We start from the raw sequence: 138,587 nt of genomic DNA, 5'->3' as shown, positions 1-138,587 counted from the left end.
TTTCTGTCTAAACATGCACCTTAACTCATGTATTATGCCAAAAGCTCTCAAGGACTTGACACCTCCCACACTTCATCAGATTGGTAAGGAGATGGAGGACACACATGTGAAGCAATGGGGTGGGAATTTATGAACCTCTCCATACATCTCTACACATAAATGAGGACTAGAAACCGCACCTCTGAAAAACAAACACTGAGATTATTAAGGTATGAAAAGCTGTGTCAGTGAGGGTCAATTTAGATATGTGATGTGTGCGGTTTTGTTTTTTGTTTTTCATCCTGTGCTTGAGATTCTCCTAGCTGAATAGGGATGGGCAAAGAAGTGTTCATGATTGGCCCTGATTCTCTGAACATCACTGTGGAGCTCACCTCTCCTAATTTCCCATGTTCATTTGTGCTGTTTTTTCACTTTGCATGAAGGTGGAACGTGCACATTCTGAACAGGGAAAATGCCCTTTTAAAAAAGCATGGGATAAAGTGTGAAAGTGCACATTTTCATTTGTGGTTTTTAAAAAAGCATGCTTTTAAAAATGCACATTTTTTTTTCTATTGTGGGTGCACATTAGGAATTTGCAAAGTACTTTGGAGAGTATGTTCTCCTGCTTGTGTTGGTGTTCGGGGTTGCAAAGAGGAACATGATTTGTTAACATAAATGCAATTCTCACACACACCTATAACTAGCAATGGCCACAAGAACACTAAGAACATAAGAAAACCCCTGCTGGATCAGTCAAAGGGTCCACCCAGCCCAGCACTCTGTTCACACAGTGGCCAACCAGCTGTTGATCAGGGACCAATAAAGCACCCACCCACCCATGTTCCCCAGCAACTGGTGCACACAGGCTTACTGCCTCTGATACTGGAGGTAACACACAACCATCAGGGCTAGTAGCCCCTGACAGCCTTCTCCTCCAGGAATTTATCCAACCCTCATTTAAAGCCACCCAATTTGGTGGCCACCGCCACATCTTGTGGCAGTGAATTCTATAGTTTAACTTCATGCTGTGTGAAGAACTAGTGCTGTGCTGAAAAATTCTCCCCTGTTTTTTTGACCATTCTTATTCAGTTTGATGGAAAAGAAATTGCTTTCGAAAAGTAATTCAAAGGGGAAGGCATTTCAGAGAAATTCTCGTGGCTTTGGTTCAGGGTTCTTGCACTTAACTTGCTTTTGAGTTGGCTAAGGAGAGTGCACAAGTGCCCAGATTTTCATTCTACAATCATCTCTATGGCAGCTTATAGCTTCCTCGGCTCCCCACAGTTCAATAAATTTTATATAGTGGCCACCTTCCCCCACCATGCTCTGGAACGAGGATCCTTGCTAGTTATGGGACATTGTGTAGGATGTAAAAATGGAGGGGTGGGCTGCTAACACTGTTACTGCTGTTGCGGCTTCCCTCCCCACCTCAAATTAAAAAAAAAACTTTAGGAAAGGAACAGTAAGCTGTGCTGCAACCCTTACCAATGATGAGCCCAGCTGTGAGAAACTGTTAGAGAAATTTGGTGAAATTGTCCTCCCAATGTCTCCAGCCATAAATAGGATGGAGAATTTTGAGAGGCCAAACGTTTCAAACACGCATTAAACATTCAAATGTGCATATAGCATCTCACTTGACCTGAAAAGCAGAACATTGCATACATGACAAGCCAAGGGCCAGCTATCCCCAGACATTAGCAAGCTTTCCCCCTTTTTCTGCCATGTTGTCTACCTATCTCCCAAATTCTCGAAGAGGGAAATAGGGGCTCCCAATCCAAGGGCCTGGGGAGAGAGAGAATGAACAGAACATTCCAATTAAAATTACAAAAACACCTTCTGTGCTTTGGTCTCTCAAAGGTCCTGCTTTTAATCATGCCGCCCATTTGATTCTACATCGAAGCATGTATTTTGTTTTCTGTTCCTTTCGGGGGGGGTTATTATAATCATTTTGGGGGGTGTTGGATTTTCAGGAACAACATTGCACCTCAAATTGCCATGATTTCAACATGGACTCAAATCCAAGTTTGCAAGAATACTTACATGATGGAAGGAGCCTGAGGAATGTGTCCAACAGTTTTCTCTTCTGCCTTTTGCTGATGTGTTGGATCACATCTTTGGCATGAGAAATCTGTTTCAGATTTAAAAAAAACAGGATTCCGCCCATTTGCATCATCTTGATCAAACATGGACTTGGATGCAATCTGCAGTTGAGGTCCAAATGTTTTTGAGTTTACAGGCTGATTTGCAGACACACACACCTTCAGCCCCCAAAATCTGTTGGACAGCACGCACACATGTGAAAATGTGCATGAAAAATATGTGTACTTTTGAAAAATGTGCACAAATCCAGTGTAATCGATGGGGAAAGAATGCATGTATTTCATTTGAAGCATACATCTGGGAAAATACACATGGAAACATGGGTAGATTTTGATGTGAAAAGGTCAAAAAAGCTCCTTCTTTTGGAGGCCTCTTGGACAAGACCTTCCGCCAGTGACTCTACTATGTCACCACTATTCTTCACTAGTCATCATTGCTACCTCTTCCTAGCTCGACAGGCAGAGAGCCGGTGAACAAGGAGCCCCCCATGACATCTACTGCTCCTCCTTACCATCACCATTGCCTGGGCCAGGGTGAGAGGCAGGTGAACAAAACAGATTGCAATGATCAAGAAGAGGAGCAACCTAGGAGGACTTCTTCTGGGATGTGGGCTTCTTTTCAGATGCCCCACCATGCCAACCCTTGGGTCTTGCCAAAGCTATCTTAGCTTTTGTCCCAAATCACCAAGCTAAGGCTGGTACCTTCTTTGCCCTTTTCGGAGAAATCCTTCTGCACCTTAAAATAAAAGAGGGGTGGGAGAAATGGAAGTCCCCTTATAATGCTCAACCTTCCTCTTAGGGCTCATCTACACCAAGCAGGATATTCCACTATGAAAGTGGTATATAAAAGGCAGGAGCCACACTACTGCTTTATAGCGGTATTGAAGTGCCCGACAAGATCTACAAACAACTGTTGGGGCCCATGACACATCTACACCAAGCAGGGTATAACACTATAAAAGTGGTATGAAAGGGTTATATGGAATGTGTCAATGGGACCTAACAGTTGTCAGTGCACTTCAATACCTCTATAAAGCAGTAGTGTGGCTCCCACCCTTTAAATACCACTTTCATAGTAGAATATCCTGCTTGGTGTAGATGAGCCCTTAGTCTTTACACACTCATACATACACAGACATGTTTTTTCCCCTTATTTGCAAAACTAGACCTTTATACTCACCCATTGTAGACAGACAGACCAAATTTCCTCTTTTCTCCTAATGGATTCTCAGCTCTCTTATCGTTCGCCAGCCTATGAGCACTGACCATTGTGGGTTTTCCATAAGTCATGTTACAACCTCCACATTATAGTTTCGAGCTCTGGACTTTCATTGGTTTGGCAAACCGGGAGACAGAACCCTGAAGAAGTGCTAGTGGCGTGATCATCCAGATCATTACTTCCTGCACCTGATGGGAACTGAGCCAGTAATAATTACCATCTAGAAAAATGTTGGTGTTAAGCAAAACCATTGGGTATATAAGTCTGAGAAGGAATGATGTTTCTTTTCACCCCAAGGGACACAGAAGAGTACTGCTAGTTCAAAATCATTACCCAGGTTCCAGAGCAGAGATGCTAAACCTCTTCCAGCCCAAAACGGCTGGATTCAGTTTTAGGGAAACCCTTGCATGCCAGAGGCCTACTATCTTCCCACCCTATGCAAGAAACTCATTTAGCCATGCTAAAAGAGTGGGGCCAGAGACTAATTAGGATCCTGGAGAAATCCGCTGCGGACTCCAATGAGGCTGGATCCCCAAGGATCTGACCTCCAAAGTCTGCAGCGGACTACCCTCCCCCTTACCTGTGCATTCCTGGAATTCACACGGGGCAATTCTCTGCCTTTATAACAGGCGTGGGGAAATTTTCATGAGGAAATGATGACCATAATTTAGCAAATTTTACACCATTTGCACTTGTAAAGCACTTCCTTCTACAGAAATTGCAGCCATAATTTCCCCATGATAGGCTAGTGACAGCTGCCATTAGTCTACTACACCTTTTATAAAGATGGAGAGCCACCATGAAAACTGTGATGGATGTGCCAGGATTCCAGGAAAATAGGAAGAGCCCCAAGTAGCCTGGATATCCTCACAGTGCCCCCACGCTCCCCGACAGGATGTCAGGGGGTTCGCTCATCCCTACAGACCCAGGGTTGCCATGAAGGCCATGAAGTCCTGACCCACTTCTGACCAGGTGGCTTCACCATATGTGCTGAAGTCTTCCAGTATATCAACCCACGGAGACTCCACACCAATCCTGGGACCATCCCAGCTAATGCAGGAACAGAGGCTCTTGGGCAGCAGGGTGGGTGGAACGCCAACAGAATCCCTCTTCTGTCCCATACACCCACCTTCAGATACTCACACTGGAATACTGTGGGATAGGGCACTTGAACATGGGGATATAAGACAGGCCACTATGACTCTGGCTCACATCTATTGGCGGTGCTATGGATTGAATAAGGGAACCTTCTGCTTGCCACACATACACTTTACAATGGAGTTGTAGTCCAGTTGGCCAATGTTAGTCTGTTGCAATAGGAACTATGGACAGTCTTGTGGTGACTTAAGAGATTTATTGTGGCCTGGACATTTCTGTTCTAGCGTCCACTTCATTAGATGAATGTCTTAAGGGGAGCCTCCATTCCTAGCAAGCCCCTTGTGCCTAAAGATCATCAGGAGAGGCTCTTCTCCATGTTCCATCTTCAGGACCATAGCTAGATGGGGCGATATCCCGGCGTTCACCCTGGGATCATCCCTGTGCATCCAAATAATGGACGCACAGAGATGGGACATCGCCCTACAGTTGTAACTTGCTTTTTCCGCAGTCTCGGGATGATCCCGAGACCACGGAACACGTGGCCCGACGTCGTGGTTTGTCCCAGCTCCTCACGAGTAACCGCGAGGAGCTGGGAGCTGGACACAAAGCACAGAACTCCTCAGGAGCTCTGTGCCCATTGGGGGGGGGTGGAGGGAGTGGGGGAAATTACTTTTTTTAAAAAAAAAATACTTATGATTTGTGCACGAGCATTTGTGCGCTCCATCCCCTTTAACAAAAAAAAAAAACCAAAATGGCAGGTGTGATGTCACGTGCTGCTTGTGAACCAGAGTGATGGTCTCGCAATCATAAAATCATGAGATCGCCTCTCTCTGACCCCCACTTCTAGCTGAGTCCTAGGAAAACATGTGTTATGCATGTATGATAGGAAGGGCCTTGCCTGTGGTGGCACCTTGACTTTAGAATGCCCTCTTAAGAAATGAACACCTGACAAGGACACTGTATTAAGAACAGAACAAGAATGCTGCTTGATCAGTCCAAGGGTCCATCTAGTCCAGCACTCTGTTCACACAGTGGCCAATCAGCTGTCAACCAGGAACCCACAATCAGGACATGGCTGCAACTGCACCTTTCTGCCCATGTTCCCCAGCAACTGGTGTACATAGGCTTACTGCCTCAGATGCTGGAGGTAGCACATAACCATCAGGGCTGGTAGCCATAGATAGCCTTCTCCTCCAGGAATTTATCCAACCTCTTTTAAAGCCATCCAAATTGGTAGCCATCACTGCATTTTGTAGTAGTGAATTCCGTAGTTTAACTATGCGCTATGTGAAGAAATACTTCTTTTTATTTGCCCTGAATCTGCCACCAATCAGCTTCATGGGATGACCCCAATGGGTTCTAGTATTATGAGGAAGAAAAATGTCTTCCTATCCACATTTTGCACCTTCTCCTGAGCAATTAAGCCTTCTTAATTGCTGGTGTATTTCAAATAATTATATTTTTAGTAGGGGTGTGCATGGACCCCCCACTCCGCTTCACTTCCAGATCCGCCATTTTTGGATCGGGCCGCTCTGCCCCGCCCCCACTCTGCCTATGCCCACTCCGTTCCGCTCGGAGCTCCGGATCCGGATCGGAGCTCCGTTTCCCCCCCCCATAGGGGGGGTTACCGGGCCCTGCCGCCATCGCCGCCCATGCGGCGACGGCGGCACAGCCCGGTAAGGGACCAACGGGGAGGGGGGCCTTACCTGCCTCCGTCCGCGGTCCATCAGCTTCTTCAATTGAGCCCACAGTTCCACCAGGAAGTCTGGGCCGCAAGTGCGGCCCAGACTTCCTGGTTGAACCGCGGGCTCAATTGAAGAAGCCGAGGGACCGCGGATGGGGGCAGGTAAGGGAGAGGAGGGCGGGGGGGTTACCGGGCCCTGCCGCTGTCGCTGCATGGGCGACAGCGACAGCGGCAGGGCCCAGTAAACCCCACTTACCTTTCCAGCGGAGCTTCGGATCGAGGCGAAGGATCCGCCTTCACCTCGATCCTCTTCGCCATGCTCCGCCGACCCCCCAATCCTCTTCGCCTCCGCCTTAAGGGGAGGCGAAGCACCCCGCTCCGCTTCTAATTCGCCGGTCTGATTAGAAGCGGAGCACATCCCTAATTTTTAGCTGGTTGGATAGTTTTATTCCTCTCAATTGTATCATATTGGTGTTTAATATTTTACATTGTTTTAACATGGTATTGCATTTATTTATGTATTTTCTGTATACTGCCCAGATTCCAATTTCGGACAAAGGTGTTTATTTAGACATTCTTAAAACAAATAACCAAACAAAATGTAACTTCAGCTGGCAGAAAGCAAGAAGTAGTGTGAAAATTAAAATCCCTTTTGGGATTTCAGTCCTTTCACTCTCAAGAAGATTAAGGCTGCAGTCCTATTCTCACTTACCTAGGAGTAACTCTCACTGAACTCAATGGGGCTTACTTCAGAGAAAACATGTGTAGGATAGGACTGCTAGTGATCAACCGAAATTTCTGCCTTACCCACAATACATTAATCAACATCTATGTCCCATGGAGATCACCAGCAGTGTTCACGGAAGAAGGTTTCCCCAAGTACGATGTCTTACAACCAATTCAGACAACCACTTTGGGCACTGTAGAATGTAATGGTGATCCTTCCCAATAATTTTAAGGCATGGCAAACTGTTTCTACATATGCTGGGCCTCTGACAACATTTATCAACCTCTGAAAAGAACTTTGCATGAAAGGCCTGCATCCTCTCTGATCAGTATTTGCAGGCATTAGAGAAGAAGGGGCATCAGGCATTTGGTGTGGTGTGGTTTTATTTGTACATCACAAACCCACCACAAATGACGGTTTGTTAACATCAAACAGGGGGAAAAAACAGCAATCCAATAACATCTTGGGGGGCATACGTTCCCCACCCCGTCACAGAATTAGAAATGAACCAGGGGAGTATATGAAGTCTTTGCCCTGGAACAGAAGAATGTCAGTTGCTTGGAGCATCCCAAAGAAGTTAGCCAACATTGCCTTGGAGACCATCAAGGAAGGAACCCCCTGTGAAATTCTAGCAGGCCCCTAAGACTCCATTTCACAGCATCCTCTTTATTACCTTTTTTCTCCAGCAGCGGCTTCACATCCCGCCCACCACAACTTTGTGAAAGTCCTTCTTGTTGTCGTTTGGTTCCTCCTTGCAGAACAGTCCTCTCCTCCGTGCAGCATCTCGAAGGGCTTCCTTGACCTTCTCATTGCGTAGGGTGTAGATGAAGGGGTTGAGCGACGGGGCCACCACACAGGTCATGAGCGCCACCACTTTGTCCACCCTCTCAGGGTAGCTGTGGGTGGTGCGGACATGCATGAAGATGTGGCTGCCATAGACGATGGTGACCACCACCATGTGGGAGGCGCAGGTGGAGAAGGCCTTGCGCCGGCCTTGGGCAGAGGGGATCCGGAGCACTGCCAGGGTGATCAAGCAGTAGGAGATTACGGTCAGCACCAAGGATCCCAGGATGAGCCCTCCTGCCAGCACCAGGTTGATGGTCTCCACCCATTCTGTATTTGTGCAAGCCAAGTTCACCAGTGGCGTACGGTCACAGAAGAAATGGTTGATGACATTAGAGTCACAGTAGGGCAGACCAGTGACCATGATGAGGGGCCCAAGGATGGTGAAAAAAGCAGCTACCCATGTCACACACACCAACTTCAGGCAGAACCTCCCCGTCATCAGTGCCGGGTACTGCAGTGGGTTGCACACAGCTTGGTAGCGGTCAAAGGACATGACACCTAGCAGTAAGAACTCCGTAGCCCCAAAGAGAAAGTAGAAGTAGCACTGAGCCATGCAACCAGCAAAGGTGATGGTGTGGCTGCCGAGAAGGAATCCGGCCAAGAGCTTTGGCACCGTCACGGTGGTGAACCAAATCTCCACAAACGAAAAGTTGCGGAGGAAGAAGTACATGGGGCTCTGCAAGCGATGGTCGGACAGGGTGATGCCAATGATGACCCCATTCCCAGAGAGCGTTATGAGGTAGTTAGCCAGCACCAGGAAGAAGAGAAGCAATTGCATGGAAGGTTCAGTGGGGAAACCCACCAAGAAGAACTCTACGACTGTTAAATTGACATTAGACATGGGGCGCGGTCTTGGCTGCAATGACAAAGCAAAGCTAACACAATGGAGAGCACAAGTGACTTTCGATCAAAGCATTCTGGTTCACCCACATCGTCTACTGAACTCATGACATCAATCTCATGTAGGGTTCTTTCAGCACAACTGGGAGGCCCAGTTATCCAAGGTTCTTACTCATTGAGAAGACAACCTGGCACCCTTCTGATGTTCTGGACGACAACTTTAATTGTCCCTGACCATTGGGCATAATTGCTGGGTCTGATGGGTGTTCTAGTAAAAAACATCTGGAGGGCACCAGATTACCTGTCCCAGATGTAGGAAGAGCCCTACATGAATGTTGTTAGTACTGTAGGCTCTTTGCTGAATGCAGAGAGATCGGAAGCACAGACAACATGCATGATCCCACTGCCCACCTCCACATGTTCAATGCAGGGGAGTCTGGTGGCTCTGATTTCAGTGGCACGGAGATTCCATTCTGGGTTTTACTTTCAACAAACCAGAAGTCTAAAGGAGCTATCTAAGGTGCTGGAACCATTTGGGGGATAGGGTTAAGCACCTTGAAAATCTCCTTTAGCCTCCTCGGTGGTTGTAACTGAAATCTAGACTGGAAACACAACCCCATCAAAATCAAAGCCATCCCTGGTTCAATGTAATGTGTGAAAAGTGCCCTGGTATAATCCCAGCATCTTTATAACCCCAGAGGAAAACCATCTGGCAGTGACTCTTCTTCCTTGAGTCTTTAGGACAGGGGTTATTTATTTATTTCCAACTTTATTTATTTCTACTAATCTTGGGAGCTATGATGTAGCTCATTTGTACACCACGTGCGTTATCATAGTTATCATTATCTGCTACACGTGCGTTAGCGTTCGTGAAGAACAATCAATCTTTCAAGGTAAACGACTGCTTTGGTCTAAGTCACTAAAGTTTCTATTGTTCCATTTTTTGGCATTTCGTGGGGAGTGGGAGGAAAACAAAAACTCCTGGCTGGAAGGTGGACCTGAACGGCCACTTCATCTGCAGATCAAACAGCTGTTAAAGGCAGAGCCACAAGGTTCTGTTCCAATCATGGCAACTTGTCTACTCAGGTTGAGCCATGATGTTGAAGCAGGTTTCGGGGCTGAGCTATGGCTCTCTAAATTCTTCCCTGTTCTGAGCGGATTCTAGATGAACAATTCAATCTGTGTCCTAGCTAGCAGTCTTAAAAGAGCCTTCCCATTTGTGGGATGAGAAAAGAGGTAGATAGACAAACAACCACATTTTTGAACTGATTTTTCCTGCTCCCATGTATAATATCTGCAAATATTTATCCCATTGAAATCAACAGGGCCCTTTCAATTCAACCGTTGAGATAGCAAGATTCCAGCAGAGGGCACCATTGCTATGCTAGAATACAATCTGTGCCATCTTGTGTAAGGTTCGTTTCAAATAAAATTGTACTCACCTCTGTTCATTCACAGGTGTGTGTGTGTGTGTGAGAGAGAGAGAGAGAGAGAGAGACAGAGAGAGAGACAGAGAGAGAGAGAATGGGGTGTGAGTTGAAAACTATTTTCTACATTATCAATGTCTTTGGCCATTGTGTGAGCAGTTAAATGTATTAGATATATTATATTTGTCTGTCTGTCTGGATGTGTGTGTACAGATTTTCTTTCTATGTTTGCATAGAGTTTATGTCTGGATGTTTCTGAGTGTGTTATGTGAATACAATGGATGTTTGTTTCCAGGTTTGATTTTCAAAGTAAGCGGATTGATCTGGATATTTATATTTTAGAGGGCAGGGAGATGGAGAAAAAGAGAGAGAGAGAGAGAGAGAGAGAGAGAGAGAGAGAGAGAGAGAGAGAGATGGGCAATTTGGCCTGCAATCCTAAACATGAATATCTGGCAGCAAACCCTATCAAACTCAGTGGGATGTACACCTCAGTAGACTTTATTTATTTATTTATTTATTTATTTATTTAAACTGTTTCTTGGCCACCTTTCCGGGGAGAAGCCCTCACAAGGTGGCTTACAGCAATAAAATACATTAAAAGATCAAACTGTAAGAGTGAATTCTGTCTGTGTGTGTGTGTGTGTGTGTGTGTGTAAGTGCTTATGTGTCAATTGGATTACACACTTTGCAATAGACCCAATCCTTCACTGGAGAGTTCTCTTACCATATTATACCCAAAAGTTGGCTTTTGTTATGAGAATCAACATTTCACTCACCTTTGCCAGACACAAAAAAAAACACTTTTGGGTCATCAGGCAGAGTGGATCATTCTAGACAGACCCAAATATCTCCAGTTCTACTCAAGCCTTTCTTTTCTACTCAAGCGTGCGATTATCACCCAAAGATTGCTTTCACCCTCAGAGATGATGACTAAAGGTGCAAAGTGATCATGGACCCAAAGATGAAAAGAAGATAAACCTTCTGTGTGGGGGTGGGGGTGTTTCAGAGAAAGAGAAGGATGATGCACCAGCTTTTAAATACATGGCCTCTAAGTGTTCCCTTGATTTCCAGAGAGTTAAAAAAAAAAAAGTAATCCCTGAGGAGAGAAATCTCAATACACTTTCTATAGATAAGTTGGCTGTTGGAGGCACATGAATGATGAAAGCTTGTCTGAGAATCCTGGCATGAGCAGAAGGGAGGAGATGAGTTATGGGTAAGAAGAGGTTAGCCTGAGAGGTTAACATAATCCACCATTTCTTAGATGTGCAAAAGGTTCCTAAATTTAAGTGTCTATGCTACATTCCATAAAAAAATATGTATATCTCTTTACCACCAAGGAGCTCAGGGCAGGATACATGGTTCCAACGCTAGTGTCAAGTAGGGGTGTGCACCGCCTCGGTCCTGAAACCCAAATCTGAGTTGGGATTGCCCGTCCACCTGCAGGGCTTACCTGAACCCTCCATCTTTAACGAAGGTGGTGGCTCTGGCCTGCTGTACATCTACTGTTGCACACTATGGTGCTTGGAAAAGGCCATGGAGAGTGTCTGCCCAGGGGTCCTCATAAACCTGGTACCTGGTTCTTTTCTTCCTACCCCCACCCCACATTAGATCCTCACAACATCCCTTGTCAGGTAGGCTGGGTTGAGATAATGGGACTATGGAGATTCCAACCCTGGTCTCTCCCACACTTAAACCAACTACTGCACCAGGCTGGCTCTGAATAAGAGCATAAAAGGTTGCTGCCATGAGACAGGCTCTGAACAACAGACCCAGCCGCGGCTCCTCCCTGCTCAAGCCAAGCACCACCGCTTGATACACCAGAGGCAAGGGATAAAAACCACCTTCCTCCAAACTTTGTGGAGAAAGGGGTTAAATGGAGAAGGATTTCAATAAATAAAATAATACGCTGTGAGTTACATGTGCTGAGGTGTATTATTGTCAGAGTGGGTGCTAAATGTATAATCTTCGGATGATAAATGCCAAACAGACACGTGGGATTTTTGTGGTAGTTCAAAACAAAATAACTGAAAGTTCTTTTTAAAAGTTCACAAGCTTTGTTTCAAATTAAAACATTTTAAAACCTTTTTTGAAACCTTTCATCCAATCCTTTCACTCGTTCACATACGCGCTTTCCTTTCTCTCACACAATCTCTCTTGAGCGTTCTTTATTATCAGTATTGTTTAATATGCATCAACTAGGTGCACACCACACTCCAAAGACACCACTCTCTACATTGAACCTCAAATTCTCCAGACCCAAGTACTCTAAACACAGAGAGCTAAAGCACAGAGAGTGCTAAAGACTCTAAGAATACCTAAAAGTCTCTAACAATCCCCTCAGTCATTCCCTTATATATCACTCCTCCCTCTCCCAAGACATTCTGACTCCACCCACTCAGGCCAACATTCTAAAAAACCCAGACTTACAAACTTCAGACATACATTTGGGAACTGACTTGTGGGGTGTAACGCCACAGTTGCCCTCATTCCATAGAACGTCATCATCACACTGGAAGCTTCTCTCTTCTGAAACCCCATAGAACAGACCAGGTTCCCCCACATTAAGGCAGCCTCCTGGAACCGTGATGGAAGATTCTCATTCCAGAACACCATAGCTCCACACAAGTAAACAACCCTTTCAACCGCATTGGGCCACCTTGTAGTATGTTGCCTTGTGGTACAGTGCTATTAGTAGCCCAGAGCATTTGCACCTTGGGTTTTATCCTTGCAACTGTCAGAGAAGTGGATCTGGTTTTTATTATTATTATTATTATTATTATTATTATTATTATTATTATTATTATTATTTATAGACCACCCCATAGGCAAAGCTCTCTGAGCAGTTTACAAAGATTAAAAGACTGAACATTAAAAATCAATATACACAATTTAAAAACATAAAAACCACTAACATCTAAAGCAATTTTTAAATGATCAGCCAGGCCAAAGATACTTCTGGAGTCAGTTAATTCTCAACATATGCTGTTAAATGCCTTGGAGAAAAGAAAAGTCTTGACCTGGCGCCAAAAACATTACAATGTTGGTGCCAGGCGGGCCTCACTGGGGAGATCGTTCCATAATTGGGAGGGGGAGGCACCACTTTGTAAACATGAAGGTGCCCAAATCACTTTAGATCTAGCTCAGGGTCTCTTGTTTGTTTGTTTGTTTATTGCACTTCATCATCAACTTTATTACGGTCACTGACCAGACTTCACACATGCATGAGAGTAGGGCAAAATTACATACAGATTTGAAAAGTCTGCAGCAGAATGAATTCTGGAGAGACCTTATTCTCATAGCATTCAAAAAGAATTTTGCAAAAGCCTCGATGGTGTCTCTGTCCTCTTTGGCCCTGAAGCAATGAAGAAATGCATTAATTTCTAAACTGGTGTCAAGTAATAATTTCTCTCTAATCTTTGCATAAAAACAACAACAGAGTGAAACGTGGACAACTGATTCAATTTCATTGCTTCCGCATGGGCACAAGCGATCATGAAAAGTGATTTTCTGAAACCTCCCCTGCAACAGAGTAGATGGCAGGACATTAAATCTTGCCAGAGTTTTATTGCATTTATATATCACCCCATAGCCGAAGCTCTCTGGGCAGTTTGCTGACCACATGACTATCTCTATGGCTGAATTTCATCAACCAGTAAATTATAACAATAACAACGATTTTATTGCAGTCAATAGACAATTCCAGCAAAAGTTACATACAAAAGGACTAAGCGTACATTTAACTACTGAAAAGACAAGTAGTCATAGAGGATCTAATAGAAATGGCCAAGTTCAAAAACTTGGCCACTTGCTCAGTAATTGACTTGTCTGAGCACTGAAGTAATAGGGACATTAGGAATTCAGTTGGGTGACCAGGAAAAGATTGTAAAATGGGGTTCAGAAAATCATTCCTAGCCCCTTGAGAAAATCTACAGAACAGTAACAGTAACACATGTTATACAGTTTCCACCGTGATATTTTTACAGGGACAGCATCTGTTGAGCAGTGGGTTTTTATTAGGGGTGTGCACGGACCCCCCCACTCCGCTTCACTTTCAGATCCGCCATTTTCGGATCGGGCCGCTCCGCCCCGCCCCCACTCCGCCTGTGCCCACTCCGCTCCGCTCGGAGCTCCGGATCCCGATCAGAGCTCCGTTCCCCCCCCCATAGGGGGGGTTACCGGGCCTTACCTGCCTCTGTCCGTGGTCCGTCGCTGTCTTCAATTGAGCCCGCGGTTCCACTAGGAAGTCTGGGCCGCAAGCGGCCCAGACTTCCTGCTGGAACCACGGGCTCAATTGAAGATGCTGACGGACCGCGGATGGAAGCAGGTAAGGGAGAGGAGGGCGAGGGGGGTTACCAGGCCCTGCCGCCATCGCCACCCATGCGGCGACGGCGGCAGAGCCCAGTAAGGGACCAAGGGAGAGGGGGACCTTACCTGCCTCCGTCCGCGGTCCGTCGCCGTCTTCAATTGAGCCCGCGGTTCCACTAGGAAGTCTGGGCCGCAAGCGGCCCAGACTTCCTGCTGGAACCACGGGCTCAATTGAAGACGGCGACGGACCGCGGACGGAGGCAGATAAGGGAGAGGAGGGCAGGGGGACAGCGGCAGGGCCCGGTAAACCCCACTTACCTTTCCGGCGGAGCTCCGGATCGAGGCGAAGGATCCGCCTTCACCTCGATCCTCTTCGCCACGCTCCGCCGGCCCCCCAATCCTCTTCGCCTCCGCCTTAAGGGCAGGCGAAGCCCCCCGCTCCGCTCCTGCTTCTACGGTCCGATTAGAAGCGGAGCACATCCCTAGTTTTTATTGTATCTGCCATCTAAAAGTTTTGCTAGTGAGAATGCGCTCCTGTATTTGGGAATTGTTAACTGGACTTCATCACCGTACCCCCCCCCAATCCTAAACAGACCCCAACAGAAAGTAAGTTCCATTGCACACATCTGGATTTAAGTTGGATTTGAGTAAATAATTAGTTATGATTTCACTAAATCATTAGATATGAGTACGTAGTAATGAACTTTAAGACTTAGACCTTACTTCCTCGTTCCCCTGGGAAACTGCCAAACTGTACAATTAACCTTTACAATGAACTTTTTTTAAAAAAAGTTATGAGAACTCTCAGCCCATAAGCCCAATTAAAAGCAAACAATATCCCCAAGACAAAAAACATCCCTGGAGCATTGTTCTTCTCCTTAATTAGAAAGTCGACTTTCAGTACCTCTTAATTCACCTTGGAAAAAGTTTTCATTGGTGTGTTTTTCCCCCCATTAAATGTCCCACATATTTATTTATTTATTTTATTTTATTTATTTATTTATTACATTTTTATACTGCCCAATAGCCGAAGCTCTCTGGGTGGTTCACAAAAATTAAAACCACAGTAAAACACCCAACAGGTTAAAACACAATTACGAAATACAATATAAAAAGCGCAACCAGGATAAAACCACACAGCAAAGTTGATATAAGATTAAAATACAGAGTTAAAACAGTAAAATTTAAATTTAAATTAAAATTAAGTGTTAAAATACTGAGTGAATAAAAAGGTCTTCAGCTGGCGACGAAAGCAGTACACTGTAGGCGCCAGGCGGACCTCTCTGGGGAGCTCGTTCCACAACCGGGGTGCCACAGCGGAGAAAGCCCTCCTCCTAGTAGCCACCTGCCTCACTTCCTTTGTTTTGTTTTCCCCGTTATTGCTAACAACCACTACTGAAATCATCATCATCATCATCATCATCATCATCATCTACTGTGTCTGCTAAAAAGTCATCAAGCAGAGCACAACAATAATAAAAACAAAGAAAATCAAAAATAGAAAAACATGCAAGAATTAAAGGAACTGCGTCATTTAAAGGCTAAAATACAAAGCTGTGGTTTCACAACTTTTCTAAAGGCTAAGAGAATGGGGGCAATCATAGTTCTTGAGCGCATTCAATTCTCGTGTGACCATATGGAAAGGAGGACAGGGCTCCTGTATCTTTAACAGTTATATAGGAAAAGGGTTTTCAGCAGGTGTTATTTGTATGCATGCAGCACCTGGTGAAATTCCTTCTTCATCACAGCAGTTAAAGCTGTAGGAGTCCTGCCCTGCAGCTTTAACTGCTGTGATGAAGAAGGAATTTCTCCAGGTGCTGCATGCATACAAATGACACCTGCTGAAATTCCCTTTTCAATACAACTGTTAAAGATACAGGAGCCCTGTCCTCCTTTCCATATGGTCACCATAGTTTGGGAACAGTAGAGGATAAAGCCTTTTTCACACATGCAAAATGGGTCTCTAATGGCATCCTCAAATGGGTCTATCATCAAGAATTTAATATCCAGCCAGGTTCGTAACAATATAGATGGTGCCTTAGTCAGGTCCTAACCCATTTAGGGCATTGCAGGTTATTTTATTTATTTATTTAATTAATTACATTTATATACCGTCCCACAGCTGAAGCTCTCTGGGCAGTTTACAACACCAACACCTCCCAAAAGACACCCAGTATCTGGTTCCAGGAAGGTGACTATGGGTTGGTTCCAGACTTATTCATATTTAGAGAAGCCACCTTGAAATCAACGGGATGTCAATTAATCATGAGTACTTTAAGATCTACTAATTCTGATGGGTCTACTCTAAGCATGATGAAGGGTGCAATCCAACTGGTTTGATGTCCACTAGATGGCAGCCTCTGATTTCAGAGGCTTCCAAGAATGGACTTCCTCACACAGCACATAGTTAAACTATGGAATTTGATGCCACAAGACGTAGTGATGCCAATTCGGATGGCTTTAAAAGGTTGGATACTAGGGGTGTGCACAGACCCCCCGCTCCGCTTCACTTGCAGATCCGCCATTTTCCGGATCGGGCCGCTCCGCCCCGCCCCCGCTCCGCCCACTTCCGCTCCGCTCCGCCCGGAGCTCCGGATCCGGATCCGGAGCTCCGTTCCCCCCCCCCATAGGCTTGCATTGAAAGCTAAAAAAGTATACAACTTTTTTTCTGTTCAAGTTAGAAACCTCATGTTTGGCACCATGACACCTCACACGCATGCCAAGTTTCAAAGCAATCCCATCATCCCCTGATTTTTGGCGAATTTTTGAAAATCGGGCACCCCACACACAACATCCCTGCGAGGTGGGCAGGGGAGGAGGGAGGGAAGGCAGGCAGGCATGCAGCTGGCATTTCTGGGGGCATAAGGAAGTGAGCCAAGGATAAGCCAGTAATGCATAGAAAATGGAATAAATCAATCAATAAACAAAGGAGGGGTGGAATTAAAAGCAGCAGTGTTGCTCAATAAACAACAAGAAGAACTTTTTTTAAAAGGCTATATCTGTCTTTTACCAGCAATAGGGGGACGTGCCCGGGGGAGGGGGAAGTAGCTGCCAGTTCAAGACACTGACAGCCACAGCTCTCAGAAGAAGTAAAACGCTCACTTCGACTCAGAACAGGCATTGCTCCACCACTGAAAAGTGACCATTCACTTCAACTCATGATAGGCATTTGCTCCACCGTTTTACTCTCTTTGGAAGGCTCTAATGGCCTTCCAGTGCAGGAGAGAGTGGGGGCACGTCCACAATGAGATGCCCTGGGGGAGCTCATCCCCTTGCACCACATCGATTCAGTTGTTCCCCAAGGTTAGGGTGGGGAGCAGTGCTGTGTTTTCTATCTCTTATTCTTGGCTTAGTATATGATTTCAGGTTGTGTTTGTGCATTTGGTGGGGCTACTGTGTTAAAAAACACAGGGAAAAGCCCGTTCAGATGAAGAAAGAGAAGTTTCCCAGAATCCCAAGTTACCTGTTTTGCCTATGCCCTCCTCCAACTTTGGGATCATCATGACCGGGAGCTGACTCTGCCCCTCAGCCCTTTGAAAAAGGTATTTTTCCCGCCGATTTTTTAAAAACGTCTAGCCCGCGACCCGTACGATGCAGAAAGTTGAGAGTGGTCTCAAAATGACCCCCATCCACGACTCTCTGTGCACAAGAATTTTCAGAACGATAGCTTAAACCCCCCCCAGTTATCCCCGATTCTTTCCCTCAATGCAATCCTATGGGCGAAAAGCCGAAAACGCAGTTTGAGCCGCGCGGTTGACCCGATTTTCACAAAAATATAGCCCGCGACCCGTACGATGCAGAAAGTTGAGAGTGGTCTCAAAATGACCCCCATCCACGACTCTCTGTGCACAAGAATTTCCAGAACGATAGCTTAAACCCCCCCCCCAGTTATCCCCGATTCTTTCCCTCAATGCAATCCTATGGGCGAAAAGCCGAAAACGCAGTTTGAGCCGCGCGGTTGACCCGATTTTCACAAAAATATAGCCCGCGACCCGTACGATGCAGAAAGTTGAGAGTGGTCTCAAAATGACCCCCATCCACGACTCTCTGTGCACAAGAATTTCCAGAACGATAGCTTCAAAAACAACCTAGTTATGCGCGATTATTTGCCGCAATGCAATCCTATGGCGAAATGTTTTCAAGATGGCGACCGGAGCGCTCCGCCTGAACTCGGAGCTCCGAAAAATGGTCGCTTCTCTTCGCCTTGCTTCTAGGGGGTCCGCGGTCCGCTCCTACTCCGCCTCTGGGTAAGGCGGAGCAGGCCAATCCGCTACTGCTTCTACGCTCCTAATCGGAGCGGAGCACATCCCTATTGGATACATTCCTGGTGGAGAAAGCTATCAACGGCTTATAGTCCTGATGACTCTGTATTTCCTCCAGTATCAGAGGCAGTAAGGCTATATACACCACTTGCTGGGGAACATGGGTGGGGTGGTGCTTTCACCCATATCCTGCTTGTGGGTTCCTGGTCAACAGCTGGTTGGCCACTGTGTGAACAGAGTGCTGGACTAGATGGACCCTCAGTCTGATCCAGCCTGACTCTTTTTATGTACTTTTGTGCCAAAGAACATCTTGAATTTAACATGGTGGGTCAGACCTGCCACTCAAAATCCACCAGCTGAAGTGTCCACCTCTGGGTGAGGAACATACCAAATCCTAGTTTCATGGCTCCCCTACCCACAATGTCAATAAACAGACTCCAGGACAAACCCCTTGAGATGAGTCAGCCAGGTGTTCCCTTTTATTCTCCCCTTTGGAAGCCACGTTCAAGGTTGAGATGGGGTAGGGAGTGTCCTTCTGCCATGATCATGCCATCTGTCAGATATCGGAGTGGAGGAGGGGGTGGGGGGCCCAAAGCTTGATCCCTGGGAACCTCGTACCATGTAGGGGGAGGCAGATCTTCTTCTGGCACCATGGAAGAGACAAGGGTTCCCATCAGGCGGTGGTACCGGTAGTTCTCTTCACGGTCCCCTCCATCTCCAGCTACCCAGAGGGTCAAAGAGGTCAGAGGAGGGCAGGACTTCTGGGCAGACCGGCGAAGCCTCATTCCTCTTCGTCCCCAGGAGGAGAGCATCTCCTTTGGAATGGGCTCCAAGTTTTGGTAGAATGGCCCTCTGGAAGCAAGCGACAGTTCTCTGGGCTGGAACAGAAAGTCGAAAGGTTAAGACTATCAAGAGGAAATACAATCAAGAATTGCATTTCCAATCCAGAATTTACATTTGGTTGAGAAAAACAGGGAGGGTTTGGATCAGTACTCCAAGGGGGATGGGATGGGATGCAATGCCATCCCTTCTAAAGCCATCCCATTGCCTCGGTTGCATCCCATTGCAACCAGTATGCCTTCGTATACTCGTTGTTGGGGAACACAAGTGGGAGGGTGCTGGTGCAATAATGCCCTACTTCTGGGCTTCCCACAGGCATCGTTGTTGGCCACTGTGGAACAGAATGATGGCTTAGACAAGCCTTTGTTCTGACCCAGCAGGGTTTTTCTTCACTCATTATGCTCTTCTCACTTCTTTTCAATGGATGAAAAAACATCTTAGGATACAACATAGAGTAGGGTTGTATCAGTATTTGAAGGGCGGAGAAGTCACTTGACTTAGTCCAGAGCTGTTTATGGAGGCAGGAGAGACATGCATTGCAAGACAGGCACCAGCATTGATGGACTGCCCTTCCTTCAACCACCAAACCTTGAAGAACCTCTGATGGCCTCAGGCATTAGAAGAAGAAGAAGAAGAAGAAGAAGAAGAAGAAGAAGAAGAAGAAGAAGAAGAAGAAGAAGAAGAAGAAGCTGTCTATCTAAGTGCCTGCCTGCCTTTGTTGTGCCGGCCTGTTTGTGGTGCCTCTCCCAGCTCCTCAAACAACATCGGTCTGGGGAAGGCTAAAAGACGAAAGTAGGCCGAACAATTGGATTACACATTAATGGAAGACTTAAAGCCAAATAATGTTACTGACTCTTAAACAAGAACAGGGCCACTAAATCCAGTGCCACCTAGTGACCAAACTGTATAATGACACTATCCACACATTCTTGAGAGTATTTGGGGACATTTATTTTGAAGGCTATGTCATATTATAATCAATCCTTGTCCACACATACACACAGCAGTTAGAGTTTCTAGGTCTCCTGAACTTGAAATACAGAGGGGTGGAGCTTGGATACTAAGGGATATTGCGTGACTGACACAGGAGCTGAGCCTGATGGCATCAGGGTGGAGTTTAGTGGGATGTGGAGGAGCTTGGAGGTCACAGAAGGTGGCAGATGAACAATCATGAGAAGAACCAGACTGTGTCTAGTGCTGGAGTCTCCAACGTGATGCTTTTGAGCACTGATGCATCCACAGATACCTCTCTTCTTGGTGAACACCAGGCTACTTACTCTTGCTGATTTTTATTCCATTTTTATATATTATATTATATTGGATGAGTGGTTTGCTATATTTCAAACTTACATTAGATCCTTCGTGGGAAATGAGTGTTTTGTGACTGGCTATGACCACCATGACAGCCATTTTGTGAGAGCACCCACTACACTTTCTCAACATTCCAAACATGTCCCCAGTGACCCAGAAACGTTGGGGAAAGTTAGTGAAGATGGGATGAAACTTTCATGCCAAGAGGAAAATGGCCAGAACTCTTGAATACTCAGCCTTCATTGGAGAGGACTAAAACCATGTGACCCACAACCCCAGCAACCCTGCTGCCCATTGCCGGACTCGGATACTCACTGCCCATTGGAATCTTCGGAAGAACTTCAGCGGCCCTTGACTATGACCATGACTACCATTGGCCGGCTCTTCTGGCTTAAGCTCTTCATCCCTTATTGCCTCCAGCTTCCTTCCGGAGGCCCAGTTCCCCATTCCAGGGGGCTCACCCCCTCTGCTAGGAGATGCCCTTCTCCACCTTGTCCTGCTTTTCCTATGCAGCTGTCTCCACTGGAGCTGAGGAGGTGGGTGGGATGCTGCTATTGTGACCTCAGGAGGTTGTTGCCATGGAGACATCAAGGCCTTGGGCCTTCACCTTAACCAGCACAAGAATTACTATAGGTTGACCCTATGAAAAGGACAGGGCTCCTGTATGTTTAACAGTGGTATAGAAAAGGGAATATCAGTGGGTGTCACTTGTTGGCCTGCAGCACCTGGTGAAATCCCCTCTTCATAACAGTTAAAGCTGCAGGAGCCCTGCCCTCTTTTGTATCTGGTCAAGAGGGCAGGGCTCTTGCAGCTTTAATAATTTTAACCGTGTTTGTAACCATTAAAAAAAACCTGCCAATGCAGATAAAGTTTGCCATTATGCCCTGTGTGTGTGTTGGAGGGACCACAATGTGGCTGACTGTGGGTTATGTCGCCACTGCAAAGTAATCCTTGGTTGTTATAGTCATATTGCTGGGAGGGAGAGTAGAGTATGATATCACTGTGGTGTAGTCCAGAATTGATATCTAAGCCAATATCCAGTGGTGCCATTCCACAAACTCAAGTAGTGCCAGTGGAGCTGCATTGAACTGTTCTATTGTGCATTCTTGCGCATAGTTCAGGAACACACTTCCGCTAGCACAACATCATTTGTGCTAATGGAATGACACAGTCGGGTATTGCCTCTAGTCTACTAGTGGGTTGGAGTATTTCTTTTGGGGGAGGGATGTACTAGGGTGGGGGGCTGTGAAGAAATTAATGAAACAAAAGGTACTTCCCATCATTAAATACTTTCATTTAATTTGATTCTGACTTCGTTGTTCACCATTCCACCACCATCACATGTACTGTATATATTCCCCACAATATTCCATGCATCTCACAAAGCTTAAGCACGGCCTTGATCTGGCCCTCAGGGTTGGGGGCAAGGTTGGGTAGCCAAGCATCCTACTTACAGAGGACAGTCCTCTATTTGAAGATCTCCTCTATTTGATGGGCTGACCAGTCCAAGTCTAGTTTAAAGTCGAAGAACCAAATGAAGGGAGAACGTGGGCCTTGAAGTTGACCAACCACAGGTCACGCCGGGACAACAGATTGAACAGTTATGCAAGTGACCTGGTCAGTCTTCCTCACTATGTTGACATGTATTGTATTTCTTTTCGTAGTAAGGTTATTATTTCTAAATTTGCATTTTTAATATACATCAGCACATGCAAATGCTATGCAAATTGGCACCTTTTTTTCAGTGATACGTAAGTGGCCACAATACAACAAGGCCAGCAGGGGTCACTGCAGTGGGCCTTGCAGGCCATGAGGCATTCAAGCAGTTGAGGCTGTTGCTCAGCAACGGTGGGCCTGCTAAAAGGCTCAGAGCCTTCAGTAATGAGCAATGGTCTTTGGTATGAAAACAGGAATCGGGTCGATGATATGTCATAAGGAAGCTTATGCCCAATGGCTTACTGAGAAGCAGTACAATTAAATAAACTTCAAACAAATTAGGCTATCTATATTTATGTACTGGCTGTTCTGCAAGGCTCCTTTAAGACCCCCTTTGCACAAAATGTTTGGCAAGAAGAGGAGGATACCGTTTTATTAAAAACCAAAGCACTCAATGGGGGCTGATGGTACTGATTTTGGTGGGGCTGTGAATCCATTCCAGGCGTCAGTCAGAACCAAACAGAACTCTAAAGGAACTCTCCAGAATGCTCCTATTTGGGGGATAAGGTTCAGTACCTTGGATAGAGTTCTGGCTGGTTCTGACTGACACCCGGACCAGATTCATCACCAACCTGGAGCCACCAACCTCCACTGCCAGCAATGTTCTCCTGACACGACACTTTAGCACTCAGATCTTTATTGTCCTGCAAAATCTACCGCACCACCCGCACACCCTCCCCACCCCAAGAGCCGTCAGCACATCGTCAGAGTCTTCCAGCGGCGTTTGATGTCACGGCCTACTTGATCCAGCCACCACTCGGCGTACATGACTTCCCGGAGCCAAAGCTGGAACTTCTCCCATTCGTACGAACTCTGGAAATCCCGGGATGTCAGCTCCAAAAGAGTGGTCTCCAGCCTATGGAGGGTAGCGCCGGAAAGACGTAGGTTCCGATAGCGGAAATTCTCTTTCCAGCCTCTGACTTGCCCCTGCAACAGAGAGTCCGTCACACAAAAGGGACCATTCTTCATGTCCACCTATTGACTGATTCCTGGTGGGGAGGAGCGACCAACCCAGGAGATAGCAAACTGAAAGGCCACCAGGAGCTGGCTAAATTCCAGGCCTGTATACTTTCAAGGCAGGAGTCGACAACTTGTCGCCCTTTCGAGATTTTTTTGTCCTACAACTCCCATCAGTTGCAGCCACAGCTTCTGTTCCTTAATTGTTCTTGAAGTTAATCAAAGTGTTCATTCATAATTGGTCTCATCTTTTCAGGTGGCAATGCAGCAGATTCCCCCAACATAGTGCCCTCCAGATGTTTGGGGTGTCAAATGCTCTCAGCCTCATCCAGCTGAGTTGAGGACGATTAGTGATGTAGGCAAAACCTTTGGAGGGTGCCATGTTGGGGAAAATTGCAGTGGAACCTCAGTCTTCAGCTTAGGGGGTGATGCTACAGGGCTGGCCCTACTGTTGAGGGGGCTCAGAACAAAGGGGTCACCTGGTGTGCTGCCCCTCCGACAATTATGGACCTCCCTACAGTTTGTGGAAGGCCTTAGGACGCTTACCTTGGCAACACCAGCTGCCCTATCTGGTGGCCATTTCCTTCCCAACAATATCCTGGAAGTTGAGTTGGGACATTGGCAAAAACAAAGATGGCAGCTGCTGGGAGTCAATAGGGTCTGGTAAAGGTATCAGTGGTGGGCCTTCCTGGACCCCTGACAGTGGCTTAACAATTTCGGGTGCTTATGCCAGCCCTGGGTGGCAGGTACATCTGTGGCAAATGTGGAGAGGAAGACATTTTTCTGCCTGTCCCATAATCCTAGAACCCAGGGTCATCCTATGAAGCTGATTGGTGGGAGATTCAGACCAGATAAAAGGAAAAACATAGCATAGTTAAGCTATAGAATTTACTATAAGTTGTGGATGGCCACCAATTTGGATAGCTTTAAGAGGGTTGGATACATTCCTGGAGGAGAAGACTTTCAATAGCTACTAGTCCTGATAGCTAGGTGCTATCTCCAGTATCTGGGGCAACAAGCCTATACACACCAGTTGCTGGGGAACATGGGTGAGAGGGTGCTGTTACACCATCTCCTGCTTGTTCATCCCTGGCCGATGGCTAGTTGGCCCCTGTGTGAACAGAGTGCTGGATTAGATGGACCCTTGGTCTGATTCAGCATGGAACTTCTTATGTTCTTAACCTCTTTAGGCACAAGGAATGACCTGAATTTTGGAGTGGATCTCGAGTCAAAAGGTGATGGGGCCATAAGCCAAAGGACCAAAAATACACAAGATGCCAGCAGATGGCAGCGTATAACTCTTCATGCCGGTAAACAAGCCTTAACAGAGGCATTTCAATGTTTCAGAATGGATAGGGGAGAATGCACCAAAGCTAGGAAACCATCTAACAATTGGTGGTTGAGGGAAGAGGGGGCATAGCCAGAGAAGGATGGACGTGGTCTTCTAGGAACCATAGAGGAGTTAGGCTCCCCACCTGCTTTAGTCTATGTAAGCAGGGATGCATCAGACTTAAGGGACAAAAAAGGCAGAGCGTACGAAGAGCCCTGAGGCTGGATCAGACCAAGGGTCCATCTAGTCCAGCACTCTGTTCACACAGTGGCCAACTAAGCACCCATGGGAAACCCACAAGCAAGACATGAATGGTGTACATAGTCATGCTGCCTCCGATACTGGAGGTAGCACATATCCATCAGGACTAGTAGCCATTGATCCCCTTCTCCTCCGGAATTTGTCCCATCCCATTTTAAAACCATCCAAAGTGGTGGCCATCCCTTTGTTGTACTTCACCAAAGTTTGGGGCTCTATCAAGCCTACTGATACCTCTTTCTTCTACATGGATTCTCCTGTTTTGGTCACATAAAGACTGGAACTCAAATACCTGAGACAGCTATTAGTAGAAAAGAACATAAGAATGTGAGAAGTGCCCTGATGCTGGATCAGACCAAGGGTCCATCTAGTCCAGCACTCTGTTCACACAGTGGCCAACCAGCCATCGGCCAGGGACCAGCAAACAGGACCAGCAAACAGCACCCTCCCACCCATGTTCCCCAGCAACTGGTGCACATAGGCTTACTGCCTTGAATACTGGACAGAGCACACAACCATCAGGGCTAGTAGCCATTTGTAGCCTTCTCTTCCAGGAATTTATCCAACCCCCCTTTTAAAGCCATCCAAATTGGTGGCCCTCACTATATCTTGTGGTAGTGAGTTCCATAGTTTAACTATGCACTGTGTGAAGAAGTACTTCCTTTTATTTGTCCTGGATCGCCCACCAATCGGTTTCATGGGACATCCCCTGGGTTCTAGTATTTCGAGAGAGGGAGAAAAATGTCTCCCTATCCACATTCTCCATACCATGCATAATTTTGTACACCTCTATGATGTCTCCCCTTAGCCTCCTTTGTTATTATCTCTTTTTATGCTTTTATGATGTTAAATTTTGTATACTGATTTTTAATGATTAATATTTTAACCTTTGTAAACCACCCAGAGAGCTTCAGCTATGGGGCAGTATAGAAATGTAATAAATAAATAAATAAATAAATAAAATTTTTTGATTTTGGTCTAGGAGCCAGAAGAACTCTGTTTCTTGTGGGCGGGGGCATTTATCGCACTAGTCATCATCATGTCCTATGGCAGTGAATCCTACAGGATGATGATGATGATGATGATGATGGTGGTGATATTGATTTGTATTCCACCTTTTCCCCAATACTGGGACTCAAGGCAGCTTCACAAAATTAAAACATATACAGAAATATACAAAAGTTTAAAAAAATATAATTAAAACATATATAATATTAAAACATTTAAAAGCTTAAAAGTCAAATGTCAAATGAAAATCCAGTACATCAGCAACGTCCAGACTATGACCCAAAGGTCTGCTGGAACAAAAAAAGTTTTTGCCAGCCTCCGAAAATGTAGCAAGGAGGGAGCCAGTCTAGCCTTCCTGAAAAAAGGAGTTCCGGAGCCTTGGAGAAGTCACCGAGAAGGCCTTCTCCTGTGTCCCCACCAGGCTGGATTGAAAGAAGATGTTCCCTCAATACACGTGAAACATCACCCTTCTTCCCAGAATCCAGGCAGCTATTATTTCTCCTTCCTTTCTTCCTCCCCCATTACACACCCACACTTACGATGCCGCAGAGTCTTGGCCAACAGCAGTCAAAGACCTCCGGTTGTTTCTCTTGTCTTCTTGGGCTGCAGGATGTGGCTTGGCTGAGCCCTACTTGGGAAGGAACACTCCCCATCAGGTGACACTTGGGGCTGAGGCTCTGCAATGCCCTGGCCTTGAGGAATGAAACTAGCCAGCCCTGGGGGCTTAAAACGACATCAAGCAGGCCCCGGCCTGACCTCACAATGCAAAGATGAAATCATACAGAGCTGGAAAGAGGTGGGGGGGGAGCACTAACACTACCTTGCCACCATCCCATGCTAAAACCTACCAAAAAAAAATAGCTTGACGAGGAAAACACAACCACATCCATACCCCCACTTTTCGGCCAAGATTGTTTCCAAAAGTGGATCATACTTAAAATCATAAGAACGTAAGAAGAACCATGCTAGATCTGATCAAGAGTGCACCTAGTCCAGCATTCTGTTCACAGAGTGGCCAACCAACTGCCTGTGGGAAACCCACAAGCAGGATATGAGGGCAAACAGCACTCTCCTGCCCATGTTCCCCAGCAATTGGGGTACATAGGCATATTGCTCCTGATACTGGAGGAAGCATATAGCCATCACAGCAAGTACCAATGAATAGCCTTCTCCTCCATGAATTAATCCAATCCCCTCTTAAAGCCATCCAAACTGGAGGCCCTCCTGACATTTTGTGTTAGCGAATTCCATAGTTTAACTCCGCAGGGCATGAAGGAGTACTGAAAATCTGCAAAAAGGTACTATATAATTATTGACAGCAGATTTGGGTAGTATTACTTTTCTCTTTCATTGATCGTTACTGTATTTTTTTACTGCCAAAGGGAGAGAGAGAGCAGGGATTTATTTTTATTTTGGAGGCAGAATTACTTGGCGGTCTCCTTGGTCCCATTTGTAATGCTCATCTTTGTAGGAAGTCCTGGATTGGTGTACTACAGATTTGCTAATGATTTTGGAATTGATTGCCAGCTTCAGAGTATGCCGGAAAAATTAGTACAGATTCCCCCCACTCCGATTTTTAGTCATTGTATCACCTAGACTCCCCCTCTCCCCGCGGTTCCAAGGAGAATGATTCTATGCATCCATCAGCAATGGCAAGCAGACATTACATGACATCATCACACAGGCAGGCCGCATGAAAACAGCGAATCAAAAAGGGCCACATCCCGTGGTGACACACGATGTCATGACATGATTCCACACCACAGCTGCTGAGGGGCACATTGCTATTGTGCCTGTGCAAAAGCTCATGAATGCAGGATGAGATTTCGTTCTGAAGGAGATCCCTTGTCGCTCACCTGGATTCGTAACTTTCTCAGTCAGTAACAAATTCCTTCAGGGGAAGTTTGCTCTTCACGAATTTAAGGCTGTGCTTCCACAGGATAACCACTGGATGGCAGCAGATGATTAAGAATGGGATGGAACATGTAAAATAACCCAATAAAAGGGAGAACAGTAAGCAGAATGGAACCATGAAAACGAGGCCACTTTGGGTCACTGCAGAATTTTCATCTTCCTCTAAAGATGGGCAAATCCTGAATGTTTATGTCCTACACTGTGACCTGACATGATTCTGTGTCTAAGCCTAGAAGACAAGCTGGAAGGGGTTCAGAGGAGGGCAACGAGGACAATCACGAGTCTGGAAACAAAGCCCTACGAGGAGAGACTGAAAGAACTGGGCATGCATAGCCTGGAGAAGAGAAGGCTGAAGGGAGACATGATAGCACTCTTCAAAAACGTGAAAGGTTGTCACACATTGGAGGGCCAGGATCTCTTCTCATTCATCCCAGAGTGCAGGACACAGAATAAGGGGCTCAAGTTACAGGAAGCCAGATTCCAGCTGGACATCAGGAAAAACTTCCTGACTGTTAGAGCAGTACGACAATGGAACCAGTTACCTAGGGAGGTTGTGGGCTCTCCCACACTAGAGGCCTTCAAGAGGCAGCTGGACAACCATCTGTCAGGGATGCTTTAGGGTGGTCTCCTGCATTGAGCAGGAGGTTGGACTCGATGGCCTTGTAGGCCCCTTCCAACTCTACGATTCTATGATTGTGTGAAAACATGGTTGTGGCACTGCCCAAGGCATCATAATTCACCAAAAGAAAAAGAGGTCCCAACTTGCAATTTAAATTTTCAGAGGCATTTGAAATCTTTCTTGTAGGACTTGTCATTGTGTTTAACCCATTTTATTGTGTGAGCCACCCTCACAACCTTCAAAATAAAAAACCTTAAGTTGCATAAAATGACCCCATTTTAGAACATTAATTTTGTTTTCTTTATTAAACATACAAAATTTAGTACAAACCAAGGTAAAATCTATACAAAGCACCACAAGGGAATTAAGAGGAGGGCCAAAGAGCCCCTCACGCCCAATGTTAGAGAGGGTGTTAACATGGCACCGCGGAGCAGATACACACAGGAGCGTTTGAAGAAGAACAAGAAAAAAGGCCACGGCTCCCAATGAGCCTGAGGAGACAGGCAGAGAAGGTCTTTTTATGCCTCCATTATTTGCATCTCCCCCCCATCATCCCACCCACTCCACACCTCAGCCAAAACCTCATACAGCAGGGGAACTATGGGTTCAACATGCCCAACAGAAAACAATCATCGTAAAATAACCCAAAAAGTGGGGGGGGGGGGAGAGAGGGAAGGAAGATGATAGTAGGGATTGTGTGGTGTGTGTGTGAGTATGTGTGAGAGAGAGAGGGGGGGGAGGGAGGTGTGGCAACGTATCACATGGGAGAAATACTTTGGCCCAGTCAAAAGCCTGCATCAACCGAGGCCTTAGATGTCTTTTTTGCCTCCACTGGGGGGATTCCACACGTCGTACTCAGGGCGCTTCCATCCGCCCCCAGTGCACCCCAAAAACGATCGTGTAGCTTGCCTGTAAAAGAGACGAGGAAGAGGCGTCCTTGCTGGTGCCGCCACCGCCACCGCCACCCACCTCCCTCCTCGCCAGCTGGCTCGGAGAGCTCGGCAGAAGGCGGCGGGGTGGAGAGCTTCTTCCGCTCTCCACCCGACCTTCTTCCACCGAGCTCTCCGTCCCGGCTGGCGAGGAGGGAGGTGGGTGGCAGCGGCAGTGCCAGCGGCGGCAAGGACGCCTCTTCCTCGTCTCTTCGCCAGGCAAGTTTCACGATCGCTTTGGGGTCGCACTGGGGCCGCATGGAAGCGGCCTCAGTACGACGTGTGGAATCCCCCTAGATGGAACCAACGAGAGCGCAGAGATTCCCAACGCTCTAAGCTCCGAAAAAGCCCTCTCCGTCTCCTTTGCTTGTCCTGCCAAGAGAAGTCACTAGCGTGGCTCAAATCCTACCGAAAGGTAACCGCCACCTACATTTTTCCAAAGCTGAACAAAATGGATGGCAGTTAATTACAGCAGAATTATGGCGGCGGAGGAGAGTAATTAAAACATACACACACCCCATGAAATTCCCATCCCAACGCCGGTTGAGATATTGCAGGGGTCCGCTTTTCTTGCAGCCCAGGGCTGTGAACAGCTCAAACAATGGCAAGCCCGATGTCTCATGGAGAACGTTGAGCTATCGTCCTGGTTGACACCCTGCCCCGAGAGTTCTAGGGTCGGGACATTCCTCTTTTAGAAGAGCACCTGGTAACCGTAGGGCTCTCCGATCCTCCATTGACTTGGGAAGGAGGACGCTTGATCCACTCCCGTTAGAATGTAAGGGTCTGTTTCACAATCCCCAGTCTCCATAGACATCCCTTACATTCTAACTAATGACCCTGATGAATGACCGAAAGGTCCAAAACACATTGGAGTTCTTTTATTGTACTGAAAACACTCTTTTCCCCTACCCCTTTGCCCTTTTTTGGACATTTTTGTGGGGTTCCTCCATTTGGGGGCTTTGAACCACTACTGCCCTTCCTGTTTTCCTGTCCCCAAGTCAAGCTGGGAAGCAAGATTTCCTTCTAGCCCCATCCCTGCTTCCCAAGCCCAGTGATGAGTTATGGACTTGGGGCGTCCGTCCCCTGCCTGTGAAGCAGGACCTCAGTAGCCATCAGGCATGATCTCCCGTAGCATCACATGGCCGGGCAGGATGTCCGAGACTCTCTTGCCACGCCCACGCCATCTTCTGGCAATGCTCGGCCTTTGGTGAAGAGATATGACACACCCCACGTTCCATCAAGTCAATGAACGTTAATGGGGCACCGTTATATACCGGTGCCCACTCAAGGAGAAGAAACTCCCAACGATACGCCATTCCCCCTCAACCCAGGCCTTCTCCTTGATTTAGGCAAGCCAAAAGACGGCGTCCGCCAGAAGGAAAAGCCATTGCATTCCCTCCCAGCTTCACGCGCCATGCGGCCTCGGCCGATTGGATCAGCAATTGTATCGCCTACAGGGATGATAGCAACCTCTTTGTCCGAATGTCTGTCCCAAGAGACCGGTGTAGAGCAGCCTTATTCCAGTGTTATCGTCATGAGGTCAGGGGGAGCAACGGGGATTAAAAGTAGCTGTTCCGGCACAAAAGACTTGGGATGGTTTCGCAGGAGCACGACGGACGGAATAAAGAAGGGCTGGAAGTAATAAAAGTGAAAGCGAGCAAACGGGACCGTTGCTAGGACAAGACAGACAAGGCACTCCAGGAGGAACCTACTCTAGGATGTAGCATAAAGCAAACCAGGAGCCACAGGAAATTAGGAGAAAATAAAATGGTTAGAACTAAGGTTAACCCAACGCAGGAGGGCCTGCAACCTTTAAGTAAAATGAAGATTTCAGGGGAAAGTCAAGCGGGGGAAGAGCAGAGGGTGGGATTTCCTCCAAGATCAACTTGCATCAGGAGTTAAGAGTTTCCGCTCCTTGGGGTGCAGGAAGGCTCTGAGTGTCTTGTGCGCGTCCCAACAACCGGGTTGGGGGGTGCTGCAGAAAAGGAAGCATCTTTCTTCATCTGGCCCACGCCCAGTCAGTCAACAGAATCACAGATCCGTTCCACAGCGGCATTAAAGGCGTGGGGCTGGTCGGCGTAGACGTGGTGGGAGGCACCTGGAATAGCCTGAGGAGGGGAAGAGAGAATGGGAAAAAGACGAAGTCAGGAGCAAACGTCAGGTTCCTCCGCCCTCTCTCCTCCACCGGCCCTCCCAAGGCTATCCCATCAAGATTGCTGCAAAAAAACCAACAATCCCAGCAGTTCTCCTAGAGCGGCTCACTCCTTTCACCACTCTTGCCAGAGAACTCTGTAGCCAGTGAGAAAAGACATCTCAAGGCAACGGAAAACGCCACAGAGCGAGCTACGCAACACGCAACACAACGGTTGTGCATGAACTCTCTGCTGCACAGCGTGGATATTCAGCAGGGAGTGTTTCCCAAAACAGTTTTCCCGCCAGACAACACATTTCTCAACGGTGGTGTAAAAACTCCACCGTGCCGTTCTAAAACCAATGTCGAGAAAGGTGTGGCCTGAACGGAGCCTTTCTCTCTCTCTTTCCGTGCCAAAGGTCCTACCATGTCACAGACGTAGCTGCCCGGTCGGAGGTGCTTGACTTTCTCCCCGGTGCTGGTATCGATCCAGGAATTGGTGCCGTAGATGAGGGTGATGGGTAAGTCCCGCCGCACCAGGTGGATGCGTTCCAACATGGGGCGCCGGGCCCAACCGAATGCCTGCGTCATGGCCTTGAACCCTGCCTCGCCACTGGAGGGGGCGGTAGAGGACCAGAGAGCACGGTTAACGGTTATGGGGAAAGGGTAACCCCAAGTCTACAAGCGCTGCTGCTTAGGCATGGGGGATGGATGCCTTCACTGAATGTACCCAGCCCGCATATAGAGATGGAAGGAGTGCAGAAAGGGGCAACTCAAATGATCAAGGGTCTGGAGCATCTCCCCTATGAGGGAAGGTTACATCAACTGGGATTGTTTAGCTTGGAAAAAAAAGGAGGCTAAGGGGAGACATGATAGAGGGGTACAAAATGGAGAATGTGGATACGGAGACATTCCTCTCCATCTCTCAAAATACTAGAACCAGGGGTCATCCCATGAAGCTGATGGGTGGGAAATCCAGGACAAACAAGAGGAAGGACTTCTTCACACAACACATAGTTAAATTATGGAACTCACTCCCACAAGATGGAGTGATGGCCACCAATCTGGATGGCTTTAAAAGGGGGTTGGAGAAATTCCTGGAGGAGAAGGTTATCAATGGCTACTAGCCCTGATAGTTGTGTGCTATCTCCAGTATTCGAGGTAGTAAGCCTGTGTGCACCAGTTGCTGGGGAACATGGGTGGGAGGGTGCTGTTGCACCATGTCCTGCTTGTTCATCCCTGGCCGATGTCTGGTTGGCCACTGTGTGAACAGAGTGATGGACTAGATGGACCCTTGGTCTGATCCAGCAGGGCTCTTCTTATGTTCTTATGTTCATATGACGTGTAGGGCTAAGGGAGGGGGAACATGGGCATGCACATAAACCCCATTACCAATGTCCCCAGGCACCCGTCTTTCGGTTGTTTTGTAATTCTGTTGTACATTTGTCTTATAGGGGAGCTGCTCCAACCCCTTTATTTATTGCATTTCTCTGCCACCCAGCAGCCGACGCTCTCTGGGCGGTTCACAACCACGGGGTTCCACAGGAGCCACCGATCTGGATTGGCTACCTCTCTGCGTCCAGGGATGGGCGCATCCTCACCTCGGCGTCTGGGCGTTGCAGTGGTAGATGTATTCCGAGATGGTATCATCGTCAAAGAAATCAGCAAACTTCTGCTTAAAGTCTGGACGGAAGCGCTGCACCAGCCCAGGACCTGGAGGGGAAAGGGGGCGGGGGGGGGGGGGAGGATGCAGCCGGCAGGTTCACGCCAAGCATTTTTTTGAGCATCTAAACCATTTGGAAACACTTTCCCCAGTTCGTAGTGGATTACAGCTTTTATTTTAAATAACACTTATTTGAAAATGTTACTGATCACTTTTTCCAAAACAAACCGCAAAAGGACTTCCAGTGAGAACCAGCTCTTCTCCATCTTCAAATACAGCTCTGTCCATTTTATAGATGGGAAAATGGAGGCAGATCACTGATATCTCACTGGAGACATCCCCGCAACTACACCAACAGGGTGAAATTTGGGACTAAGGCGCTTAGGGCACAACCTTACGCCTGTCTAGACAGAAAACACTGACCTGCCTTCCCAGATAGTTGCAAGGATTACAACTATTCAACGCATGTGACTGATTTCAACTCCCATCACCCCGAGTTAGCATGGCCAATGGTCGGGAATCCTGGGAGTTGTAGTCCAAAGTATTCAGAGGGCAACCAGTTGGGGAAGGCTGCCCAAGGCGAAGGCCAATGCTTGCGGGGAGGTGGACGAAACCCAGACGTAGATCGTCACGCGCCGCCCAGCCCAGGGCGATATTGCAACCGTTTGTGATAATGTGGACAAGAAGCATGACTCCTAACCATCGCTAGTCCTCGCAATCTCCTCCCACTTGCTCCCCAATGCCCCCTACTCTGTCGGAACTCCTTGCCAGCTTCACTCACCCCAGGGTCCAGCCGCTCGGAGCACAGCCAGAGGGTTGGAGCGTCCCAGCACCGTCGCCACAGCCTTGACCCAGGTCGGGGGGTTACGGATCTGAGTCGGGTCGGACGGCCGTGTGGGGAAGCCCCAGGGGTCCACGAGGATCAGATGTTTCACCCTGGGTTAGGAAGCGCATAAAATGCAGGCTAAGGCAGGGGCAGTGGCTGGCACTGGCTATTCAAACGTCTTAAAAGATTTCAGGATTTAAATGATGCATTGGTTTTATGCTTTTAAATCAGTTCTATGCATTTTATATTTTTTGTATTCAACGTTGTTCCCTGCCTCCATCCAGAGGGAGAGGCGGGTAAGAAAAAAATATTATAATAGTATTATTATTATTACCGCAAGTTTGAATATTGCAGCCATATATACATATACAGATGTAATAGACATACACACACATGCAGGGTTTTATATATACACACACCGGCACACCTATATAGAGGGTGTGGGTGTGGGTGTGTATATGCATCAAGAAAAAATAAGAATCTAACCTTCTAACCTAGCCTTTTCCCTGACGTGTTAGTTTTCTAAATGCAGGGACACTTCTTTATTTATTTTGTTGGGGAGCATTCATATACAAGATTCTGACGTGGTCCAAACCAGCCCAAGCTCTACCATGCAAGCCTTGTTTTAGTGACTGCCTGTGGTGGGACCCGAAACCACGGGTCCCTGTGGTTCGCTGAGTGGTGGTCACAGACTCTCAAGACACAATTTCTCTCTCTTTAGAAGGTTTATTACAAGCAGCGCTGCAGGGTGACAGTCTCAGAAGACCTGAGGAACTGCCCACACTGCCTCAGCCCACCCACCCCACTGGGACCCAATGATACCATCTGTGGGCTGACTTGAGGCCTTGTTCAGCTTGATGTTTGCAGCTTATGGTTATGTTGGGGGGGGTTATGGGGGGGAGGGATAAATCTCAAGAGAATTTGATCACAGTTTAGCCTGCTCTCCCTCTGTTTCCAAGTTTGGTGTCCAAAGATTTCGGGGTGGGGGGGATCCATATACAAGGATACAGGACCTCATGCCAAGAGGTAGAAACTGGGCCTTCTAGGGTGAAATCCCCAAATGACTGCAGCCCCCCATGCTGGCCCCATTCTCTTTCCCTGCAACCATCCATCATTTATTTATTTATTAAAACATTTACATCCCGCCCTGTATCGCTGGGGATCTCAGGGTGGCGTGCAGGTAAAATCAGAACAGTGCAAAACAATACACCGCTGAAGTGAATTAAATCATTGACAAACTAAAACGAGTAGAACAGTTTAAAAGCGATATGAACAATTGAAACCAGGCGCAACCTTTGGAGAATTTCAGCCTTCAAAGGCTTTAACGAAAAGCCACGTTTTAACTTGGCGCCGAAATGAAGCCAGCGTCGGAGCCAGGGAGGGGAGGGTATGCCATAACTGGGGTGCCGCCCCAGAGAAAGCCCAGCTTTTGTGCCTCCCTGCTCCCCGATTCTTAAAAGCCGAAATGCCTCTCGGAAGGCCTTGAACAGCCTTCCTCAACCTGGGGCGCTCCAGATGTGTTGGACTACAACTCCCAGAATGCCTCTGCTGGCTGGGGCATTCTGGGAGATGCAGTCCAACACATCTGGAGCGTGCCAGGTTGAGGAAGGTTGGCCTAGAAGTAAAAGCTGTAAGCTTGCTGGGTGTTTTCTCAGTATTTTTAGCTCCACCCTTTTTTTGCTTTTGGCTCCAACCATGGCCAGAATGCACCCCTGAGTGCTTCTCTAAAACAGAATTCTGAGAACCGTGTAGCTCGTTTGCCAAAAGGAACCCAAGGCAGAGCCCAAAGTGGGAGAGCTTATAAGATGGCCACCAGTCGCGCAGAGAAGGGGCCACGGCCACACTACCGTTACTAGGTTTCGCCGCGCAGACGCCCGAACGCGGAGACTCACCTCTCTGGGTACTGCAAGCTGTAGGAGGCTGCCAGGAAGCCCCCGAGGCTGTGGCCTAGCAAGATCATGGTGGGGATGCCCATCTCCCGGCGCCAGGCCTCGATGGAGCTCACGAACTCCTCCTCCGCCCCTTGGGCGTCGCGGGGGAAGGGGGGCCGGGAGCTGCGTCCAAAGCCGAGCAGGTCGAAGGCGTGGAGAGGGCGGAAGTTGCTCAGCGGGTCCAGGTTGAGGATCCAGAGCCCGACGCCCCCGCCAAAGCCATGCACCATCACCAGTGGGGTCCGTCCCTTGCCCCGCTCCGGAGACAGCGATACGGTCCAGATCTTGGCCTGGCTTGGGAGGGATATGTAGCGGGCCGCAAAACGGTTCTGGAGGCCTGGGGTGGACAGAAGGAAAGGGGACGGAAAGGAGAGGCGAGTGGTCAGTGTCCAGGATCAAGCCCACAAGCAAGCCCTTAAAACGACCAACAAGGACCCAGGCGCTGACGTCTCACAATAAACAGAGGCGAGACCAGTTTTTACAAGGGACTTTTTTTTAATGGAGGATAGATCGAACCGATGGGGAGTTGGAGCAACGTTTAGTCAAAGTTGCTGAGCCGGTTTCAGCCTGAGGGCTGAATTTAGTTTTGGAAGATGTTCCAAGGGCCACATCCCACCGGTGGGCGGAGCCCCAAACCAAAAGGGGCGTGGTCAAAGTTCAAGCATATATATGCCTCAAAGCTCTTACTGGCGGTAACAGAGTCACAGGAGCGGAATTTCAAACTTTTCGAATGGGGAAAAGACACAAAAGCTGGCAAAACAGCAAAAAATTGGCACAGGAGAAGGGGGAGTGGTCCAGGTTTGGCCTGCCGGCTGCAGGTTTAACACCGTGCATTGAATTAATCATTTTTAAAACATTATTCTGGGTAGAAAGGAACCTACAGTTACTTGGCTAGATATATATATATATATATATATATATATATTCTACTCGCTTATCTGGGAACAAGTTCCATTGATCCCAATGGCCTGAGTAAACACATATAGGACTGCACTGTAAGTGATTGTTATATGTAAATAGAATTACAAAAAAACAACATCTTTGGGAAAGCATACCTCCTCTCTCACACAAGAAGGAAATGGCTTCTCTAAAAATGCCTTTACTCCCTCTCCCCAAAATGCATTTTGTTCACGTGTGAATTTATGCCAACCTAAAAATTCAAACAACCTATCAATTAAAATTCATGGATGCTTAGAACCAGCATACCTCGGACAGCCAGATCGACGCATCCTTAGAGGAAACAGATTTTCCGGGTCCTTTTCCAGATGTGGTTTTGGCATTGAAATGGCTTTGGCCACACCGTGGGACGGCCTATACTGGGAGAGGGTGTGTGTGTGTGTGCACGCTTGTGACAGTGAAGATTCTCCCTCTTCCATCAAAAATCAGAGGAGGTGCTTAATCAGTATGGTGCTGTTTTCAATCCAGTTCAATCCAGATAAGACAGCGATATTCTGCTGGGCAGCTCATCTATCTGGGGTAGGGTGTTCAGCCTGTTCTAAAAGGTATTATACTTCCCCTAAAGCAAGGGTGTGTGTTGAGTTGGGATCCGGTTCTGGCAGGTTCAAGTCATCGTTCAGGTTCTTTTGGTTATCAAGATGAAGCAAGCCACTTATGCAGGAGGAATTGCACATGCCCCGACTTTAATATCACCCCACTGGCTGCCAATTAGTTTCCGGACGAAGTTCGAAGTGTTGGTGATTACCTTTAAAGCCCTACACGGCTTGGGTCCAGGTGACCTGCAGGATCACCTTCCCCTGTACTTGGCCTGGTACTGCTCGGACTGCCGGGGCAGGAAAAAGAAATAAAGGGGGGAGGCAGGGCAGCCATCAACAGTAGGACCCGGTAGCTGCTCAATTATGACAGATGTTGACCTGATGTGGCCTGAAACTCTGGTATTCCCTGATGCCCAAGGGGAGGAGACCAAACTCTCCTAGTCTTCGGTGGAGCTTACCTGAAGCATGAGGAAAGTCTAGATTATCGTGGGAAAATGACAATTTCTTCCCTCAGCTTTCCTGGGGAGGTTAGCTAGTGTGTCTTTCTCAGGAGAGGGGAAAGAGGCTGACAAGGCCCACCCCAAAACAACAGCAGACATCACTTACATTGCAGGATCCGAGCTTCCACATTCTTGAGGTGGGACATGGAGGTGGGTCGCCACGCAGGCAGCCAGCCACCTAGCCAGCCTTGGGACCTGTGGGGGGGGGGGGGGGAGATTGTTGAGACGAGGGCAGGCCGAAGGGAAAATGGATAGAAACAAGGGATGAAGAAGTTGGAAAAGAAAAAGGGAAAAAACACAAGAAGATATGGAAGTGATCGATGATAGAAAGCTGCATTCAGTAGCAGCCTTTTGCCATTCCATGGAGATCCAGAGGCTGACAGGACATGGCAGAGCACGAAAAATTATTATTTTATTATTTTTTTCATTTGTATACCGCCCCATAGCTGAAGCCCTCTGGGAGGTTGACAGAAGATAAAAAACACTTAAAAATAATATACAAAAATGTTAAACCACAAAAACGTGCAATATACACATACATTTAAAACCGCTATAACAACTTTAAAAACTATGAGCCAAAAAAACAGGCCCAGGCTCATTACATATTGCTAAATGCCTGAGAGAAAAGTCTTGACCTGGCGCTGAAAAGATGACAATGTGCCAGGTGTGCCTCGTCAGGGAGATCGTTCCACAGTTGGGGGGGCCACCACAGAGAAGGTCCTCTTTCGTTGCCATCCTCCGAGCTTTCCTCAGAGTAGGCACCCGGAGGAGGACCTTAGATATTGAACGTAGTCATGTCAGGAGAGGCGTTCGGTCAGGTATTGTGGTCCCAAGCCATGTAAGGCTTTACAGGTTTAAACCAGCACCTTGAATCGGGCTCTGAAACATACAGGCAGCCAATGCAAGCAGGCCAGAGTGGGTCTTACATGCTCGAATTTTCTGGTCCGTTATCAATCTGGCTGCTGCATTTTGCACGAGCTGCAGCTTCTGAACCGTCTTCAAAGGCAGCCCCATGTAGAGTGCATTGCAGTAATCTAACTTGGCGGTTCCCACAGCGTAGACAACTGAAGACAGGTTATCCCTGCGCAGATAGGGGCGTAGCTGGGCCACCAACCGGAGTTGGTAGAAAGCGCTCCGTGCCACCGAGGCCACCTGAGCCTCAAGTGACAGAGATGGTTCTAGGAGAACCCCCAAGCTACGAACCTGCTCCTTCGGGGGGTGGGGGGCTTGAATAATGAGAGATTCTGTTTCAAACTGGGGAAACTGACTTCGTATAGTTTAGCAAGAGAAAATTAAAGCAGTGTTCCCGGGCTGGCCAGCAGAAATAGCTTAGCGGGCTGCAATTTTGCACCCTTGAGGTCAAACAGTAGCATGTCTGTTATAGCTCCAGAGCAGGCATTACCACGTTCTCGACCTCTTGCCATCTAAGTTTCACAGCCACGTGGAAGGTAACTTGTTCATGGGGACCCACTGAGCGATGGGTCTTACTGCAAGAAATCCTAAGGCGGGGTACGTGACCCTCTTCCTCTCCATTTGATCTTCACAACAGCCCTGCGAGGTAGGCTGGTCCAAGCGTGAGCTTCACGGCCGAGTGGGGACTAGCACCCAGATCACCCGAGTCCCAGTCCAATACTCTAACCACTCTGCTCTCTATGCCACCGATGACGCTGCAAAAACGCAGAGACCTTGTTTCTTGAAAGCGAGAGCTACTGCAGTGCAAACAATTCTGGCTGCAAACCCTAAACAGCCTTACAGCGGAAAGATCGCTTCTGGATCAACATTCTTAGCGTTAAAACCCAAGGTTGCAGCCCTAGGCACACTTCCTTGGGATTAAGTCTGATAAATTCCGAGTTACTTCCAAGAAAACATGCTTGACGCTGGAATGGGAAATCTTAGATCAACACTGAACTCACTAGATAAAGTCCAACGTGACTCCTTCTAAGTGTAGATCCATAGAAATGAATGGGATTTAAGTTAGCCATGGCTAACTAAGTCTGTTGGATTTTACCTGCTTATTGGCCTTTTGGGAACTCACACGCTCTCAACCCCGATTTCAATTTAGGGATAGCATATCTTTTTTGTTATTGACAGTATTTCTAATCTAACCTTCCTCTAAGGAGGTCTGTGTGGGGTGCACAGTTCTTTCACTCCACATCCCATCCTCACAACAACCCTGTGAGGTAGGCCCAGCTGAGAGACATAGACTTTCCCAAGGTCACCCAGTGAGATTGGTGGCTGAGTTGGGATTTGAACTAGGTTTTCCCAATTGTAGTCCAACACTCTAACTTTTACGCCGTAAGCGTTTTTGCAGGGTACTGAAGCCCCCATCCTTGGAAACCCCTGTCACCCCCCCCCCCCGCTTCTTAGTTTTCACCCTGCACATCCGAGTACCCCTTTCAAGCCTATTTTCCCAGCTTGAGGACTAGACACTTGCTTTGTTTTTTGTTAAAGAGAGCTGAGCCAGTGAACTCCACGGCTGAGTGGGAATTTGAACCCAGGTCTTCCTAGTCTCAGTCTAACATTCTAAACTACTTTAAGAGTTTCACCCTTAAAGGCAACCTAAAAATAATGTTAAATGAAATAGAATAAATACTACACAATACCAACTAAGCTCGCAGGGGCGTGTGTGAGGATTACTGAAATAATGCATGATCCATACTTTGAACCCTCGGGACTTTGAAGCATGATATGAATGCTTAGCGTTATTATTACGATGGCATCAAAAATCCATTAAATGGATCCCGGGAGTCATAGAATCCTCCATGGCTGGAAGCATGCAACCGACCTGTCAATTCAGCAATTCTTTTTGCCGCCTGCTGCCTTTCTCTCTTCCCAAACATTTGCAGTGGCAAGAGAAAAATAAAATAAAAAATTAATTGCTCCCGCCTGCCCGGAGGTGTCCACCATCAAAACTCTTGACTTTGAGCCCGAACTTACGGGAGCTCAGTTTGGAAAGAAACGAGAAGAGTAAAGCCTCCCTTGTTCCCCAAATGGAGCCGTGGAAGACGATGACTTTATAACTTGCTCATCGCACACGCCAGCACATGCTATGGCCTGTCAGACGTGCCGGGGCGGACATCAAAACAGCATTTCCCCCTTATGGGCATCGTCAATGGTTCCATTGGAAAGATTTCAAGCCCAGGATGGCGGCTGCCTTGCTCTGTGAAAGGCAATTCTTGGAAAACAAGGCTGTACTGTTACAAAACTGTGATGGGGCAGCCGGTCAGATTGCTGAATCACTCTTCTTTGCCTATTCTTTGCCAAATCACTCCTGATTGCCAGTCCACCAGCTGTCTCAAATGTGTGATGGTGTACACGCACACGCTTAAGGGGTCTGTTGGAGGGCTGAGGGCAGAATCCTATGCATGTTTAGACCACACACAAAAAAAGTCCTACAACTTTCAGCTGGATAGGGCATGCTGGAAATTGTATGCCTTTTTCCTTTCCAAACATAAATAGGATTGTGCCTTAAGTAAATAACACCCATTCCAAAAAGCTTCTCTGACCCAAGCTCTCTAAGTCCTTTAACCGGGCTTCCTTCCTTCTAATAACACACAGCTACTAATATATTTGGGAATAAAGGCTATTTCTTTAGTGGTTAGATTCTGCTTCTCTTATCCTCTGCCAACTGCTCTCCTTCCAAACCGGTTCAAAAAATTTCTGACCAAATACCTCGATCTCAGAATGTGAAAAATTATACTGATAGTGCCAGGACCTCTGAGCATACACAGAGCATTCCCCCTTCACTGCTGAGTATTCCCAACCCCACCAACACACAGCTCGGATTAGAAGAGTGGGATCTATCGTCAATTTGGCCTTGAATTCCAGCACCTCTTGTGCATGTATAAAACATCGCCTCCAGCATTAGGAATCGCAGCTTGTGACTTTTCTTTTCTTTTGTTTTGTTTTGAAGAAGTTCCAGGAGGCCTTGCAACACCATTTAGTGAGCCACAAGACCTCCGTTCTTTCTTCCCAGGAATGCAGGAGGCATATCGCTATTCGGAAGTGAAGAAAAGTCACTTTGTTCGTGCTCAGAGGTGCTGTGGACGTCACACATTCTAGCCCACGAGCCCTAGCATGGAAGACAGCTCGTAGGACATAGATCTGACGTCAAATCTATGAACTCCTGAGCCTTAATTTCCCTTCACATGCTTCTGGTCACTATTTCCTGGTTTTACATAACCTCTTTTAACCCAGCAGCCTGAGTTTTTCCAGCAGCCTTCCTCCTTTCAACGTACGATGTCTCCTCTCTCTTGCCTTCCTCTGCCTCCCCCATCCCACCATTTCATCCTTTACCTCCTTTTGTAGGATCTGTGATTTTCCTACCCACCAGCTCTGTCCTGTCACCAGCAAGTTTAACCAAAACCATGCATGGATTTTGATGTGCTTTTCCTTACCTTCTTCCCCTTCCCAAACAGGCCTGTTTACATGCAAACCCAAGCTCCCTGCTCCTTCCTTTCTAAGCATCTCGCGGACATATGCTAGCACCCACCCCTCGTTAGAAGAAAGTAGAGGAAGATTCTCATCGGTGAACCTTAGCTTCCAATGTTTAGTTAGAAGAAGAAAAATAGAATAACCCACATCAAAGACCGGATGAATGCATATCTTAAACAGCACAACCCAACTGTACGAGCAAGTTAAGTATATAACTCCCTACAAAAACAACCAGCCCATTTTCTTATATCTTCTTCCTTCCTTGCCCTATTCACAGAAGAATCTCTATTCTGGAATAATAATAATAATAATAATAATAATAATAATAATAATAATAATAATAATATCCAGGAGCAGAACGCAGCCCCGCCAGCCGGAAAACACTGAAAATCAACTCAGACTCACGGCTGCTCAAGATCTTCCTCCATTACTCCCCAGGAAGGAATACATCACAACAGCTGGTGAGGAAGGCGTGTGTAAGTTGCAAGGGGCGGAGCTTAGAACGTGGGGGCGGGGTCAGGCGAGCAAAAGGGGCGTGGTTCACATTTTATGAATGGCTCCGGCGGGGGTGGTGGGGGGAATTTGGGGTTGGGAAAGGCCGGTTGTGTAACCTTCCTGCTGGGTTATGTAAAGGGGGCGGGAGGGATGCTCCTAAAGAGAGCGCGGCAGCCCCCTCCGGGCTTCCCTCCGCTTGCTGGGCTTGGTTAGGGGAGAAAGGGAGAGCGAAGCGGAGGGCGGGGCTTCCCTGCCCCCCTGATGTGGGTGCAGCATCACAAAGAGGGGAGGAGGTTGGCTGGGGTGATTGACGGCTGCAAGGAGGCACGGGCGGGGGAGGGGGGAGAGAAAGTGGTTGTTTTGGAATTGCAACAGGTAGATTTGCAACAAGCCTTGATTCGCCGTGGCCCAGGCGAAGGAGGAAACCGTGTCTTGGAAAGGGGAGCGGGCACATTTCTGCGGGAGAGGGCTATCAGTGGCAATTAGTCCCGATGGCTATGTGCTATATCACCAGTATCAGAGGCAGTAAGGCTATTTTCCAGTTACTGGGGAACATGGGTTGGGACTCACGTCCTGCTCGTGGGTTTCCTGTGGGCAGCTGGTTGGCTACTGTGTGAACAGAGTGCTGGACTAGATGGACCCTTGGCCTGATCCAGCATCAGGGCTCTTCCTAAGCTCTTACGGCTCTTTCTCAGCTGCAAGCAGGGAAGCTTCATTGCATCCCCACCACCACCACCCGATTTCGCTGCCCTGGACATTTTTTTTTGAAGGTTTTGTGAACCGCCCAGAGAGCTTCGGCTGTGGGGCGGTATATAAATATAATAAATAAAATAAATAAATAATGCCTTCTGCCTGCGTTCCTGTTTATTGAAATGGTGTCTTTCCGCCCTAGTATGAAGCTCTCGAGTCGCCTCGCACAGACGAGCTACGCAGTCGCGAGTTTGCGCCTGGCATTAGCAAGTGCCACTTTCCCCCTACACACACGTTTTCAGGCTGTTTGGCAGGGACTGTTTCTGAGCATATGCAGAGCGTTAAGTTTTGTTTTCCTATTGCAATGAGCAGCTACTTCCGCTCGCCACGAATCTTAGGGATAGTACTAAAGCCACAGGAGGAGCCAGCTCATAACGGGTCATCGTCGTATGCTGACCTTAGGGTAGGACAATTCAGGTTATGTGATAGTAAGCAGAAGCGGGGTTGCAATTATGGGATGGAAGGTTATAGTGTCATGCAAGAGCGCCTTGCCTTCTATTTTCTTTTCTTTAAAGCCAATTTTCAGGCAATTTACTTTTGTTACCTGAGAGCTGGAAATAGGTACTTCTCATTGCGCATGCGTACACAATTGCAATATTTATCATTATTTGGCAATCACGTTTAACTCCGGAAGGAAGCCTAGTTGAACATGCGCATGCGCGCTTATTTCTCTCCTCCAGCTCGATGCCAGAGGCGCCAGCTAGTTATTCAAAACCAAGCCTGTTTTTCTTTAAGCTTCATGGCTCCTCTTTATCATTATTTGCATTTATTAAATGATGTAATATGGAAACTTTTTTTTTTAAATGAACATTACAATTAAAAAAACACCTGAAGGGCGCAGAGCTATGCATGTTTGCACAGGAAAAGTTCTACAACTCCCATCATGCCGAAGACTGGCATGCTGGGAGTTGTAGGACTTTTTATGCGTAAACGTGTACAGTAATTCCCATCTAAAGGTGGGCAACGGCCACTGCGCATGCGTTCTTAAATCACTTTTGCCGTCCTCCCTTTAGAAGCGAAAGCAATGCGCATGCGGAAGGATGAATGTACTACACATGCGCAGAAGCTAGCCCATACTAAGAATGAGCCCTGTCGGGAAACAAATCTGATTCTACGCTTGTGTTTCCCGTGCCGGCGTTAACAGCGTACGCAAGCGCGTACGGCAGCCCAAACTAAACATGGCTTCCTCGGGCACTCAAGTCTAGTTCTGCGCACGCGCGATGCGGGAGAAAGGCTCTCCGCGCATGCGCTCTGCCCGCAGTAAGCGACCCGGGAAGCTTTCCCCCTCGCTTCCGTCCACTCAGTCAGGCCGTCCGGAGAGCTGATCCGTCGCGATGTCGGGCGCAGCTTCTGGGTCGTCCGGCTCCGGGGCGAGCTCGGTGGGCTCCGTGGTGCGGCGCTTCCTGGCCGAGTACAGCAGCGGGACGCCGAGCCGCCTGAAGGTGCTGGACGCCTACCTGCTCTACGTCATGCTGACGGGAGCGCTGCAGTTCGGCTACTGCCTCGGCGTCGGCACCTTCCCCTTCAACTCGTTCCTCTCGGGCTTCATCTCCGCCGTGGGCAGCTTCATCCTGGGCGGTGAGGGGCTCCTCGACTCGGGAAGCGGGGGGTTGAGCGGGCGCGCATGCGCCCCATGGTTGCCGGGGCAACCGCCCAACGGTCCTTCTTTCACGTCGGCATGACAACCGCGTGGGGGGGGGCGTGGTCCCAACGGCCGCTGTGCCGGGTGGGATGGTTGGCCTGGGGCTCTTTGTCGCCATGGCAACAGTAAGGCCGCTGCTTGACTGGGAGGAGGAGAAGGAGGATGGGGTGCCTACGGTCGTCGTGGCAACGTGGGGGCGTGGATAGAGACCAGTTGTTGCCACAGCAACCATCCATTACAATATTTTATGTTTCCCCCCCCCCCCTTTTCTCTAGTTTGCTTGAGGATCCAAATCAACCCACAGAACAAAGGGGAATTTCAGGGGATCTCACCGGAACGGGCCTTCGCTGACTTCCTCTTTGCCAGCACCATCTTGCATCTTGTTGTCATCAACTTTGTGGGCTGAGAAGGAGGTTTTGCTTGCAGGTATGTTTGCCTGGTCAGGACAGAGGCATGTGCTTGGGGGTGGGGGAAGCGGAGGCTTGTGTTAGAACAGTGGTTCTCAACCTTCCTAATGCCGCGACCCTTTAATACAGTTCCTCGTGTTGTGGTGACCCCCAACCATAAAATTATTTTCGTTCTTCCCTACACGATCCATTGTCATGGGATGGTTTGCTAATGAAAATAATACATAACAATAGCTTTAATAATACAAAAGATGATACATGACATAGTTCAGTCAATACAGTTTCCTAAGACCATCGGAAATATGTGTTTTCCAATGGTCTTAGGCGACCCCTGTGAAAGAGTCATTCGAAACTGCCATCTTGGCCCTGTGGGGAAGAAGAAGGACCGAGGGGACAGGAGCAGGCAGAAGTAACATCGGGGCCTGCTCCTGCTGGACTCTCTCTCTCTCTCTCTCTCTCTCTCTCTCTCTCTCTCTCTCTCTTCTTTCTCTCTCCTCCCTCCCTCCCTCCTTGACTCCTTTTCCTTGTGTGTCATGTCTTTATTAGATTGTAAGCCTGAGGGCAGGGACTGTCTTTTTTTGCTAAGTGTAAGCCGCTCCGAGAGCCTTTTTTGGCTGAGGAGCGGGGTATAAGTATGATAAATAAATAAATAAAATAAATAAAAACAGTTTCCTAAGACCATCGGAAATATGTGTTTTCCAATGGTCTTAGGCGACCCCTGTGAAAGGGTCATTCGACCCCCAAAGGGGTCCCGACCCACAGGTTGAGAACCGCTGTGTTAGAAGAAAAAACATTTGTAGCTACTCTCGTGTTCGTCTCCTATTCAGGAGATAAGAGTGCTCACATTTAGGAATTGTAATGCTAGCATAGCGTGAACATTATTCATGTAGATGCATCTTGAATCATAGAATAGCAGAGTTGGAAGGGGCCTACAAGGCCATCGAGTCCAACCCCCTGCTCAATGCAGGAATCCACCCTAAAGCATCCCTGACAGATGCCTGTCCAGCTGCGTCTTTAAGGCCTCTAGTGTGGGAGAGCCCACAACCTCCCTAGGTGACTGGTTCCATTGTTGTACTGCTCTAACAGTCAGGAAGTTTTTCCTGATATCTATCCAGAATCTGGCTTCCTTTAACTTGAGCCCGTTATTCCGTGTCCTGCACTCTGGGAGGATCGAGAAGAGATCCTGGCCCTCCTCTGTGTGACAACCTTACAAGTCTTTGAAGAGTGCTATCATGTCTCCCTGCAATCTTCTCTTCTCCAGGCTAAACATGCCCGGTTCTTTCAGTCTCTCTTCATAGGGCTTTGTTTCCAGATCCCTGATCATCCTGGTTGCCCTCCTCTGAACACGCTCCAGCTTGTCTGCATCCTTCTTGAATTGTGGTTCTTGGGTTAGGTCCCGGTTACCATTGTAAGTTCTCTCTGCCTTGGCTTCTCCCTGCTGACCTTCCCCATACAAATAAAGCCAGAGATGCCTTTGTCTTCATGCGGTGCCCATTATTGGAAGGTGGAGAGCCTAAAGTCATATAAGAAGAGCCATGCTGGATCAGGCCAACGGTCCAGCTAATTCAGCACTCTGTTCACGCAGTGGCTAACCAGCTGTCAACCAGGAACCCACAAGCAGGACATAGGTGCAGCAGGACATAGGTTTAACAGCACACTGCTGCCCATGTTCCCCAGCTTACTGCCTCTGATACTGGAGGCAGCACATAGCCATCAAGACTAGTAGTCATTAATAACCTTCTCTAGGAATTTATCCAACCCTCTTTTAAAGTCATCCACATTGGTGGCTGTCACTACATCTTGTGGTAGCGAAACTATGCACTGTGTGAAGAAGTACTTCCTTTTATCTGTTCTGAAACTACCACCCATCAACTTCATGGGATGACCCCATTGGGTTCTAGTATTGTGGGAGAGGGAGAAAAATGTCTCCCTATCCACATTCTTCAAACTATGTATAATTTTGTATACCTCCATTATGTCCCGCCTTGTTCTTCTATTATGTCCTCCCCCCTTACCCCAACATGATTAACATTCTCAAAGTAAAGCTCTGCACACTGAGTTGATGTTGCAGTCTGTGGGCCCATTCAGAAGACATCTTAAACCCTGGCTTTAACCATGGTGGTTAAGCCAGAAAGCCAGGCCATGTTCAGAAGACATATTTAACCACGGTGAATAAGGTTTTTGGCTTTATTCACCATGGTTAAAGCCGTGGTTTAAAGTGTCTTCTGAACATGTTAGATCAATGTTCTTTTCACCCAAGGACGAGATCCAAACAGCCCTTAAGCACGACTCCACCATTCCAACGACAGAGGGTTCAAAAGCGCTTTATTGATTAGTAATCAAGGCCTGGTCTCTTCAAAGGGAGCAATCAGACAAAAGACATAGGGAATATGGTACAGTATTAAAGCTTTCAAGGGGCAGGGCCCAGTAGCAGCATTAACCAATCAGAATGTAACACTGAGGCATAGCTAATTATGCTAAACAGTCCTGTAAACAATACTTTTGGCCTGACAGTAAGTTACAGAGAGTTAACTTCGACACAGACAGCTGGAGCCAGGACTCTTGTTTATATTAGTAATCAAGGATGCAAGGACGCACACAAGGAGACATTCTCATACAGGGCATTTTGACATTTTGCTTGGAGTGCAATGGAGATTTTACAGTTTCCTGTTAAAAATGGAGGTGGTTCTGCTAACAAACACAACCTGGCTTTCTGGCTTAACCATCATAGCTAAAGTCATGGTTTAAGGTGTCTTCTGAATGGGGCCAGTATTTGTTAGTGCAGAGCGCAATCCTAGACTTCTGGGGAACTGCTATTTTAATTATTATTATTATTATTAATAATAATAATAATAATAATAATAATAATAATCATTTATACCCCACTCAGCCAAAAAAAGGCTCTTGGAGTGACTTACAGTAAGCAAAAAAGACAGTCCCTGCCCTCAGGCTTACAGTCTAATAAAGACATGACACACAAGGAAAAGGAGTCCAGGGGGGAAGAGGGAGAAAGAGAGAGAGAAATTAAGTGGACCGGGAACAGGGCTGGTGGGGTTGTCCTGCTCCCGAAGGAGGGGAGTCCAACTGGAGCAGGCCCCGATGTTTCCTCCACCCGCTCCTGTCCCCTTGCTCTTTCTTCTTCCCCACAGGGCCAAGATGACAGTTTGCCCTGTGGGGGGCGGGGGAAGGGTCCAACTGGAGCGGGCCCCGCGCCTGCTCCTGTCCCCTTGCTCTTTCTGTTGCCCTCTATCTTGTTAGATGCCAATTCCCTTCAGCCCCAGCCAGCGTGGATAATGGCCAAGGATGACATCAGAAGGGCCACAGATTGTCCATCCCTGGTTTATAGTGTTAATTGGAAAGCTCCATCATTTTCTATTCACTGACCAGGGAGAAAATGAGTCACTGTGTAGTCTGAGCATGGACTGAAGCATCAATGTGTAGTTGAGTTAGTAGCTTTGCAGCTTTGTCAGCCACGTAAAACTCCAGGTAGACTTTTAGGGTGTCTGGTCTTGAGTTTAATGCCTGGTGCAATGTTGGTACAGCAAATTAACCGTCCATCTTTTGCCATCCACACATTTAAAAACGAACTTCTCTTCTCCTTGTAGGTCCCGGACTTGGGTTGTTTGCTGAAGGCTCCCACCCCACTGAACTGGCACCACACCACACATTATGGACTCTTGATTTGTTCCCTCGGTGGGAAGAGTGAAGGGGATTTAAAAGTTTCCTTGAAATGGCCATTGCCTTCCCATTTTCTGACTCTCAATAAACCTCTTTTGTTACATCTTTTTTGTATCTCATCTCTCAGTGGTAGGTGGAGAGGAGGGCTTGAGTTGGCCGGGTATGGGCTGAGATCATCCTGTGCCTTCCAACCGATGAAGGACATCGTGGAAGATCTGGGTGCAAAAGTACTGTCTGGGATATGTCCTTGGAAGAACGGAATTGAATGGGTACGGGACTGACTTAACTGTCAGTAGATATTTCATCAAATAAATGCACCCTCTTCTACAACTTCCATCTGCCTATGGCTGTTGGGCAGGCTAAACGTTGGTCTCCATCCAGGACCTTGTTTCTTTCCTTTTGAATCCTCCTGGTTTAAACAAAGCTGAAGTATCTGTAACTGTGTGCTTCTCAGGCATTCACTGCTTGGAATGTTTGTCCTACTCTGCCACAACAGGATGTTTGATTCCTTTTAACCAGGATTATCAGAATGCCAAAGTGTGTCTGCCTTTGCTGTGGCAGGAAAGAGAACTGTGCATAGTTGCCTGGATCAGGTTCTGCTCTCCACAGCTAACCAAGCAAGTCCTTACTTATGTCAGACCAAACATGTGGTTCCAGTTGATTGGCTATTTATGACATCAGCCCTTTATTGTTCAACAGCATTATTCTTTTCCTTCCAGAGTTGCTTGACAATGCTAGAGGTCACCCGTCATTTGCTTTATTTTGCTGCCATCTGGTGTCTGCTTCTGTGAATTACATTATCAGACCTGTTTCTTTTTAATTATAGATGTGGGAGTAGAATTGCCGGAAGTCCTTACTTAAAGTGTATCGTTAGCTCTGGGAAACAACATGGACCCTTCTTAGTGCAGGACGGCACAGTTCTACGGTTCATAGCACTTCACTCTCTCTTGGTATTGAAATCTGAATCTAGTAATCGTAAAACCCACCTTACAAGGCCAGATAACATTGGCAAAGAAAGATTTTTAGAACAGTATTCAGATTCCACTTCTACTATGAATTCTGAGCTGCTTCATACATTCAGCAGGCCATTTAAAACATTCCCCCCCCACACACACACAGGAATGTACCACATCACCTATGCACACGGGGTTGCATGCTAAAATGACACCACCACCACCACTCCTATACACACCTCTGGCTCATCTTTTCCCCCCTACGTGCTAGGTTTGCAGAACCAGGGAGATAATAACGTACGAAGGGCATCAAATACTTGATTCTGCTGAGTGAATATTTGAGATGGTGCAATGTTATGGTAGCTGTTTTTCATTGCTGGGTTTGGCCAGCAACAGTGAGGCGTTGTGGGCTTGATCATCTGTATTCATACAAAAGCAAGGAGATTTAAAGGTGGATTATTTTATAAACACCTTGCTCTGTGGTATACGGGGGGCGGGGGGTGATTGAAGATGTACAGGAGTGGTAGGAAAATTGTGACCCTTCTGATTATGTTGTACTCCAACTCCCATCATTCCCAGCTAGCATTACCAATGGTCAGAGCGTTACCACTGCTGCACAGTCCTGTTTATTCAAGACAGGCCCCCAACCCTCTTAGGAATCACGCCATTCCCTTAAAAAGCAGTGCATTTTCATGGCTGTTGCCAAGATAAGCTTGAAAATGTATGGACTGAATAGTAAACTCTTCAGCCCCAGGCTACTCAGTATGATCTTTTTTCAGTAGCCAGCAGATACAGTTTCATGGGCCTGTATAGCTCCTTGCCATTCCTCGGCGCTAGCAGGTTTTTATTGTGCAACATAAACTATGCCGAAGAAATGACTGTATTGTACAAACTTGCACACGTGACGTGACAATGGCCAGTAATAAAGATGGATCTAAAGGGAACTAGGCAAAGAGATGGGTGATAGGCCTGTTGCTAGCTCTTAACCATTACAGTTAAATGGTGTCTGTCATGTTCAGAGGCAGTATAACGGGACAAATACGGAAGAGGAGTTGTGCTCATGCTTGGACCTTCCTGAGGGCATCTCCCTAGCCTCAAGGAAACAGGATCCTGGTCTACATAAGAGCCACAGTCTGTCCCAGTAGGGCTTTTCAACTGTTAATTTACAGAAAGACACAGTTTTGGATATCAATGTGAATGCAGTCTTATCGACAGGGAGACATCTGTAGAGGACCCTCCATTACTCATGCTTCACGCCTTCAAAAAGGGCAAGAAGGTCCCATGATGTGCCATAAAGCTTGCCACTTCTTTCCCATGGCCGTGAAGACACTCTCTCTCACCCACACACACACAACCCATCACGCTGCCCTGCAGAATTGGGGCAACTCCAACAGATACCATTTGGTCTCTGGTGACCTGAATGGACAAAATTGGCATATTTCAGACATGGAAAGAAAAACATTCAAATACGCCTGGTACAGTAGATCCATTCAAAGTGTTAGTGCTGTGGGCGGGGGGGGGGGGGGTGGAGTCTGTGCCCCAGTTCTCATTTCCAGCTTGCCCACAACTGAACCAGCCGCAAAGTTATTCTTGGTTCTTGCAGACCCTTTGGTGGTGGTGCTATACTTAGCTGCATCCCTTCCAACCCCAGATCATTGCACCTGCTAGTGGCTTTGCGGTCCATCTCGACCCCAGGCAGCACTGTGTACCTTGCCTTGCGGTGTAACGTTCGCCCCACCTCCCCATTCTGCCACCTGAGCTCTGACACGTGCCGTCTCTTTGTAAACTCCCCCACCTCTTTGAAAAACAACTCTGTTTTCTAGAGGAAGCGGTTTCTGCGGGAAGAGCTTCAAAAGCTGACCCAGATAAGCTGGTGCGCTTGTGACGTCATGGAAGTGAGGTGGTGGTTAGCTTTGACCCACTTAGGGCTGACATATTTTCCACGTCCTGCATTGCTTATTTATCTTCCTGTTTTACTTACTTTGTGGGTGGGTGGGCGGGGTGTAGAATGAGAAGATATTTTTTGAGAATTAAATGTAAATAGCTTCTCCGGTGGTGGTTGAAAACACCTGTTTGAATCAGGTTAAAAATAATCTTTCCATGTCGAAGTTCTGAGAGACGGCGGGTGAAGTCTTTGGCTTTGATCTCGGGTGGCAATTGACTTTGTACATGTTTCTCTCTCTCTCTCTTGCACCCCAATTCTAACTACAGTTACCCCAAACTAAGGCCCGTTTGTTTTCAGAGAAATCTAGCTTCCTTGTAAAGGTCTTAGGGTGCAGTCCTATTCACACTTACATTGGAGTGAGTCCTATTGAGGACCATGGGGTTTACCTCTGAGTAGACACGCATAAGATTTAAGGTGGGCCCATGTGTCTTACTTTACAGAAGATGGTTCTCTATTTCAGGGATGTTGCAACTTGTAGGCTGAAACATCTGGAGGGCTACAACTCCCATCCCCCTAGCTCCATAGCCAATGGTCATGGAACACAGGAGTTATAGGGCAAAACGTTTGGATGGCTACAAGTTGCCCATTCCTGTTGTATTTGAAGGTGCCCTCTGTTTGAAAGGCGTCTCAGTCCATGTCTGCTTTAAAGATAAAGAAGCATAAAAAAGGAGATCAGGGGTCTAGGAGTTGTCCACCTGTAGTTCTCACTTCGATGCAGCCTACAGGGTGCTTGCTTAGAAATTGGTGGAATCTTCTATGAATCAACAACCAAATAAGAGAGAAAAACTTACTTGTCCTACGTGAGAGCTGGGCCCAACATTTTTATGTGCCAGTATCTAATCAGGTACAGTGGAGAAGAGGAGGAGGGTTCCGTAAGTTCCCTGGGATATAAATGTAAGAATTAATTATAATATTTTAATATAATTCTTATAATTATTAATTAGCACAAGGTGTTTTGCACCTCTGCCAATCTGCATTGCAGAGTTAGAGGAGTATGTAGCCATACAGTTGTGGGGTGTGTGTGTGTGAATACTTTGAATCCTCTCTTGTCCAACTCAATTAAGGATGCCCAGAGTTTGACCATTCCTAGCAGACAGCTACCAAATCCCTGCCTGAATACCTCCAGTGAGGGTGATCCCACCTTGGTGTCCGTGGCCGTACTGCTCTTCACATCGTGAAGTTTCTCCGAACTGTTTAACCAAAATACTACCCTTCTCATTTAAGCCTATCAGGGCCTGCCCTAATAGAACTTGACACAATACCCTGGAAGGGTTCGGAATAACGCAAGAGTAAAATCGAACTAATACTTTATGTGACTCAGAAAGGAGAGTTCTATCAATCAAGAAGATCCCTTTATTCATTATAATTTAATGTGTATATTGTTAATTAAATACCTGACATAAGACCACCATGTTTTGTTCTGATAGTTTAAACTGGGTGGCAACACAATATAGATTGGGGTGTACTCATTGATGCCTGGATAATTAGCAGCAAATAAGCAGGAGTTTCTCATTTCTAATGGTTTAACAGGTAAAATTGAAGGCATGGCTGCATCTCTCAGTGTTCCTAACCTGTAAAATGTGAGGGTGCATTGGTTACCTTTGCCTAGGTCTTTATTCAGTGATGTTGGTGTATGATAAGTTCCCTGATGTGTACTAACACAGTGAAAAATGCGTACTTGGATATACAGATCATCCCTGTGGCCCTGTTCAGAAGACACCTTAAATCATGGCTTTAACCACAGTGATTAAGCCAGAAAGCTGGGCTGTGTTCAGAAGACACCTTAAACCACGGCTTTAACCATGGTGAATAAAGCAAAAAGCCTTATTCACTGTGGATAAAGCCATGGTTCAAGGTGTCATCTGAACACGGCCTGGCTTTCTGGCTTATCCACCATGGTTAAAGCCATGGTTTAAGGTGTCTTCTGAACGGGCCCATTGTATGGCTTGTGGGGTTTGCCCAAGGGTCCCCAATTGCTTTGGGTCAGTAGGCACATTTGGAATGTTGATAGTGTTGTGGGTTCTCTCACAAAATGGTTGCCATGGGGAAGGGTGCTTGCCCATTCATAAAGTGTCTGCCATGCTGGTTACGGCTAGACAAAACAAAAACAGCCATTTCCCAGAAGGCAACTGGTAAGACTAAGAGAAAAATAACTTGCTCAAGAACCTACACACAAGGCAAAGGAGACAGTCTGAGCAACAAAACAGAAAACCACTCTTCGGAACCCAAATAAAACTGGTGCTGGCGGGCAGCACTTTGCCTTGCATCATGCCAGCCTACCAGCTAAAACATAATAATTTAAAACGTCTTAAGAAATGAAATTAAAATCAGGAGGGTCAGGAAGCCAAGGCCAGCACCACTTTGGAGATCTCAGCATAGGCAATTGCCTTGGCTGCCTTCCCCCACAGCCACCATTTTGGGTCTGGTTCAATCTCACAGCTAGTATTCTGCATCTGGCTCCAACAGGTGGACCTTTTCCAGGTTCTTGCTTTTTAAAAAGTCTGAAGTCTGCCCACCTCTGTACCGACCAATGTAGGCATGTCGGGGCTCTCTGTAGAGCACTGAAGGTACAATTGGAAGGCCAGTGGCTCTAATCTGTCACAAAATAATATGCACCCGCACATCTCTTCACCAGCATGGGATGGTTTCCTGGGGAATATTTCCAGTACACGATCCTTAGTATTGCAGTCTTGGGCTCGAATGGTATGTGCATTTTACTTAGAATACAGGCAGGCAACTCGAAGGTCAAAATATCGCAGACTTAGAAGTAAGACCCACTGAAATTGGTGGGGGGATGTAGGCCTGAGTAGATATGGAGATGGTTGTCTCATTAGATCATAGAATCATAGAATTGCAGAGTTGGAAGGGGCCTATAAGGCCATCGAGTCCAACCCCCTGCTCAATGCAGGAATCCACCCTAAAGCATCCCTAACAGATGGTTGTCCAGCTGCCTCTTGAAGGCCTCTAGTGTGGGAGAGCCCACAACCTCCCTAGGAAACTGATTCCATTGTCGTACTGCTCTAACAGTCAGGAAGTTTCTCCTGATGTCCAGCTGGAATCTGGCTTCCTTTAACTTGAGCCTGTTATTCTGTGTCCTGCACTCTGGGAGGATCGAGAAGAGATCCTGGCCCTCCTCTGTGTGACAACCTTTTAAGTATTTGAAGAGTGCTATCATGTCTCCCCTCAATCTTCTCTTCTCCAGGCTAAACACGCCCAGTTATTTCTTGCTTTGGGAGCATGGGCACATCATACACTTAGTTGTTTAATGTTGTGCTCAGCTCTGTTTCATTAGCTGATTTCTGGATAGGGAAATTATGAAGGCTTTTCCCCTCCTACTCAAGTGTCTTAGGAGATGTGAGGAGGAGGAAGAGATGTGTGTGTGTGTAATCATTTGACTCAACAGTCCTTCTCGGACCCATTTTTGCCCTCAGTGTGTTGGTCTCAAGGTTTGGAATTTATGACATCCTGATCAAGGACAGTGCCCAGGAGCCAGTGTCAAGTTAAGAAAGAAGGTATGGTAGTAGATGTTGCATCTGGAGCTCCTTCCCTATGAGGGAAGGCTACAAGAGCTGGGATTATTTAACTTGGAAAAAAGGCGGCTAAGGGGAGATGTACAAAATTACGCAGGTTGTGGAGACTGTGGATAGGGAGATATCTTTCTCCTCTCATGATACTAGAACCCAGGGTCGTTCCATGAAGCTGATTGGTGGCAGATTCAGGACAGATAAAAGAAAGAACTTCACACAGCGCATAAACTATGGAACTCACTACCACAAGATGTGATGATGGATGGCTTTAAAAGGGGGTTGGATACATTCCTGGAGGAGAAGGCTATCATTGGCTACTAGCCTTGGTGGTTATGCACTACCTCCAGTATCAGAGGCAGTAAGCCTGTATGCACCAGTTGCTGTGGAACATGGGTTGGAGGGAGCTGTTGCACCTATTTCGTGCTTGTAGGTTCCTGTTCGACAGCTGGTTGGTCACTGAGTGGAAGAGTGCTGGACTAGATGGACCCGGTCTGATCCAGCATGGCTCTTCTTATGTTCTTATGTTGCTGGTGGTGCAGTTCTACCATTCCTACAACTGTTAAAGGCACTGGAGCCATTTCAAAATCCATAGTTGGCATCTTACCTTCATTGCTGAGTAATTGCATTTGGCGATTATTAAAAAAAAATGTTGCAGGCAATCCTTTTTGTTAGGACTGTGCAGTTTTGTGGTGTCTCTCCCCCTCCCCCCGATTTTCTAGTCCAATTGGATACTGATGGAACAAAATGTGGGATTTCCATTTGCCAGTGGAGGCTGGTGGCTCTGAAGTCAGTGGGGCAGTGAATCCGCTCTGTTTCCTTCAGAACCAGTTTTCTGACGGAAACCCGGAGCAGATTCACTGCCTCACTGACATCATTAATTTTGTTTAATGAGTTTAAACACTTAAACACAACAGACTTATATTGTGGTGTGTGTTTTGATGTTTCACATGTATACCCATTGGATGCCCCTCGCTGCACACCATACACTGTAGGGCTGTTGTTGTTTTGGCTATGACACCTGCTTCTTGCTTCTAAACTAACCCGGTGCCCTTCCTTTCTTGTTGATTTTCCAAGAGAAACCTGCGGAATCATAAAGGGCTGCTCCCACCATGGCAAGAGGAGACATACCATATTTAATTTTTGTGAACCGCCCAGGGAGCTTCGGCTATTGGGCGGTATAAAAATGTAATAAATAAATAAATAAATACCCAGCTTTAGTCATCAGCCAAAGAGGTCGCAACAACGGGGAATTTGCTTTGCTTCTCCCTGCCAGAAAGAACATCTATAAAAACTTGATAACTTAAGAACTAGTGCCCAAGTTCGCTGCTTCTTTTTTCCTCCTCCCTCCCTGTCCCCTTTCCTTTTATGACATGTCTTTTAGCTTGTAGTCCTGAAGGCAGGGCCTGTTGCATTACTGATTTTCATAAGCCACTTTGTGAGCCCTTTTTAGCTGAAGTGTAGAATAAAAATGCTTTAAATGCCGATGATGAAACACCAAATAACGCACAAGGGATTCAAACATATATATATATCTTTAATGTTCAGTACACAACACAGGATGTTTTGGTAGATTATATTCAGAAGATAGCATAATACAATAGAACAACACAGGAAGTCGTTTTGTCAGCTTTCCCTGCCTGCCCCCACCCCCCACCCCACACCCTTTGTTGGGGTTCTGAAGGTGAAGTTTTTCCCTGCCATAATTAAAACTGGCCACCCTAGCTGGGAAGGAATGCAGGAAGGATGTAGCATAGTTCTCTTCAACCGAGCGTAGATGTCCTTCTCCGTGTTTGCTGGAGAGGCGTCTGTTTTGGGGGTTTCTTGCACAGTATCCCAGAGATGCTCCTTGTTTTCCTCTCGTTTCTAAGCTGGAAGAAGACAGCAAGAGCTCTTGGTTATTATCTACATGGAGAAATATGAACCATTTGTGCAAACAACAACGCTGCAGAAAGTTACAAATGCCCAAAGACCTGAATGTATTGCAGTGAGCTTTGAAGTTGGTTTAAACAACCTTTCAGGGATCCCTTCCAGGAACCCTTTTTCTATCAAGGGCTGCAGAAGTAAAGGGGTGGGGGCTACATGTTGGAGGCCCTATGCCAGCAATGGGTAAGGCTAGAGATAAAAGTAGATGGGGCCACCTTCTCTCTCTCTGCCACCCCTTTTCCTTCTCTCTCTCTGCCACCCCTTTTCTTTCTTTCTCTCTCTCTCTCTGCCACCCCTTTTTCTTTCTCTCTCTCTGCCACCCCCTTTCTCTCTCTCTCTCCCTTTTCTGCTACTCCTTCTTTCTTTTGCCTCTCTCCTTCTTTCCCCTCCTCTACAGCTGCTGCTAGATCATAGAATCATAGAATAGCAGAGTTGGAAGGGGCCTACAAGGCCATCGAGTCCAACCCCCTGCTCAATGCAGGAATCCACCCTAAAGGATCCCCGACAGATCCTTGTCCAGCTGCCTCGTGAAGGCCTCTAGTGTGGGAGAGCCCACAACCTCCCTAGGTAACTGGTTCCATTGTCGTACTGCTCTAACAGTCAGGAAGTTTTTCCTGATGTCCAGCTGGAATCTGGCTTCCTTTAACTTGAGCCCGTTATTCCGTGTCCTGCACTCTGGGAGGATCGAGAAGAGATCCTGGCCCTCCTCTGTGTGACAACCTTTTAAGTATTTGAAGAGTGCTATCATGTCTCCCCTCAATCTTCTCTTCTCCAGGCTAAACATGCCCAGTTCTTTCAGTCTCTCTTCATAGGGCTTTGTTTCCAGACCCCTGATCATCCTGGTTGCCCTCCTCTGAACACGCTCCAGCTTGTCTGCTCACTTTTGTCAGAGCTCTGAGCTGACTGTGTCTAGAGGGCTTCTGAAATTTGGCCCGGGACCACAGCTTGGCCAGCCCTGCAGTCTTCACCAACTTTCTAGTTCTCAGTTCCCAGAGTGTGAGGACTGGGAGAAACGGTTGTTCTGCACGGGGAAATGGCACTGTTTCCAAAACACCTGGAAAGCCCCAGGTTGGGAGCAGCAGTTGTGTTTCTGGTTTTCCTAGAATGGATGGAACATCCTGTGCCTGCATGTATATCACTGTACAGCAGGCACTACACAAGAGAATGTGGAAGCACAGCTTATGGGTTGTATCCAATGTTACTAGACCCACTGAAATGAATGGGGCTTAAGTTAAACTAACAGATACAACTCTCTGAAATCTACATTCAAATCCGGAATATCCCTGACAATTAAAGGCACTCACTACCTATGCAATGCAGTGCTTTCAATTATTGGGTAAGTTTGCTCTAAATTCCTTTGAGCAAGCATGCTCAAAAGCGATTCACGGTTATTATTTTAAATGCATTTTTAAAAAAGCCAGAGGGAATGTATTTGTAAACTGCATTTTCCAGAACTCATTGTGCTCGAAGCGATTCACGGAACGAAGCAAGTACAATAACCGTAACATTAACTCGATTACAATTCATTCAGAAAAGGAGACAGATTTAAATTAAGAAGTCAGCACAGAACAATTAAAAATGAAGAGGCCAGCCTGGGACAGTTAAACTCATATGTAGAGTAGAACTACTTTTTATTCAGTTTTTCCCAAGGTTTGGCAAGGGTCATCAAATCCACTCTTATTTCCGGCTTGTGTGTATCCACAGTGGAAAAACCCGAGCCGTGCCTGGATGGTCCAGTCTGGGGGCTCTTTTACACCAAGCAGGATATAGCACTATGAAAGCAGTATAAAAGTGGTATATAAAAGGCAGAAGCCACAGTACTGCTTTTAAAGTGCACTGCAGGATCTACACTACTGTTTTATGGTGGTACTGAAGTGCACTGACAACTGTTGGGGCCCATGATACACCTACACCAAGCAGGATCGAACACTATGAAAGTGGCATGAAAGAGGTATATGGTATGTGTCAATGGGTCCCAACAGTTGTCAGTGCACTTCAATACTGCTATAAAGCAGTCGCGTGGCTCCTGCCTTTTATATACTGCTTTCATAGTGGAATATCCTGCTAGGTGTAGATGGGCCCTTTTTCCCTTGCCACTAATTGAGTTAGTCCCCATCTAAAGACTCCACGCTTACCTCAACTTGACCACAGGCGGAAGGTGAACAGCAGGTTGAAAGCAACACTCTTGAAGAAAATAATTCTCAGGCCCAACACGGTGAGAGAGAGGAGATTCAGCTGTTCATCTGATTGCGTTTTTAAAAAGAGAAAAAAAGAAAAAGAGGGGAGAGATCAATATCACAGGACAATAGATGTCCACAAACAAGCGAACGGCTTTTGCTTTCATTTGAGGCTTGTGGCTGATTTGAACAACCGATGTTTTGTTGTTTACAAGCAGTGCGTTCTACAGGCCCAGAAAGTGGGGATGGTGAAACTTGATTGCCTGAAGGTAGTGCCAGCTTCAGTTTTTTGAGGGCTTTGGGGCAAGCTTGGAAAAAAGGAGGCTAAGAGGAGACCTGATAGAGGTGTACAAAATTATGCGTGGTGTGGAGAAGGTGGATAGGGAGACATTTTTCTCCCTCTCTCTAAATACTACAACCCAGGTTGATCCCATGAAGCTGATTGGTGGGAGATTCAGGACAGATAAAAAGAAGGACTTCTTCACACAGCACATAGTTGAACTATGGAACTCACTGCCACAAGCTGTAGTGATGGCCACCGATTTGGATGGCTTTAAAAGGGGGTTGGACAAATTCCTGGAGAAGAAGCCATCGATGGCTACGGTCTACCTCTAGTATCCGAGGCAGTAAGCCTGTATGCACCAGTTGCTGCGGAACATGGGTGGGAGGGTGCTGATGCACCGTGTCCTGCTTTGTTGGTCCCTGGTCAACAGCTGGTTGGCTACTGTGTGGTCAAAGTGCTGGACTAGATGGACCCTCGGTCTGATCCAGCATGGCTCTTCTTATGTTCTTAAGACACCCTCAGTGTGCTCCCTCCCTCAGTGAGTCGACCTTCTCACTACCATTGTCACTAGAGGCAGGTGAACAAGGAGGCTGCAATGACGAGGCGGTGGAGGAGCACATCCCGGAGGTACAAAGTTCAAGCATCCTCACTTGCACCTTGTTTGCACATCACAACAACCCGTACAGGTGAAACAATTTTATCTGTATGCCGCCCTGAGTTCCCAGCGATATAGGGTGGGATACAAATGTTTTAATAAATAAATAACTAAATAACTTGTTGTTGTGAATGAAGTGGGAGTGAGCAAGCATACTGGCTCCTGGCGAATTAAATGTCCCTGGGTTGTTGTCCATGATGTCTGAACCCAGTATTGTGGGTTGTTGCAGGAAGAAGAGCCTAGACTTGAAACCCAAAAACAATCCCAGGTTCAGGACAACAATCCAGGGATGTCGCTTCCCTGGGTTGTTTAGCTCAGTGGGAGCAGCCGTGAGCCAGCACGCTTGCTCACTCTTGCTCGTTCATAACTACCCAGGATTTATTTAAATTCGGGGTAGGTGTGATGTGCAAACCAGGCCTAAGTGAAAATCCTGCTCCTGGCGTTTACATGCAAAATTCCAGCTTTAGTCAAATTCTGGCAACTTATCCAAAGACTAAACAAACGAACAACAAATCAGCCTGCTTGCTCAGGAGATGGTGTTTAAGACAATGTTATGATTCCATTTCTTTTTGTTCTTGCGCAAGTTGCTTCTTTTATCCCTCTGGCACGTACCTGTCTCAAAAGTTGGAGGCGGAGCCACGTCTGGAGTGGGACCCGGGGTCGTCCCCTGTCTTTTTACACAGTCGCCTGCATCAGCTGTAATGATAAGGATGATTATGAGAAGAAGAATGATTTGTGATATAGGAATTGTTATGTTTTCTGTTGGTTTTCTCTCCTCCGCCCCCAACTTCTTCCTTTCATGGACTGAAAAATAAAATAGATGCCAGAACGTGTAAAGATATATTTTGTCTCATTCTGGCATCTATGTTATTTCCAAAACTCGGCATAAAGGAAGGAAATAAAACCCTAGACTCAACACATAATCCACTTTTATCCGTTTAGAGCAAAATCCAAACTTTTATACACAGATTGTGTTAATTTTCACATGCACATGCTTGTTCCAGAAAACCTTGGGCGTGCTCCAACCATAGCATCTAAGGTGTATTTTATGGTGTTTGCATTTGTGTTGTACCCTGCCTCGATCGAGAGGGAGAGGCAGGTAACAAATAAATAAAAAGATGATGATGATGATGATGATGTAGATGTACCATTGATTTCGACAGCAGAATAAAGCATGGGCTTAAATCTCTCCAATTGAAATTCATGGGACATTAAGGCTACAATCCTGTGCACATTTACTGATCTCAACAACACTTACTTCTGGGTAGAAATGCATAGGATTGGGCATGCTTAACTTTGACCGGATCATGCCTGTCATTAAGTGGAGACTTTCAACTCTTGTGTCATTTCTAGGGATTTCGCCTAGAAAACTGGGAAATCTAGAGCTGGAAAACACATCTTGAGCTCTCTAAAGCTTGGCACTTATCGCCGCGCTGACTTATGAACGAGCTATTGTAAACCTCGTGGGAGCATGTCAATAGAAGGGCGATTTTTGACATGGGTGAAATAAAAATAAAATAAAATGAGAAATCAGAAATCAGTTAAAGACTTGTATTTGTGCTTTATCCAGTCTTGAGGACTACCACATTCTGTCCTTCCTCCGTTTTGAATAAGGCAATCATGCACCTCAAACAGTTTTATTGAACCAGTGCTCCCAACAATGTTTTTTGAACTTTCTACCTTCAGGGAGGAACACTCTTTAGGGTGTCGGACCTAAAACCCATGGGACAAATCTGGCCTGACCTATGGTCCCAATTTGATTCTCCTGGGTTTCCCAGATGCCCATGCCCGCTTCCTCAGGCTCCACCCCTCACCCCTGGCTCCACCCTTTTGCCCCAATTGCCAGTCATTTCCCAGCATTTGCCCAGTCCCCCATTCTGAAAAGTTGAAATGCCTCTCCTTAGGCTCAGTTACTGATATTTACAGCTTTAAGCTAAAACATGCTGGAATTTTAGCCACACACTCCATCCCCTTTTGACCTCCCCACCACCGGAATGCCCACCTGAGACATTCTCCAAAATGGAATTTGCCCCTCTGGTTGAAAGAGATTTGGCACCCTGTCAGCATTTTTTACGTCGACCCTGTTCAGACGACATGCTAAGCCACGGCGGTTAAGCGTTTTGAGCCAAACGTTATGGCCTAGCGTTTTGTGTGAACCATGCCTAACCATGGTGGCTATATAACCACGGTTTAAACATGCTCACTAACCACTTGCTGCAAAAGGCTTAGCTGCCCTACCATGGCTTAGCACGTTCTCTGAAAAGGCCAGTATCTGCCAAGGAAGAGACTTCTGTGCAACCCTTTATCATGCAGGCTTCTGGAGAACGTTCTGGGATATACACTGAGCTCATTTGCAGCACTGGCCAGGCCTATTGCTCCTCACTGTTGCCCCGGTTGAACTGAGACAATGACCTGGAGACACGCTCAACAATCTCTGTGGCTACATATCGCTAGGGAAGATGCACAGTGAATGACAAGCTGTCTGGTAGACGAAGTTCCCTGCCTTCTCATTGAGGAAACCTTGGTGTTTCCTCCCAAAACACACACGGCCTGTTCAGACAACACACTAAGCCATGGTTAGGCCGCTCAGCAGGGGGTTGGACTCGATGGCCTTGTAGGCCCCTTCCAACTCTGCTATTCTATTATTCTCTGATTCCAGCAAATGGTTAATGAGTGTGCTTAAACTGTGGTAATGTAGCCGCTATAGTTAGGAATAGTTCACACGACACGCTAAGTCATCGTTCACAGAACAAGCCATAATGTTGAGCTCAAATTGCTTAACCACTGTGGCTAAGGGAAACATGAAGGGCAATTAGGTGTCCTACTTTATGTGGGATACTCCTCTATTTGAAAAACAACAACAACCCTTTGAGGTTGCCCATCAAAAGTTTGCACCTGGACAGCAGACTGAGAGAGTAGGTGCACAGGTCCATGTGATGGTGAGATGTACTGTATTTCTATTTCACTTATAATTATTATCTCTAAATTTGCATGTATACATATACATTAACAGATGCAATGTAAAGAGGTGCCCCATTTTGTCTTCTTGGTTTGGAAATGCATTTCTTCTCTTTCTGGCATTGCATAAATGGCCACCCTAGAGACATGCCTCCTTTTTACTCTGAAAAAATAAACCAAGGAGGAAGGATGGCACCAGATTTCAACTAATATTCCAACTAGAGTGCAAATATAATCATCATCTATTTACCGTTTGTTTCATCTGTAAAGGTTTTACTGCCCTGAGCAGCAGAACACTGAAAATTGTCGTCCGTGGGTCCCCATAGGACTGTCCCATAGCTGCCTTGGTCTTTCTCATTTTCTTTCATGACAACAATGGAGCTTTTGGCGCCTTCCAAGTTATTTGGACTGGTTCCCACGCTGATGTTTCCAGGAAAATAGTCGGTGAAGAGGCAGGCAGATATATCTTCTGTTCCTTCCTTGGCCGGCTTTAGTTTATAGATGGAAGGTTCAGCGTTATCAAGATCTAAACAAGGAAGCAAAAGATCATCAGAAGTTATCAACTGTGACCTGCAGCAACTGAAATTTATAGCTCCTGCCTAGAAAGCCAACATTGCGCCAATAGCAGGCACGCATTTTGTCCGTATGGGTGTAAGTGCTAGTGTTGTTTGACATCATCTCTTGCCAAGATGGCCTGCGTTTAGCACTATGCCATAAATGTCTGTAACTTTGGGCATCTGAAGCACCTTTCATTCTTGTTGCAAAGGTGGCCAACCAGTACCAAGAGCTAGGAGTGGGGCTGTAGCAGTAGAGGCTGGTGGCTCCAATGTCAGTGAGGTGATGGATCTGCTGTGGGTTTCACTCAGAACTAGTCAGAACCCTCTAGCTCTTTTAGAGTCCTGACTGAAACCCGGAGTGGATTCACAGCCCCACTGACATCGGAGTCACCACCCTCCACTGGCCTGTAGTCACCCAGTAATGTTGGATTGGTACCTCTGACTGTGGTCTTCACTTATTTGGGGGTGGGGAGAGACATGGACTGTTGGACCACGTTCGGTCTAGTCTAAAGGTGGACTCTTCATCCTGCCTGTAAGATGTTCATATCTTAGGCTACCTATATACACAACTGCACTTGCAGGCACATAGACCTAGATCCAAAGAACCATGCCATTAGTTCCACAGGCCCAAGGGAGGCATGGACTTGTAATAGGGTGACCATATGAAAAAGAAGACAGGGCTTCTGTATCTTTAACAGTTGTATTGAAAAGAAAAATTCAGCAGGTATCGTTTGTATATATGGGGAACCTGGTGAAATTCCCTCTTCATCACAACATTTAAAGCTGCAGATGCCCTGCCCTCTTTTGAATCTGGTCACTCTAGTATAGCTCCTGCAGCTTTAACTGCAGAAGCCCTGTCCTCTTTTTCATATCATCAACCTACTTGTAACTGCTTGCAAAGCAGTTCTCCCACGTCGCATACCCCTTTTAAAATGGAGAGGAGTTTCTTAAACATGTTATGACATGGTGTTAACGGGCCCAGCCCTGAAACGGAAGAAAGAAACGTCACATGCACTGGGTACATCGAAATTGCTCATTTGGATTCCAGATGTAGCCTTCCCCTAACATAGGATCCCTTGTTTAACCTAGGGTAACCATATGAAAAGGAGGACAGGGCTCCTGTCTCATTAACAGTTGCATAGAAAAGGGAATTTCAGCAGGTGTCATTTGTATATATGGAGAACTTGGTGAAATTCCCTCTTCACCACAACAGTTAAAGTGCAGGAGCTATACTAGAGTGACCAGATTTAAAAGAGGGCAGGGCACCTGCAGCTTTAACTGTTGTGATAAAGAGGAAATTTCACCAGGTTCCCCATATACAAATGACACCTGCTGAAATTTCCTTTTCAATACAACTGTTAAAGATACAGGAGCCCTGTCCTCTTTTTCATATGGTCACTCTATTTAACCTCTTTCAGCTCATAGAACAATAAAACATTCACCACTTGACAAATAAAATCCAAAGAGAAAACCAATGAGCTACATAGAACCAAGCTGAATGTTAGCTTTATTTGGGGTAAGCATATGAAAAGGGCTCCTGTATCTTTTAACGGTTGCATAGAATAAAGGACTTTCAGCAGTTGTCATTTGTAGGCATACGGCACCTGGTGAAATCTCCTCTTCATCTCAACAGTTAAAGCTGCAGGAACTAAACTAGAGTGACCAGAAACAAAAGAGGGCAGAGCTCCGACAGCTTTAACTGTTGTGATGAAGAGGGGATTTCACCAGGTGCTGCATGCCTACAAATGACAACTGCTAAAAGTCCCTTTTCTATATAACTCTTAAAAATACAGGAGCCCTGTCCTCCTTTTCATATGGTCACCCTAGTTTTATTGCAAAATGGACAGCGTGTAGTAGGCCAGATTGTTTGGTCTAGAACTCCCATCAGCCCTTGCCAGTGTAGACAGTGGTGAGGGATTATGGGAGCTTTAGGCCAAGACATCTGAAGGTGCACAAGTTGCTCACCCCTATTTTACTGAGTTGCTCTGCAGCACAAATCTGGAGATACTTGTTCAATGAAGGCCTCTTTTTGCTACGTAGAGGCATTGCTCAGTGCAACCGGGAGTTTCGTTCCAGCTCCGGAAAACCCATTTCTCAGAAACGGCCGCAACGTTCACACCTCCCTGTAGGCCTTTACGTGCCGCCGCTTCACAATGAGTCAACAGCTCGCAGTGTGAGCAGCAGCGATGCTAAGCCACGTTTCCTGCCCTTCGGTATGGTTTAGCGAGTAGGCGCAGGGTATTGAAAAGTGTGTTCGTGGAGAATGCTGCAACCATGAAGACTTAAAAGTGGGGCCTCGTGTCTAGTCTACCATGCAGGGGAGGACTCTCACTTTTGCACCAAAGTGACCGAAGTTCACTGCCAAGAGATATTGAATTCTGTTCACTTGTACACAGTATGTCGCACATTCCAAACAGGGCTTACCAACTACCAGGTGGTATTTACTGCCTGGAACAGTACAGTTTGGCCAAGATGCAACATTGTGATTGCAAGGCGATGATAGACAAGTTAAATGATTGGATTCCCAACCCTCATGCTCTACTCTCAAATATCAAGGTTCTGGCCAAGATACAACGCTGCAATCCCAAGATTGCGACGACCCTAGATTAATAATAGAGAAGTCAAATGACTGATTTCCCAACCTTTCCCTAAAGCTCCATGTTTGACTCCCAAATATCAAGGTTCTCTCCCAAAGTGCATGGCCGCTCCAATTTTGTGCTTCTACCCACCCATGATATAGGCAGCATCATGGCTGTGCATAGAATCATAGAATAGTAGAGTTGGAAGGGGCCTATAAGGCCATCGAGTCCAACCCCCTGCTCAATGCAGGAATCCTCCCTAAAGCATCCCTGACAGATGGTTGTCCTGCTGCCTCTTGAATGCCTCTAGTGTGGGAGAGCCCAAAACGTCCCAAGTTAAGTGGTTCCATTGTCGTACTGCTTTAACAAGTCAGGAAGTTTTTCCTGATGTCCAGCCATAATCTGGCTTCTTGTAACTTGAGCCTGTTATTCTGTGTCCTGCAGTCTGGAAGGATTGAGAAAAGATCCTGACCCTCCTCTTTGTGACAACCTTTTAAGTAATTGAGGAGTGCTATCATGTCTCCCCTCAATCTTCTCTTCTCCAGACTAAATATGCCCAGCTGTTTCAGTCTCTCCTCGTAGGGTTTTGTTTCCAGACCCCTGATCATCCTCACATAGATTCAATTCGAAGTCTCCCTGGTCCATGGCTGACCCTCTCCCATTACAGTCCACACTGGTTCAACCGGAAGTGAAGGTGTGGCACATAAGATGGAAATAAGATGAAAAATACCAGAAAATAGGAAACCAGAAGACAACTTACTTGGAAACACAAAGAGCTTTGTTCCACTTGCAAAGATCAAGTTCCTAGCCCCTTGTGTTTCCACACACCTATATGTCCCATTACAAATATCTGCCTCTTGGGTTTTGCTTTTTAAAACTGTTAGAGGGAATGGTGGATTTGGAAGTACACCAAACCTTAGGATCCAAAGATCCCCATGGGTATGTTGAAGCACTTGTGGATTGCGCATGCACACACAAAATGCCCTGTTTTTTGTTTGTTCGCTTGCTTTCAGCTTTCAACCACAACTCCTTCTGATGCAGTAGACACTGCTGCCAAGGGCCCCCCCCCCACCTTTTAGAAGCAATTTGGAGGGGGGAGGAGGGTTCAATCAGTCTGAAAACATCTGGAAGGCCACATGTTCCTCATCCATGCTATATGGGATAATATCATCCATATCATAGATTGGATCTAGACTTTGTCATATGCAGAGTAGACCCATTGAAATCAATGGGCCTTGCAATAGTCGTGACTAATTTGAGTCCCATTAATTTCAATGGCGCTACTCTAAATATGAATAAATCTAGATCGAGCTCTCCTTTGGTTACACTTCTATACCGCCCAATCGCCGAAGCTCTCTGGGCGGTTCACAACAATTAAGACCATTACCCAGAGAATTATCCCTCATCCTGACCTGAAAACAATGGGATCGGCCTGCTATTTAACCATTTCAACTACAATTTACTAAAACCGAACAACAACAACAGTCTTACTGAATGTTTTCTATATTTTCCTTACTTGGTTTAACACTCAATCGGGTCCCAGCTCCAAACAACAATTTGGTAGCAGCTCCTCCATAATCCACACAGTGCCTTAGGGTATGACAAAAAACCCAAGTTTGTCCATTCATTGTCTGCTCCATGGATCAACAGATCTGCTTCCTTGAGTCAAATCTTTCTGACAACCTGGTTTTAATCTTGCATTGCCTTGTGCTGTTTTTATATTCCTTCTCAAGGAACGTCATGTGCAAGCAAAAATAAGAAGGCCAGGATCTAAACAGCAAGGGGAATTTGGGGTCTGAGATTCACAAACAGCAGTCTCTCTTGCTACAAAGAAGAGAGAGAGAGAGAGAGAGAGAGAGAGAGAGAGAGAGAGAGAGAGAGAGAGGCTGAGATGGCTGCTTTGTGCCAATGGAAACATAATTGCTGTCAATGCCCTGAATGTGGCAAAATTAGCCCTTTGGATCTCAGCTAGATCCCGATTTAGTCATACTTAGAGTAGTCCTACTAAAATCAATGAGGCTTAAGCTCGTCATAACGTCTCATTATTTTCAATGGCCCTACTCTAAGTATGACAAAATCTGGATCCAACCTGTGGTTGCTGGGTTGGATCCAGATTTAGTCATACTTTGAGAAGAACCAACGAAAACTCAATGGAACCTAAGTTAGTCATGACTACCCTAACTCTAGTCTACGGGCTCATCTACACCAAGCAGGACATTCCACTATGAAAGCGGTATATAAAAGGCAGGAGCCACACTACTGCTTTATAGCGGTATTGAAGTGCACTGGCAACTGTTGGGGCCCATTGATACATACCATAGACTGCTTTCATGTTGCTTTCATAGTGTTATATCCTGTTTGGTGTAGATGTGTCATGGGCCCCAACAGTTGTGAGTGCACTTCAGTACCACTATAAAAGCAGTAGTGTGGCTCCTGCCTTTTACATACCACTTTCATACCACTTTCATAGTGGGATATCTGCTTGGTGTAGATGAGCCTTAAGTATGACTAAATCTGGAACCACTCATTTACTACTACACCACCATCACCATAAAGATTAATTCCCTTGGCTTACCTTTGACCAGTCTATCAATTTCAGTGTGGAAATCTTACTTTTGCCATTTAGGAGAATATGGCTGTAGTCCTACGGCACAGCCAATGACCTATGTTGGGTTGTGGTAAGTCACAGATGTGCTGCTCTACTGGTGGTGTTTTGCCAGCAGTAGTGGGAAAGAGGGGTATGTCAGGGGACGACCCAAAGTGTACCTGTTTTCCCAACACTTCCCCACCCCCCTGCAGTCCTGGAGCTGGCATAGTGATCGTCCCTGGAAGGGGATTTTTAAAAACAAGCAAATCAAAAAGGGAGTTGAGGAGAGGAAACCTCACCCCATATACACCTTCAAGCCCTAACCAGTGTGCGTTGACAGGGATTACAAAATGGTGGTTCTGCTGCCACATATTCTTCCCTGCCCTCAATGATAGGTATGCTCTGCTCATGCATGTGTTGTCAAAGTGGTAGTCAATGGGTTGGATCCAGACTTAAGTCACATTTAGAGTCGGCTCATTGGGATCAATGGGACTTAAATGAGCCATGACTTAACTTAACTTCCATTGATTTCAATGGGCCTATTCCAAGCAAAACCAAGTCTGGACCTAATCCAATATATACAGAGCTAATTGTATGGAGATGGGGAGGTCCATGCTTTGGGATACTAAAGGGCACCAAGTCCCATAGGGAAACTAGAGGTTATCCCCAAACAACTTAGAGCTCAGTCACTTCGGGGGAGCTAAAACTCTGTTAACTGGATGAGAAATTGACCAGACAGATAAATAAAAAGTTTTTGCAAATCTGTATAACCAGAAAGTTTCATTATAGACTCCCACCCAGGAGAGGATAGCGTTATGGACCAAATTAAGCAAAAAAAATCACAAAAGTACAAAAGGTTGGATCCAGATTTACTCAAATCAGAGGAGACCCATTGAAATGAAGGGGCTTAAGTTAGTCATGAGTTTCACAGCTCCTTAAGAACCAACATAAGCAGAAATGCCAACTTACCAGGGATAACTGCAAGTCGGGTCCCACTTCCAAATATGAATTTATATCCATCAGTGATACCACTGTGAACCATGCCTCTACAAAATGGAGGTTCAGAGGGAGTTGACATGTATCATGGCGCCTACTGTATTGGTACTTTGTGGGGGGAAACATGGAAATATAGTCTTGCTTCAAAATGAACGGCTTACTTTGGGTCCTCTTGTAAATTCTTTGTTCCACAAAAGCGCTGAGGCTCTTTAACAAATTTAACAAATGGTTGGGTAAATGGACGCATCCTTGTACCAGTTCTTTCCAATGACTTGTTTTTTTACTTCATGGTACTTGATGCTGTTTTTATATGTGTGCCTCTTTGACATTTGTGAGGAAAGCAGACTTAGAATAAATAGACTGGGATCCAAAAAGACAAAAACAAACCCAAACCCCTGACTAATGGGGCTTTGGACATTTTTGTTTGTTTTTCAAACAGCTCAACACCCACACAAAAAACTACTTTTAAGAAGAGTTTCAAAAGCAGATTGCTATATGCCATGGAAGACCTATTGTTAATTGAAAAAACATGGAAATCTAACAGGATGACATACCTGAAATAACCCTTTGAATCCTGTCTATGTGCACTGAGAGCATCTGAGGGCATGTTCCTGGTGGTTCCACATGGACTTCTGGTCCAACTGGAGTCCACCAGGAGAACAGCCTTCCTATGGAATTCCCAGCCTTTGGAGGTCAGGCAGGTGCCAACATTGTATTATTTCTGGCGCCTCCTGAAAATGTTGTTGTTTCAGGAAGCTTTCCCTAAATGACTAGCCACGGTTTTATCAGAACTTTGTTCTTCTGAAAATTGTAATTTTTAATATGGTGGTTTTTTAAATTGTTTTTATTTTTTTCTTCCATTTCTTGTTCGCCGCTCCGAAATCTTTGGATAGGGAGCGGTATATCAATATTTTAAATAAATAAAATAATGCCATTTACTCAATGGGTACCACTGGTAACCTTGCTCCCCTCCCCCCAATTGCCTGCCTAGGTCTTATATCAGGAGAAGGGAACCCAGTGAGTTATCATTTGATTGTTGTCTTGTCATTGATTTTTGTAAGCCACGCCGGAAGCCTTTTTGGCTGCAGAGTGTGGTAAAAATATTTCCAGTGACTCATAAATTGAAACTAGGAGTTCTCAACTTGACTACCATCCTCGCACGTAATGCTAAACCAGTATGTTATGGGATGAATCGAGCCTAAACTCTCATGAAGGCAAATACAATTCTACCAACTTTGCTTTAAACATGGACCATATACAAATAGATGTTAACTTACCAGGGCGAATGACAAGTTTGGTCCCCTTTCCAAATATGAGTTTATTCCCTACACCTAACACTGTGAGACACAGCTTTATAAAATGGTGGCTTTGGACAAGTTCCCAAGCATTACTTAGTCTAATGGTCTTGTGAGCCAAATGCATTCAACACAGCCTGTATTTTTGCAAAAGCACTGTAAGGCAGGCCACTCATTTTATCCCCAAAGGTAAATATGAAAGAGCCCAATGCCGAGAAATTAGTCATTTGTCTAAGGTGACAAAGGGCTCATCTACACCAAGCAGGATATTCCACTATGAAAGTGGTATATAAAAGGCAGGAGCCACACTATTGCTTTATAGAGGTATTGAAGTGCATTGCAGGATCTACACTATTGCTTTATAGTGGTACTGAAGTGCACTGACAACTGTTGGGGTCCATGACACATCAACAACGAGCAGGTATGAAAGCGGTATATAAAAGGCAGGAGCCACACCAAGCAGGATATAGCAGTATGAAAGTGGTATATGGTATGTGTCATAGGTCCCAACACTTCAATACCACTGTAAAGCAATAGTATGGCTCCTCCGTTTTATATACTGCTCACATCAAGTGCCTTGGTCAGATGGTAAGGACTACTCACTAAAAGCATCTATTCACATTTGACACTCTAGTAAAATTGTACCTGTTTTAGGTTCAGCACATTGGATAGTTCTTTTGGAGTTCTGTCTGGTTCTGTCTGAAACCCAGAATGGATTCACAGTCCCCCCGAAAGCAGAGCCACCAAACCCCACTGCATCAGAACCACTTCTTCAGGAGGGTTTGAAAAGCATATACGGCAGCAGTGGGCAACTCTGGAGTGTCTAGGGCCATGTTTGCTCCCTCGGACCCCGCCACGGGCTGCAATCCTGCTGCCACTATCACACCACTGGATTTGGCAGCGGCAATAAGAAATTGGCAAATTTTGGCAACAAACCAGCGTAGAGCAGAGTGTGCACAGCACAGTGTATGAAGTCTGTTGTGAGAATGTTTTCCATGTACATAGAACAGGGCATCTTGTGCATGTAGAAATGCCCTGATCTATACACTCACAACAGAATACACTCTTAAGCTGTACATCAACAAGATGGAGTACACACAACTGAAGTTGTACCCATGTGGCGGGTGGGGGGGGAGAAAGAAATGTCTGAAGAATGTCACACATGACTTAATCAACAACTCAGGTCGACTGGACACATTGAATTGGATCCTGATTTATTTATATGTAGAACAGACCCATTGAAATCAATGGGAATTACAACAAGTGTGTTCTTTGCATGGTGTTACCATGTATGGGAAAGAATTTTAATTCCCACCCCACCCCTCCATATACACACAACGATCCATCTATGACTAAATATGCAGAGTATCAAGTATGGCTTACTGTGAGAATGCATTCCATGTACACAGAATAGGCTATCCTATGCATGTAGATATGATCTGTACACTCCTAATAAATAAACTCTGATCCTATACATGATGGAGCACAGACATTTGATGGAGCACAGCGTGTTCAGAAGAGGGCAACCAGGATGATCAGAGGTCTAGAAACAAAGCCCTATGAAGAGAGACTGAAAGAACTGGGCATGTTTAGCCTGGAGAAGAGAAGATTGAGGGGAGACATGATAGCACTCTTCAAATACTTAAAAGGTTGTCACACAGAGGAGGGCCAAGATCTCTTCTCGGATCCTCCTGGAGTGCAGGACACAGAATAATGGCCTCAAGTTACAGGAAGCCAGATTCCAGTTGGACATCAGGAAAAAGTTCCTGACTGTTCGAGCAGTATGACAATGGAACCAATTAACTAAGGAGGTTGTGGTCTCTCCCACACTAGAGGCCTTCAAGAGGCAGCTGGACAACCATCTGTCAGGGATGCTTTAGGGTGGATTCCTGCATTGAGCAGGGGGTTGGACTCGATGGCCTTGTAGGCCCCTTCCAACTCTGCTATTCTATGATTCTATGATTCTATGATTTCCCCCCCCCCCCAAACTGAGGTTGTCTACATGTTATTTTTTAAAAAGGACATGTCTGAAGAACACCGCAGATGACCAAATCACCAACTCAGGTTGACAGCACACGTTGGGTCGGATCCAGATTTACTCATACTTAGAGCAGACCCATCGAAATCAATGGGTCTTACAATAATTGCCACTAACTTAAAAGTCCCATTAATTTCAATGGCTTTACTCTCAGTACGAGTGAATCCAGATCCAGGCCAGCGAATTAGGGTTGGCATTTTTTCAACAACAATTAGCTAAAACCAAACCAACAAGAACTAAAAAGCAGCAGGCTGAATAATTTCTATATCTGTCTTACTTGGTTTAATGCTCAGTTGTGTCCCACCACCGAAAAGTAATTTGTTAGCAGCTCCTCCATAACCCACACAGTGGCTCAGTGTATGTCAAAAACCCCATTTTCAGCCATACTGAGCTTAAAGATGATGGTAGATCAAACACTTTGTTCCCCTTATGGAATGGACCAAATATGAGAGTGGCTGAATTTACACTCAGTAGGAATGTGCACAAGCCAAAGGCAGTGTGTGAGGGTACAAGGGTGGGTAACTTCTAGGGTCCACTTTCACCCACCTAGGTTGCACTTTTGCTACCACCACCACCAAACCAAATTCAGTGGGAAAAGGTGGAATAAATGTCAATTTGCTGCCAAATTTCAATGGAAAACCACTATGGAGTGGTATCGAAGTCAAATTCAATGTCAAAGCACCAGGGACCCACCCACCCCACCCCACCCCACCCCGTGGATTGCCGAGGCAGGAGCATAGGGACATGCCATTCAACTAAAAAAAAAAGAACAAATGAAAACCCAACTGAGTGAGCCAAAGACTCTGAAGTTGGCCAAAGGACCTCTTGGCTCCTGGCAATCACTGCCTTCCAATAGTGAACTCAGAAGTTGAGTGCCGACAGAAATTTAGCCAAAGCAGACCCACTGACAAACAAGAGGGAGGTAATTAGCGAGCTCATGGGAATCCCAAAGTTTGCAAAAGTACTTAAAGGAATGTTGAGTGTCAGCTGGAAAACAGAAATGGAATAGAATAGAAGAGGGCATGGCTGGCTGGAACCTTGAACAGGAGCACTCCTATTAGGAGATGAAAATGCATTGCAACGTTTTGTTGCTGGTACCACTAGTAGGTAAGTAATCTGTTGTTTACTCACTGGGTTCCACCGATAACCTTGTTCCTCTCCCGAATATGGGCTTTCCACCTGCATAGTTCACACTGTGCTACAGTCCTTACCAAAAAAAGAGACTTGTGCTTCCATTACATCCTACTCTTTGATAAGTATATTAACATTTCCAATACAAGAAAAGTCATATTGAGTCAGACCAATGATCCATCTAACTCATGGCCCATCTAACCAATGGTCCATCTAACATGATTACATAGAATGGCCAGCCAAGTCCCTCATGGTAGTTCATAAACAGGACATGGTGAAGTTGGTCACTTCCTGTTGCTGGTCTCCGTTGCCTAGTAACCAGAAAGTATGATATATACAGCCAGTCTGAAGTTCAGCTCTCTTAAGTCCCAAAGAGTTTTTTGGCAGCAAATGTAATTCTAAAGTAGAAGTAGAGGCTTTCTCCCTACAGGAAAAGCAGGTTGAGTGTGTGTGCATTGCCTACTGGGCGATTCTGGTTCAAGACAGGGTGTGTGCTTGCCACCTGCCTTGTTCTAAAGACAAATTGACACTGTTTTGGCCACTGCCATGATAAATTTGGTGGCGCCAGTGGTGGTGGTAACACACACAAAAAGGCCGGAGTCACGTTCAGCCTGTGTGCTGCGTGTTGCCAACCCCTGAGGTAAAGTATAGATTGCATCAGGCAAAACTCATACAAAAGGTAAATATACTACAAACCTACTGAAATCTCCTTAAATGTGGACATAATTGTGTCAACTTACCAGGAAGAACCACTAGTTTGGTCCCACTACCAAAGATGGGTTTGTTCAATCCAGCGTTAACACTGTGAGACACAGCTTTACAACTTCCAGAAACTCCAAATCAAGGCAACTAATGTTCAACCACAGTTAACTTGAACATGGGATGGGGGGCAGGTACAAATGCCAGCTTACCAGGGAGGACTTCCAGTTTGGTCCCACTTCCAAACGTGACTTTATACACCACCTCTGTTACACTGTGAGACACACTTTTACAAAATGGTGGCGTTCTAATGGTTCCCAGGCGTTGTGCTACCTGCTCTATTGACCTTCTGTGAAAAATATATTCAACATAGCTATTCTTTTCGTGATGGGAGAACCAGCGAAGCTCAAGTTCCTCCTCAAAGCTCAGTCCGCCTCATTCCCATTCCTGAATGCAAGCTTTTGTTGTTGTTGTGAAGTGAACGGGAAAAGTGAGTATTTGAGTGCATATTTTTTTAAAAGTGCACACCAAAATGCATACCACCCCCATTGACTAAACGATGAAAATGCATTATTTTCCCATAAAATATACATTTTTAAAGTGTGTATTTTTCTAACAAATGCATTTTGAAAATGTACTCACAAGCTCAGGAACAATGCAATCTTTTCTCCAAAAGAAATGCTTTTGGGATTGGAAGCAGAGCAAGTTCTGATGATGAATGAAATTAAACAAAAAGGATCATATATCTCTTCTTTTATTTTGACACCCATCTGCTTTAAGGGATTTCCTCTAAAACTCCTGAATTTTTTATTCTCCCTTAAAAAAAAAAAGTGTTCAGATTGCCTTCTGGAACATCTTTCACACCCTCCCTCAAAGCTCCTATTTTCTGTGAAGCCATTGGTACAAACCCTTTGTCCCTAACCCTTTTGTTACAAAGCCTAAAACAAATACTTGTTGGTTATGTGCAGAACTGGGCAATCAAATACTTGGGGGAAATCTACTCATATCAGTCTCACTATCACTAAAGTATTTCAGAAAGAATCCTCCCATCTGCCATATGCATGCGGCAAAAAGTTTGCCCTATGACCACATGGATTGGATGTGGGGAATGGGGCGAAAGGATAACTTCTATTCAGTGATTGTATTTAAACTACTGTTGTCATGAAACCCCATCAATTTTCTATGCTTCCTAGGGGATTGGTTCATATTTGCAAGCTGAATATGAGCCAACAGTGTGTTGTGGCTGCAAGAAAGGCAAATGCAATTTTGGGCCGCATTAATAGAAGTATAGCTTCAAATTGCGTGAGGTACTGGTTCCTCTCTATTCGGCCCTGGTTAGGCATCTTGAGTATTGCGTTCAGCTCTGGGCATCACACTTAAAGAAGGATGCAGACAAGCTGGAGCGTGTTCAGAGGAGGGCAATCAGGAGGATCAAGGGTCTGGAAACAAAGCCCTATGAAGAAAGACTGAAACAACTGGGCATGTTCAGCCTGGAGAGGAGAAGACTGAGGGGAGACATGATAGCACTCTTCAAGGACTTGAAAGGTTGTCACTCAGAGGAGGGCCAGGATCTCTTCTCGATCCTCCCAGAGTGCAGGACATGGAATAATGGGCTCAAATTAAAGGAAGCCAGATTCCGGATGGACACCAGAAAAAGCTTCCTGACTGTTAGAGCAGTATGACAATGGAACCAGTGACCTAGGGAGGTTGTGGGCTCCCCTACGCTAGAGGGCTCCAAGAGGCAGCTGGACAACCATCTGTCGGGGATGCTTTAGGGTGGATTCCTGCATTGAGCAGGGGGTTGGACTCGATGGCCTAATAGGCCCCTTCCAACTCTACTATTCTATGATTCTATGATTCTCACAGTTCTGGATACTCACTGGGTTTCACAAAGAGCTTTGTTCCTTTTCCAAATTGGAGGCTGTATCCTGCACCAGAATACACACCATGCAACATATCCTTTCAAAAACCAGTGAATGCTTCAAAGAAGGCCTTTCCCAAATGTTGGGTCTTTGGGGCCATCTGTCCTTACAAATGAAGTAATCAAGTAACAGTGATTGTGAACAGAGAATCTGGAGTTTTTCTGGATAGAATCCAAGGAACCATAAAGCTACTTCTGCAGGACCTTGAACATTCTGGTCTTCTGTTTCTGTAACATGATCTCCCATCCTGCATGGCTATCTGTTTATCAAAACAGGAAGTTTTCAAACCTGTTTGTGATAAGGCATGTGGGAATCTGCTATTTTAAAAAATAAACAAACAACTCCATTGGTTATGTACAAGCCCTAGGTCTACCAAAGCAAAAACAACAAAGGATGTGTTCCTGCATATGTAGTGTCAGAACATTCTTTAAGCTAAATCTCTTAAAATATGGATACTTCTATAATATCGGGGTAATTTCTTACCCAAAAATATAGCAGAGTGCGAAATAGCAGCAGCGTAGAGTCTGGAAATGGTTTCAGCTTGAATTTAGGAACAAAAAGAAGCACTCACGGTCTTTGGTCAGTAAGAAGCTTTACTGACACTAAATAAATTACTTACAGAATAAATGGTCATATATACAGTCCTTTCACCAACAGTACAGCATCACAACGTAGCAGTATAACATCAGCAGTAAGTTCCAGCAGTAAGTTCCAGCAGTAAGAAGCCATACAACATGGACTTCTTAAATACACTTTTCTCCTTGGCCCAATTAACCAATAGTCTCTTCATCTTGTACATCTCGTACCGCACGTAGGCCAGGGAAGAATCTGCTTCATACTGGACTTCTCCTGGCAGAGACAATCTGGCCAAGGACATCTTTTTAACTCTTTAGAGTCCTTTTCCTTCTGTGGGTAAAAACCTAACCACAACACCCTTTCATTTTTAACTACAGAAAAAATACAATTTACATTTCATTACATTTCACCTGTAAGAAATCAACTTTACATGTTTACAACAATCCCAACATTGTGTACATTTCTCTGTGTTTTACATTTCCAGAGACTTATTTATATGTAAGTTTTTCTTTTCTTCTTCTTCCAAGCACTGTTGAAAAAACTTTGTGCTTTGGGGCGTTGAACTACTTTGCAATCTTCCAACTTGCAAACTTTCAGCAATTTTAAAAACTTTCTGCTTCTGGCTTTTTTAGGTAATTTCCTTTGGAAACTTTTCTACCTCTACACCAAGGTAACACCTAACTTTCCCCAGAGACTTCAGTTTCAACCCTTCCTGCAGCTTTGGGCTGAGTTTTCTTGAATGTGGTCTTGGGAACTCCCTGCCACCAGTAGACGAACCACTAGCTCCACAATCATGTACTCTTTTGCTTGCCCCTTTGCATACAGACACGTGTGTTTGAAAACACCCCCTTTCAGTTTTCGCTGCCTGAAAACACTTTTCTTTTTCTTGTTCAGACAATTTCAACACATCACTGTAACTCTCAGGTTCAGACTTCACACAACAAACACTGAATTCATCTGAATACTTTAAAGGTGGAATTCCTTTGTTTTTTCTTTGTGAACGACGAGGTACACTGGAAATTTCTTCCTCCCTTTCATTTCCCTCCTCCCTTCCACTTTTGGGAGTGGAAACACTCTTCTCAGAGATGTGAGGGCTCTGAGAAGTTAACCCCTGAGTTACTGTTTTCTCCTGGTTGTTCACAGTTTCTAACAGAACTTGGGAACCTTGAATCCTGTTCCAACCTGCCTCCTGAAAAGTAGCAGACCTAGAAACAACCACCTTCCCATGACTTAGGGAAAATCGCCAAGATTTGGATTGCATGCCAGAATAACCCACAAAACGTAATTTCACAGACTTGGTTTCACCTTTAGATCTTTTGGACTTTGGGATATGCACGTATGCCCAAGACCCCCATGTTCTCAAGTGAGACAAATCTGGCTTTGAACCAAAAAGTAAACAGTAAGGCGAACTGCCTGTAACCCTGCTCCAGGTTCTATTACACAGATAGTTTGCGGTTAAAAATGCTTCTCCCCACAAATCTTGCTCAGCGTTTGCATCAGCCATTAGAGAATCTTTCTTCATTTGAAGTACTCCAATTCTTCTCTCAATTGACCCATTTTGAAAAGGAGTTTGGGGATCTATTAACCTGTGTGTGATTCCTGTTTTCCTAAACCACTCACAGAACCTTCCAGAAACAAACTCACCCCCACGGTCCGACTGCACAGAAATAATGGGCTTGTTAAAGAACTTTTCCGCCCAAGTTTTCCAATCCCTAAAAGTTTCAAAAGCTTCTGATTTTCGCTTCAGTAAATAACACCAACTAAAGCGTGTGTAATTATCCAGAATTACAAGCACGTAACTGGATCCCCCTTGTGTAGGCGTGAATGGCCCTACCAAGTCAATAAACACCAGTTCAAAAGGCTTTTGTGACACCCTGTCACTTTTCCTGCAGATGTTCTGCACCCGGGATTTGGTCTGATGACAGATTGAACAATCCAAGAAATTTTTACAGTTTCGCAAGCTTAACCCTGTACACACTTGAGGCATGTGACTTAACACTTTAAAACTTGCATGACCTAAACGCCTGTGCAACTCATGAACACAATTTTTATGGTCTGGCACGTTACCAGTTTGTGCCACCCTTTCTTTACCTGCACCCATGTAAAACAGTCCATTTTTAACATGTCCCAGTGCCACATTTTGTCCATCCTTAATCACTTGGCACTCATCCTTCTGAAACGTAACAACATATCCTTCAGACGTTAGAGCACTAACAGAAAGGAGACAAAAATCTAAATCTGGAACATACAGAACCTGTTCACACTCCTTTTGCAGACATGGAACGTAGCAACAGCCAATTCCTTCCACCCTCGACGTTCGTCCATCTGCAAGCGTGATTGACTTCACCTTGCTTGGTTCCAACTTCCGAAACGCCTCTGGATTATTAGAAATTGTTCTGGACGACGCAGAATCAATCAGCCAAACCTCTTGGGCCTCGTTACACCTCACTGTGGCTGAAACAAATGCATTCGAGCATTCTTTCTCCTCTCCAGCCTGTGTAACTCCCTTCTTCCTTTTTTTACAGAAGCGTTTGATATGACCTGGCTGTTTGCAAAAATAACACTTTCTTATTGCAACTGCGGTTCTCTCCACACTGTTGCCTTGGAAACATTTATCTTTCTGCATTCTTTCTCCGCTGCCAAGGGCTGACTGCTTAACCCTTTCCTGGCAGTTTTCCTCCTTCCTGGAAAGACGCCGTTTCTCTTCTTGGAGCAAACGACCCGTCAAATAATGAAGAGTGAGTTCATCAGTCTTCATACTTTCCAGACTGGTTGTCAGAATGTCCCAGCTTTGAGGCAACGACCCCAAAATCAGGTAGCACTTATGCTCTTCCGTAAAAACGATTCCGACCTCCTGCAACTGGACAAATAGAGATCTCACCTGTTGGAGATGATTTGCCAAACTTCCATCCTCCTCCAACTTTAACCGATACAGCTCTCTGGTGAGGCTCAGCCGTGTGCTTGCCGACGCACGCACATAAATCTGTCTCAGCGCATTCCAGCTGTCTCTTGCCGTCTCATCTCTGTTGATATGGACAATTTGCGAGTCCTCCATACTCAAGACAATGTTTGCTTTGGCCCTTTCATTCTGCTCTTCCCACACTTGTGCTTCTTGAGCAGTCTGACCAACCGGCCTCGGGACACTCACGACGTTCCAACATCTGTCCCGCTTCAAAAACATTTCCATCTTGAATGACCACGTTAAGTAATTTCTCTCATTCAGCCGTTCCACCGGAATACTGGATGCCATCTGAACCTGGGCCATCCTCACCGGCTGGGCTGGAGCGCGACTCACACTGGATACAGACCCGTCTGAGCTCGATGAACTGCCTGAGCTCGACTCCGTCTTTCCCTCCAGCGTTCCTTTGCTCTCAAGCTTTCCAGCAACCAAAAATTATGCCTTCCAGACTTTCTCTGGGCGCATAACCTATCGGGGTAATTTCTTACCCAAAAATATAGCAGAGTGCGAAATAGCAGCAGCGTAGAGTCTGGAAATGGTTTCAGCTTGAATTTAGGAACAAAAAGAAGCACTCACGGTCTTTGGTCAGTAAGAAGCTTTACTGACACTAAATAAATTACTTACAGAATAAATGGTCATATATACAGTCCTTTCACCAACAGTACAGCATCACAACGTAGCAGTATAACATCAGCAGTAAGTTCCAGCAGTAAGTTCCAGCAGTAAGAAGCCATACAACATGGACTTCTTAAATACACTTTTCTCCTTGGCCCAATTAACCAATAGTCTCTTCATCTTGTACATCTCGTACCGCACGTAGGCCAGGGAAGAATCTGCTTCATACTGGACTTCTCCTGGCAGAGACAATCTGGCCAAGGACATCTTTTTAACTCTTTAGAGTCCTTTTCCTTCTGTGGGTAAAAACCTAACCACAACACCTTAACCTTATCATAACATAGAATCATAGAATAGAAGAGTTAGAAGGGACTTACAAGGCCATCGAGTCCAACCCCCTGCTCAATGCAGGAATCCACCCTACAGCACCCCTGACAGATGGTTGTCCAGCTGCCTCTTGAATGACTCTAGTGTGGGAGAGCCCACCACCTCCCTAGGTAACTGATTCCATTGTCGTACTGCTCTAACAGTCAGGAAGTTTTTCCTGATGTCCAGCTGGAATCTGGCTTCCTTTAACTTGAGCCCGTTATTCCGTGTCCTGCACTCTGGGAGGATCGAGAAGAGATCCTGGCCCTCCTCTGTGTGACAACCTTTTAAGTATTTGAAGAGTGCTATCATGTCTCCCCTCAATCTTCTCTTCTCCAGGCTAAACATGCCCAGTTCTTTCAGTCTCTCTTCATAGGGCTTTGTTTCCAGACCCCTGATCATCCTGGTTGCCCTCCTCTGAACACGCTCCTGCTTGTCTGCATCCTTCTTGAATTGTGGAGCCCAGAACTGGACACAATACTCTAGATGAGGCCTAACCAGGGCCGAATAGAGAGGAACCAGTACCTCATGTGATTTGGAAGCTATACTTCTATTAATTCTACTACTTTATTAAATCCCATGCAAAACTCTAGAGGTTAGCACCAGACTATGTCATATGACATAGTCTGGTGCCAACCTCTAGGGTGACTAGGCCGGATCTACACTACTGCTTTAAAGTGCTTTATAACAGTTTTATAGCGATTTAAAGCAGTTAAAGCGCTTTATAACTGTTATAAAGCGCTTTAAAGCAGTAGTGTAGATCCTGCCTAAGTTAATACCCGCTGATTTCAATGGCTCTACTCTAATGGCTCTACTTTTAGCATTCAAAAAGGCTGTCAAGACTGATCTCTTCCGGCAGGCCTATCCAGTAGAATTTTAGGATATTTTAGTATGTTTTTAGAATGTTTTTAAATGGTGTATACCATGTTTTTAATCAGTATTTTATGTGTTTTATGCTTATTGTCCCCCGCCTCAATCCAATCGGAGAGGAGGGTAAGAAATAAATGATGATGATGATGATGATGATGATGATAATGATGATATATGAGTAGAGCCATTGAAATCAGTGGGTATTAACTTAGTCATGACTCATTTAAATTCAACTGGTTTTAATGGCTCTACTCTAAATACACCTAAATCAGGATCCAACCCAAGTTTATGGAAATTAGAACCATCACCGATGATGGAGAGTGGGCAGATGTTTAATTCACCAGGGGTAACTACCAGTTGGCCATCTGTTCTAAATAATTTGCTATGGTTGCTTGGTAGCTACACCACCCTTGACCATCCTATCCCTCTGAAAACAAATGCATCCCACAAATCCTTTACAAATGCATTCCATGCTTCTTACCTGGCTTAACAAGGAGCTTGGTCCCACTCCCAAAGATGACTTTGAAGTATTCACACAGTGATTGCCATTGTGACAAAAAACACCAGATAGAATGCTCAATTCACAATGAGATGTATTCTGTCTCAATGTGGACAGTCCCATTACATTTCCTCACTTCTATTCTTAAACGTATTGGGTTCCTTTGACATATATCAATATATTAGCCCACCTGTTTTCTATCTCACTCTCACATCTTCTATCTTACCCTGACTTTGTCTTGACTTCCATGCCTCAGTTATGTCTACCCTTTTCCTTGGTCTCCTCTTCAGATTCCATCTCTGCACTTATCTCTCAATCCATCCATCCACTATGAAGTTTGGGTTCCCCACAACCCCCAAAAAAGTTTGGTATTGTCCTAACCTTAAGTCAATTATCTGACACTCCAATTCCAAACATAATCATTTGGGAGATTGACATCAACAGTTTGCCACTCAATCAAGTAATGTGTTCAGAAATTATGTGCAAGTGCATGTAAAATGGATGACAGTTTCCAGCCTTACACCAAATACAGTCCTCCTTTCTAAACACAGAAGGTTGGATCCAGACTTAGTCATAGATTGAACACATTGCAATCAATGGAGCTTATGACTCTCTGAAGTCCCATCGATTCCAATGGACACACTCAAAGTATGACTGGATCCAATGTAGTAACTCCAATGTATACATGGCAATGTCCACAAGACACTCCTAATCATTCAAAGCATAAGGTCAATGTAAAATATTCCTCTGTGCTCTTGAAATAAAGGAAGAAGTCCTTATTTGAAAGAACTCCATCTTTGTTATCACAGAGACATCTAGACTGATATTAGATTTATTGGATGAGTGGAAGGATGGTCCCCACAACTAGAGAGAGGAAATGGAAAATAATATTTTCAGGCTATCTCTCTTTCTTTTATTATTCATCCATGCCAACATAAATTCTGTCCAACTCTTAAGAATCCATGTAACTCTTGTGCTATTTCAAAGTCAATATAATCAGAAAAACGCATTACAGATTCCCCAGACCTACAGAGGTCTGGGTTATTGTGGAATAAAGCAAGAAAAACAGTCCTATAAATGCCAATTAAATTATACTCAGGGTCACTTAAACATATATACAGAAATGTGAGCTTACCAGGGATAACTACAACTTTGGTCCCACTTCCAAAAACTATTGTCCGTGCACCTGTATTAGCACTGTGAAACACACCTTTATCAAAATGGCATCTCTATGAGAAATGGCATCCATCATGCTGCCTACAGTGGTAGTATTATGTGGGTGGAAATATGAAGATATAGTCCTGTAGGGCTTTGTCATAGGGCTTATTAAACGGAAGCTAGGCTTTGCCATGGGGTTTAATAATAGATCGTATTTAATGCCAAAAAAGGGGATCAATGACAAAAGATAATATAGACTACTCCAGACAACTCAGTTCTTTTTTTCTCCCTCTGCTACTCTCTCACACATGCATACAAACATACAGAGCTGCTGGTTATTTGCTACCTCCAATATCAAAGGCAGTAAGCCTATATACTCCAGTTTCTGGGGAACATGGGTGGAAGGGTGCTGTTGCACTCATGTCCTGCTTGTGGGACCCTGATCGACAGCTGGTTGACCACTGGACCCTTGGTTTGATCCAGCATGGCTCTTCTTATGTTCTTACACTTGCAGAATAGGAGGAATTAAGGACTGAAACTTACTTGGTGTCACAACCAGCCTAGTCCCATGTCCAAAGGATATTTTCCAGGTGCCAGTGGAATACCCACAGTGTTTCCTGCCATGGCAAAAATTGCCCAGGCACAAGGAGAACAAAGTAAAATGTGGAACTGTAAAGGGCAGAGTTGAGGAATCTGCCCCCACAAATCTTGGTGGACTACAATTCCCATCTGACTACAAGTTCAATCGCAGCTTTTAAAGCTCAACTAAAAACTTTTCTTTTTCCTAAAGCTTTTAAAACTTGATGTTGTGCAGACTTTATACTGTTAGTTTTACCCTACCCTGTGCCTGCTTACCCTACCCTGTGCCTGTTGGCATTCTCTTCCCCTCCTTATTGTTTACTATGATTTTATTAGATTGTAAGCCTATGCGGCAGGGCCTTGCTATTTACTGTTTTACTCTGTACAGCACCATGTACATTGATGGTGCTATATAAATAAATAATAATAAATAATAATCTGACCTTTGGCCAAGCTAGCTCTGGCAATGGGAGTTGGAGTCCAGCAACGTGTGACAGGCAACAGGCTCCCCACCCCTAGTAACGGGGAGATTCAACTCTCAGATTTGTAAGCATCTGTGGTATGAAATCCCTCCCAAATCTAAACTCTGGGTAGAAAGTTTGCTTTGCTACTTTTCACAAGCATCGTCAAGGTTTGGGGGGTTTTAAAATCACAATACATGTGTTAATTGGCTAATCTCATGCCAGTGTGTTGGTGCTATCAGTGACCACTGCACTGTGACTGACCACTGTTAATAACGTGGCTGTCATTTTCTTTAATTTCCTTCTGACCTCATTGCTTATGATTCTATAGAAAATGTAGGAGTTTTTTCTGTCTAAACATAGGGACATAGGAAGCTGGCTTTGATCCATCTAGCCCAGTATTGTCAACACCAACTGGCAGCAGCTCCCCAGGGTTCAGGCAGGTTTTTTTCCTGCCCTGCCTGGAGATTCCGGGACCTTCTGTATGCAAAGCAGATGCTCTAGCACTGAGCCATCGCCACTCCTCAACATGCATAGGAATTGTACCTTTTGCGAATTATCTGGAAAATCCTATAATCATAAACTGAAACAAGGGCCTCCCTCCCAATAGGTAAAAATGCTCTTCATTAGGTTATGTGATGAATCAAGGCAACGCAAAGGAAGGGTTCAACCAAAATCGCCTTAAAAATTGCCCCCATATACAAATGTCCACTTACCAGGGAGCACCACAAGTTTGGTCCCACTTCCAAGTGTGAAACTACCGTATCCGCTACACTGTGAGAAATATCTTTACAAAATGGTGGGCTTCTAAGAGGTCCCAGGCATGGCTTTGCTCATCTATGGTTTGTTCATAGGAAAGGGCTTGTAAAGTCTGACATTGCTTGTATTTTCACGAGATAATTGTATACTTCTCTCCAAATATACCCTCCCATTTTTCTTTACATCAGCATTATTGATGACCATATATGCTTAGATTAGGGTGACCATATGAAAATGAGTTCAGGGCTCCTGTATCTTTAACAGTTGTTCAGAAAAGGTAATTTCAGCAGGTGTCATTTATAGTCATGTGAAAAAGAAAGTACACCCTCTTGGAATTGTATGATTTTACATATCAGGACATAATAACAATCATCTGTTCCTTAGCAGGTCTAAAAATTAGGTAAATACAACCTCAGATGAACAACAACACATGACATATTACACCATGTCATGATTTACTTAACAGAAATAAAGCCAAAACGGAGAAGCCATGTGTGAAAAAGTAAGTACACCCTTACTGCTTCCATAGGAATTAAGATGCTAAGTAGCAGACAGGTGCTGCTAATCAAATGCCTGTGATTAATTGATCATCAGCAAGTATGACCACCTCTATAAAAGTTGAAGTTTTTTCAGTTTGCTGGTCTGGAGCATTCAGGTGTGTGTTAACACAATGCCAAGGAGGAAAGACATCAGCAATGATCTTAGAGAAGCAATTGCTGCTGCCGATCAATCTGGGAAGGGTTATAAGACCATTTACAAACAATTTAAAGTCCATCATTCTACAGTGAGAAAGATGATTCAAAAGTGGAAAATGTTCAAGACTGTTGCCAATCTTCCCAGGAGAGGACATCCCAGCAAAATCACCCCAAGGTCAGACCGTGCAATGCTCAGAGAAATTGCAAAAAACCCAAGAGTTACATCTCAGACTCTACAGGCCTCTGTGAGCATGTTAAATGTTAAAGTTCATGACAGTACAATTAGTGGGCCAAAATTCCTCCACAACGATGTGAGAGACTGATAAAGTCATACAGAAAACGATTACTTCAAGTTATTGCTGCCAAAGGTGGTTCTACAAGCTATTGAATCATAAGGTGTACTTACTTTTTCACACATGGTTTCTCCATTTTGGCTTTATTTCTGTTAAATAAATCATGACATGGTATAATATGTCATGTGTTGTTGTTCATCTGAGGTTGTATTTACCTAATTTTTAGACCTGCTAAGGAACAGATGATTGTTATTATGTCCTGATATGTAAAATCATACAGTTCCAAGAGGGTGTACTTTCTTTTTCACACGACTGTACATGCATGCAGCACCTGGCGAAATTCCCTCTTCATCAAAACAGTTAACGCTGCAGGAGCTATATTAGAGTGACCAGATACAAAAATGGGAAGTATTCCTGAAGCTTTAACTGTTGTGATGAAGAGGGAATTTCACCAGGTGCTGCATGCAAAGAAATGACACCTGCTGAAATTCCCCTTTCAATATAACTGTTAAAGGTACAGGAGCCCTGTCCTCCTTTCCATATGGTCACCCTAGCTTAGAGACTAGGTATAAGTGCACAAGTGGGTAAAAGACTTCCATCTTGCACCAAATATATTGATCTCCTTTCGAAGTAGAGGTTTTATTGTGCAAATGGTTCTTTCTTTGACTACGACTCCTTCCCCAATTCATTTCAAAAGGGGATTAATAGTTTGCACTTTTTGAGCTACTCTGTCTATTGAAATGAAAGAGGGAACTCCATACTCAAATGAGCTTCGGAAGAACCTAAGAACAGTTGCAGGACGGTAGGAATTAAGGGTGGAAACTCACTTGGCTTCACAACCAGTCTAGTCCCACTTCCAAAGGTGAACTTCCAGTTGCTACTGCTATACCCACAGTGCTTCCTGCCCTGACAAAAATTGCCCAGGCACAAGGAGAACACAGATTAAAATGTTGAATTTAGGAATAGTATAGTGCAGAGTTAGAGGACCCCGGATGTTGATGGATTACAACTCCCATCATGCCTAATCACTGGCCATGCTGGCTCTGGCAATAGAAGCTGAAGTTCAGCAACAGCCTTCCCACCTTTAGTGAAGAGGGTGATTCAGCTCTGACTTTTTAAAGTATCCGTGCTGTGAAATCCCTCCCAAATACCAATAATGTGATTGTCACTTTCTCCACTTCAATTTCCTTCTGCATGTGATTCCCTGGGAATTGCAGGACTTTTTCCCTGTCTAACCATGCATAGGATTGCACCCTTAGTGTGTTATCTGGAAATCTTGTAATCATAAACTCAAACAAGGGACTCCCTCCTAATACGTAAAAATGCTCTTCATTAGGTTATGCGATGAATCAAGGCAATGCAAAGAAAGAGTTCAACCTAAATTACCTTAAACATGTCCCTATATACAAATGTCCACTTACCAGGGAGAACTACAAGTTTGGTGCCACTTCCAAATGTGAGTTTCTTGTTTCTACACTGTGATACATACATTTACTAAATGGTGGCCTTCTGATAGGTCCCAGGCATGGCTTTGTTCATGTGTACTTTCTTCATGGGATATAGCTTGCAAAAACCAACACTGCTTGTATTTTCACAAGAAAATTGTACGCTTGCTTTAAAAATTATTCTCTCCAAATACACCCTCCTGTTTTTTCTTTACATCAGCATTATTGATGATCAAGTGATGTGGTTAGAAGCAAGGTATAAATGCACATAAGTGGGTAAAAGACTTCCATCTTGCACCAAATATATTGATCTATTTTTTAAGTAGAGGTTTTATTGTGCATATGCTTCTTTCTCTGCCCACGACTCCTTCCCCAATTCATTTCAATAGGGGGTCAATAGTTTGCACTGTTTCAGCTACTCTGTCTATTGAAATGAAAGAGGGAACTCCATACTCAAATGAGCTTCAGAAGAACCTAAGAACAGTTGGGCCACAGCTAGACCTAAGGTTTATTCTGGGATCATCCAGGGTTCACCCCTGCGTGTCACCTAGATGAACAGGTTTGACCCCTGGACTAGCAGAATGGTAGGAATTAAGGGTTGAAACTCACTTGGCTTCACAACCAGTCTAGTCCCACTTCCAAAGGTGAACTTCCAGCCGCCACTGCTATACCCACAGTGTTTCCTGCCTTGACAAAAATTGCCCAGGCACAAGGAGAACACAGATTACAATGTTGAATTTCGGAATGGTATAGCGCAGAGTTAAGGGACCCCAGATGTTGATGGATTACAACTCCCATCATGCCCGATCATTGGCCATGCTGGCACTGGCAGTGGAAGCTGAAGTCCAGCAACACCTTTAGTAAAAGGGTGATTCAGCTCTCAGTGGTTCAAGTATCTGTGCTATGAAATCCCTCCCAAATGTTAATAATGTGATCGTCACTTCAATTTCCTTTTCCATACAATTCTCTGGGAGTTGCAGAACTTTATTTCTGTCTAACCATGCATAGGATCGCAGCCTTAGCAAGTAATCTGTAAAATCATGTAATCATAAACTCAAGGAAGGGGCTCCCTCCCAAAAGGTAAAAATGCTCTTCGTTAGGTTATGTGATGAACCAAGGCAAAGAAAGAGATCAACCCAAATCACCTTAAACATGGCCCCATCTACAAATGTCCACTTACCAGGCAGCACTACAAGTTTGGTCCCACTTCCAATTGTGAGTTTTCCCCATCCACCACCTGCGTTAACACTGTGAGACACATCTTTACAAAATAGTGGCATCACCTCATCTGTGGTTTCTTCGTGGAAAATACATCTGCCATAGCTTGTATCTTCACAACAAAACTATACAGGTCCTTTTAAAATTAGTCTCTCTGGGTAGCTATATTTATAATTTCATATCACTCCCATCGTTGCTATACAGAGGGGACTTTGGATTGTTCCAACAAAGGAGTTCTTGCATTCCTGTGGTAAAGATTAGTATTAATATAAAAGACAAATATTTTCAGACTGATGGGATAATGTGGTTGGACAAGAGCGATTTCCTAAACAAGATTTCTTGCTAGAAATTCACATGGTGACCACTGGGTCATCTACAGCTGCCTTTACTTATTAGTCAAAATACTTTTTCTTCTTTTTTTGCCCCAGTTGACATTATGAGCAAGGGAAAGGAGCCATGAAACTTTCTCAGAATGGTTCTTTTACCAAAGATCAGTTTACACTAATTTGTAGACACACATTATCCAAAGTTCCATAAAACCTCTAGAAGTCTGTCACCTCTCACTACCTGACATCTTGCAATGATCAGTTAATAAAGCCGAGCTGAACAAGAAATCCTACATACTCTGAGAGTTTAGTATATTTTTGTACCATCCCTAACACCCTGTCAGAGTTTATTTAAAAGCATACTGCTAGGAGCATGAGCAGCAATAGAATCCTAAATCATAGCTATGTTGTTAAAACATGCACAGTTAAAGGTGTTTCTTTAATGACAATTAATAGCTGCAAAACACTTGATTAAATGCTGGCTGGCAACACACATCTGTTAGTGGGGTCCCAAGGAAATACTTGGCAGGAGAGAAGCTTGAGTAGTGTTCCAAGGACATAGTCATGCATGTCTGATGGTATTTCATGGATCAGCACTGCCTTCCTGGTTGCTCTGCTAAACTCAGCATTTGGGGATTGGTGGGGAAGGTGGAATGCAACCAGAATTATTACAGTAAAGAACATAAGAAAAGTTGTGGAAGGGGAAGAATTAAGGGTCGAAACTTACTTGGCTGAACAACCAGACTAGTCCCACTTCCAAAGGTGATCTTCCAACTATTAGCAGTAGACACACAGTGTAGACACACTCATTGATTTAAATGATTTATTATACATTTTAACACTAGCACCTTTTGAAAGAGTGGCATCTAGGTGCCGATTATGAATGGACTTGTATTTGGACATTTGATCTGCCTTCACTGAAGCTTATGTGTAATTTACTCCTTTCCCCCTTTTTTCTTCTTCTTTTTTCATTTATAATGTTGTAATATTTGAAACCGAGGCCTTTGAAGTATGTTGTTTCATTGATTTCAATGATAACTAAGTTCAACTAACTGCAATTTGGATCCAATCAGAAAGAGAAAGAGATTTTGAGATTGCTGGCTTTTCAAATATATGCCCAAGAGTTCAGAACCTGAGAAGCTGAATGCGATTCCCCACACACACACATTCCCACGCGAACACAGACTAAACAACGTTATTTCTGTTCTGCCTGAAACATACAATTGACAAAGGCAAAATACTTTAAAAGACCTGTTCATTTCAAACAAGCAACTTCTTTGAAATGAATGTTATTTTGAACAGAAAAGTGGAGTTTAAGTAGCTATAGCAGCTACCATCTTAAGTGTATTTACCCAGAAGTTAATTCCGATTGTGTTCAATGGAGTTCAATGACACTCCATGGTTTCAGAGTTCATACTAACAGCCCAATCCTATGCACACTTTCCTAGGAGTAAGGCCCACTGAAAACCGTGGGATTGATTTCTGAGCAGACACATATTTCATCTCAGACACAAGAAAATAGGCAAGACTTACTGGGTGTGACAAGCAGTCTCGAACCCCGACCAAAGTTTAGTTCACCTCCACCAATATTCACACAGTGGTTTAGACTAGGGCAAAAAGTCAGGCACAAGTACCAAGACTTGGCAAAATGGCATCTGACAGCCAGGGTTGGATTCCACAAATCCAGAACCAAATTCAATTGACAAATCCTCTCATTTTGACCCTTAAGAGAAATTTTCTCAGTTGGGAACTAAGCACTGCATGGTTAACGAGCAACCCAGGCCCCAGCTAGACCTAAGGTTTATCCTGGGATCATCCAGGGTTCGCCCCTGCCTGAGCACTGGATCCCCTGTGTGTCACCTAGATGAACAGGTTTGACCCCTGGACGATCCAGGGATAAACCTTAGGTCTAGCTATGGCCCTAGTGGAAAAATGTGCTGCATTCAGAAAACACAATAACAACCCAGTGTTATCAACAGCAACCCACATTGTGTGGGTTAGTGCGTTGTGTGAACCCAGCCTCTGTGAAGCAAAGGAAAAATTCTGGGGAAGAAAGGAGAAAAGTAGACTGAGGCCTTAGCTAGACTTAAGATTTATCCCGGGATCATCCCGGGGTTATCCCTGTTCATGTAAATGACACACAGGGGATCCCGGGAACAGGCAGGGAGACCCCGGGACGACGCTGGGATAAACCTTAGGTCTAGCTAAGGCCTGAGTCTGGATCTACAATACTGCTTTATAGCAGTATTGAAGTGCACTGATAATTATTGGGGCACATTACACATTCCATATACTGCATTCACAGTGTTATTTCCTGCTTTTTATTCCACATTCATAATGATTTGACACAAGGTGTAAATCTGACCAGTAGTAGTGTTGATTGAATGCACTTTGGACATCCAAACAGGGTTTAAAATCCATTCTAATCCTAATCCAGTCCAGGGTGGTGGTAAAAGGATGATTAACTACAACCTGTCTGTGGCTGAATTAAGCATGGAAAGATGGATGTTGGGTGGGGGGGGGGGGAGTTAAAAAGAAAATGCATTAAATTACGTAATTTCTGGAGAATGGATCTATCATTGGCTATTAGTCCCAGAGACATTTGGATGGGCAGAGATGGAAGCAGAGTTTTTGGCTAAATGGACCTTTGGTCCATAAAAAAAAAACTGTTTTATGTTCAAGAAGTATGGAAGCAAAAACCACATGCATCACAGTATGCTCATGCTCTTCTTCAGATAATTAAAATCACTTACTTGGCCGCACCACTAAGTGTGTTCCTTTCCCCAAAACCACTTTGTAGTCTCGTGTTCACACAGTAAGATTGGCAAAAGCAAAAACCCAGCAGTTAGGTTTCTAACCCTTGCTTGAAACTCAACAGATTCACCCGAAAGCTGACTACACTGTAATAAAAAGATGCACAGCTTGCTCAACTGAATGAACTTACAAGATATTAGGGATGTGCTCCGCTCCGATTAGGAGCGTAGAAGCAGTAGCGGATTGGCCTGCTCCGCCTTACCCAGAGGCGGAGTAGGAGCGGACCGCGGACCCCCTAGAAGCAAGGCGAAGAGAAGCGACCATTTTTCGGAGCTCCGAGTTCAGTCGGAGCGCTCCGGTCGCCATCTTGAAAACATTTCGCCATAGGATTGCATTGCGGCAAATAATCGCGCATAACTACGTTGTTTTTGAAGCTATCGTTCTGGAAATTCTTGTGCACAGAGAGTCGTGGATGGGGGTCATTTTGAGACCACTCTCACCTCTCTGCGTGCTGTGGTTCACGTGCAATATTTTTTTAAAAATCGGGTCAACCGCGGGGCTCAAACTGCGTTTCGGCTTTTCGCCCATAGGATTGCATTGAGGGAAAGAATCGGGGATAACTGGGGGGGGGTTTAAGCTATCGTTCTGAAAATTCTTGTGCACAGAGAGTCGTGGATGGGGGTCATTTTGAGACCACTCTCAACTTTCTGCATCGTACGGGTCGCGGGCTAGAAGTTTTTTAAAAATAGGGTCAACCGCGGGGCTCCGTTTCGGCTTTTCGCCCATAGGATTGCATTGAGGGAAAGAATCGGGGATAACTGGGGGGGGGTTTAAGCTATCGTTCTGAAAATTCTTGTGCACAGAGAGTCGTGGATGGGGGTCATTTTGAGACCACTCTCAACTTTCTGCATCGTACGGGTCGCGGGCTAGAAGTTTTTTAAAAATAGGGTCAACCGCGGGGCTCCGTTTCGGCTTTTCGCCCATAGGATTGCATTGAGGGAAAGAATCGGGGATAACTGGGGGGGGGTTTAAGCTATCGTTCTGAAAATTCTTGTGCACAGAGAGTCGTGGATGGGGGTCATTTTGAGACCACTCTCAACTTTCTGCGTGCTGTGGTTCACGTGCAATATTTTTTTAAAAATCGGGGTTTGGGTTTTTTTTTATTATTATTATTTTTTTGGAAGCGATGACAGGCACATTCAACTCCCAATCCTGATGAGAATTCATCTCCTCAGAAAGCATCCTCCTCCAATCCCAGCGTTGGAGGGGGGACTAAGGCAGACCCACCCTGAGAACTTTCTGTTTTGTGTCTCTTTGTGGGTTGGCGTTCGTGGAGGGAACACTTACTTAGCTAGTGCTCCTGCTTTGGAGATAGATTAATTTAATATAGGTTTAGTTTGGCGCGTGTGTGTGTTTGTTTGCTTCTTTCTGACTTGTAGCTTAGTTTGCCCTGTGTTTTCCCCTTACTTTGATTTAATATAAACTTTATTTTTGAATTTTGGAGTGTGTGGTTGGGTTGGTTGCCCCCCCCCCTTCCCTGTATTAAAGCCTGACTGTTCTGCTTTTGTGAAAGCTTTCTTTTGAAAGCATACACACACTTTTTGTCCCATTTCCCTACATTTATATTCTTAAACATATTTTATTATATTCTTTCACATAGTCCATTAGTATATATTCTCATACATATTATATTAGTATTCATATTTTGTTCTTCTTATAGTAGTGGTTGGTTCTTTTTCCCCCTCCCCTCTCTTAAATCCTGATTGTGTTTCCTTCTATCTTCTATATACCAAATATACCAAAAAAATTGGATTCTCTTTTTCTTCTCTGTGTAACTTCGACGGAGTGGGCTGCTTTTGTCAAGTTCAACAGGCAGCCACAGATTGAGCATTTTGGGGAAAGCATACGCACACCATTTCCCTATTCTTAAACATATTATTATTATATTCTTTGACATAGTCTTAGTAGTCTATTAGTATACATTCTCATACATATTAGTAGTAGTATTCATATTTTGTTCTTCTTATAGTAGTGGTTGTCCCATTTCTTGTCCCATTTCCCTACATTTATTAGTAATATTCTAAAACATATTATTATATTCTTGTAGATATTCTTAGTAGTATATTCTCATACATATTAGTAGTAGTATATTTTATTGTTCTTGTCCCATTTCCCTACATTTAAACATATTATATTCTTCTTATACATATTCTTAGTAGTACCTTATACATAGTATTAGTAGTATTAATATTTTGTTAGTCATCATGAAAAGAGAAAGCAGGCGTGCTGAAAGCAGCAAGGCTCAGTCTGCCAGCAGGGCTTCCTCTCCTCCTGTGAAACTCAAACGGGCAACTCCTTGGCTGACTGCTCCAAAACAGAAGCAGGACAAGCAGCAGGCAGAGCCACTCTCTTCTGCAACTTGTGCCCGGCGTTCTCTTTTTGAGGGTGGGAATGGGAAAAGTGCCCGTTTGCAAGAGGCACGTGGCAGCAGTGCCATTAGAGGAGGAGGAGTATCCCCAACTCCTTCATTCTCCTTTCAGCCCACGAGCCCGCTGATGGACCTAGACGAGGTCCTCAGCACAGTGGAGGGGGGGGAGGAGGAGGAGGCGGTGGGCCTCCAGGATGTGGGGGCTGAGGAGGAGCAGCAGCAGGCCGAGGCTCTCTCCCCAGTCTCATCCCACACCCCTGTTTCTGTGGCAACACCAGAGAGCTCAGGCGGGCAATTGGTGGTGTCACCACAGAAACGAAAGACAAGCATCGTGTGGGACCACTTTGAGTTGGGAGCGGATCCCCGCTTTGCTGTCTGTCGCCACTGCAAACTCAGCCTAAGCAGGGGTTCATCGACAGGGCATTATGGAACCAGCAGCATGAAGATGCATCTTCATAGGCAGCACCAGGCGATCTTGCTGGGGAAAGAGGCGGGCAAGGCGACTGGTTCCAGGGGAAAGCCGAAGGCTGCTGCTGGCACTGCCACTCTAAGCTCTCCATCTCCCATCCCCACAAGGGTTAGGCAGGCAACCCTGCAGGACATGGGGTGGGGGAAGTATTGACCCACAAGATGGCGTTTTCCAATGCCCACCCAGGGTGCTACTGTGTTGGGGCATCTGCCGGGACTGACTCCTCCCCAATACTAGATCTATGACATGTCACTCTGCCTGCCCCTCTGCTAGCCTGTCCTCCTCGGTGACCGACTCGCTGGGATGGTTTGCGTTTGCAATGCGTGACTAACTGCAATGCTGGCTTAGAAACCAGCCATCACTTCCTTGTGCCCCCAGAAATGCCCGCAGCCTGCCTGCCTGCCTGCCCGCCTCCCCCGGGGTGCTGCTGTGGTGGGGCATCTGCCAGGACTGACTCCTCGCCTACTCTGCCTGCCTCTCTGCCCGCCTGGTGCCTGGTTTGCTCCCAATCGTCCTCCTCTGTGCCCCTCAAGGCGTAACTGCTGGCTTAGAAAGAAACAACCAGCCATCTTTGCCTCACTTTGCGCCCACTTATGGGTTGGTTTGCTATGCGTTAGTGCTCAAGCCATCCTTGCGGCACTACAATGCATGCTGCCTGCCTGCTTTCCATTGATGGTGCTATATAAATAAATAATAATAATAATAATAATTCTCCCCTTCCCGCCTTGCAGCGATGGTGTATGTGTCTTGCTTTGACTAAGGGGAGAAGTCCTTCCTGCGCTCACTTAGACTTTATCAAATTCAATAATCCCTTTTTCAAATGTGCCAGAAGATTTAGGGTTATCTCGTGGCATGTTGGGATTGCCTTGGAACTGGCCCCATTGAGCTGTCTGCAATTGCAACTTTAAATCCCTGACATACTGGAGTGTTCAAATTTCAAAAGTTCCCCTAACATCAGGGGATGATGGGATTGCCTTGAAACTTGGTGTCCATGGGGACACATGGGTAAGCTGTCATGGGACCAAAGGATAGGTTTCTAACGTGCAAATTGACGTAGTTGTAGAATGGGACAATTTGGGGTGAGTTAAGCCATGCCAAAAATCAGGGGATGATGGGATTTGCTTGCAACTTGGCGTGCATGTGGACACATGGATAAGCTCTCCTGGTGCCGAGTTTGAGGTTTCTAACATGCAAATTGACGGAGCTATCCCAAGGGGTGTGAATGGGGTGCCCGATTTTCATAAATTCCCCAAAAATCAGGGGATGATGGGATTGCCTTGAAACTTGGCGTGCATGTGGACACGTGGATAAGCTATCATGGTGCTGAGTTTGAGGTTTCTAACGTGCAAATTGACGTAGTTGTAGAATGGGACAATTTGGGGTGAGTTAAGCCATGCCAAAAATCAGGGGATGATGGGATTTGCTTGCAACTTGGCGTGCATGTGGACACATGGATAAGCTCTCCTGGTGCCGAGTTTGAGGTTTCTAACATGCAAATTGACGGAGCTATCCCAAGGGGTGTGAATGGGGTGCCCGATTTTCATAAATTCCCCAAAAATCAGGGGATGATGGGATTGCCTTGAAACTTGGCGTGCATGTGGACACGTGGATAAGCTATCATGGTGCTGAGTTTGAGGTTTCTAACGTGCAAATTGACGGAGCTATCTAAAGGGGTGTGAATTAGGGTTATGGGAGGTGCGTTAGAGGGTAGAGCCGCGCCAAAAATCAGGGGATGATGGGATTTGCTTGCAACTTGGCGTGCATGTGGACACATGGATAAGCTGCCCTGGTGCCGAGTTTGAGGTTTGTAACATGCAAATTGACGGAGCTATCCCAAGGGGTGTGAATGGGGTGCCCGATTTTCAAAAATTCGCCAAAAATCAGGGGATGATGGGATTGCCTTGAAACTTGGCGTGTGTGTGTATACGCCCATGAGGTGTCATGGTGCCAAACGTGAGGTTTCTAACTTCAACGGAAAAAAAGTTGTTTACTTTTTTAGCTTTCAATGCAAGCCTATGGGGGGGCAAAAACGGAGCTCCGGATCCGATCCGGAGCTCCGGGCGGAGCGGAGCGGAAGTGGGCGGAGCGGGGGCGGGGCGGAGCGACCCGCTCCGAAAAATGGCGGATCTGCAAGTGAAGCGGAGCGGGGGGTCCGTGCACACCCCTACAAGATATGAACGGTGGAATGGATCACGAACCAGAGAATTGACATTCACATCTTTCTGGTGTCAATTACCAAACCCTCTAGAAGGAAAGAGCACCCCTTTATTAATGGGGGGAGACAGAGGACATAGTTGGAGGGGTGTCAAAAGGTTATAGACCACCTGCTTTGTCTGCCTCCAAAGGATTTCCCCATCTCAGCAATAATATAATAATAATAAAAAAATCAGGGGTGCAATCCAATGCATGTTTAGACAGAAAAAAGTCATATAATTCCAAGAACACCCCAGCCAACCATGATGGTTGAAGAATGCTTGGAATTGAACGTCTTCTTCCTATCTAAACATGCATAGCATTGCACCCTGAATAACTGAAAATCTGTTACTACCCATGGCACTTTAGGATGATGATGATGATGATTTTTATATTATTATTATTATTATTATTATTATTATTATTATTATTATTATTTATATTCCGCCCCATAGCCAAAGCTCTCTGGGGGGTTTACAAAAGTTAAAAACAGTGAACATTAAAAACAAATAAACAAAATTTTAAACCATAGAAAGCATAAAATACAAACAAAACAGACAATATCTATTTAAAACAACTCTTCTAGGATTAAGGATAAGAAAGAAAAAGAACAGAAAATAAATTCCCATTGAATTCGGATTTGAAGAATTAGGCAAAAGAGGTAGACTTACTGGGTTGGACAATCAATCTTGTTCCTGATCCAAATGTCACCTTATTCCCATAAGTGTCTCACAGTGTTTCCCCTCATAACATAAACCCAAGCAATGCTACACCTATAAAGTTTGCTGAGAGGAAAGGTTCTATTGTTGTCAACCAAAAAGTCACATCACCATAATACATTGTCTCTCTCTCCCATGCTTAATTTGTATGTAAAAGTAGTGGGGAAGTATTGGGGGCACAGATGTGTGGAGTGGTCAAGGAGATAGTATCCTGAAGTGGCAGAAAGAAGGGCTGAAACTTACTTGGTGTCACAACCAGCTTAGTCCCACTTCCTAAGTTGAATTTATTGTAGCCAGCATTAAACCCACAGTGTTTTCTGCCTTGACAAGAATGTCTTTCCCCGTTTCAGTGGCTTTTTTCTTTCTTTCTTTCTAGTCTATAGTCCTCATTATTGAAATTAGGTGGATGGTTCTGACTGGAAATCTCAGGTCACCTTTGTACTTCTGCATCCATTTTTTTATTTTGTTATTTCATTTATATCCTGCCTTTTTTTCCTTCAAGGAACCCAAGGCGGCATACATAATCCTCCGTCTCTCCATTTTATCCTCACAACAACAACCCTGTGAGGTGGGTTGGGCTAAGAGTCTGTGACTGGCCCAAAGTCACCGAGTGGGTTTCCATGGCTGTGTGGGGACTAGAACTCAGATCTCCTGACTCCTAGTCCAACACCATATCCACTGCACTTCACTGGCTCTCCATATATCACCAATTTATTCTGGTTTTGAATGTGAAATCCTGTGCAGGTCATCTCAGAAGTAAGTCCTACGGAGTTTGAGATGGCTCACTTCCAGGTAAGCGGGTATAGGATTGATCCCAAATTAGATCAGATGTGGCACTATGACTGTTAGGTTCAAATCTCATGCCCACCTAAGTGGAAGTAATCCCCATTAAATTTAATTGGACTTGACACTGGGTAGACTTGATAATGACTGGAGGAGCATTTGTATCTACAGTATATATAAATTGCCCCCTGCAAATTTCCTCTAAAACTTATTCCAGCCCTGCTGCAAATGGACCTTGCCTTCAGAATGTCAGAGTAAACGTTTTCTGTTTTGCAATCAGAGTAGTGATAGAACAGAAGCCCACTTTGCAGAAAACATTTCGCTCTTTGCAAAAACCAAGATCCCCTTTCAGGAATATTTGGCTGTGGAGCCATGAACAGAGATGAAAATGTCCACCTCCTTAAAGTGGAAACTCACACTTCATTCCAGGTACCATATCCCCTCCTTGCTTAGCAAGGGTGCACTGCAATTTTGCACAAAGAAGATTCCCTCCCCACCATGACCACCACCACCACCAATTGCTAGGGTGACCATACAAAAAGGAGGACAGGGCTCCTGTATCTTTAACAGTTGTATAGAAAAAGTAATTTCAGCAGGTGTCATTTGTATGCATGCAGCACCTGGTGAAATGCCCTTTTCATCACAACAGTTAAAGCTGCAAAAGAGCCCTGCCATTTTTTGTATCTGGGTACTCTAGTATAGTTCCTGCAGCTTTAACTGTTGTGATGAAGAGGGAATTTTACCAGGTTCCCCCTATATACAAATGACACCTCCTGAAATTCCCTTTTCAATACAACTGTTAATGATACAGGAGCCCTGTCCTCCTTTTTATATGGTCAGCCTACCAAACACTGTTCTTTTGGGGGGAAACTTCACACTCCCAGGATTATAATCATTTGCTTAAAAACACAACCAATGAATCCGACAAAAAATGTGGCCCAGCTGTGCTTAGAAAGGTGCAAAGGGATAGCAGTGCCACTGAAAAATATTATTGCTTGGAAAACCGATTCCCTTTCAAAGCCATATTTTCAGAGTGAATGGATTTAGGGAAATGTGGTTGTTTTCAAGCAAGCAGACCAGACTCACAGGGTAGGACAAGCAGCCTTGTTCCAGATCCAAACGTCAGCTGGCTTCCAAAGCTTCTTTGACACAATGATTTCCCCTTTAGCTTAAACCCGCACAATGCTACTACCGTGACAGTTGGTTGCACACTCCTCCGGCTACCTATTCCATTGTTCTGCCCCTAACCATGTGGGAAGGCAAGTTATCCAAGAGTGGACAAGTTATCCATAACTTGATAATGTTTCCAATAGTGTATTGTTGGATTTCACAGTCTGCCTTATTTTCCGACAGCCCAATTAAAGTATGATCCTATGCATGTTTAGGTGGTGGTGGGGAAGTCCTTCAACTCCTGGCATGCTGGCTAAGGAATGCTGGGAACTGTAGGACTTCGTTTCTGTCTAAACATGCATGGGATTGTACCCTTAATCCTTGGTTTGAAAGCAGTTTGTGCGAACTGAATTGGCTAGATAAAGTAGGGTGACCCTCTGAAAAGGAGGACAGGGCTCCTGTATCTTTAACAATTGTATTGAAACGGGAATTTCAGCAGGGGGCATTTGTATATATGGATAACCTGGTGAAATTTCCTCTTCAGTACACCAGTTAAAGCTGTAGGTGCCCTGCCTTCTTTTAAATCTGGTCACTCTAGTATAGCTCCTGCAGCTTTAACTGTGGTGATGAAGAGGGAATTTCAGCAGGTTCTCCATATATACGAAATGACACCTGCTGAAATTCCCTTTCCTATGCAACTGTTAAAGATAGAGGAGCCCTGTCCTCCTTTTCATAGGGTCACCCTAGATAAAGAATGGGCCCTCTGAACTCATACAACTAATATTTTGTTCCAGCAATCAGGTTTTACTCTTAATAAAAGCCCACTATCTTCTAACTGATAAGGTAATGGTTTCGTATGGAAACTATTCACGTCTTCAATTTGGATTTATTGCTAAAAGCCTCACAGAGGCTGTTGGGACATCTCCAGTTGCTCTTAACTAGGGTGACCATATGAAAAGGAGGACAGTGCTCCTGTATCTTTAACAGTTGTATTGAAAAAGGAATTTCAGCATGTGTCATTTGTATATATGGAGAACCTGGTGAAATTTCCTCTTCATCACAACAGTTAAAGCTGCAGGTGCCCTGCCGTCTTTTAAATCTGGTCACTCTAGTATAGCTCCTGCAGCTTTAACTGTGGTGATAAACAGGGAATTTCACCAGGTTCTCCATATATACAAATGACACCTGCTGAAATTCCCTTTCCTATGCAACTGTTAAAGATACAACAGCCCTGTCCTCCTTTTCATATGGTCACCCTACCCATAGCCAAAGCTCTCTGGGTAGTTTACAACCATTAAAGATACAGGAGCCCTATCCTCCTTTTCATATGGTTACCCTACCTTAACTGTTAGGGTGGAATTAGCAAATTCATGGATGGTTTTTTAAAGAATAAATTGCAAGTGTGGGTGGGTGTGAATGCTCCTTCCCTCCAACTTCCCACTATGGTCCTGATTAGGAATGGGGGTTCTGTGTTTGCTATTTGCATTGGCAGGGGGGGGGGCGGACTACCATTAGAGCAAATGGCAGCTTTCCTTCATAATGCAAATAGCAAACATGGTGGGGGCCTGATACAGATTGGGACTACAGTGTAGTAGTAGTATTTCATTTACAGTCAACAGACCAATATAAAACAAGAAGATACACCATTATATAAAACAATACAAAGTAGGGATAAAGAAAGAAGAGGGAGTGTTACAAAACCACTAAAGATACTAGATTGTTATTTTATGGTTTTTGAAAAGGGAACAGAATTGGGTTATTGGGGCCTAGCATAGTGAAAAAAAGGGAGGATGTATAGATAATAAAATTGCTAATCTGTGGATTTAAGCACAATCAGACATCCATAAGAGATCTGGTGCAGATGGCCAAATTCAGGAATTTGGCCACCTGCTCAGTGGAAGATTTACTGGAGCCCTGAAGTAAACTAACCAGGAGTGATTCAGGGGAGCGTCCAAGGAAACGTTGCATAATAGGACATAATAGGTCTTTCCTTGCCTGTTGGTAAAAATTGCAATGGAAGAGCACATGCAGAATGGATTCCACCTCGACGTTATTACATGGACAGTATCTGTTTTTGGATGGAATTTTCTTATATCTGCCCTCCAGCAACTTGGAGGGGAGGACGTTAAATCTTGCTAGGGTGAATGCCTTCCTGTATTTGGGAACAGTTAACCACCTACATTGAGGGCCAAAGGGTTAAAAAAAACTTAACCCCTCCATGCCAGGATCCTGATCTGTATCACACACAGTGGGGCCGGGGGGGGGGGGGAGAGACACCTACACCTACAATTGACTTTAAAAAGGCATCTGTGCAATTGCTAATTGTGTGAATGTTCGCTTTCACCCTCATTATGCATAGGGAAAAATCAGCCGTGATACTTACAGGGAGTCACCCTCAGAATGGTTCCTTTCCCAAAGATAATCTTATCTGCATTGCCATTCCCACGATGATCTAAAGCCCTTCAAAAACCTTTAGCACTCTGTTGTCCCAGACTTCCTTTCAGCAGCAATGATTCAGAAATTCTACAACATGCAAAATTTTAAAGAAACCATGCCTAACCGTTTTTGTAAGTTTGCGATTTAAAGGGGTGGGGTGGGGTGAACCACCAATTAAATGAAGTGAATTGCCCCTTTATTGTACCCATGAAGACTGCTTTTATCTTATGTGTTTTTATCTTATGTGAACCGCCCAGAGAGCTTCAGCTATGAGGCGGTATACAAATGCAATAAATAAATAAATAAATAAATAATGAAATCCTAGGTACATTCAGAATTCAGTGCATTTTTAAACACCTCCTCCCCCATTAACAGTGCTTATTTAATAGCATATCAGTAGCATCAAGAATAGAAATAAATTTCCAGATACCAGAGCTATGTACGCTGCTATGGTCATAAGATTAAATTTACTGTAGGTTTTGATACAGCTAATGACTATAAAGAAGTTTATTTAATGGACATCGATGGCTACAGTTTTCTTGCTTAAATGCTGGCTGGTGGCTACTAGCTACTGGGCAGTACCTTACCTACAGAAGGAAACACTTTGATGGTTTTGAATGCCGCAAATGAAGGAGATAGGACTGATTACGGCATTAAGGGCAGGCTGAAGCTTTTGGGGGAACTGATGTATTTGGGGGTTCGAGAGTATGGTATGTGGCAGGGTATCCAGAAGTCATATACTCAGCGGAATGGAAAGGATTGAAGGTCTGAAACTTACTTGGGGTCACAGTCAGCCTAGTGCCACCTCCAAAGGTTAGCTTCTGCAAGCCGCCAGTATACCCACAGTGTTTCCTGCCTTGACAAAAAAATGCCAAGGAGACAAGGGGATTGATGACACAAGAATGAAACCAAAAAGGGTAGCAGGGATATTCTCAGACTTTAGATGCCCATACTGAATAATCCCTTGAAAATGTTCCCTTCCCTTAAGAAGCAACGTAAACAGAAGAATTCCACCAGTGTAAGTAATTGAGAAGAAAATACATTCCCTACACTTTCCGTCGGAAACTGGATCTCCCTTTTTTGTGTGTGCATGTCAGGCATGTAAACTACTTGTGACATCCTTTAGCTCTTGGCTACTAACAGATAGATGCAAATTGACACATTTTTGGTATCCACAGTTTAACTTAGTTGGGGTCTAACCCCATGCCAAGAAAAAACAAACTCCACATAACCTGCCAATGTAACCCAATCTTTGCATATTTAAGAGACAGAAAGTACGGATTGTTCTACAGATTTTAAATGTACATCTTAAGACAGTGGGCTCTCTGTCCAAAACCAATGTCTGTGATCATATAATGTGAAGTGAAATTTGCTCTATTATTATTATTATTTATTTATATAGCACCATCAATGTACATGGTGCTGTACAGAGTAAAACAGTAAATAGCAAGACCCTCTAGCCAATAGATGCTTGTTTAATAGGCCCTGATGGCTACAAGAAGCTTGCTTAAATGCTAGCTGGTGGCTACTAGCTATCAAGCACTAGCTTAAGAGTTTTGGGGTTTCAAAGGGAAAACGTCTGGGCAATTTTGAATGTAGTCAGAAAGGCAAAGACCAGAGTGGCATTCTAAGGCACGCTGATGCTTTGGGGAAACTGACGTTGCTTTCCATACAAGCATAATCAGCTTCACTGCTCCTCTGGAGGAGATAAAAGACCAAGTATTGGGGCGGGGAGTGGAAATTGAATTGTGTGATAGAGTATCCCAGCGATTTAGATGAAAAATGAAAACAGAAAATGCCATTCCATACTAGGCATCACCATCTGTGTTGTCCAGCTCCAAACTTTCCAGCTTGACCCAGAATTTGCACAGTGATCCACCCATGAAAAAGCCCAGAACAGCATTGACTTCCCTTCTACTTCTAACATGCTTTTAGGAGGAAAGGAATTTCTCCCCCTCTGCCAGAGTTTGATGGTAATAAAAGCCAAACGCATATGTAAGACACCATATCAGCCCTGTCAAGTGAGATATCGTATGTCATAATAATGTGCAACATTCCTTCTGAGTACTTACTTGGCAACACCTGCAGCCTCGTACCAGTCCCTATGGTGAATGAAAGTTGGTATTGCTCACTGCAATACAGCCCCTTACAAAAACCCATCAGCGCTAGGCATCACCATTGACCTAGTTTCCAGGGCAGCCCAACCTGGTGCTTTCCAGATGTGATGGAGTACAACTCCCATCATCCCCAATGCTCAGAACAATATAGGGTGGGGTTAACAGGGGTTGGAGTCCAACACATGCTGGATAAGGGTGATTGGAACCATAGTCCAACTCATCAGGAGGGCATCAGGTTGTGTCCAGGGAACACAATCAAACTTCTATTGATTAAGTGTCCATCCAGGACCACAAGCATCCATCCCAGTGACTCATCAGCTGAGCCATTTGTTGTCCCATCCAGATACTTATTTGCTCATTAATGAATCACCCTGGCTTATTCTTCTTCATCATCTTTGCACAATGCATAGTTGACACGATGTGGTGCTACCTAGTAGCTAAGGTGGCTCTATAAATATGATTAGATGTGTTTATTTCTCTACCTAAGGTGATTTGTCCTGCTCTCTTTCTGGAACCACCATGGACAGAGACAGTATACTTCTAGGAACAAATGTAATGATAGGGCCAGAGAATGGGGGAACCAATCCTTTCATGCTGTGCTTGTGAGATTCCATAAAAATGTAAGAGCAGCCATAATGATTCAAAGGTCCCTCTAGTCCAGCTTCCTGTTCTCACAACGGACCACCAGCTGCCTCTTGGAAACCCAAAAGCAGGTCATGAGTGCATCCAGCTTGTGTCCCCCAGCATAGGCATCTGATATCACAGGCAGCCTATAGACATCACACCTATTAGCCATTGACAGCCTTCTCCTTCATGATTTTTTCTAACCCTCTTCTTAAGCCAATCAAGTTAGTGACCATCACTGTATCTTGTATTAGTGAAGACACCTACTTGGTCACTGCTGCAAAAATTCTGGACTAGATGAACCTTAGGCAGTAACCTTATACACATTTCCCTGGGACAAAGTCCCATTGAACACAGCGGGACTTACTTCTGAGTACACCATCAAAGGATTTCACTATTGTACTGTTGAAGTAAACAATTGCCATGAACAATTTCATTATTGATTATTATTGTCATTATATTGTCAACATGACTGGATAATGAGGTAAAAGAGAACTATTTCATTCTCATTCTAGAAACTACACAGTTATCGTTGGATGATCCGCCATTAAATATTTGTCACAAAGAAAGCACAATACTTACTAGGATTCACCTTTAGAACTGTTCCTTTACCAAAGACAATATTTGTTCCATATGCGTACTCACAATGATTTGAAGCCCTTCAAAAACGTTTGAAGGACATCAAGTCACTTACTGCCTGATCTCTCTCAGGGATAAGATGTCTGAAACAAAATTCTACATCCCTTCAGAATTCAGTGAGAATTATAATTTGAAATTCCAATCTTGGGCATGGAAAATGTCCCTCCAAAGGTTAAACATTTATATATTTCCTGAAATTTAGATTTAGGATTATTTTCCCCCTGGTATCCACATGAACATTGAGAATCTGAGAACTGGAATAAGAATGCCCACAGTTGAATATTGTGCCTAGGATCCAGAATAAACTAACTGCATTTCCCCCCACTGAAATCATTGGGTAAGTTATTCATGAGTTTTGGCTGAGGTCCCATGGATTTCAGTGAGAACAAAATGCAACTAACTTATTTTGGATCCAACCCAATATGTATGAGTGATATATTTTTCTCCTCCCCAAGCAAAAGTTCTTCAACTCTGCCTAAAATATTAAATGGACATGATCCAGAAAAGTTAAACACCAAGAAGTGCTAAACCTCACTTCAGCACTCGTGTCTGAAAAGCGTAAGGGTTGATTCCACTTGGGCATACTTCAAGGAAACATACTGAAATCAGTGGAACTGAAATGAGTCACAAAGCACTTATGTCAAATTGGTTTCAATCTCTCTACTCGAAGTCTGACTGGAGTCTAGATCCAACCCAAGGTTGTTTAGCAGCAAATTCATCCTAATCTCTCCAACCCCATAGATTCTTCTCCTGTGTAGGTCCTTCCATGAAGGAAAAATGATCAAAGACTCCATCTCAGCCACAAACAAAATACTGATACTTACTGGGTGTGACGAGAAGTCTTGAGCCACCGCCAAAGATGAATTTGTAATTGCTACCAGCATTTACACAGCGATTTCGACTATAACAAAAACCTCAATCAGGGCGCCAGAAAGAAACTGATCAATGAGATCTCTCCCTTGAAGAAAACCTCAGGAAAGGGGATGTAAGATTCCATAACCAAGAACAAAATGCAGGCCACATGTATACTTTTGCAAAATACCCTATTACATACTTATATATGCATGCCATTCTCCAACACTGTGCCCTCTGATTGACCTGGACTACAATGTCTATCATCCCCACCAGAGGGTGCCAAGTTGGGAAAGATTGCCCTATTCATTTCAGTTGAGGGAGCAGATCCCCAAGGAAGATATTGGGGAAGCCAGGCTGTACAGGTGGAAATGGAGAGGTCTGTTTGGTTCTTGGAGTTACTAGACAGGTTTAAAAACTAATAATAATCTGGATTGCTCCAAAGGAGATGGAAGGATGAACAGAGAAATATTTTCAACTGAACAGAAAAATATTGTGGGGGGGGGGGAGTGAGAAAGGAAAGCCAATTTGAAGCCAACTTACAGGGTAGAATAAGTAATCTTGTCCCAGATCCAAATATGAACTTCTGATCTCCATAGGTCACACAGTGATTTTCACTTTAGCATAAACTTATAGACAGTGCTGCCCCTATGATAAGTAGTACCTGCAGACATAATTTGCACAGCTTTTGTGGGTTAGAACAAGAGTTTCCTTTGCAGTGAGAGTGCCCCTTCCTCTCTTTTCTAAGATTGATTGATTGATTGATTTCATTTATATCCCACCATTTTTTCTTCTAAGGAACCCAGGGCGGCATACATAATCCTCCTCCTCTCCATGTTATCCTCACAACAACAGCCCTGTGGGGTAGGTTGGGCTGAGAGTCTGTGACTGGCCCAAAGTCACCCAGTGGGTTTCTGTGGCCGAGTGGGGACTAGAACTCGGGTCTCCCAACTCCCAGTCCAAAACCTTAGCCACTACACCACACTAAGATGCCACTCTTAACAAAATGCTGGAAAAGAAATCAAACATGATGACGGAAGAGAAAGGTTGCTCATCTCCTCCTAGCATTTGCAAGAGACTATTGTTAAAAAAAACCACCCAAATTACCATCCGTTGAACTTTGTTCCTGCTGAAATAAAAAAACAAAAACAAAAGCCATCTGCGTTACCTGCCCTCTAAGGCTATCTTTGCAAATTTGAAGACTAGCATCTTTTCTTTAGATTTCTAAGGGAAATATTTTAGGATTTTCAACCAAGAGGATGGGTTAGTATAGCATAGTTTGAAGTACAGACATATAAAACAAAAAGGGTTGGATCCAGTCCATTGGCATGAATGGGATGTAAGTTACAAACTTATCCCAATGGGATGACTTTATGTATGAGTAAATCTGGTTCCGATCCAAAGAAACTTTGGAAAGGTAACAGAACCCCTGCATCCAGATGGGAGAAAATGGATTCTGTATTATTCCACATTTAAGACTATGGTGCAGGGAAAGGTGTCTTGAACTGTTCCACCTAGTGAAATGGAAAGAATGAAGGATTTGAAAAACTTACTTGGTGTCACAATCAATCTAGTCCCAGTGCCAAAAGTAGGCTTCCAGGAGCCCTGGCTTACCACAGTGTTTCCAGCCTTGACAAAAATTGCCCAGTAGGCAAAGAGAAACTCTGAGCGAGGGGTGAAACTAATAGTATACAATGTTCTCTGATTTTCAAGTATCCAAGGAGTGAAATCCCTTCCACATAAAACAAAATCCCCACAGTTCTCTTCACATCCAAACTGGAGTGAAGGCACCCCTTCAAAGAGAAAATATTATTTTTTCTACTTTCTATCGGAATGAACCCTGTTTGATTTTGAGACACATCTCTGGTCTCAGCAGGGTCATAAGAACATTTAAAAAGAGTCATATCTGTAGATCATCCTTTTTTCATAGTTTTCAACTGAAGGAAGCCACAAGCAGAACATGAGGCCAATACACTCGGGGACAGCTGAAAACAAGTGTGTGTGTGTGTGTGTGTGTGTGTGTGTGTGTGTGTGTGTGTGTGTAAAACAGCCATGAAACTTACTTGGATTCACCTGCAAAACAGTTCCTTTACCAAAGATCACCTTTTCTGTGTTGAAATCCCCACAGTGATCTGCAGGCCAACTAAAACGTCTACCACTTCAGCTTCTTTGACTACTTTACATCCCAGATTACCTTACTTTCTCATCCCTAACTACCAAGATTAATTTCAGTGGGTCTACTCAAAGTATAACCAGAGTCTAGATCCAATCCAATGTATGTGGACAACCATCTGTCAGGGATGCTTTAGGGTGGATTCCTGCATTGAGCAGGGGGTTGGCCTCGATGGCCTTGTAGGCCCCTTCCAACTCTGCTATTCTATGATTCTATGATTCTATGTTAGCCACAACAATCTCTCCAACAAAAATGGATTCTTTTCATGTCCTGCCATGTAGGAAAGAGTTCTGAAGCAAAAGGTAAGATGAAATACTACATGCATTACATTTTTGGGATGCCAATGGTGTTGGAAATTTGATCTCTGAGGCTGCATTTGACTGTATGTTATATTATTTTGCATTTATGGATCATTTTTGCTTTGTTATTTATACTTTAAACATAAAACAACAATACAAAACCAAAAACCAATGTATTTGTTTTTTAAAAAATGATCACAAATTTCACCACAGCCACAAACAAAATAACTGACACTTACTGGGTGTGACGATAAGTCTTGAGCCACCACCAAAGGTAAGTTTGTAACTGCTACCAACATTCACACAATGATTTAGACTAAGACAAAAAACTCAGCTGGGGCTACCAGAAACTGCTAAAGGATAACTCTCAAGGAGAAGAAGAACTCGGGATTGGGGACATGGGAACCCATAATTCAGAACAAATTCCAGTACTTGTCTATACTTTGGTATACATGCCTAATTCCAGCCTTCTCCAACACTGTGCTCTCTGACAGAGGTAGACTGCAATGTCTATTATCCCAGTCAGGGGTGTTGGGTTAGAGAAGTCTGCCCTTGTAATTTCAATGGAGGGAGCAGACCCACAAGGAAGGTATTGTGGAAAGCCAGTTTCACAGATGGAAGTGGGGACCTCTGTTTCGGCCTTGGAGTTACTGGACAAGTTTTTTAAAAAAAGATGGATCACTCCAAAGGAGGTGGAAGGACAGCAGGGAAATGGTTTCAGCTGAGCTAGGGTGACCATATGAAAAGGAGGACAGGGCTCCTGTATCTTTAACAGTTGTATTGAAAAGGGAATTTCTGCAGGTGTCATTTGTATACATGGAGAACCTGGTGAAATTTCATTTTCATCACAACAGTTAAAGCTGCAGGAGCCCTGCCCTCTTTTAAATCTGGTCACTCTAGTATAGCTTCTGCAACTTTAACTGTTGTGATGAAAACGAAATTTCACCAGGTTCTCCATGTATACAAATGACACCTGCTGAAATTCCCTTTTCTATGCAACTGTTAAAGATACAGGAGCCCTGTCCTCCTTTTCATAGGGTCCCCCTAGCTGAGCAAAAAAACTTTGGAAAAGAAATGGGAAAGGAAGCCCACTTGAAGTCGACTTACAGGGTAGGATAAGCAAACTTGTCCCAGATCCAAATATGAGCTTGCCGTATTCATTGTTCACACAGTGGTTTTGACTTGAGCACAAACTCATACATAGTGCTGCCCCTATGACCATCAAGGTTCACAGCAGTTTCCCTCATCCTGGCTGATTCAATTCCCAGGATTCCTGACTATTGGCCATACTGGCTTGGGTTCAAGGGTGTTGAAATTCAAAATACCTGGAGGGTGCCATTCTTTAAGGAGGCTGGGTAACTAGCAAGCCTTGGAACCCATCTGCTGGCAGAATCTATTGGGGATCAACTAATAGTTTGGAGATCTTCCCAGATGTGCTTCTGAAGTCTAGAGGTTGCTTCTATTGCAACCAGCATCTGGGTTGTCAGGAGACAGTTGTTTGTCTGAGATCTAGATTGCCGTAGCACTTTTCATTTGTGATGCTTTCTGCAGAGTCTCAGGTGCATTTCCGTCTCCCTCTCCAGGTTCACACAACATGCTAACCCACCCAGTGCAGGTTGTTTTGAACCATGGGTTATCATGTTGTGCGAACAGGGTGTTTTCTGCAGGATGGGTTATTGTGTTTTCTAAACGCAGTACATTTTCCATGGGGTTGCTTGTGAACCACTCTGAGCAACTCAGCAACAAACCATAGAATCATAGAATCATAGAATAGCAGAGTTGGAAGGGGTCTACAAGGCCATCAAGTCCAACCCCCTGCTCAATGCAGGAATCCACCCTAAAGCATCCCTGACAGATGCTTGTCCAGCTGCCTCTTGAAGGCCTCTAGTGTGGGAGAGCCCACAACCTCCCTAGGTAACTGATTCCATTGTCGTACTGCTCTAACAGTCAGGAAGTTTTTCCTGATGTCCAGCTGGAATCTGGTTTCCTTTAACTTGAGCCCATTATTCCGTGTCCTGCACTCTGGGAGGATCGAGAAGAGATCCTGGCCCATGAGGTCTCAAGGTTGCTTATTTGAGAAAAATAAACTATACTGCATGGTTAAGAAGCCACGCCGAGGAAAACGTGTTGCGTTCAGACAACACATTACCCCACCATATGAAAAACCTTCTGTGTTCACACAATACAATAATCCATGATGGGTTAGTGTGTTGTGTGAACCCTATGTCTCTCTATTTCTCCTTCTGCTCCTCATCCAAATTTAATCGAAGCTTGTTGTAAGGATAAGGTTGCAATCCTATGCATATTTAGACAGAAAAGAGTGAAATCTCACAACTCCCATATACCTGCAGCCAGCAATACTGGGGATTTGGGAAGTTTTGATTCTAAACAGACATAGGATTGTACACCCCCCCCCAAACTGGAAGAACTAGTGCATTAAATATGGTGGAATTAAATCTTAGACTATCCCTGAGTGTTGCATTTGGGGCCGAGGAGAGGGTGCTTACATTAGTGAAGGGTTCTTATCATTAGCTATTAGTTATGACAACAAGGAATGAAACCTCCATCTTCAGAGGCAGTTATGGCAGTTTTACTACTGGACGCTCCAGGCAAGCAGCAGCATTGACCTCATGTTGTTATTGTGAATCTTAAAGACACCTGAAAGTCATAGACAGACAGAGAAAGTTCAAATAGATGAACTTTCTCCAACCTGGTCCCCAAAACATGGTTCAGATTATACCCACAACACTCCTAATCATTGGCATTACTGCCTGGGGCTGATAAGAGTTGACGTCCAAAACATCTGAAGGGCAACAGGCTGGAGATGGCTGGAATTGATGGACCTTCACAGTTTGCTCAAGATAGGGTATTCTTAAAATTCCTTTGATTGGAGCACATACCAAACGCAGGGAACATACCAATTAAATAGGTGTCAATTTCAAAATTACTTACTGGGCTTCACAACTAATCTTGTTCCTTTGCCAAAGATGACTTTGTAACCTCCACTTCCACTATTCACACAGTAAAACTGGCCATAACAAAAACCTAGCAGGTGCATCTAATGTTTACATGATACATCTTGTGCATTTCCTTTCTCAGCAAGATTCACAAGATGGTCGACTATGCTGTGGGACACTGGTGGGCAATTTGTGTCCCTTCAGATATTTTGGCTTACAACGCCCATCAGTCCTAGCTAAAGACAAGGGCTGATGGGAGTTGTAGACCAAAGTTTGTGAAGAACTATGTGTCAGCCACTCCTGCCGTACTGAAAGGAGAAAGCTATGGATTGAGTTAGCAGAATGTGATGTGGAAGCAAACAAGAAAGAAGCAAAGAATAAAACCACAGACACCAATTAGTAAACATAAGGGAGATCAAAACCATTGTCTAGCACATTGCACCAGCATTTTAGGTAATCAAACTAGGGTGACCATATGAAAAGGAGGACAGGGCTCCTGTATCTTTAACAGTTGCACAGAAAAGGGAATTTCAGCAGGTGCCATGTAGCATCTGGTGAAATTCCCTCTTTATCAAAAAATTTAAAGATGCAGGAGCCCTGCCCTCTTTAGTATCTGATCCCTCTGGTATAGCTCCTGCAGCTTTAATTGTTGTGATGCAGAGGGAATTTCACCAGGTGCTGCATGCCTACAGAATGACACCTGCTGAAATTCTCTTTTCTGTTCAACTGTTAAGGATACAGGAGCCCTGTCCTCCTTTCCATATGGTCACCCTATGGAGAGCATGTCAGGCACAGGGGACATAAAATTAAATGGTTGGATTTCCCAATAGACTTTAAAATTACTTACTCGTCTTCACAACTAATCTTGTTCCTTTGCCAAAGATGAATTTGCCATATCCAGTTCCACTATTCACACAGTAAAACTGGCCATAACAAAAACCTAGCAGGTGTGTCTAACATTTACATGACACATCTTGCACACTTCCCTTCTCAGCAAGATTCACAAGATGGCTGACTATGCTGTAGCACAGACATAACTTGTGGCCTCCAGATGTTTTGGACTACAACTCCCATCACCCCTAGCCAGCATAGCCAATGGTGAGGGATTATGGGAGTTGTAGGCCAAGCTCTAAATAGACCTTTAAAGGATGTCAGTGTTATATTGCTAAAGTAAGCAATTCCCATCAACACTGTTGTCATTTATTATTGCTGTTATCATGGGGTTCATCTACACCAAGCAGAATATTCCACTATGAAAGCAGTATATAAAAAGCAGGAGCCACACTACTGCTTTATAGCGGTATTGAAGTGTACTGACAACTGTTTGGGCCCATTGACACAAACCATATACCGCTTTCATACCGCTTTCATAGTGTTATATCCTGCTTGGTGTAGATGTGTCATGGGCCCCAACAGTTGTCAGTGCACTTCAATACCGCTATAAAGCAGTAGTGTGGCTCCTGCCTTTTATATACCGCTTTCATAGTGGAATATCCTGCTTGGTGTAGATGAGTGTCAACATGAAAGGATAATGAAGTGAAAGAGAACTACTTCATCCCCATGCTAGAAACCACACAGTGTCATGGAATCATCTGTGCTTGCCATTCAACTCTGTTTACATAATTGGGGAAATTTGCCCTAATTATTTCAATGGAGGGAGCAGATCCTCAAGGAACGTATGGGGGGAAGCCAGCTTCACAGGAGGAAGTGGGGGAGCTCTGTTTCATTCTTGGAGTTACTGAGCAAGTTATAAAAAAGATGGATCACTCCAAAGGAGGTGGGAGGATGAGCAGGGAAATAGTTTCAGCTGAGCAGAAAAACATTGGGAAAGAAATGGAAACGGAAGCCCACTTGAAGTCAACTTACCAGGTCGGAGAAGCAACCTTGTTCCAGATCCAAATATCAGCTTGCTGTATGCATTGTTCACACAGTGGTTTTCAGTTTAGCATAAACTCAAACACAGTGCTGCCCCTACGACTATCAAGGTTTACAGCAGTTTCCCCCATCCTGGCTGGATTCAACTCCCAAGATTCCTGACCATTGGCCATACTGGCTTGGGTTCATGTAGGGTGACCATATAAAAATGAGGACAGGGCTCCTGTATCTTTAACAGTTGTATAGAGAAGGGAATTTCAGCAGGTGTCATTTGTATATATGGAGAACCTGATGAACTTCCCTCTTCATCACAACAGTTAAAGCTGCAGGCGCCCTGCCCTCTTTTAAATCTGGTCACTCTAGTATAGCTCCTGCAGCTTTAACTGTTGTGATTGAAAAGGGAATTTCAGCAGGTGTCATTTGTATATATGGAGAACCTGGTGAAATTCCCTTTTCAATACAACTGTTAAAGATACAGGAGCCCTGTCCTCCTTTTCATATGGTCACCCTTGAAATCCAAAATACCTGGAGAGTGCCATTCTTGAGGGAGGCTGATCTGGGTAACTAGCAAGCCTTGGGACCTATCTGGTGGCAGAATCTATTGGGGATCAACTAATAGTTTGGACATTTTCCTAGATGTGCTTCTGAAGTCTAGAGGTTGCTTCTATTGCTACCAGCATCTGTGTTGTTAGGAGACAGTATAAACAGTTGTTTGCCTGAGATCTAGTTTGCCACTGCCCTGTTCATTTGTCATGTTCTCTGCAAAGTCTCAGGTGCATCTCCCTCTCCAGGTTCACACAACATTCTAACCCACCCAGGGCACATTGCTTTGAACCATGGTTATTGTGTTGTCTGAACATAAAGCGTTTTCCATGGGGTTGCATGTGAACCACGCGCTATGGTTTGTTAACCACTTTGAGCAACTCAACAACAAACCATGGGATCGCAAGGTTGCTTGTTTGAGAAAAATAAATGACACTGCATGGTTAAGAAGCCACCCTTAGGAAGGCATGCTGCATTCAGACAACACATTAACCCACCATATGGAAAACCATCAGGGGCCTTAGCTAGATCTAAGGATTTTCCCAGGCAAATGGAGGGGTCGTCCCTGCCTGCTCCTGGGATCCCGTGTGTGTTATTTGGATGTACAGGGATGATCCCGGGATGATCCCGGGATATAGGCCTGGTCTAGCTATGGCCTGTGTTCACGTAATACAAAAATCCATGGTGAAATAGTGTGTTGTGTGAATGCCATGTCTCTTTCTTTCCCCTCCCACTCCTCATCCAAATATAACTGAAGCTTGTTGTAAGGTTAAGGGTGCAATCCTATGCATATTTAGACAGAAAATAGTAAATTCTTAAAATTCCCTTGCTTGGAGTGAATACCAAACACAAGGATAATAAAATTAAATAGTTGTCCATTTCAAAATTACTTACTTGGCTTCACAACTAAATGTGTTCCTTTGCCAAAGATGATTTTGTACCCTGCAGTATTCACACAGTAAAACTGGCCATAACAAAAACTCAGCAGGCAAGTCTAACCTTTACATAATATGTTTTGTGCATTTCCTTTCTCAGCAAGATTCAGAAGACGGTTGACTATGCTGTAGGACAGGGGTGGGCGATTTGTGCCCCTTCAGACGTTTTGGCTTACAACTCCCATCAGGCCTAGCCAGCATAGCCAGTGGTGAGGGCTGATGGGAGTTGTAGTTCAAAGCTTGTGAAGGATCGAGTGTCAGCCACGCCTGCTTTACTGAAAGGACAAAGCCATGGACTGAGTCAGCAGAACGTGATGAGCCTCCAAACAAGAAAAAAGCAAAGAATAAAACCACTGGCATCAATCAATAAAAATAAGCGAGATCAAAACCAATGTCTCTAGCACATTGCACCAGCATTTTTAGATATACAAACTAGGGTAGCCATATGAAAAAGTGGACAGGGATCCTGTCTCTTAAACTGTTGTATAGAAAAGGTAATTTCAGCAGGTTTCGTTAGTATGCATACAGCATCTGGTGAAATGCCCTCTTCATCAAAACAGTTAAAGCTGCAGGATTCCTGCCCTCTTGACCAGATACAAAAGAAGACAGGGCTCCTGCAGCTTTAACTGTTGTGAAGAAGAGGGAATTTCACTAGGTGCTGCATGCATACAAATGACACCTGCTGAAATTCCCTTTTCAATGCAACGGTTAAAGAGACAGGAGCCCTCCTTTCCATATGGTCACCCTACCCTTGATTGGACGGCATATCAGACATCGGGAGCCTAAAATTAAATGGTCGGATTTTCCAATAGATATTGAAATTACTTACTTGGCTTCACATCTAATCTTGTTCCTTTGCCAAAGATGACTTTGCCAAATCCACTTCCACTATTCACACAGTAAAACCGGCCATAACAAAAACCTAGCAGGTGCATCTAACATTTACATGACACGTTTTGTGCACTTCCCTTCTTAGCAAGAAACACAAGATGGCTGAGTATGCTGTAGCACAGACATAACTTGTGTGTTCCCCCAGATGTTCTGGCTTACAACTTGCATCAGCCTTAGCCACCATAGCCGATGGTGAGGGCTAATGGGAGTTGTAGGCCAAAGCTCCTGGAGGTCTACATGTTGCCCAGTCCTGCCAGAGTATAAAGATAGAACCTGGGTTTGAGTTAGTAGGATGTGAAAGGGAAGCAGAGAATCAAACCAGAGGCTTCAATAAGCAAACCAAAGTCTTGCTAAGGGGGATCAAAAGCAAAGTCCCTAGCACATGGCTCCAGCTCTTTAGGCAAACACATCTCAAAGAGACTTCCTACATGGGCTATGGCTAGACCAGGCCTATATCCCGAGATCGTCCCGGGATCATCCCTGTGCATCCAAATGACACACAGGGGATCCCGGGAGCAAGCAGGGACAACCCCTCCATTTGCCTGGGATAATCCTTAGGTCTAGCTAAGGCCATGGTTGAAATGTGGATAAAACAGTGCCCTTGTATTCAAAGGGGCAAAGGAAGGATAGAGATTTTGCAGGAGAAAAGTTGGTAGTTTATTGACACTTGCCTCGGCTGGCATTTGTTCAATGACAAGTGATATATAAGTATTTGCTAACAACAATAATAACAACAACAACTCAAGCAATGTCAACTATGGCAAATTTAACACGAGGAAAGGTTTTGAGAAAGGTATGTCTATCCAAAAGACACATGGATCTGAAATATATAATTGTGAAGTAACTAGTTATTTGACAAAGTAATGACAATTATGTCTCCAGAAAAAAAAGGGCATCTGAGTTCCCTGCATTCTACTGCTGTCTTTGCAAAACTGAAAACCAGAATATTTTCTTCAAATTTCTATATGCAAGATTTTGAGATTTGTAAACAATAAGATGCATTAGTACAACATAAAGGAGTTGGATCCAGTAATATTTAGAATAGACCCATTGGACTGAATAGGAAAAAGTTAGATAATTGGTTCCATTGATTTCAATGGGACTACTCTAAGTAAATCTGAATCCAATGGAAAATTCTTTGGCAGGGGAACAGAACACTTGTGTCCAGAAGGGGAAATTCTGCATTGATCCAGAATTTAAAGCTATTTCCCCCAAAAATCTTCTTCTATCTCTCTCTTATAGATTCCCAAAATATACTCAGAATGTCAATAACTTTCAAGCTAAATTGATTTATAGTGGGAGACTGTTACACTTAATTCAACTATTTTGTTATATAGCCAGCTGAGGAAAATCATCTAAGTGGGGCTTCAAGGGCATACAGATGCATCTGGGAAACTGATGATGATAAAGGAACATCAAAAGTTGGATTTCTGGTGTGGGAAAAGGTATTTTGAACTGTTCCACCTAGCGCAACGGGAGGATGAAGGATTTCAGAAACTTACTTGGTGTCACAAGCAGCCTAGTCCCAGTGCCAAAAGTAGGTTTATTGTAGCCCTGGCTTACCCACAGTGCTTCCTGCCTTGACAAAAATTGCCCAGAGCCCAAAGAGGAACTCTGAGTGAGGGCTGGAACTAATAGGTTATGACACTCTCAGATTTTCAAGCACCCAAGCTGTGAAATCCCTTTCACATAAGACAAAAATCCCCTCATTTCTCTTCACATCCAACCTTGACAGAGACACCCCTTCATTATTTTCTCTAATTTCTATTGACATAATCCCTGTTTGAGTTTTACACATCCCTGGTCTCAGCAGGGCCAAAAGAACATTAAAACGGCACTGTTGGGTCAAGTCGGTCCATCATCTTGTTTCCCGGAGTGGACAACCTGTGGGAAGCCACAAGCAGTACATGGCACTTCGTTTGAGCTAAAAACAAATGTATTCTGGGCAAAACTCTCAGCCATAGCACCTACTGGGATTCCCCTGCAGAAGAGTTCCTTTACCAAAGTTCACTTTTTCCGTGTTCCATATGCCACACTGATCTGAAGCCTGACGAAATCCTCTCCCATTCCGACAACCTTCCATCCTAGTTTGCAGTCTATGACTACCGTATTTCTTCGATTCTAAGACGCACCCCATTTTTAGAGATGTTTATTTGGGAAAAAAGGGCATCTTAGAATCGAAGAAATACTTCCCTCACCGCCCAGCCAACCTCCTCCCCCCCCCCGCGCTTTCTTCTAATGGTTGTGTCCTTTTCTTTTTTCCCTCTGTGAGAGAAGAAACCGCCGTTTGCGCGGGAAGAAGGGGGGCATTGAAACAAAGAGTAAACAATATTTTCCGGCGGGGAGAGAGAGGAGAAGACGCAATTAAGGAGCTAAACGCTTAACTCTCCAGTCCCGCTCTTTACTTGTCTGTGCACCAGGGGACGACGACATGCGAGTAAGTCCCATGGAAATCGATGGGACTTACGAATAAATTTGACTAACAAAAAACCAGGCGCTTACCCGCCCAGCAACTCCTCGCTCGCATGGCTCGAGACTGCTGCAGGAGCTTCCTCTTTTCCTCTTACCATATTTCTTCGATTCTAAGATGCCATCGATTCTAAGACACACTCCTTTTTTAGAGCTGTTTATTTAGGGGAAAAAGTGTGTCTTAGAATCGAAGAAATACAGTATCTTACGCTGTGTTCTGAAGGAAAAGGTGAACTGAAAGTGCACATACATTCAACCAATGCCTGGTTTTTGAAGCTCTATTTGATGTTATGCTGAATTATTTTACTTTGAAGTATCTTTTTTATTTTTGCTTTGAAATTTATAATTTAAACATAAAAACAAGAACAATGCATTTTTAAAAAATTTAGTGATTTTTTGTATAGTGCTGGTGGATTGTCAGCCTTTATCGAGAAGTACATGAATAACAGCCAGTGTGTTAGTAGTTTCCTAAACTATCATTATGTATATTGTTATGTTCATGTATCGTATGTAGATCTAATAGCTAAACATGTTTCTTTAAGTGCTTGCTGGTGGCTGTGAGCTACTGGACACCACCTCACATACTTACTTATTTATATATTTACAATATTTATATACTGCTCCATAACCAAAAGATTTCATAGCAGTGAACAACAGATAAAAGAATAAAAATACCTTTTAAAAAACTATTTTTAAAAGAACAGCATTCTGATAAAATTGTGTTCTGGTAAAACTGCGGCCAGTCAAGGCAAGCTTCCTGAAACAAGGACTTTTTCAGGAGGTACTAGAAGCAACACACCATTGTGCCTACCTGACCTCCAAAGGCAGGAAAACCCATTGGAAGGGGGCCACCACACTGAAGGCTCTTCTCCTGGTGGACTCCAATCAGACCAGAGGTCCATGTGGAACCACCAGGAACATGACCTCAGATCAACTCAGTGACCAGGAAGGTTGGTCAGGGAGAAGGCGCTCCCTCAGGTATCCTGGTTCCAAGTTGTTTAGGGCTTTGTACAGTAGTACTAGAACCTTCAACCTGGCCAGGTAGCGTGAAGGGGATACTTTAACAGTAAAAAAAAAGTCCTGAGTGGGTACTAAAGGCATGCTGAAGACTTGGGGGAAAATGACACTGCTTTACAAACTGGCAGTATCTGCATGGTTGTATCTCTGTGCTCAACTTGAATAAGGTAAAGTGTGTGGGAGATTATCTGGATCTGTTAAATTTAGCAGAATGAAAGGGATGAAAGGCTGAAACTTACTTGGTGTCACAACCAGTTTAGTCCCACTTCCAAAAGTTAGCTTGTCAATACCACTCTGGGGCCCACAGTGCTTCCTGCTTTGACAAAAACTGTCCATAGCTCAAGGAGAAATAAGGGGACAGGGGGAGGGTGATGCACTCTGGTTTTTAAGTACCACTCAAGAGAAATCTGTCTTTGCTTTTGTCCTCAAATAGCTCACTCTCCATAGAGAATCCAGCTCATTGAATGATTCTTCCCACCTGGCCTCTGAGGGCAAAATAAACCATGTGCCAAGGCAGTAGACTTCTAGGAAGAAACACTGAATGATGGAATCAAAAATAGGAGAAACCAGTCCCTTCATGCCGTGCTTGTGAGATTCCTGAAGAATATAAGAAGAGGCATGGTGGATCAGACCAAAGTTCCAGCTAGTCTAATCAAAGTTCTGTTCACACAGTGGCCGACCAAGGGCCCACAGGAAGCTCACAAGTAGGTCATGAATGCAACAGAACCCTCTCAGTTCTATACCCCAACAAATGCTGTACATGGGCCAAGTTGTCTCTGATACTGGAGGTAGCACACAGACATCAGTACTAGTAGCCATTAACAACCTTTTGAGTCTAACCCTCTTTTAAAGCTAAATTGGTGGCCATTCCTGTATCTTGTGGTAGTGAAGACATCTACCCGCCCACAGCTACAAGTATGCTGGACTAGATGAACCTTAGGCTGTGATCCTATACATACTTCCCTGGGAGTAAGTTCCATTGAAAAAAAAATTGGGCTTAGTTCTGAGTAGACCTTTAAAGGAAGTCACTGTTATATTGCTAAAGAAAGCAATTCCCATGAACATTGTTGTTATTTATTATTGTTGTTATCAAATTGTCAACATGATAGGATAATGAGTTGAAAGAGAACTATTACTTTCCCGTGTTAGAAACCACACAGTGGTCATCAAATCATCTGTGGTTGCCATTAAATATTTGTCACGTGACACTTTAAGTCCCATTGGGTTGAATGCAGACTCAGGCCTTAGCTACACCTAAGATTTATCCCGGGATCATCCCGGGGTCATCCCTGTTCATGTAAATGACACACAGGGGATCCCGGGAGCAGACAGAGACAACCCCAGGATGATCCCAGGATAAACCTTAGGTCTAGCTAAGGCCTAAGTCTTACTTAGATGAGGCCCAATGAAAACAATGGACCTAAGTTAACCATGATTAATTCAAATTCTGTTGATCTCAAAGGGTCTAGTTGAAGTACGATTATGTCTGGATTCAACTCTTTGTATATAATACCCAAAGAAATAAGATACTTACTGGGATTCACCTTCAGAATGGTTCCTTTACCAAAAACAAATTGTATCTGATTACCCACAGTGTTTTGAAGCCCTTCAAAAACATTTGGAATTCGTCCCTGACTACGGCTGGATCTACACGTCATACTGAAGGCGCTTGTGTGCACCTCCAGTGCGCCCCCAAAACGATTGTGTAGATCCTGCCCAGAAGAGATGGAGGAAGAGGCGGAGGAGGAGGAGGCTGGGGAATCCAGCCGCATCCTTGCCGCAACCGCCGCCCACCTCCCTGCCGGCCTCCTGCTGCCGGCGAAAGAGCCACTCGGCGGAAGAAGGCGGGGCAGCGGAGATCCCCTCTACCTGATATCTCTCAGGGTTAAGATCTGAAAGGAAGTTCTAAATCTCTACAGAAATCAGTGACTTTTATAAGTTCAAACTCCTACCCCAGGTCTGGAAAAACATCCCTCTAAATGGTAATAATTCATATCTCTAATTCTGAAATTTAGATTTTGGATTATTATTTTTCCCAGATGCTCACATGAATCTTCAGAATTTGAAATCCTGTAGGTTGGATCCAAACTAAGTTGTATTGCATGTTCCCCCACTGAAATCAGTGGGGAAAGTTTTACATGAGATTTGTCTAAAGTCCCATTGATTTCAAAGGGAACAAAATGCAACAAACTTTGTTTAGATCCAACCTAATATGTATGAGTGATATGTTTTCTCCCTCCCAAACCAAGAGATCTTCAGTTCTCCCTAAAACATTAGATGGACATGTCCAACAAAGTTAAACACCATTTGGTGTTAAGCCTCACTTCAGTACTTCTGTCTGAAAAGAGAAGTGGTTGGATCCACTGAGTTGTACTTCAAGGAAACCCACTGAAATCAATGGAACTGAAATTAGTCACGAGTAACTTATGTCTCATTCATTTCTATGGATCCACTTGAGATACAACCAGAATCTAGATCCAACCCAAGGTAGATTGGTGGCAATTCCACCCCAACCTCTCCAACCCCATAGATTCTTTTCACATCTAGGTCATTCCATTTAGGAAAGATAATCAAAAATTTCATCTTAGCCACAAACAAAATTCCTGATGCTTACTGGGTGTGATGAGAAGTCTTGTGCCACTACCAAAGATGGGTGCATATCCACTTCCAGAATTCACACAGTGATTTAGACAAAGACAAAAACTCAGTCATGGGTGCCAGAAACTGTGAAATGAAACCTCTCACATAGAAGAACAACTCAGGAGTCAGAACCCATAATTTGGACCAAAATCCAGAACTCGTCTATACTTTTGCATACATGCCTTGTGCCAGCCATCTCCAACATGGTACACTCTTATTGACCTGGACTACAATGTCCATCAGGCAAGCCAGAGGATGCTGAGTTGGGGAAGCTTGCCCTATTCATTTCAATGGAGGGAGCAGATACTCAAGGAATGTATGGAGGGAAGCAGTCTGTACAGGTTGAAATGTATGGTAGCTGGCATTACTAGAAAGGTAAAATAAATAAATAAACTGATGGATTACTCCAATGGAAGTAGAAGAATGAGCAGAGAAATATTTTCAGCTGAGCAGAAAAAAAAATATTGGGGAGAAAATGAGAAAGGAAGCCAACTTACATGGTACGATAAGCAACTTCGTCCCAGATCCAAATATGATTTTGTCATTTCCATAACTCACACAGTGGTTTTGACTTTAGCATAAACCCATACACAGTGCTGCCCCTAAGACAAGATATATCTGGAGATACGATTTGCACAAGAACAGCCTTTGTGAGTCACAGCAATGGTCCCTCTTGCACTGGGAGCATTGCTCTGGGATTCCTAGCATCCCATTCTGAACAACATGCTGGAAAGGAAATCAAGCACCATGGCAGAAAAGAAAGGCTGATCATCTCCTGCTAGTTTTCCCAAGAGACTCCTAATAATTTAACATCCCAAATTACAGTTCAGTTAAATGTTTAGCAAGAGTGGGTTAGTTGATCTTAGTTCCCATAAAAATCAGTGGGACTCAAATTGTCATGCCTGATTTCAATGAGGCCTAAGTTTGAGTCAAATTCACTGCAGTCCGGCGCATGTCTACCCAGGAAAAAGCCCCACTGAGTTGAATGGGACTTTCTCCTGGCTACTTGTGTATAGAACCACAGTCTTAGGCCTTAGCTAGACCTAAGATTTATCATGGGATCGTCCCGGGGTCATCCCTGTGCATCTAAATGACACACAGAGGATCCCGGGAGCAGGCAGGGACGACCCCGGGATAAACCTTAGGTCTAGCTAAAGTCTCAGTCTGGAATGAAGCACGAACTGGACAATGTCCAACCATGACCATGTACATTCTCCAACCTGGTACGACCCAGATGTTTGGGACTTTAACCCCCAGGATTCCTGAACATTAGCCGTGCTAGCTGGTACTGACTGGAGTTGATGTCATGGAGGAGACCATTAAGGACAGGTTCTCTGTGTAGTTGGCAAGCCTTGGTGGCAGATTTTATTGGCAATCAACTAATAGTTTGAGCATCTTTAAGTATTTGCGTATATAGGGAGATTCTGAAATATGGCAGCAAGGAATGAAACCTCCATGTTCAGAGGCAGTTAGGGAAGATGGTGGGAACGAAATGGTGGGGATGAACAGTGACCTCACATTTATCCCAGAGACATTTGGGAAATCACAGACAGAAGCAATGTTGGAATAGAACAGACTTCCTTAAACTGGTGCCCTTCATATGTTTGGAATTACAACTCCTATAATTCGTGACTATTGGTCATGGTGGCTGGGGCTGATGGGAGTTGATGTCCAAAACATCTGGAGGGCACCAAGTTTTGACGGCTGGAAAAGATGGACTTTCACAGTAGGGAGATATAGCTTATGTTAAATCTGGCCTGTCTATGGGCTCGTCTACACCATGCAGGATATTGCATTATGAAAGCGGTATATAAAAGGCAGGAGCCACACCAAGCAGAATATAGCGGTATGAAAGCAGTATATAGTATATCTCAAAGGGCCCCAACAGCTGTCAGTGCACTTCAATACCACTTTAAAGCAGTAGTGTGGCTCCTGCTTCTGATATACTACTTTCATACTACTTTCATAGTGCAATATCTTGCTTGGTGTGGATGTTTCACATATTGTCAGTTGTCTTTCATTCTGTCATGTGCTCTTTAAACCAGATTTTTTTAAACAGAATTTCATTCTACGTGGTAATTTGCATGTAGAATGCTCACTTACACAAACATGTAAATGCACATTAATCAATCAATCAATCAATGTGCATTAGCGCAAATCTCCCCCCTCCCAAAAGGGGGGAAAACAGTCCCCAAATTCATGGAATCTGCATGTCTCAGAACTCATTTGACACCACTGCAGATTTCTCTGGCACACCTACTTCTCAATCTGCTTCGAAATGCGTGTTCTTAATTACCCTTGATCGGAGAACACACCAAGCACAGGGAACATAAAATTAAATAGTCATGTTTCTCCAAAGATATTAAAATTACTTACTTGGCTTCACAACTAATCTTGTTCCTTTGCCAAAGATGATTTTGTAACTTCCACTATTCACACAGTAAAACTGGCCATAACAAAAACCTAGCAGGTGTATCTAATGTTTACATGATACATCTTGTACATTTCTTTCACAGCAAGATTCACAAGATGACTGACTATGCTGTCGCACAGGGGTGGACAATTTGTGGTCCTACAGCTGTTTTGGCCTACAACTCCCATCAGGCCTAGCCAGCATAGCCAGTGGTGAGGGCTGATGGGAGTTGTAGGCCAAAGCTTACGGAGGGCCACAAATTGCCCACTCCTGCCCTAGTGAAAAGACACAACCAGGGATTGAGCTTTAAGGATGTGATGGGAAACCGAACAAGAAAAAGGCAGAGAATTAAACCACAGGCAACAATTAATAAACTTATGGAAAATCAATACCAAAGTCTCTGGCATGGTGGTCCAGCAATTTAGGCAATCAAACACATTGGTAGTTCTCTTCATAATAATTCCATGTTTGTCATCTTGGGAAACAACATCCCTTTATTCAAAGGAGCAACACAGCGGGTAAAGATTGTATTGACCTCTTGTCTTGATTGTTCTTGAAGATTTATTCATATATATTAGGGTGACCATATTTGGGAAACCAAAAAAGAGGACACCTAGTGTGTGTGTGTGTGGAAGCAGCTTTCTGAGTCCTGCAGAAAGTACGTTATTCCCCCGGCACCTTAAAAAACCCGATTGGAGTGGAGGAGGGGAAAGGATTCCATTCTGCACCACCACCATCCACTCCAATGGGGGCCTTTTCTATAATGTCCACGAATGACCCACTTTCCCCTTTGAGACCTCAATTGGAGCTCGGGGTGGGGGAATGACGTGCCTCAAGAAAACATGTCACTCCCTCCTGCCATGCTAATGGCAGCCTTAAAGGGGAAGGTGTGTCATTCCAGGACATTATTGAAAATTATAGAAAATCCCCCCTGACACCATGGAAAGAACAAAAACCAGGACAAATCCGGGGAAATCCTGATAGTTGTTCACCCTACAACATAATGTTATGCAATGCCATCTAGACTAGGACAAGTTTAATGAGAGGAAAAGTTTTGGGATTGTCAATCCAAATGATGCATTGATATGATATGCGCATGCACGCGCATGCACACAAACACACAAACACACACACACACACATCTATCTATCTATCTATCTATCTATCTATGGGCTCATCTACAACAAGCAGGAAATAGCGGTATGAAAGTGGTATATAAAAGGCAGGGTCCACACTACTGAGCCACACTACTGAAGTGCACTGAGAACTGTTGGGGCCCCTTGACACAACATATACCACTTTCATACCACTTTAATAGTGTTATATCCTGCTTGGTGTAGATGTGTCATGGCCCCAACAGTTGTCAGTGCCCTTCAGTTAGGGTGACCATATGAAAAGGAGGACAGGGCTCCTGTATCTTTAGCTGTTGTATTGAAAAGAGAATTTCAGCAGGGGTCATTTCTATGCATGCAACACCCAGTGACATTCCCTCTTCATCACAACAGTTAAAGCTGCAGGAACCCTGCCCTCTTTTGTATCTGGTCACCCTAAGCAGGGCTCCTGCAACTTTAACTGTTGTGATGAAGAGGGAATTTCTCCAGGTGCTGCATGCATAGAAATGACACCTGCTGAAATTCTCTTTTCAATACAACTGTTAAAGATACAGGAGCCCTCTCCTCCTTTCCATAGGGTCGCTCTAGAAAACCATGCATTTGGGAAGGGTATCTTGAATGGTTCCACTCATTGCAATGGAAGAAAAGAAGAGTGAAAATCACTTACTTGGAGACACAATCAGTCTAGTTCCACTACCAAATGTCAGCTTACTGAAGCTCTGGCCGCCCCACAGTGTTTCCTGGCTTGACAAAAAGGGCCCAGCGTGCAAAGGGGAACTCTGAGTGAGGGGAATGGATCTTACGGGGAGGGGATGGTGAAGTACCCAAGCTGTAAAATTCCTTCAAAAGATGTAAATAACCCCTCTCTTCTCTTCGTACACAACCTGTCCTGGACAGAGGAACCCCTTCAACACAGAAGATGCCACTTTATCTATTTTCTTCTGTAATTAAACCCCATCAATTTTTACACACAAACACACACACACACTTGGTCTAGCAAGGCATAAAAGAGCCCTGCTGGATCAGACCGTAGTCCTGTTTAGACCGAAAGGCTATTTCCCACAGTAGCCAAAAAGATGCCAATGAGAAGCCCACAACCAGACATGAGGCTAATAAACTATGGGGTGTTCTGAGACAACTAAACACAAGTTCATGTGTGGGTGTGTACACATGGACACACAAGTTTAATGGACTTCCAGTTTTAGGGGCACCCATTTCAACTGTATTTTTTTTAAAAAGAACAACCAACTGTCTAGTCCTCATTACTGAAAGTGCATGGGCTGCTCCTACTGAAAAATCTCATTTCTTGCTTGCACTTCTGTACCTCCTGCGGATGTGACACCTGTTTTAGAGTTCTGTTTTTGTTCAGAATATATACAGAATTACGGGTTTTACTATTTGATGACCTCTTTGCAAAATCATCCAAAGAGCTATGGGGGTGGGGGAAGCAAACTCTGCTTTACATTAATTTAGGGTAACCATATGTAAAGGAGGAAAGGGTTCCTGTATCAACACTTGGTGAAATTCCCTCTTCACCGCAACAGTTAAAGTTGCAGGAGCCCTGCCTTCTTTTGTATCTGGTCAAGAAGACAGGGGTCCTGGTGTTTTACCTGTTGTGATGAAGAGGGGATTTCACCAGGTGCTGCATGCATACAAATGACACCTGCTGAAATTCCCTTTTCTATGCAACTGTTAAAGTTACAGGAGCCCTGTCCTCCTTTACATATGCTCACCCTAATTCATTTGAATGACTGCACCAGAAGCCTGGAGAGGTCTTTCCAGGTGTTCTTGGCCAATACCAATACATATCTGTTTCCTTTGGTCATTCTGGTCTAAAGTATGAAACAACTTGACCTGACTATGGATTGCCATCCATTTGTCAACAAAGAAAATAAGTCATGGAACTTACTAGGTTTCACTTGCAGTACGGTTCCTTTACCAAAGAACATCTTTTCTGTGTTTGTATTCCCACACTGAACTGAAGCCCTACAAAAACCTCCACCACTTTGCCTTCCACTGCTTGAGTTTTGAAGCAAAAGGGTGAAATGAAATCCCACAGCACATTTTGCTTTGCTGATGCAGACGGCAGTGTACATTTGACATTGTAGGCTGCAATTTATAGCATATTTGTATTATTTTATGAATACTTATTTCCTCCCACCCAGCAATGAGTTGAATGCAGACATGTCCCTACACAAATGGAAGAGTTCTTCCCTTTCATGGAGAGAACTGGGGTCTAGCGGAGCAATTTGGCTTTTTCACCGATTCCATGTTCTTCTGCAGGCTTTCAGGAGAGATAGGATGCTGCAGCATGAAAGAAGAATCAAAGAAAATGGCTGCTCTGCCCCCTTCCTCCCGCATCTGTGGAATAGCAATCCCAGCCCTATGGCTTTTCCTTCTTTAGGGTGACCTTATGGAAAGGAGGACAGGGCTCCTGTATCTTTAACAGTTGAACAGAAAAGGGAATTTCAGCAGGTGTCCTTTGTAGGCATGCAGCACCTGGTGAAATCCCCTCTTCATCACAACAGGTAAAACACCAGGAGCCCTGCCCTCTTTTAAATCTGGTCACTCTAGTATAAATTTGGCTCAACCATACCAATCTAAAAGTGGAATTCTCAAGTTTTTCTATAGCTCATATTAAAAAAAAAATGAAAAGAGATGTCATAACATACCAGGAATCACTATCAGTTTTGTCCCAGCTCCAAAGGTAACTTTCCAGCCTGATTCACACAGTGATCAACCCCATGTCAAAAACTACAAAAACATTGGCAGCCTTTCTGTTTGTACTGTGTGAGAATATTTCAGAAGCCCAGACACTCTTTTACCAACCTGAACATGTTATTCTTTAACAAAGGAATTTCATTACAGTTTATCAAGAACAGTTTCATTCTATCTCTTCTGGCCTGAATCTAGATAATGGGTTTTTATCCCACTTTGGTGATTAAATAGCTTACAATGCTAGGATGATTGTATTATCATCAATGTTATGAATGGTCATGGTAACAATTTTATACACATTTCAGGTTTTACATAATTTTCAGAATCTGTATTCCCCCCCCCCTTATTTTATTTCGCTCTGACCTCATGGTTTATCTCTCCCCCTCCCCCTCCCACATACATAAGCCCTCTGCATCCATGTGTTTTACACCTGCCAACTTAAGATAACACTTCATACATCTGATGAAGTGAACAACAACCCATGAAAGCTTAGGTCAAAAGTAAATAATGTAAGGCTATACAGATATTTCAGACCACAACTCCCACAATTCCTGATCATTGTGCATGCTGGTTGGTCTGATGGGAGTTGTAGTCCAAAACTTCTAGAGGGGCCCCTGTTGGCCACTCCTGGCTCATGCCATAAGAAATATCCTTAGAATCAGAATGCTGGTGGAAACCTTTCAGGACTACAGAATTGACGACTACATCAAAAAATTAAAGCCTTTTACAGCTTGCCTTTTACCATAGTCTCTGCGCCCAGAAAGTTTGAAATAAAATCAAAGTACTTGGGAAAATATACAGATGTAATAGAAAATGTCATAAGCCAATTCGTTTCAGTTCTTCTGAAAATGAAACAAGTTTAGAGGTAGGGGACAAAGGCGGGTCTTTATTAGAAAAGAAGGAAGGAGCCATTTTTGCCCTGATCAAGAATCCACCATCCTTAATTTCAGTGGTCAGTGTGGCCAAGCTATGGCATTGGACTTTGGCCCTGGAGCACGACCATTTCTCCCTCTTGGGATCTCTTCTGGCCCTTTTCAACAGATTGCCATAGGGCAATAATAGGATGAAGCAGCCAAGATTCTATAGTTTAATGAGTTTAACACCCATTCCATAAAATAGTAACATTAAATAAGGACACCTGCTCCATCTTCATACCAAACCACACCTTTAGCCCTTCTGGCTCAGGAGTATCAATACCAGTTTTCTCCAGTTTGGTGCCCTCCGTACAGTTTACCAGGGCCCCCAGCCAACAGGGCCAATGGTCAGGAATGCTGGGAGTTGTAGTCCAAAGAATATAAGGGGGACCAGCTCTCTGGGGTTTCAGACAACAATTATGCATCTTGTACATCTTTTTCTGCTTGAAACATATCTTTGGGAAGTTAAGAGTCTCAGGCCTTAGCTAGACCTAAGGTTTATCCCGGGATCATCCTGGGGTCATCCCTGTTCATGTAAATGACACACAGGGGATCCCGGGAGCAGGCCGGGATGATCCTGGGATAAATCTTAGGTCTAGCTAAGGCTGGCCTCTCTCTCTCTCTCTCTCTCTCTCTCTCTCTCTCTCTCTCTCTCTCTCTCTCTCTCTCTCTCATACAAACACACACACACACACACACGCTTCATGGCCACAGGCAAGACAAGCATGCCCATCTCACCAAGTATCAGATACAGTCATGTGTGATAACTATACATCCAACTTACTTGGCTTCACTATCAGCTTCGTACCAGAACCTATGATGAAGTTGAAGTTATTGTTCACAGCAATATACCCCCTTACAAAAACCCATGATGTCATCTGCACAGCCATCTGTTCATCCCTACAGCATCTAGTCAACGGTGAAAGCATACATCCTGCCCCAAATTGATTTCTGGTTAGCAGTAGGTGCTGGAGCTAGGGTGACCCTATGGAAAGGAGGACAGGGCTCCTGTATCTTTAACAGTTGCATTGAAAAGCAAGGTGCCATTTGTATGCATGCAGCCCCTAGTGAAATTCCTCCTTCGTCACAACAGTTAAAGACGCAGGAGTACAGTTCAAGTAACTACATACAAATGCGGACAGGGCTCCTGCAGCTTTCACTGTTGTGATGAAGAGGGAATTTCTCCAGGTGCTGCATGCCTATAAAGGACACCTGCTGAAATTCGCCTTTCAATGCAACTGTTAAAGATACAGGAGCCCTGTCCTCCTTTCCATAGGGTCACCCTAGATGGAGTGATCTTTGAAATGGTCATTCATCTCATGCCCAGTTCCCATTCAAGTTTGCAGTTTCTGCTTGCTCTGCACGAACGGGAAACCTGTGCAAACCGAGCAGCGACTGAACGGGAGATTTGAGCACATTTTCCCCAAATTGGCACAACTTTTTCAATCGACCAAAGCAGGGCTGATTCAGTCTATGAAGGGAATTTGCACAAGTTAGGGAATTTGCACGAATCAAACTCAGAATCGGGAATGTGACGAATGTGAGCAAGTGTTTGACAATTTACAAACAGTTCCAGCAGACATGTGCTCGCACGCATGTTTGCAGCATTGAACAGGGCATAATTGCGTGTTTTGTGAGCAAAAATGAAATTCTCATTCATTTTTACTTCTCCCTGGAATATCCTGAATTCATGAAATCATTTCTCCCCACTCCTCTTACCAGGCCTCACTTCCAGCGCTGTTCCACTTCCAAATATAAGCTTCCTGCTCCCATCATTCACACAGCAGAAAACTCCTTTACAAAAACCTAATGCCACTTACAGCATTGGTGTTCTTGGTTCCTTGCAGGGAGCTCTGAAACTGCTAGTTGGTTATGTAGTTCATTTGTTTCTGTATTTGCAACCATTATAAAATTTACTTTAGGAAGGTTGCAGTTGGGAATAAGTCATTGAACTCAATGGGATATATTGAACTCAATGAGTAGGCAGGCCTAAGATTGCATTGAAAGCTTGCAATTGCTATGCACACATAACTGGGATTCAGTCCCATGGAACACAATGGTGCTTACTTCTGAGTAGTCGCATAAAGGATTAAATTGCACAATTTATAATGAAGCATAGAGCAGCTAAGAAGGGTACAGAGACTGCTTTGAGAAATTAGGAATTCACCTCCTTTTGACACTGGAATTAGCAAATCCAATTTCCAAGAGGAAAAAAAAAGTATGGTTATTAAGAATGGTGTTAGGTAGGGTGACCATATGAAAATTCCCTTTTCAATACAACTGTTAAAGATACAGGAGCCCTGTCCTCCTTTTCATATGGTCACCCTATGTTAGGGTTAAAGTCGGGCTTGATTTATTCCATATATATTAAGCAAGTCACTTGAACAAGCTGCCAATCGTGTCCCATTTCCAAATGTAGCTTTGGGCTCACCTACACCAAGCAGGATATTGCTCTATGAAAGCGGTATGAAAATGGTACATAAAAGGCAGGAGCCACACCAAGCAGAATATTGTGGTATGAAAGCGGTATATGGTATGTGCCAATGGGCCCCAGCAGTTGTCAGTGCACTTCAATACTGCTATAAAGCAATAGTGTGGCTCCATACCGCTTTCATAGTGCAATATCCTGCTTGGTGTAGATGAGCCCTTTCTTGATATTTCTGCTCTGGCCTTAGCTAGACCTAAGGTTTATCCCGGGATCGTCCTGGGATCGTCCTTGTTCATGTAAATGACACACAGGATATCCCGGGAGCAGGCAAGCACGACCCCAGGATGATCCGGGGATAAACTAGGTCTAGCTAAGGCCACAGTGAAATAGACCCACGCGTAAACTTTTTTTGGAGACACTCTGGAAATGAATTGAGAAGGTAGGGGGAACTCTCCAAGACAAGGTCCTTACATTGCAATCCGACTACAGTAAGTCCTATTGAAATCAGAGGGATCTACCTCTGAATGAACACGAGTAGGGTTGTGCTGCTAATCTCCAAGAACCTCCACCCGTATTCCACACCGTACTCCAGCAAAGGAAGCTTTGGCATTCAGAGGAGAGCTGAACACTGAATTCATTTAACATTTTGCTTCTATGCTACCATTTCACTACAACTGACAGCTCCCTTCCATTATGTCTTCCTTCCTCATGTCCCATGGGGGTCACAGGGATCAAACAAGAATGCCAGGTGAATGCTACCCCCTTTATCTCCAAACTGAAATGTAGCAAACATTCATTTATTTTGCATTTTTAGAGCATCCAATCCTCCAACTGGCCAATGAAGCATCCTTGGCAGTTTATGTACAATTCTGAAACTCCCTTCTTCCTCAGGTGGAGGTTTGCCATAGTTCTACCAGTGTGGTGTCATGGCTAAAGTGTTGGGCTGGGAGTTGGGAGATCTGGGTTCTAGTCCTCACTCGGCCATGGAAACCCACTGGGTGACTTTGGGCCAGTCCCAGACTCTCAGCCCAACCCACCTCACAAGATTGTTGTCGTGAGGATAAAATGGAGAGGAGGATTATGTACGCCGCCTTGGGTTCCTTGGAGGAAAAAAGGCAGGATATAAATGTAATAATAAATAATAAATAAAAATACCCTGAGATTTCATAAAGACTTGCCTGCCTAGTCAGGCGTTTAATGGGTTATGGTGACCATATGAAAAGGAGGACAGGGCTCCTGTATCTTTAGGAGTTGTATTGAAAAGGGAATTTCAGCAGGCGTCATTTGTATATATGGTGAACCTGGTGAAAGTTCCTCTTCATCACCACAGTTAAAGCTGCAAGTGCCCTGCCTTCTTTTAAATCTGGTCACTCTAGTATAGCTCCTGCACCTTTAACTATTGTGATGAAGAGGGAATTTCACCAGGTTCTCCATACATACAAGTGACACCTGCTGAAATTCCCATTTCTATGCAACTGTTAAAGATACAGGAGCCCCGTCCTCCTTTTCATATGGTCACCCTATAATGGGTGGTATTAAATTTGGGATGTGGAACCTCTGGCTCTTGGGCCTAATGAGGCCCACGGTCATTCGGCATCTGGCCTGTGGAACATCTTTGGGTTCCTCATGGGTGGGGAAGTAAATGAATGAACTAAAACTGGGTCATCTTTTGAAATCCGCACTGCTTTGAATTTCATAACGGAATTCCCTAATCAAAACCTGCCTACAGAAATGTGAATATAATATGGACATTTGTGGAAAATAACATTGAAATGCATTCTATTGGAGAAAATGAAAAAAAGAAAAAGGTCCATATTAGGCAAAATTGAATACACAAATGTATGAATGAATTTCCATGACAATTTCAAGAATATATTCTCAATCCCAACTTTGGATCCTTACTAATAAAAAATCTCCCAACTTTGGATCCTTGCTCATCAAAAACCTTTAGGGTGTTGACCCTGCAAGCCGTGAGTTCACTACAACACAGGATTGCAGTGTAAGTCCCTCTCCCTTTCTTCCACAGATTTTATCCCTGTCAATACGTTAGCAAGTAAACTCTGTGTGGGCACAGGACCCCCTCTTTTTTCTTTACTTATGCAGCATAAATACAGTAATCATCATATTGGGGGGTTGCATATATGTTGTGGTTCCTTTTTCTAAAATTCGGCTGGGCAACTTCAGAAGCTGCCACGGAGGGTTTTTCCCAAAACTAAAACGGAAAACAAGCTAATTTTGACACTTTGGGTGCTCCATAGCAGCTCCAGACAACATTTTGTTGCAAGGAAGAAAGAAAGAAGAACAAGAATGAGAACAAAGTGATTTTTGGGGGGGTTCCCCCTGAATTTCAGGGAACTTTGGCAGCTGCATGCAGCCTACCTGTATTCAAGAAATCACCAAATAAATTGTTCCCTATATTAGGACCTCAGAAAATTCGTATTCTGGAGAACTTCTATTCAGAAGACTTACTCGGGTGAACTCTTAGCTGGGTCCCACTTCCAAATACAACCTTGAAATTGCCGGCGTTACACTGTGCAACAGACCTTTACATAAACTCACCTTGGCTAAACGTGAACTGAATATTTTTGGACGGAGAGAGGAAATTCTCAACCAAAGTTAGCTTGCCAATATTTGGATTGATAGTCTTCTAATTTTAATCTGTTGATGTATGACAAGTTATGAATGCTGTGGCTTTGGAGCTTTAATTATGTGGGGGGGATTTATAATCCACAAAAACTTTAGGGTGAGCCTATGGAAAGGAGGACGGGGCTCCTGTATCTTTAACAGTTGCATAGAAAAGGGAATTTCAGCAGGTGTCATTTGTATGCCTGCAGCACCTGGAGAAATTTCCTCTTCATCCCAACAGTGAAAGCTGCAGGACCCCTGTTCCCTTGACCAGATACAAAAGAGAGCCTTACACAAAGTACATCCCTAAAACAGGGGTGGACAAAAACAACAACAACAGATCTCCAGATGTTTCTGCTACTGGCAGGGGCTTCTCAGTCATGAAGTGAAAACATCTGGAGACCTGCCTTCTGTCCTCTCCTGTTCCAATAAGTATATTCAGGACATGATTTAGACAAAGTTGAAAACTCAAAAGTCTCCTTTGTTTAAATGGCGGAGAGGTGTACTGTAACCTTATACATGACTATTTGGATGTAAACCTCATTGATTTCAATGGGACTTACTGTTAGGTAAATATGTGTTGGATTTCAATCTTAAGCATTACCCAGCTCTTCTACTTGAGCCAATAGGGATCTAAATGTGTTTCACCTTGGTTGAATCACCTTGTTATAGATCGCAAGCTGAATATGAGCCAACAGTGTGATATGGCTGCAAGAAAGGCAAATGCTATTTTGGGCTGCATTAATAGAAGTATAGCTTCCAAATCACGTGAGGTACTGGTTCCTCTCTATTTGGCCCTGGTTAGGTCTCATCTAGAGTATTGCGTCCAGTTCTGGGCTCCACAATTCAAGAAGGACGCAGACAAGCTGGAGCATGTTCAGAGGAGGGCAACCAGAATGATCAGGGGTCTGGAAACAAAGCCCTATGAAGAGAGACTGAAAGAACTGGGCATGTTTAGCCTGGAGAAGAGAAGATTGGGGGGAGACATGATAGCACTCTTCAAATACTTAAAAGGTTGTCACACAGAAGAGGGCCAGGATCTCTTCTCGATCCTCCCAGAGTGCAGGACACGGAATTGGTTGCCAAGAAGAAAATGATGAAGCAAAATTTTAGAGATTGTAAACTCCCTGGAGCAGGGACCCTTCCATTTCTCCATTTTTGTTCAGCTTCTAGCATCTGTCAGTGCCATACAAATATTCATTAGGGGAGGCCAGAAGAATCCCAAAACTGGGTCAGGTTTCTGTATATCTTACAATATCTGAAATAATTTCCAGGAGGGAGGAAACTAAGCCCAAAAGTTCATGTCTCCCACAACAGAAAAAAAAGAACCATGAGAACTTATTTAGAGTCAGAATTAATCTAGTGCCACTTCTAAAGTAGATGCTGCCAGACTCCCATGAGGTAACGTACCCTGACAAAAATATATGAGGACTCAAGGAAGATGTAGAGCACACGGTGGAACACAGAGATGGGTAGTAGTGATGGTGTCGATGCTTTGAGATTTTCAATGCCCTTTCACAGCCAAGCACTCAGGGCCAAACGAGATGAGATACCATGCATGCAATTACCAATTAATTAGCAGTTAAATGAATTGTTTAGTTAAAACAAAAATAATGAACAAAAACAGGTGGGAGCATTTTGACTCGAGTGATGGCAGGGGAGATAGAGGACACTGCCCTCTGATGAGATCCTGCTGTGAATTTGGGGTCCCATGTCTGCTATATACACTGGAAGCAAAGCTTCTATTTGTACCAACAGAAACCTTTCTTCTAATGCAAATAGTATGTGTGTTGGGGGGGGATCTGGATTAGGACCACAATGGGGGGCAAAGATTAATGCAAATGCAAATTAGGGAGGGGCGAGCAGTAAGGCAATGTTTGGATTTGCTCAGAGCTCAAAAGCCACTTGTCCGTCTAACCTCACAAATGTTTAACACTTATCTAAAAATTAAATAAATGAGGCATGAATATGCATTAAAGTTTGGCTGAATTGTACCCAGAATGAGTCTGCCTTACATTTCCTTTTGGTGATTGTAACAGCTTTGGGGCAGAGACCTTGCCCACCCCATGTTCTGTCCTTCTCAGAACACATCATCAGTGCTATCTATCTATCTATCTATCTCAATTCATAGCAGAATAAGGGATGCACCCCATCCCACCCTGCCCCAAATAACTATGTGCAGGATCTTTATGTCTTTTAATGCATGAAATATTTGCTGAAAGGAAGAAAAATAAAACACAGCATTAGGAAGAAGGTAGGATAAAGCTAAGAGAAGAGTTTGGGGAAAAGAGGGTGCAAGAGGATTCAAGGACTGGGACTTACATGGTGAGACAAGCAATCTGGTGCCACTTCCAAAGGTTATCTTATCGTTGCCACCAGAAAACCCACAGTGTTTCCTGACTTAACAAAAACACACAAGGGCGAAAGGAGGATGCTGAACTGTGGCGCATAGAGAAGCAGGGTTGTTGAGGTTCTGAGATGTTACCAAATTCACTTCAGCTTAGGGACGTCAGAGAAATCCATGACGGATTCAAATGAGATCAGATTTCTGCAATTTCTGCAGAGCATTTTTCTTTCTGATTCGCATAGATTTTGCAGACTGGGGGATTTGTTACTGTGTCAATTCGCATTAAAACTAATTCAATATTAACTTATGAACCCAGTGTGCAGCCACCATAAAAAAGGCCAACTCCACATAAGGCCTTATTAGAAAAAGAATTCAGAACAAAACTGCCAGTATCATATTGCCTTTATGCAAATCTATGGTGCGACCACACTTAGTATACGGTGTACAGATCTGGTCACCAACCTAAAAGGGGATATTATAGAGCTGGAAGAAGTGCAGAAAAGGGCAACTAAAATGATTAAGGGGCTGGAGCATCTCCCTGACGAGGGAAGGTGATATCAACTGGGATTGTTTAGCTTGGGAAAAAGGAGGTTAAGAAGAGACATGATAGAGGTGTATGCAATTATCCATGGTGTGGAGAATGTGGATAGGAGACATTTCTCTCCCTCTCCCATAATACTAGAACCCAGGGTCATCCCATAAAGCTAATTGGTGGGAGATTCAGGACAGATGAAAGAAGGACTTCGTT

At 44.6% G+C, this 138,587-nt stretch overlaps 4 protein-coding genes across 4 annotated transcripts; 1 reads left to right on the top strand and 3 right to left on the bottom strand.

Annotated features, from left to right (window-relative positions):
* Positions 1 to 7,497: 7,497 nt before the first annotated feature.
* Positions 7,498 to 8,490, bottom strand: LOC134405858 (olfactory receptor 6M1-like). The gene has a single exon (XM_063137111.1). It carries the CDS (start codon positions 8,488 to 8,490, stop codon positions 7,498 to 7,500), a length of 993 nt encoding a protein of 330 aa, XP_062993181.1.
* Positions 8,491 to 29,587: 21,097 nt separating this feature from the next.
* Positions 29,588 to 42,824, bottom strand: ABHD4 (abhydrolase domain containing 4, N-acyl phospholipase B). The gene is made up of 7 exons (XM_063137464.1): positions 42,749 to 42,824; positions 38,016 to 38,104; positions 35,878 to 36,253; positions 33,941 to 34,095; positions 33,098 to 33,209; positions 31,923 to 32,109; positions 29,588 to 31,473 (listed from the first exon to the last, which is right to left on the bottom strand). Exons 1-7 carry the CDS (start codon positions 42,769 to 42,771, stop codon positions 31,384 to 31,386), a joined length of 1,032 nt encoding a protein of 343 aa, XP_062993534.1. The 5' UTR covers positions 42,772 to 42,824; the 3' UTR covers positions 29,588 to 31,383.
* Positions 42,825 to 44,882: 2,058 nt separating this feature from the next.
* LOC134406056 (dolichyl-diphosphooligosaccharide--protein glycosyltransferase subunit DAD1) lies at positions 44,883 to 49,418 on the top strand. Its single transcript, XM_063137300.1, has 3 exons — positions 44,883 to 45,166; positions 45,506 to 45,656; positions 49,243 to 49,418. Exons 1-2 carry the CDS (start codon positions 44,923 to 44,925, stop codon positions 45,634 to 45,636), a joined length of 375 nt encoding a protein of 124 aa, XP_062993370.1. The 5' UTR covers positions 44,883 to 44,922; the 3' UTR covers positions 45,637 to 45,656; positions 49,243 to 49,418.
* An 8,001-nt stretch (positions 49,419 to 57,419) lies between these two features.
* On the bottom strand, positions 57,420 to 131,329 carry LOC134405857 (T cell receptor alpha chain MC.7.G5-like). The gene is made up of 5 exons (XM_063137110.1): positions 131,224 to 131,329; positions 63,987 to 64,262; positions 61,391 to 61,474; positions 59,799 to 59,906; positions 57,420 to 57,608 (listed from the first exon to the last, which is right to left on the bottom strand). Exons 1-4 carry the CDS (start codon positions 131,327 to 131,329, stop codon positions 59,800 to 59,802), a joined length of 573 nt encoding a protein of 190 aa, XP_062993180.1. The 3' UTR covers positions 57,420 to 57,608; position 59,799.
* Positions 131,330 to 138,587: the final 7,258 nt, after the last annotated feature.

The sequence above is a fragment of the Elgaria multicarinata genome, chromosome 11 (assembly GCF_023053635.1).
Source record: "Elgaria multicarinata webbii isolate HBS135686 ecotype San Diego chromosome 11, rElgMul1.1.pri, whole genome shotgun sequence".
In the NCBI taxonomy this organism is placed as follows: Eukaryota; Metazoa; Chordata; class Lepidosauria; order Squamata; family Anguidae; genus Elgaria; species Elgaria multicarinata.
This window is presented reverse-complemented; position numbering and strand designations above follow the sequence as displayed.

Coding starts and splice junctions, on each gene's coding strand:
- LOC134405858 (XM_063137111.1), bottom strand. CDS start 8,490: ATGTCTAATGTCAATTTAACAGTCGTAGAGTTCTTCTTGGTGGGTTTC.
- LOC134406056 (XM_063137300.1), top strand. CDS start 44,923: ATGTCGGGCGCAGCTTCTGGGTCGTCCGGCTCCGGGGCGAGCTCGGTG. Junction 45,167..45,505: donor GGGCAGCTTCATCCTGGGCG/GTGAGGGGCTCC, acceptor CCTTTTCTCTAG/TTTGCTTGAGGATCCAAATC.
- LOC134405857 (XM_063137110.1), bottom strand. CDS start 131,329: ATGGCTGTGCAGATGACATCATGGGTTTTTGTAAGGGGGTATATTGCT. Junction 61,475..63,986: donor CTTTACAGATGAAACAAACG/GTAAATAGATGA, acceptor TTATCATTACAG/CTGATGCAGGCGACTGTGTA. Junction 59,907..61,390: donor GCCTCCAACTTTTGAGACAG/GTACGTGCCAGA, acceptor AAACGCAATCAG/ATGAACAGCTGAATCTCCTC.
- ABHD4 (XM_063137464.1), bottom strand. CDS start 42,771: ATGGAGGAAGATCTTGAGCAGCC. Junction 34,096..35,877: donor AGCTTGCAGTACCCAGAGAG/GTGAGTCTCCGC, acceptor TTCCTAACCCAG/GGTGAAACATCTGATCCTCG. Junction 32,110..33,097: donor TGCAACGCCCAGACGCCGAG/GTGAGGATGCGC, acceptor CGCCCCCTCCAG/TGGCGAGGCAGGGTTCAAGG.